This window comes from Eucalyptus grandis, chromosome 2 (genome assembly GCF_016545825.1).
Source record: "Eucalyptus grandis isolate ANBG69807.140 chromosome 2, ASM1654582v1, whole genome shotgun sequence".
Classification (NCBI taxonomy): domain Eukaryota; kingdom Viridiplantae; phylum Streptophyta; class Magnoliopsida; order Myrtales; family Myrtaceae; genus Eucalyptus; species Eucalyptus grandis.
In genome coordinates this window covers 35,701,111-35,840,925 of record NC_052613.1, presented here as the reverse complement: position 1 = coordinate 35,840,925, position 139,815 = coordinate 35,701,111, and the positions used below count along the sequence as shown (strand labels likewise).

General features: G+C 38.2%; 7 protein-coding genes, 1 non-coding gene and 1 pseudogene across 8 annotated transcripts; 4 read left to right on the top strand and 5 right to left on the bottom strand.

Annotated features, from left to right (window-relative positions):
• Positions 1–6,633: 6,633 nt before the first annotated feature.
• LOC104430401 lies at positions 6,634–8,226 on the bottom strand. Its single transcript, XM_010043136.3, has 2 exons — positions 8,082–8,226; positions 6,634–7,946 (listed from the first exon to the last, which is right to left on the bottom strand). Exon 2 carries the CDS (start codon positions 7,859–7,861, stop codon positions 6,962–6,964), a length of 900 nt encoding a protein of 299 aa, XP_010041438.1. The 5' UTR covers positions 7,862–7,946; positions 8,082–8,226; the 3' UTR covers positions 6,634–6,961.
• A 491-nt stretch (positions 8,227–8,717) lies between these two features.
• On the bottom strand, positions 8,718–10,101 carry LOC120290683 (annotated as a pseudogene).
• Positions 10,102–18,274: 8,173 nt separating this feature from the next.
• On the top strand, positions 18,275–29,547 carry LOC104451848 (protein DCL homolog, chloroplastic). Its single transcript, XM_018876280.2, has 3 exons — positions 18,275–18,757; positions 25,839–25,953; positions 28,943–29,547. Exons 1-3 carry the CDS (start codon positions 18,411–18,413, stop codon positions 29,111–29,113), a joined length of 633 nt encoding a protein of 210 aa, XP_018731825.2. The 5' UTR covers positions 18,275–18,410; the 3' UTR covers positions 29,114–29,547.
• Positions 29,548–43,111: 13,564 nt separating this feature from the next.
• LOC104449298 (cyclin-D3-1) lies at positions 43,112–45,369 on the top strand. The gene is made up of 4 exons (XM_010063414.3): positions 43,112–43,945; positions 44,083–44,284; positions 44,403–44,533; positions 44,626–45,369. The coding sequence occupies exons 1-4, from the start codon at positions 43,334–43,336 to the stop codon at positions 44,926–44,928; spliced, it is 1,248 nt and encodes a 415-aa protein (XP_010061716.2). The 5' UTR covers positions 43,112–43,333; the 3' UTR covers positions 44,929–45,369.
• A 25,180-nt stretch (positions 45,370–70,549) lies between these two features.
• Positions 70,550–72,955, top strand: LOC104449297 (probable isoaspartyl peptidase/L-asparaginase 2). The gene is made up of 4 exons (XM_010063413.3): positions 70,550–70,802; positions 71,006–71,239; positions 71,897–71,983; positions 72,112–72,955. Exons 1-4 carry the CDS (start codon positions 70,641–70,643, stop codon positions 72,604–72,606), a joined length of 978 nt encoding a protein of 325 aa, XP_010061715.1. The 5' UTR covers positions 70,550–70,640; the 3' UTR covers positions 72,607–72,955.
• Positions 72,956–73,259: 304 nt separating this feature from the next.
• On the bottom strand, positions 73,260–76,635 carry LOC104449295 (D-3-phosphoglycerate dehydrogenase 3, chloroplastic). The gene is made up of 5 exons (XM_010063412.3): positions 76,003–76,635; positions 75,150–75,526; positions 74,952–75,062; positions 74,766–74,861; positions 73,260–74,182 (listed from the first exon to the last, which is right to left on the bottom strand). Exons 1-5 carry the CDS (start codon positions 76,565–76,567, stop codon positions 73,511–73,513), a joined length of 1,821 nt encoding a protein of 606 aa, XP_010061714.2. The 5' UTR covers positions 76,568–76,635; the 3' UTR covers positions 73,260–73,510.
• A 17,075-nt stretch (positions 76,636–93,710) lies between these two features.
• On the bottom strand, positions 93,711–95,499 carry LOC104449294. Its single transcript, XR_005548339.1, has 2 exons — positions 94,776–95,499; positions 93,711–94,231 (listed from the first exon to the last, which is right to left on the bottom strand). It is a non-coding gene; the product is annotated as a probable carbohydrate esterase At4g34215 (transcript).
• Positions 95,500–97,043: 1,544 nt separating this feature from the next.
• LOC104451847 (metal tolerance protein A2-like) lies at positions 97,044–97,682 on the top strand. The gene is made up of 2 exons (XM_039307044.1): positions 97,044–97,524; positions 97,570–97,682. The coding sequence occupies exons 1-2, from the start codon at positions 97,044–97,046 to the stop codon at positions 97,680–97,682; spliced, it is 594 nt and encodes a 197-aa protein (XP_039162978.1).
• A 25,923-nt stretch (positions 97,683–123,605) lies between these two features.
• LOC104451070 (probable carbohydrate esterase At4g34215) lies at positions 123,606–125,337 on the bottom strand. The gene is made up of 2 exons (XM_010065824.3): positions 124,644–125,337; positions 123,606–124,100 (listed from the first exon to the last, which is right to left on the bottom strand). The coding sequence occupies exons 1-2, from the start codon at positions 125,274–125,276 to the stop codon at positions 123,765–123,767; spliced, it is 969 nt and encodes a 322-aa protein (XP_010064126.3). The 5' UTR covers positions 125,277–125,337; the 3' UTR covers positions 123,606–123,764.
• Between the last annotated feature and the right edge of the window lie 14,478 nt (positions 125,338–139,815).

Genomic DNA, 139,815 nt, shown 5'->3' with positions numbered 1-139,815 from the left:
GCATGGGTGCATCGTGCGTGTTATGCATTGGCATTGTCTTAAGAAATAAGGGTCTGATACCAAGTTAAAAAGAATAATATGGAAGAGAGAAAATGTGAAATTTGTGTATGTTTTGATGTACATATTAATTAATGAAGAATAAAGATATTATATCAATCAAGATATGCACAATTAAAGGGAAACATATATGCAATCTACGTGAAATCTTGAAAAATATAGATAATCAACATGAATATCATAATTATCTCGGAGATAGAAAAATTATCCTAGACAACCCCTAATTATCTTTAACATTGAGAAAGAATAGGAGGACCTTTTATCGGAACTAAAGGATATCCCAAATAAGACATGTGATCGTAGGGTAAGTGTAAGCTTAATGCCTAACCTATGTTATGAAGCTGTTTCACCATTCAAGTAATTTTCATGATGCTTGTGTCATGGTTGGAGATTTTCCATGCTTGTTAGGGTTTCTTGAATTCTTTAAAATATTGCTAAAGAAGTGTGCATTGTTGTACATTGTTGTAATTAATGCGAGTAGTTGGCAATGTGTGTGGTTGTTCCATTGTGTAGATATAAATGATATGAATGGCCAAAACATCATTTGGGTTGCAAATCTCCCCCCCCTCCTCTCTTTTTCTTTTTTTAGTTAAAAATAATAAATCAGAAGTATTTCACATATATTTCAATTTACATATTAATGAAAATACATCAGCCTATTTATAAACTTTACTAAATAATTATTTTAAGATAATATTTCAATTGAGATATGCATAATCAATTGAAAATATACATACAATCTTGAGAGATACGATACGAATAATCGACATTAATATCATATTTATCTCTAAAATAGAAAAAAATTATCCTAGAGAAATCTCAAATTATATCTAATAATTTTTATTGGTAAAGTATTCTCAAAATAGTAAACTATGGTAACCTATCACGAAGAGAGGGACCTGGCAACCGGAGTTGTGGACTGGAGGGCGAAGGTGGATGGCCATGAAAAGGGCATAATACAGTTGTACCCCACTAGGAGCAGCGCCAGCTCGGACGGTGCCATCAAGTTTTCTGGATTGGGTCTTTTTGTTGGATCTCATGCCTTCGAGTATTGGGCATGGCAATATTGAATGGTGGGAGTTTTAAGGGTCCTTTTATGCAATAGGGCAAATGACAGAAATCATCTTGGTCCTTTAACTTTTAATTTATTTAATTTAATCCATAAAATTTCAATTTATTCAATGTCGTCCTTAAACTTTTGGTGTATGTTTAATATAATCTCTAAATTATATGATATTTGAAGCGAATTTAACCTTACAAAGTATTTAACAAAATTTTGACTTTTGAAACTCAAGTTGGTTTGTGTTGAATTAAGTAGCAATTGATGAATATTCAAAAGGGTGATTCGTGACAATTCAATCATTGGTCTAGTTACACCTTTCATCTGGTTAGAAGTTCTTCATTTTAAAGGTTTTTCATTCAAAAAAATGTTTTTAATCTACTTGTTAAGAGACCAAATAAAAGAGAACTTGCGTTTTTTAATGAGTAGACTGTGTTCAAGATCTACGTGCAATTAGAATTTCATCAAATGCTGTAAAAGAATTTAGGGCAATAGGTAACACATCCCCATTTCAGAAACATCTCATGAGACAAGAACAAGCTAATATGACTTCCTTAATGAACATAGACCAGGTGTACTATTTACGTTAGATTGGGCCAATGGTGCCCATTAAATATTTTCAAATATTGAATGGTTTTTTCTTTTAAATAATGTGATTACTTTTTTTTTTTATTCGATTCGTGTCACAATCGAGTAACTACTTTTAGATAGTGAAAAGTAGTGATAGTGGCTATCAATGTCAGTTTTCACTTTTAAGCAACAAATAACAAAAATAGCGTATGGAGACTTCCTTAATGAACATAGATCAGGTGCACTATTTACGTTAGATTAGCCCAATGGTGCCCATTAAATATCTTCAAATATTCAATAGTTTTTCCGTTAAAATAATGTGATTACTTTATTTTATTTTATTTTACTTGTGTCACAATCGATTAACTATTTTTAGATGGTGAAAAGTAGTCGATAGTGGCTATCAATGTCAGTTTTCACTTTTAAGCGACAAATAACAAAAATAGCATACGGACTCATTTAAAGATAAATCAAGTTATTTACAGTAAGTTGATTTTGAACTAATTTAAGAGGTCAAAAGAATCTGTTTCTTGCAGACCAATATGATAATATTTTATCTTACCTTTACCAAAAAAAAAATGATAATATTTATATATGCATATATGGACATATAGATAAACGCTAATCACGGCTTAAAAATCGGAAGACAAGCGCAATTAGCTCTAATTCCTCCCTCCTTTGCCAGAGGCACGAGCAAAAAGAGCACTTAAACTAATTTTAACTAGCTTTTTTTAAATTATTTCAATTAGTTTAGAATTATGAATATCAAACCCGACAAAATAACATTTGCCTGGGAATGCGCGAGGAATATCAAGACTGCCACTGTGGCGGTGTAGCTACAGCCCGTGCTAGCTAGGCCCCGCCTCGTTTTGTCCCGAGGGTGAACGGCAGGGACCCATCCCGTGAACCCACGCGGACCAAACCGACGGCTGCGATTAGCTTAACCGTAGCTCATGAGTCCCTATCTACGCGACACGTATCGATGGATTCCAAATACGATTGCGACACCACACGAGCTTTTGGTTCCACCTGCTGGCCGCGCACTTTGCTTCATTTATTTTGTGAAAAATTAATGAGTTGAAAACTAATTTTACCGAGGTGAACGTACATGTTGCTTAAAAAAAAAAATTCTCAATAAAAAAATATTTATTATTGACAATAGATTATATCTGAATATTTTCTGGAACATGATTTGTTTATTTATTTTTGTAACTGATATAAATAATCATTTTTTAAAAAATATTTTTTAAATTATTCATATTTCATAAAACAAACGCACTTTAAATATTATTTCATAACTGTGAGAAGGATTCAAAGTAAAAAATCAGTTTTGGGATATTTACGGGTTAATGTTTTCTCATCGACATAAGATATGCAACATTTCAATAAGCATAATAGCATTAATAGTTCCAAATTGGTATCCATTGTTAAATTTATTTTAAACTTAATTTCGTCGTACAAAAACTGCAAATCGGCACCTCATTATCCTGAACAATTTTTTTTCTTGCAAAAAAAAAGAAAATCTCAAATGGGTAATCTAGATCTAGATATAGTCTCCAGCTCAGATCCAAAATTGTTATTAGAAAGTAGATTGGTGTTGGGGGGAACTGATTTATGGTTTTTCGTAAAGTGAATATTAATTATGGGGAAAATGTGTTGGGGACTAACGGTTTTGGATTTTGTGTGTGATGAAAATCAATTTGAGGTAGTTGTGTTTCGATGATATCAATGTAAGATTTTAAAAATATCAACCCCTTTTAAAACGGTTTGGCAAAGTTTGGGCAAAAGGCAAATAGTTTCAAGAATAAAAGCGAGTATTGCTCAAGCTATTCGAGTCATGGAAATAAAGAATACTATTATATATAATATTTGGTTGATTTCACGCACCGTAAGTGAAAGTGATCAATGTGAGATCCAAGATCAGTTTACATTACACGTGTAACTAATTCCATGTTTGATAAATAGGGTCTTTCGAGTAAGTAATTATAAGTGATTATTATCATAAAAAATTCTAAATTATGTCTATTGCAGCACAAACATTCAAACTTTTTAATATCATTAAAAACCTTAAACTTACCCACTATACCATAAAATACTTCAAATTTTTTAAGTTATAAAAACCTCCGAACTTATATTGATATGACAAATATATCCACAATAAAATTAAAATAACTTTTAATTTTTTCGTTTTATAAAAAAATTGAGGATCTTTATGTCATAATAGACATAATTTGATTTTTTTTTTTGTAGTATCCTAATTAGGAGACACATGTGTAGAAAAACGATTTTTTTTTCTTTTTTTCTTTTTGGGGATCATAGTAAATCTTATTTTTGGGGATTATTGCCTCATTAATGAGGGGAATTCTCTTATTCGTCTGCGCCCGGATTTCGGAATGTGGGCGCAGAACCGATGAGCCGCAGCTTTCATTCTGTTTTCTCTTCCCTCCTTGTCTCATCTCGAGACCCGCTACCGCCCTACGTTGACCTCACATAGAAAAGGCAATTTGCCTTTTTTTTTTTTTCGTCTTAAGTATATTAAACAAGATCCGATAAACACTCATTACCAATATCCCTTTTATTATATAATTTGGAGGTTTGGCCCTGCACACAAAAATAAAGAAAGCTCCAAAAAGGTCCAACGCATGTAGCAATGCCTTGTGCCCTATTTTTCTATGGGTTGTATCTTAATCCTTAATTAAAGCTTGTGCTTAAAACCTGGATCTAGGTTCTGCCCTACACCCAGATTCACTCCCAATTCCCTTCTCTTTTGCTCCATTGACCAGATGCCAATGCTAGCTTCGAGACGTTCAAGATCTCAACATTCGCCTATTGACCAAAAGTCTCAGCGGCTCAGCTTCAACGAGAAAGATGTTCCTGAGGTTCCAGAAATCTCTAAGACCACATTGATTTCACTCAGCTAAACTAAAGAGCTCCTTTTCTTGCCTCATTTTGATTCTACATCTGGAACTTGAACCCCAGAAAGTTCACTAACTTATGCAGTTAACAGTCATAAATCCTTGTAAGCAACCGAAACCGGCCAGGCCTGATACAACAGTGGTCATTAATAAACTACAGGTGGGGAGATGAGGATTAGTTCATAGATAGATTTAGTACATCCACCTGAAGTAGACAATACATAACAAGCTTTTCGGTCTGCGACAAACTAATTATCCCAGGGCACGCAAGATGAATCCAAGAATCCTTATGCACCAAATAAGACAAGCAGACATCATCAATAACAACAACAGCAACAACAACAGCAACAGCGACAAAGACAACGATAACAACAACTGGCCTCACTTTCCCTCGCTAAAATATGGCGCATCATTCAAACTCAAACTGTCTCAGGAATCCCCATATCGAAAGAGAGTTCAACAAATAGACAGATGACGTTTTGCTCATAATCATAGACATGAGCAAACCCCACAATACCACAATGAATACAGAGAAGGATTCAAACTTTCAGATCTCCAACAAACGTTAGTGAAGAGGGGAAAAATGCCAAACATTAGATTTGACAAATGGTCAGAGAAAGAGAACATGAAGAAAGAACAAAAGGATTTTCATCAAGAGGAAGCACTTCAGCTGGAAAATTATGATGACTTGTCATGGTGCGTAATAAACAAAACTGAAAGAATATTCCGAAAGCACCCGTCCCTACTAAATGAGACAGTCTCCCTTGGGTGGACCTGGGTCTGTGTGGATGCAATGAAGCTAAGCCATCTGATCAGGTGCCTCCCATGCGGGACCGACTGATCTGAAGGCTAAGATTACACCAGTCCACGAAGATCAAGTGCAGGAAAGATTTTCATCAGGTAGCTATGAATCGAACAGACAACACAGTGGAACATGACAAACAGCATTCCATTCTCAATATTCACAACGCACATCACCAAGGTTGAGAAATTTGCACACAACTATATATTTCTACAGTCAAAAACTAGTTGCCCATAAAATTGACCAATCAGAACACCTTTATTGAGGAAGAAAAACATAATCCAATCTCCTCCATAGTAATGGCAATTCAAGCACTAACACGTTCAACAAACTAAGTGAACTACAAACTACACATACCATTCAGTAAAGCTGCATTTCGCCAATTGACTTTTGGAGCTTCCCGTGGCAAATGCCCTCACCTCATGGCTATTCGAAGTTTTCCAAACAATATAGGAGAATTAAAATCTAACATAGCATGGCATAAGAAAGCCACCCTACTTGAGGAAGAATAGGATAAACTTACAGAGACTCTGCGAATTATAAAGCTTAGTAAGCCAATATCAGTATTAACTCAGAGAGCAATTACTAAATGAGTCACCATTCTGGTATCAGAGTTCTGCTTCTGAAAACTAAACTGAATGCCTTTTACATGATATGGTTGGAGGACTATTGACTTGATGTGTTTCAGGGGAAGCAAGACGAGAATTACAAATGCTATTGTGCTTCACTGGGGTGAAAAGAGGAATAGAGAAGCACTTCTACGGAAATAGGATAATCTGCTTTATAAAACCAAACGAAGCCTTTTCGCTACAATTAACATTTCCACGTCCTACTATCCAGCAACAAATAGTAGATGACATGTTAATAATGTACAAGAGAAACGACGTGTTGATATATTTCATGTCATGTTCTGTACTAGTAATATTGTATAGTGCAACTAGTCTTAATGTGTCAGAAATATCTAACACAATGCACAGACTCTTCAATTCCACGGGCATGGTTATGTAAATTCTCCAAGCAAGCTTAAGCACTGTGGCTGCAAAATCACTCGGATTGCCAGGACAGCCGGAAGTATTATAACTTTCACTAGACAAAAAAGGAGGGAATAAGATCTGAGTTTGCTTAAAAGCTGATGTGTATATTAACTTTTTGAGGTAGTACTTACTGATTTTGTTGTATGCCAGGAGCACACAATCAAGGCAAAAGAATGCCAACCATTACCATAGTACTTCTGCAAGGAAACTTAAAGCTTCATAGATTATACAAAAGTTTCCAAAGTACTTGAGGAATATACAGACAACTCCGAACAAGTAAACTTCCTCTAATCTATTTAAATTGCTTGAGTAACATTCGAGTACTCACACAAAAGTGAAAAAATAGCAACAGGAGAAAAGAGACTGGGAAAAAGAAAAAAACAAAGAAAACAAGAGAGAATAAATGGACCCATTTCAATAAAATTAAAGGTGTAATTCAATCACATAATTGATAAGAGTGGGGCAAAAACAACTCTTCAGAAGCTCCTTTTGTCAGTATTCCGCGAGGATTTCCTCAACCTATCTACTCATTCTTCCATGCGTGCAAAATCAGCGAGAAGCTAAGGCCTTGGGACTTTGAGTCCAAAAATCTTTGCGAGAAGGACCACTGCAACGCATTCGGCTCGGAGAAGGGCTGGCTATTCCATAACTTCTCCGCTGATAGGCATGTCTTGAACATGAAAACAGCATTTCCACTAGACGGATTAAACAGCCAATTATGAACATCCCAGAAAACTTCTACTGCCAAACCATCAACCAAAATGGTATGGTTTCCCCGAAACTTCCACCGCAGCCGCTTCACCTGCATCACGGACTTACTATCTACACGAATCAGGAGACACGGATCATTTACACCACTCGTGTCACATTCGATTACCAAGTCATGAGTTTGACCATTATCACAGAACTGCGCCTTCGTGACAAACATCTTCTTACCGAAAACATGCTCTCTCTTCGCAAGAAAATAAGCATTCGAAGGCACCGGCACAGCATTTGTCTTCTTGAGAGCTTCTTTCCTCAAATCCCCCAAAAGCAAGATCATTTGCCGATCGACGACGACACCCACATAGAACCCCTCCAGTGGTTCGGGCCCAGATCCAAATTTCGCTGAGGAAAGGTCCCAGTATATGTCGATTTTACAGGAATAAGCTTCTAAACTCTTGGACCCTTTTCTCTTAGAGAACAACCAAGGCTTTATGTCCACCTTACACAAGCACTGGTTCGAGGAATCGTCAATCCCAACACTCAGGCCTTGACCCATCATGTGCTTACTCCATGTGATGGTGATTAAACAAGAGCGGCCGCGCAATCGGCACTGGTAAACCCGAGTGACCAAATTCTGCGCATTTCTCGCGGCGTTCGAAGACGAAGAATCGGCAACTTGCACTCCATTTTCACCAAAACAAGAAGGGAAATCTCTCATTTTGACATAGAAAAGCAGAGAACACTTCACAATTCAGTAACTTCGGAATCCCTCCTGCGTTCTTTCACAGTCACTCGATGTCCCACTTTTCGCATCCGACACAACCGCAAAGAAGAAGACAAGACAAACACACAAAAAATAGTAGAACAGATCTCAGATATTATCAACAGGGTATCCGAGGAAAGACTGAACAAGAGTCAGAAGACGAGGCGACCCTCACCTCAAATTTGGTCAAGAGAGAACAGTCCCAGAAACTCATCCCACGAACGCTCGGACATTATCTGGTCAAGACACGGGTCGATCTGGAATCCCACACGGCCTCTGATGCATGTCTCCAAACACCCCTCCGCCCGTCCATCAATCTAAGAGGATAGTATCACTAACCATTGATTGCTAAAAGCCACTCTAAACTCAGGCAATTTAATTCCAGCAAACTCCAAGCTGATTTTTAGGATGACTTTAATTAGAACAGGTTTGTGCATGTTAGGACAACAATCGGTGATGGCACGAAGCTGATCATCTGAAGATCAAAGTTCGAAACCTTCAGACCCACTAAAGTCAACAATTCAAATTTGATGCGCCGAGGGACAGTCATTGGTTTACCCTGGCTGTTCAGAGATTCCCCTAAGATCTTGGCTTTTAGGAATCTTTACTGCCACTTGACCATCTTCTGAACGTGCATGCCATCAAACTCTTTCCTCTCAAACTGCCCAATCTCGATTTAAAGGAAGATGACCGACTGGTGCGCTCGATGATGCAATATTAGCGCCGGCTGTTTGGCTAGGTACGCGGAGGAAACTCCACATGATTTTCTTCTCCTCCACCATCACTGGCGAATACGTCTATCTGTTCTTGGTCACTGGAGTCCAAATTCAACGCAAAGCGATCCCCTTCTCATTCTTAACCAAGCTGCACCCTCGAAGTCACTCCACCCACACTTCTTAACCTTCAGTTTCACCAAGTTAGGGCAGCCAGAGGCTAATGCCTTCATTCCTTCGTCGAAACTGGGCAATTCTTGATGCATAGCTTCTTGGCGCCACACACCTAGCCGCGTGCACATAATCTCAGCGTCTCCAACCGTATCGCTACCGCAAAACGCCAGTCTCTCCAACGTGAGGCAGTTAGATCCTAGCAAATCCGAAGCTCAACTCCGTAGGTTGGCGCCGATAAGAACAAGTTCTCGCAAATTAGGGCAACGCTTTGCGACAGCAATCAAACCATCGTCGCCAATGCGGTTCAGCTTCAATCCATCAATATGGAGCTTCCTCAACAACGTACAACGTTCGGCTTGCCGATATGAGCCTAAGTTCGTGCAGTGCGGTGTCTTTAACAGATGCAGTATCTCGAGATCCGAGCAATTAGATAGCGAGGCAATGCCAAATCGCTTACCTGGATCCTCTCCAGATGGATCTCCACTAATTTGCGACCCTCTCCACCATAACTTGGAGCACCGTGTCCCAATCTCCGTAACATTTCACCAGCTTCAACGTCCTCAAATTCTTCGAGCCGATGATCAGCGGACCGAAGCCCTGTCGTTGTAAAGCTCCTTCAAGCAAATCGTTTTGAGGAGGCGGCAGCCGCACCAGGCCAATCGGCTCCGCCGCAGCACCTTCAGTGGGACTCCGGAGCCGCTTCACAGATAACTCTTCGAGGAGGCGCAGTGATCAATCACGGCGTTCAAGCCTTTGGCTCCGAACGCACAGGATCCGCACGAGCTTCCTCAGCCCCGGCAATTGCTCGTGAACCGCGATCCCCGTGTCCGTGAGCGCGCAGCAGCCCGCAGCTTGAGGCGCGTGAGGTTCCTGCACTTGAGCGAGATCAGCACGAGCGCGTCGTCGCCGATGCTCAGCGCCTTGCGGTCGCACGCGAGCGCGAGCTTCGAGACCGAGTCGAACCGCGCGAACAGCGCCGGGACCGCTTCCAGCAGCTCCGACTGGGCGTGGAGGGCGAGCCTCTGGCGGCTCTGGCCCTCGACCGCGAGCCAGCGGCGGCGCACGAGGAGCACCGGGCCCGGTCGCCCGGAGCCTAGGTACTGGAAGACGCAGGCCAGGCACTCGTCAGGGAGATCGGAGATGGAGAGGGAGAGATCGGGGCGGCGCACTCCTCGGCAGCGGCCTCCCCGAGCACCGGCCAGATCCACGGCCTTCGACTTGGCCGCCAGTGGCCGTCGTCGGGGTCGGGGTCGGGGTCAGCGCCGCGGCCGCCGGGCGCGGGGCCGTCGAGGACGACGACTGGCCCATCGCCGGCGGAGGCGGAGGCGGAGGCGGAGGCGGAGGCGGAGGCGGAGGCGGCGAGGGGAGGTGGGCGGTTGAAGGGGGAGGAGAAGGAAGATTCAGGCGGCTTATCTTATCCTTTGGTACTTCGGGTGCGCACGGAGGACTCACTGTTTTTTGGTCTTGCAAGATCGAGGGCGAGAAATGTCAGTCTGGGGAAGGAAAGGGACTGTTGCGTTTGAAGTCAAAAAGCGCGCACGGATCGGGCCCATCGAGGGGCATATTGGGCCGAGCGTCGACCCTCGATTCGGCCATCGATGGGGATATTGGGCCTGGCGTCGACGTTCAGGATTCGGCCCATCCCGTGGCTGACGAGGATGTCCCTCTCTTCATTTCATGCGTGTGTCCTTTCCATGATCCCGAACGCACGCACGTGGCGCGAGTCTCGACACTCGTGTGGAGAAATATTGCGCGCACGTTGCATGACCGGCGCAACAAAAAAGGAAGACTCTTGAGAACGCGATTACGCTTGCGTAACAGGATCAAACACCACACCAAATTCCGAACTAAGCGAGCCGGCCTTCTTCTTCAGGAGAACACTCTCTCTCGCTCTCCTAAGGTTGAGAACTCGAGGCAATAGGACAGCGTCGTCGGTGTGAACCCTCTAGATTTATCGTGATCCCGCGACGGTGGAGACGAAGGCCATGTAATGGTTCGTTGGACAAGGGCTCGGTCGTGACTTGGAAGGGGAGAGAGAGAGAGAAAAGGCATAGTCGATAGAGCAGAGGTGCTGAATGAGCCGAAGCCGGAGGGGCAACACGAATGATTCGTTAGTCGGGGAGAGGGGAACCTAGAGAGAGGTGAGCACAAAAAAAAAGATCGTTTTCTTAAAAAGAAAGCCCGCCCACTCAGTTTAAGATTTGGGTTGACATTTGGGTTGTTTTCAAGGAGGAAGCCACAAGGTGCACACAATATTTTCTCAACTCAAAGACCAAACTACCCCTTCTTATGAACTCATTTCAATGCCTTCTTTGCTTAGGTTTGGGTTCGAGCATTTGGAGTGGATGTGAGAATTCGAGACAAGGGAATGAGCAAGTAAATCGACAATTCTTTTTTTTTTTTTTGTAAATATGCAATGGCAACAATTTATATGAAGACGCGAAATGGTCCTCCATAAATGAAATTTGCATTTGTGCTTGGTATTTTCCGAAGAGGTGTGCTAAGTGGCCAAGAAGGCGAGGAAGTTTTGGTGTTATCTTTCCAAGAATTAGGTTGCAAAAACAATGTGATAAAATTAGGGATGACCGTGTGAATGACCATTTTTATTGAAATATCAAAATGTGATTTAAATGTCAATTAAGATAATGTATGTTTCACGGAATATGAATAATTTGAAAAATATTTTCTAACAAGAATCGTTTACATACTTATAAAAACTAAATATGCAAAAAACATTTTTATTTTCTACCAAGATAATTAGACACAAATTATTATTATCATTATTATTGATAATAGAAATATTTTTGTAAGATATAAATGATTATTTTTAAATATATATTTTTATATTATTTAGGGAAAATCTCAAATAAGAAGCGCGAAGTTGAGCTATTTTTCAAAAAATGACCTAAAGTGAACATTGTCTCAAACAAGGACCCTGAATTGCTAAGGGCGCATTTGGTAACGTTTTGTTCTTTTTTTTTTTGTTCCGAGGGAAATAAAAAAAAAATGTTTACATCCGGGGAACAGTTTTGAACAAAAGAACGCGTTTGGTAAGTGTAAAAAAACTGTTCTTGAAATAAAAAGAACGAAACACGTTTGGTAGAATCGTCAATTTACGATTTCCTAAAATAAAAAAAGAGCAACACGTTTGTGCTTCATGCAAATCAATTTCTGTTCCTAGAATAAAAAGAACGAGAAACACGTTTAGTAAATGACAAAAAATTTATGTTTACATTTTTCGAAAAAAAAAGCTTTTCTTTAATAAAGTTTAAACTTGATATTGAATTCTCATTCTTATGAAATGCTCATTAATTTTATTTTGTTCATGGTAAGTGAAGACAAACATTTTGAACATGATCATATGGCATATTTGGTAGAAAATTTTGTAAGTAAAGTTTGTATCAAATTTTTTTCAAGTACTTTTTATTTTTTATTTTTATAACATATAAACTTGATATTGATTTCTCATTCTCATTAAATGCTTATCAATTTAATTTTGATAATGGTGAGTGAAGAAAAATATTTTCAACATGGTCATATGTGCATACTTAAACGAAAATTTTATACATCTCAACATGAACCCTTCCATACATGACATCACAATAATGAAGTAATATAGTTCATTGTTCAACTTCATCACAGTGAATACTTAAAAACAATATTACAAAAGTCAACAAATCTCATGCATATTGTGATCCCTTGCCATTTTATTTGCAATACTTATCCTAAGCATATTTATCCAGATGATTGCTCATCCGATGTATCATCCGCAACCTCCACTTCGTAGGTTCAAATGGATACTCCGGATCTCCATATATGGAAAAATTTCTGTCCATCCTATCTTGATCACGAATGTAATTATGAAGAACACAACATGCAATTACAACAAGTGCTTGCTTCGAATTGTAAATGGAGGCATATGTCTCAAAATGGTGAAGCGATTCTCCAATGCCCCAAATGACCTCTCAATTACATTTCTTAGTAAAGAGTGCTTATAGTTGAATAACTATTTTGCTGTTCTTGGCCGTCTCCCACTCCCTCTATATTTGCTGAGATGATACTGTTCCTTTCTAAATTGAGTTAAAAATCCCGGAAGTGCTGCATAACCGGGAATCTGCCACGTAGTATTTCCCTACAACATGATATATATATATAAATTTTTTATGATATTAAACCATAATATAATCACAAATGTCAATATAAACAAAGTAAATACCGGGTGGTGGTTGGGGAAATTGTAATTGAGGAGTTTGAGTCCGCCGAAAGCACTTGACAATCATTGCGAGATACTTCTCATCCAGCATACACGAAAGTAAATTTCATATCAAATGAGCAAACACACAACATGTTACGTGTGGTAGTCCCTCTCGCCTCTAAATCGAACCTGTTGAGACACCGGGATAATAGCATTTATATGGGTGCCATCCGAGCACCTACGCAGTCTGCTCAATTTATTACCAATCTAAGATTATATAAGATTATGAACTACATGTATTTGATGGTATAAAGTCGATATAGAAATCATACCTTGAAGTAGCGCTTATGACTAAGATCAATAAGAATTTCTTGTGGGATGACATCAAAGGACGGTGGTTTGATTATCTCTTTTGAAAGTTTGATAATTGCTTTCAACACTTTGCTGAAATACTTGATGATCGTTTCTCCAGAATGTTGAAATCTCTCACATAAATTTCTATTTGAGCTACCATGACAAACCAAAGATAAGAATATCCAAATTTGTTCGTCTATTCTAATATATCGACTATCTTTTAACCAACCTCTTACTCTCATCAAATCACATAAATTCATAAAAACATGCCTCTCCATCCGAAGGCTTCATATATCCTATCTCGAATGTCCGGAAGCAATCTCCCTTATCCATTTGGATCCTAATAATTTGCTGTCCCTAATGGGTTCTCTTGTATGCACGGACGCGTCAATCGCAACCGTGCACAACCACGCTAGCAATATGCTAAGATCATCATCATCCAAGAATTGTTGAACTTGTTCTACCTCTTCACTACATATACTATATGATCCCTCTTCCATAGTACCTATACCATCACAAAATATAAAAACATCAATATAGATTTTGAAAATATATCCAATAACAATCAATAACATAAGTTACGATCTCAATAGAAGATGCCATTACATATAAGTACGAAGAGTCTCAACACTTATATCTTTAAAAACAACATATTAATAGATAACATAAGTTATACAATCTAATGAAACCCCATTCAATTCATAATATATTTCCAAATATCTACTAAAGATGATAAAGAAGTCCATTTCTCCTTTCAGGTGTGGATTTAATGAAAGCCACCCTCCATGAGGCACTATCGCATGCTCGATCCACTGCTTTATTGTAAAGATCTTGGTCTATCTCGGGCATAGTAAGCAGAATATCCATCACAGCAGCTACGGAGAAAGGATCCACAGGTGATGGCATAACCCCAGAGGTCGCAGAGCCACTACCGCATTGATTTGACTTAACTTTTAAAAAGTCTTGTATAGCTTTGCAAGTGTCATCAATCTTGTTTTGGGTACTCCTCCTTCTCCTCTTAGTATTTGGAGTCCTATCCAATTTGTGCTTTCCACAAGTTGAAGTTGCAGCATCTTCTCGGTGTAAAGACTCTCTCATCGGTGTGGTGATCAGGAAGTCATCTGTATGGCCACCACCGGCATCACCATAGGCATTGCCACCCTTTGTTGTCACCATATGCATTGTAACCACTATTGTCACCACCTACATTGCCATCACCATTGTCATCTTCCTCCGACACCGTCACATCTTGAGCATTTCCAATGCCATATTTCCCGGTAGCATATGTACCACCAAATACAATACATAGCTCGGGATCTTGGGGAAATCCATCCTTCCCGAATTTTGCCCACTCTACATTCTCCTACAATTTTGACAATAATGACATTTGAGGAATATAATCATACATTTTAAAATTTATATACATAATGACATCAAAATGACCAAAAAGTTAAAAAAAAAATATACCCTAATGTGAGATTTCCATATGCTTGGATCGTCGACAACAACTCTTTTATTGACATTATCCCAACCGAATCCAGACTGAGACATAAGTTTCTAAAAACTGATATACTGTTTTCTCAGTTTGATATACTGTTTTCTCAGTTTGTTTACCTTATTCCTCAACTGGACCATGCTATATTGGCATCCTGTTTGTCTAACGAATTCGATCGTATATTCCTCCACCCCCGCTTTGTTGAAAGTAAAAGAGGTCCGATTTCCCTTTTTGACCTCATCCACCAACAAACCAATAAATATGCTGGTTACAGACTCGGTCCACTTTGCATTGCATGTTTGTCTCTCAGATGCCATTTAATCTTTGATCGGTTGAGCAACATATGAGTTATGAGTTAAATCAATAACATAATACTATATATGTCAAACACAAAATCATTCTCAAGAGATGCAAGCCAAGAAGACTATATAATGACAAAAATGATAATTGTTGAACTAACTTGTGTAAAACAGATCATAAGTTGCATTTTGAGCTACAAGAAGTACATAGTACTATGACTAGCAATGATCAATCAAACGAGAATGCTCAAAATAAAAATAAACATCATTGTGAGAGACCTAAACAACTACTCTCATTTGCAATATTTTTGGGCTGTGAAATCCAAATGATCACCCGACCATTTCATTGTAATGCTACATATAGAATGCAACCATGAAAGTCGGACAACACAAGGCAGCATTACCCTTGGTTCTTACCTTCTTACGATGCCGCGGTTGTCATTGCGCCTCGACTTCGGCTAGTTCTCCCCCTTGGTAGTGAAATCATCGTTGAACACCCTCGCCACGAGCTTCACCAGCCTATCCATTCCACAAAGACCATGAGCAACAAAACAACAATTGAAGGAAACCCCAATCCAATCAATGAACTAAAATTCCCCCCTTCCAAAACTAAATCAAGAAGTACATAACAACATCACTCGAAGCCCCTGTGGAATCGAACGATCCACCTGTTGAATGGATCGATCAAGCGTCGGTCCGTGCTCTGCCAAGCGAGCAGAGCACGGACTCGCTCGAGCTAGCGAGCTGCTATGCCGCTCGAGCGAGTTGGCAGAGCCGCCCGCCGCTCGAGCGAGCCGGCAAAAGAGCGCTCGCCGCTCGAGCGAGCTGGCTCAGTGCGGCTCCGCTCGACCCGGAGCCGCTCTGCTCTGTCGGCGACCCAGCAACTCGAGCTCGGCGGAAGCGGCTCCGAGAGAGCAGCCGTCACGAGATCTACCGCAGAGACGGGCGATCGACGCTCGCTTGGGGCTCATTATGCTCTCTCGAGTTGGCGAGAGGCTGCTCTACCGCTCGAGCACCAGAGCTGCTCTGCCGAGCGACCACGGCTCAAGCTCGGCAGCAGCTCGAGCGAGTAGCCGTCGCCCAGATCTGCGCAGATCCGGGCGAGCAACACTCGCTTGAGGCTCGAGCGAGCGTCCCTGCCGTCGGCGAAGGTGGGTCAAATTTGGGAGGGGTGGCTCTTGCCGAAGCCCTTGTCAACCGAAGAAGGAGGAGCAGCAGAAACTTACCTGGATTCGGAAGCTTCAGCCGGTGAGTCGGCGAAGTGGAGAGTCGCCGGAGAGTCAGCCGAGTGGTAGGCGCCGGAGAGAAGGGAGAGACACCGGAAAAGGGAGAGCACAAACGAAGGAGAAGGGCACAAACGAACCCAGAACGAAGGAGAGCACGAACGAACAAAGGAGAAGGGAGAGCACGAACGAACGAAGGAGAAGTGTTCCAGTTTTGTTCTTTTCATTTTTGTTCTTTTTAGGCCTTCAAGAAGTGTTTCTGGATTCCAGAAGTAAGTTTTTTTTGTTTCTTTTTTTTTTCCAATTTTGTTCCGGGAACAAAAAAAGAACAAAAACGTAACCAAACGCGTTTGTTCTTTTTTGTTCCTAGGAACAAAAAAAAAAAAGTGTTCGAAAACAAAAACGAGGAATAAAAACATGCAGGCCCTAACTTACTTTCAACTAAGGACCTGAACTTCTAACTTTATTCATAGTCAATGATACTTTTGTCCAAGAACATTGTTGTTTATTTTTTGTCTCTCTCTTTCTTCTTTTTTCTTTCTTCATCTTTCTCACTCTCTACATCACCTCCATCGCTCTGTGTCATCTCGTGTATGACCAAGATTGAGTTTTCTTTAACACGGGCCATTATAACGTAGTCTAAGTCGTTGAAATTTTTAAATTTCACTCCTCAAAATGGTTTGTAGACAATTCCACGAAGCCGAAATGAGCCTTCAAAAATAACTTCTTTTATTCCAATATTCATCGCAAATTTCGATCTCAAAGCCATAATATGAATGCGTTTTTACTGAGACTTAACTTCTTGTCCAACTCCCAAGCTATGCAACTAATCCCTTTGGCGACGTATTTCTCTCGCCTTGAGAGTGCATCAAACCGCACTTATTAGGGCCTTCCGCTAACCTAGCAACTACAATTTTTTGAGTTGTTTTCGGTCCTACTTGCCAACAATAGAGTAGCAATATCCAAGCATCTCCAAATTGTCTTGTTTGACTAACTTATGCCTCTATTCAATTAACACTTGGTGATCAATAATTTCACACCAAAGAACAATTTTGTTGCAACCGGGCGACTATTTCAACGTCGACAAGAGTTTGCCACATCAATTTCAAATTTGGGTTTGCCTCTCTTGCGTAAATTCAATCTTTCAAAGATCCCCTTCCCTTTCCAATGCCAATGGCTCCTTTCAATAATCCCTAGTTTGGAGACACTCACTCACACTCTTGCCATTCTCACCGACGCAACTCTTCTTTTTAATCGATACCCCATCTTGAGATTGATCATTAGTTGTATCCGACATCATTAATGTAGAAACCGTTGTACTTTGTTGCCCCATTGCCGCCATTGACAAGTCCTATTCGAGCTCTCGACCTTATCGACCACTACCCTAATAGAAAATCCAACATCATCGTAGTCAAATGGAGGTCAATTCGAGCTTTAGGCTGAGCACAAGCGAGCCGAGATTTGACGCATCTTGAGAAATTAAGGATTTTAGCATCGAGAAGGTAGCCAGTGGCAAATAACTCCAATCCGACTTCTTGTCACGAGGACCAATTATGTGATGACATGAAGCTCATGAGGTCGTTGGTGGGGGCCTGATTATGGTGTTGAAGAAGGAGGTAATGTAGACCAAAGGAGGAGGTGTGAGGAAGATGAAGAAAGAAAAAGAAATTAAAGAAAAAAATGTTCTTGGACAAAACTACCTCAAACTGTAAATAAGATTGAAAGTTTCCTTATTTAAACAAAATTAGCCACTTTGTGCCTTTATTTGATCACAATCCCACTTTGGGCCATTTTTGAGAAAATGAACCCACTTGAGTTTCTTATTTGAAATTTTCCTTATTATTTATTATCTGCGAAATAAATATAAATCACTTTCGAAGGAGAGATCTTTTCGTTAAAAAGCAAAAATCGATGAAAGCTTTGTTTCTCGAACGAACAAGCGGAGCCCAAATGCAGTGGGCCCGGCGCGGGACGTGATCTCTCCCTCGCGAAGGAGCGTCGTCATCCTCGCTTCGGAGAAGCGCTGCCAGTGCAGAGTAGAAGCTTCGGTCATGGCAGCTCCTCCTCTGCTTCTGAGGAGCGCGCCGGTCCTCCGCCTCCGGCTCCACCTCCACCTCCGGCTCCACCACCGCCTCTTCGCCGGAGGCCTGCGTCCGCTGCGCGGCGGCGGCGGCGGCGGCGGCGGCGGACGCCTCGACCGAGCCGGCTTCGCCGGGGAGAAGGCGTCCTCCGAGGACAAGAAGTGGGGCGCGGCGGTGTTGTTGAGCACCAAAGAGCCGCCGAGGTACCAGAGGTGGGACGATCCTGACTTCCGGAAGTGGAAGGATAAGGAGGACGAGATTTTGAGGGACATCGAGCCCACCGTCTCGCTCGCCAAGGAGATTCTCCACTCCGATAGGTCTCTCTCTCTCTCTCTCTCTCTCTCTCTCTCTCTCTCTCTCGCAATGATTTCTTGGACTGGATGTTCTGTGCCGACGATGATTCGATTATTCTTGTGTAGAGCGAATTCGTGAGTGTTAATAGTTCGTTTCGCACTGAGTTCTGGTGATTCGGTGTTGCGCGCTAATGAACTGCGTTCGGAATTTGGTTAGAGCGATTAGAGTTCAAGTAGAATTTGTGAATATGATATCGAGCCCTTCTTTAGTTTTATTGACTGAACTTTGCATATTTCGTGTCGTCGGTCTTTCGTGCAAGAGCATGAACTTATTGGTGGAAGATTGTGCCATAGGAAAGGAATTGATTCAATTAGGATGCTAATTCACTTGATGCCTGAAAAGTGCATGTTACGCGTGTTTCGATTTACAGTTCGTTATGTGTTTACATCGGGAGCTAGCTTGCATGCACCCAGCTTACGTGAGGTTTGCCTTGCAGCAAACGATGTTGAAATTTTTTCTTTATGTAGAAGAGGGTTATATCAATCCGATAGCTTGCTTAAGGATGGTGAACTCCTCGATAAAGAACCTACATAGCTTGGAAGGTGAAAGTCGGTTGTGATTAATTACATGGGAACTTGATAATGGCTATGAATTTATGAATGCATCCTTCTTTGGCACCAAGCATCTTAGGTGAAGAATTGTAAGCGAACATGAAAACACACAACTCTAGGGATTTCTCTTTTTTGTTTCTTTTTTTTTCCTTTTTGGCTTGAAAACCTGTTGGGATCTCTCATTGAATGAAGAGCCAGAAAATAAAGTCACAGCATTTTTATACATCTCACTCAGACGAATGAGTTGCTTACCCTTGGTAGACAGCAGCTCTCTCTCTCTCTCCCTCCCCCGCTCCCTCTCTATGCATGCGCACGCACGTATATTTTGTGCTTTCCTATTAGTTTTATCGGCACTTCTCTCATCCAACTATTTCTGTGTTCTACTAATTGATAAAAGTGGTTCTATGGATGGTTCTTGTGGTGAATTATTTACCATCCTCTTTCCTTCAGTTTATAACTCAGGATCCTGGTACTCTTGAGCACCAAATCAGAACAGCAGACCGCTCTTGTATTGCATGCCTTTTCTCTTTAGATAAACCATGACTGACTGCTTAGAAATCTGCAGACGCCTTGTACTATCTTCATATGATGTTCTTATCATTCCAAGCCTGAACATTTAACTGCTTTCCATAGAGGCAATTGATTTGTCTTGGAAAAAAAAAATGAAGATGGATAATTTCCAATCTGCCGTTTCTCTCTGCTTTCCTTATCTTCTCTTTTCTTCTTCTCCTCCATTACTCTTTTACTCACTCTGATGCTAGCAATGGATGTTAGCTTTTCACTTTGTATAGAAAAAGGTCTAATTACATTATTAATAGTAATAATAATGCAGAACCTTCAGTTCTACCTTGAATTTCTGATTTTCCAACTCTACCGTGAAGGTACATGTCAGCGAGCCAGCAGTATTCCACTAGTGACATGATGAACTGCTGATATGGCTCAGCATAGGGCTAGTGTGGTGATAAGATTAGTTATTAAGTTAAAAAATGGCCTTCAAAAAAGTGAAAGTGAAAAGATGGTCAATAATCAGAATGATTTGCCCTGCATGTCCTAATCTGCACATATTCTTATAGTTATCTTTGAAGCTGTCATGGGCGGTAGAAATTAGATTTTATTTTCACATATAAAGTGATCATCCTTAATGTTCTTTCATGTTTTTACAAAACATATATTTGACCATATCAGGACCTGTCAGTCTCTTATTTTCATTTAGCAATTTCGCTGGACATCGACAGTGATCCAGTAAAGATACATGGAAATGAGTCCCCTGTTGGGCCACTCCTTAGGTCAACTGCTGGGGCTGAGTCAGCATAATTGAAAATCAGCTAAATTTTTTTCAGTCTTTGTAGGATTCAGGCCCTAAGACAGCTATTAAAAATTTTGAAGTTATCTTCTATTGGTGCGGGTAATCATCATCTAATTATATTTGGCTTCAGGGTATTGATTATAAAATTTTGAGGATAACTAGAGATCTGTGAGAATTCTTCTGCATGTAAGTTCACTAGAGAGGGAGAAATGGACTTGCAGACTAAGAGGTTGAAGTGAAAAGATTCAGCATTTAATAAGATGAAGCATGTTTGATAATGTTTATTAGTTGACTTTCCAATTAAGTAAAAAGTTCGTGAAATTACTTAATGGTTTACTAACTCAATAGATTGCAAATCAGTTTGCTAAAACCTACATATACTATCCACAATTTCATATTAGGTAAGAAATGAATTATACTCAGACTTGAAATTTTGCTATCATCAAACAACTTTTTCTTTTCATTTTAAGCACTTAGGTCGACACTTAAAGTTCAATAATTAAATTTTCAATACTCATTTTCAATATTATCAAACAAGTGGTGAGTTCTTCTGTTGTTCTAATTTTCTTCCCCATTGTTCTTCCTCTTATTCTGAAAAGTAGAGATAAGATGATCTCAATGGGAAGGCACCAGAGTCATGTCAATTAGTTTTCAAAGGCTTGAGGAGAAGCCATTTACGAAAAGCTCAAAAAGTAGCTCAAGGATACAAGCATATTTGTCTTAGTTTCCTTGCCGGGTGTGGCCTTGGTTTCTCCGTTTTGGCACCCCTTTCTGTTGTTGCAGTTTTTGTGGCTTTGGTTGTTGTTGCCCTCTTTTATTTGTCTCTTCTTTGCCTCTGTTTTGGCTTCTGCTGCTGCTTCCGTGTCTTTCTGGTGCAGTTTTCCCCGGCTCCCTTCCACTCGAATTGACGCCTGTGTCCTTTTGAGTGCAAGTTTTTTGGAGCCGGTTCTCTTGCTGTACATTTGTGTAGCTCTTGGTTCAAAAGTCAATATAATACTTACCTCTTACCAAAAAAAAAAAAAAAAAACTTGTGACTTCTTTTAATGCCAAAAATGAGAAATTTGCATTTGTTCTTGTGGCCTTGTTTGGTTTTCTATGGAAATGGAATCCCATTTCTGAGAAACTGTTTCCATTGTATGGAAACATTACAAGAAAAAGAGCACTGAAGCACTGCAAAATCCCAACAGAATCCAATTCCCTAGCTGATGGAGGTAATCAAAATCTCTTCCCATAGATTCATCTATTGTACTTGTTCTGCCTCCCTCAATGAGCTCTTTCCAGTCTCCGTTAGTGCACATGTCCTCACAAAAGATGGAAAATTCCTCTCTCTCTCTCTCTCTCGACACTGTAATTCCTCTCTCTCTCTCTCTCTCGACACTGTAACAGAGTAACCAAACAACGGAATAAGAATTCTATGCAGGGGGATCCGATTACCTGGAATTGTGTCCATTTCCTCATCCAATTTCATTCTCCAATTGGATGGCTTGAAATGTACTGATGCAGACTTAATTCCTTCAAAGGCTCTTCGGTTGCTCCCTCTCTGTACACTAGAAAAAGGGGGGAGGGGTCACATATTATGTCTTCCTAGCCACATCTTTCAAAGAATGGTTTTTGACATTGATGAATATTGCATGAACACCATGTCTTAGTCTGTAGTCTGACTGGACAACTCTAATTCTTGGTTCCGCTTTTGGGAAAAATATATCTAACTCATGGTTTCTGCTTTTGTGCCAGTTGCACAGAGCAATGAATGTGAAGCATTGCCTTTGACTTCTAGGCTACATGGAATTCTTTAACTGCTACCAATGTCTACACATAGAAGCATATAAGTCAAACCGGAAAGAAAAGAATTAATTGGCTGGGGATTGTCATAGTAGTCTTTGGTGATGCCTTCGCATGTTGCCTAATCAACAAGTAGGCAAGGAGTGACATCTCCTGTCTTGTGAACTTTTTCCGTCAAATTGATCTAATATATCGTGAAATTCAAGAAGTTCACTGATGTGCATTTGATGATGCTGTTTGCCAGAATTTGGGAGAGTCAATAATCACGTTTGTTTATTAGCGGGAACCTTCCTCTATACCATTAACTTCAAATTGAACAGTGACTGAGGATACAAATAGGAATAAGAAGAAATGAAAAGGGAAGGTTTATGGGCATTGCAGGAGATCAAGCCAACCTTGGATAGCAGAAGATGTGCCATGTAACCATGATTGCAGAGCAGAAATCGTTAGCTTTAGAACTAGAAGGAAACTTAAGAGATTTCCTTTCCCAGCTTTCATAGTTGTTATATGACATGGGTACCAACTCATTTGAAATGCAATAACTTTAAGAAAATGGTCTCGTAGCTAGCTAATAAGTTTCATTGTAGAAGGGTGCAGATGCCTAAAGTTGATTTTATTAATTATATTGGACCTTTTCATTCATACGTGGTGCCTAATTATATTCTTAACCAAAACAGTGACTGAAGAATATTTTACATGCCTGTGATGTTTGTAGTATGCTATATCCTCTTAGGTAATATTTCAGCACTTCATCCAACTACTATGTTATTCGTTTTGAAGGTATAAAAGACAGATACTTGTCCTCAAGCTCGATGCTGTTTGAAGATAACAATGCGTGGCTATATTGTTTGACTAAAAATTTTATATCCCCTCTATTGAGTGTAGAGCATAATTGTTATGGTTGTGGTTCTATTCTATCCTTATAGTAAATGTTTACCTGCGCGTTGTGCGGGATTATAAGTTTACTCGGAAAATTAAGAAGAAAAACAGATAAATAAAGGATCCACAGAATCAAGGTCAATGAAAAAAATTAAGTTATTTACTCATAGGTGGTCTTTCCGGAAATGTAAATATGTAAAAGGAAGATGGGATCGATATTCAAACTCTAGTATAAAAAAGGATGAAACCAAGACCTGGCAAAACTTTGAACTGATAATTGCAGGAATTAGATGAGCTGTGATGCCCATTGGAACTATGTTAGTGTACATCTTCATCCTTGTTCCACATTGTAAGATAAGATTGACAATATTTTCAACTGCGAAAGAAAACTAAATTTCATGTCTCTATAATATAGTATTGACGTATTTGTTTTGGTTTGTCAGTAAACCTAATCAGATTAGTAAATAACTAAATGGCTAAATTGACTTGAAAAAAAAAAAAAAAAAAACAAGTTGAGATTTCATTCGTCCTACTCTTCCCAACAATGCTTAGATAATTGTTAGTGTATATCTTCATCCTTGTTCCACATTGTAAGATAAAATTGACAATATTATCAACTGCGAAAGAAAACTAATTTTCATGTCTCTATAATATAGTATTGACGTGTTTGTTTTGGTTTTGTCAGTAAACCTAATCAGATTAGTAAATAACTAAATGGCTAAATTGACTTGAAAAAAAAAAAAAAAAAAAAACAAGTTGAGATTTCATTCGTCCTACTCTTCCCAACAATGCTTAGATAATTGTAACAAAATCATGGAAAGATGCTAATCGGATTGCTGAAAAGAAATATTTTCTTGGAGATCATAGGGGAAAACATTCAAAGTAATTATCAATTCGAAACAAAAGTAGTAGATAAAAAATTAAGTTTTGGATCATTCAAAGGTGGGGTAGAAATAAAAATGGTAAGACAAGTAATGGTGTAACAACAAAACTTAATGGAATGGAAAACTTGGACATTGGAAGAGAAGCAAAACACTAGGAATATCTGCTCATCTATCAAGTGCAAGAGGAGAGAACGAACAATTTTTATATCCCAGAATTGATGTTGGCGACTCTAAATGTCCATCTCAGACATCCATGTGATAGTATTAAATTCATAAAATAACTATATGACATAGAATTAATGCACTGAGGAGAGGCCCAATCTGGCAACCTACAAGCTCTGTAATAACATATTTACATAGATGTATATGGTATTTACGTTTTCATTGGTGCAAATGGAGTCACTTTTTATGTATTTGTTGTTGTGACACTAATGCTATGTTTACGAAATGGGGGAAAATGGGGAAAATGAAAATTGGAGTGGAAAACAATGAAAAATTTAAAATTTCTGTGAGAAGAAAAAGGATGGAAAATTTAGAATTATGAGAATTTCCTTCACGTAGTTTCCTCTCCTAGAGTCTTTCAAATATAGCCTACAGATATTCTTAGTTTGTTACGCACGATTGCAGGTCATTTGTTTTCTACATGTATGTTTTAGACTTAAGATTATTAGGAAGAACTCCTATCTCCCTGACATTTTCTCATTGCTCAAAGGATGGCACCTGTCCTTATGACAAACAGCATTTACCATTTGACAGTGGCCATCACCACTTGACATTCCTCCAGCAATTTTAAGCTTAATAAATGTGCTTAATCTGCTGCTTGATATCCCTGCTCACTAAGATCTTCCTCCTCTTCCATTGCACTATTAAATTCATTTCAATCACTGGCAATATTTGTCCATATTCTATTCTTAATGGCCAGGAACTTGGTGGACTTTGTAAATCATGTCAAGCTCTCCCAATACACTCTAGTCTGTTTTCTGGTATTATGATGCCATTCGCTATTGTATGCTTGAATCTCACCTGCACTTCATGACTACTTGTTTCAGTTTTGGTTGTACTTTTTTCATCAGATTTCTCACTTCTACATTTCTAATCCTAGAGTTCAGGAAATAATGTGTCAAAAGTTGCATAAAAAAATATTCTTTCATAGGATTAATGAGTAATCTAGAATGGTGTTGTTCATACAAGATGCTGCAAAAGGCTTTTGATTTAAAATTGGCCGGCATCAGTTATTTGGTGGTTAGCTGCATACCATGCTGATCATAGTTCAGTTAGTTACATTCACAAAAGCTGTTTCTCCTATACAACTTGTGATACTTGTAACAAGCTAATGGTGATTATAGGTGAAGAGGATTATTTGTCTTGTTTGATAGTTATCGAATTGTCCTTTTGGTGGACTATGAGTGGGATCTTCATACGAGGCTTACAAGTTACACAGTCATGATTTAGCTCAGAATCATTTGATTTCAGATAAATCTTAGAAGTTAACTGATGAAAACATTTGCATCACACTAAAAGTGTTGATAGTTGCTTCATTTGTGAACTGCGCCTACCCGTCAAAGTCATGTGCAGCAGTTGGTGAATTGAGAGTGCTCTCAGTTCCTTATTTTGCTTCTTTTTTTTTTCTTTTGGTTACCAGGTACTTGGATGGGGAACGACTGACAGCTGAAGATGAGAAAACTGTTGTAGAGAAGCTTCTCATACATCATCCACATGCTGAAGACAAAATTGGTTGTGGACTTGATTACATAATGGTAAGCTCTTCTGCAATTATATTTGCTTTGAGAAGAAAATGGAAAAAAAGCCACAAAAAGAACCCCAAACTATAGCCTTTGTGACACATTTACGCTATACCTTTTTTGGTGACAGCAGAAAACCCAAACTTGTACTCATGTAACTCATTTACCCTCTGTTATGATTCCGTCAGAAAGTACCATTTGAAGTCCTACATGGCCACTGACGTGGACAACAGAATGTAAATGAAGCTGATTTGGCGTTTATGTCGATTAAGTGATTAAAATGACATCTTTTAATGGCTTATGTGGATCACAACAGTGCCGTTTGCTCTCTTCTCTCAGTTGTTGAAGGCAATTTGTGCAAATTTTAGGGTTTTTCTTTGTGTTTATCTCTCTCTCGGTTCCTTGTCGAATCTGTGATTGTTTGACCAAGATTTATCCAAATCCAGCTTCGTTTCAACTTAGGCAAGTGACTATGAGTTCAAATTGTTCCAAAAATATGGTTTTCTATACCGTCTGGTGTTTTTCTGATTCTGGGTTTTGCCCCTGTTTCTGGTTTTTGAATTGCTTCAATAGCCTGGTCTAGTCTGGTTTGGTTCCACCCATTAATCTTCATTTTTAATCACTGATACACAAAACACTCAAATCCGACTCCTCCGCCACTTTCACCTTAGGAGGCAGTACCATCTGGTCTTCCCCTCCATTCCATGTAGCATCTGAGTGAATGCCTTGAAACATGCTGAAATATTAATTATTAGCATTGTATTAGCTCTGATTTTGTCTCAGATCTGTCACATTCCTTATCCTGGCTCTCTTTGCAACTCGCAAGGCAATTTTCTCCTCCGTGCTGTTTCACACCTCTTCTAGGTCTACATGGTCTTTTCTTTTCTTTTTTTCTTCTTTTAGTTTTTTTTTTTTTTTTTTTTTTTTTGTGCAAACCCTCCCTTTTTATAATCACTAACCCCAGGAAGAACCCGACCTCCCAAAACCGAGCTCCAGGAAGAATCCTAATGTCCAAAACGAGAGAGACAAAGAGCAACAAGAGAGATGAAGAGCATGGCACCGTTTTGTTAATGTCCACTTAATCCAGATGGGTGTGGCATCGACGCCATTTGCATTCTGTTGCCCACGCTAGCCGCATTTAGGACTTTTAATGATGCTTTCTAAAGGAAACATAATCGAGGGTAAATATGTCACGCGAGTACAAATTTGGGGTTTTTGGTGCAAAATAAAACAATGTAGGATAAGTGTGTCACATTGGGCATAGTTTGAAGTTCTTTGTGGCTTTTTCCCAAAGAGGAAAAAACTAAAAGAGACATTCATGTTACAGGCAATTATTTTTAAAGCACTTACACTGCTAATTAAAATTTAAGTTATAACCACCTATTCCCTTTACCTCCCCTCCTCAGAGAGACGAAAAAAGAAAAGATAACTTAGCAGCCAAGTTGAAGATTGATCTCAAACAAGTTGTTAGGATGGTGATGTTATTGATGGATATTTAGTTTTTCTCCTAACCACAAAATCAAGCAACCAAGTGGTATGGCATGCATTTGGCATCTATTGCAAAATTTTGATTCTGTTTTCTGCTCTTATTGCATTTTTCAGCTGCAAGCCATGAACTATGATTGTATATTCGATGGATCCACTTACATCACTGAGTTAATGACCATCAACTGTTCCTGGTTCTGCATATCTAGCCTATGCTGGCATCTCATATTCCTTTCTTATGATATCACACACGGTTACCCTTTTCTTTTAATGGCCAAAAGTGCTCCCAATTGCAAATGCTAATGTTTCTATAGTTCAACTTTTTGGGTTGTCTTAGTAGAATTTTGAAGTGCAGTACACTTGCTATATCCAACGATGCTTGTTCTTGTAATAATTTTCACGTGTAGACAGCAAGTGGGCTTGTAAACATAACTCACATGTTCAACACTTGATTAAAATCTGATGCATAAGTAGATAAATTTTATAAACCACTCTTAATAGGCCTATCATCGTCCTTTAAAAAAAAAATTAATGAGTTTACTCAGTAATGAGAGAATGAGTTTATGCTACTAGCATATTATGCCTGGTTAATATAAGGAACTCCTTGTGCTTCTCGAGGATCTAGTGCTTTGCTGTTTGAGTTAAATGAATGTAGTTTAATACGAAATACATGCATAAGGAGAAAGAAATTATTAATCCTAAGAAAACTAACAGTGACAAAGTGGCATGCATAGATGGGTATCATACATGTACCAGTGATACTTAGATCACAGAGGAAAAATGAATTCGATAGGAGACTACAAGCACTGAGGAAACTAGGTGAGAGAACTCATCATATTGACAGTAACTATTCCACAGAGTAGTGGAGATCGAGGTTTCATGTCATGGTAAAATAATTCAGTTGCAATGATGCTGCAATTGCCCCAACATCCCACGCTGTAAGTAACAGACTGGACATATCAAATTATCGTTAAGTTGACTTATGGCTTGCTTCTTCTTTTTTTCTTTTTCTTTTTTTTAGGAGTTTTTCAGATATTTCTGTCCTTTATTTATCTCGGTAAAGTTCTCTTTCTTCTTTCTCTGTCAACTTGAGTGCCTGTAGGAGTCATTATTTGATATATTCCTTAGCTTTTCTTGGGTTTACCGTCACATGCCCCTTTTACCTGGCAATCCATTAAGTGTATGACCCCTAAAGGTGGCTTTTGAATTTGAGGTGAGAGATTATGACCATTGTTTTCCACCCCATTGCTTTTTGTACCACAGAGCTTCTTTCCGGTGTGGTAATAGGTCTATTAATTTGTAGTTAGCACTCAAGATAGAGCCAACATTTCTAGTTCTTATTTGAGCAGAAATATGTCGACACAGTAGTTCCAATTGCTCATAGTAATTTATGCTTTTATGGTGAAGTTTATTGCTTGTCATTGAGGTAAACATGGGACATACTTTCTTGCCAGAACATGTCATGACATGATCGAAACATTTAAGGAATGATCTAACATGCCTTTTCCTCTCAATGAAGGTGGAGCGACATCCCCAGTTTAGAATTTCAAGGTGTTTGTTTGTTGTAAGAACCGATGGTGCATGGATAGATTTCTCGTACCAGAAGTGTCTCCGAGCATACATCCGGTTGAAGTACCCATCTTATGCCGAAAGATTCATCCGGGAACATTTTAAACGCGGCAGTGGTTAATGCATGTTGAAGACTCGTGCTTCATACTGTAAGTGCGACAACAGTTTGGGAATCACTAGACGTTGTTGGCTCGTATAAAATATTCCGAATTGGCTGTGAGGCTAAAGAAATGCTCATGCACTTTAGATTATGTCAATAGTCAATGGAGCAGATGCTGCTTTGACCGGCACTTCAAGTTCAACTGTTGGTTCACATGTGGGGACAAGAACATGATTGAAGGTGAACTCCACTTTTCTTTTAGGTTGTCTTTAGGACTTGTGTTCGGTAGGAAATTGGTAGTTAGTCTCTCTCTCTCTCTCTCTCCAGCTATATGGATTCCTTTGTCTGTAAAGGGACAATCATGAGTGAGCACAGGGTCAAATGCTGTTGACTTATATGAACAGATGATGTAGAACTACCTTAATCAATGATGGTTCAAGGTTGATGCTTGATTAGGTGACTTGTTCTTTATGAATGAGCTATTATGGACGGTCCTAGCCCGACTTCACAAGTTCCTGTGGTGGTCCAGGAAGAGAAATTGGAGTGAATGAGTCAGGAACCGGGTCAAACTCAAAAAGGAGTCGCTGTTCAGTTTTGGTCTTGCTATGCTTCATTTTGAAAAAGTCAATGGAGGGAATCCATTATTGTCCGGCTCTGAAAAGACTGCAAATAATGTTCTGGGGATGGAGGACACCCATATCTCTTTTTCTTCTGTGTTTTCGGCACATAGGCGATTCGATACATGTTTGGACAAACCCTGCTTGAATTTTTGTCCTTTCTCTGTCCTCCATGGCCAAGTGATTGGGCAATTTCTACTCAAGACATCAGAACATCATGAACTGCTGCTTTAAGGGCACGGCTCCCATTTTCTTACTCTAAAGTTTGGTTTGGCATTGCCTATTTTCTCATGGGAAGGAAGTTCCATTTCATCTCTTGAACATAAGGATCACGTCTTTTTTATAAATTAAGTGCATTAAATGCTTTTCTTATACATGTTAGCAGGGTCAAAATTGGCATTTGATGCTCATCCTTTTGAATGACCCCATTCCATACATGTCATGGTGATCTAGGAATTGAAATCTCCATCTTCTAGTGTACAATGAACTTTTGATGAACTTTTCTTGGACAGTGGTTTTGTACACTGGTCATGAAAACGAAAAAATTTCTTTAGGGAAGGTGATTTTAGTTCTTGGGCACTGGGAATTTTCTTTTCGCAGAGGTTAGTAAACGCCACTTTCATGATTTGATCTTCAAAATGATGATTGGTCGCACTAATCTCCGCCTAGACAAAGAAAATCTGCTTTGCTGAAAGTGAGGGTGAACTACCATATCTTCTAATAAGGATTGAGGACTGCCAGTTCAACCATGGGGCGGTCAATGTGATGAATCATTTCGATTGGGTGAAAGAACCCCAAAAATTTTGATTTATCTAATGTTAAGTATATTATTACCAGTAGATTAAATTGATTCACTGAATAATGCGACAGACTCGTATGGATAGTCGATTGCGGCCTATTTGTAGTTTGCCTCTTATCATGTTCTTAATCTGATCATTTAATGGTGATTTTTATATGTCTAGTGTTACTCTGAGTTTCGTGTGCACGCTAGAAAGTCCATGATATGATGATGCTTGAATAATTTACCAACTTAATTTCTTTTAACTTTGTGTTTTGTGTCCAGTAAAAGCAATTTATTCAAGGGAGAGAACAGACAATGTCATGGGCTAAAGATTGATTTCTCGAAATTATCAATTTTTCTTAATGGTTCAGAGGCTTACTGACATTCTCTATCCTCGAATAAAAGAATAGGGAATTCTTTATGGGTGATGTACTCCTCGCAAGTTCTAATGCATTCTTATTTTGTAACATGTGCGTCGCGAGATTGTAGTTATCATAGTAGAGTGCACAGGGCTGTCTCTAATTATAGATGGAAACTCATATTGCAAATGCCTAATGTACAACACTGTTGTAGTATTTGTCGTCAGTAAAGTTCTGATTAAAAAAAAGAAACAATAACATCATTAGATGGTACATAGTGTGATGCTTAGAAATCCTTATGCCACAACCATATTTTATGTTACATTTCCTTCCAGATCATTCCATTATTGCCCCCTCTTTTGTTCCAAATTCGTTTTCTGGCTTTTGGACTACAAATTATATGGTTTTTGCACTGTAGATTTCGTAAAAGGGGATTCTAATTAGTCAAGCTAACATACCTCTCCGTACTTTTTTTTGAATGCTAAACCTCTCCGAACTTGGCAAGCTAATGTTTCTCTCTTGTAGTTTTCTGATCTCTGATTAGCCAAGTCACTCTTACAGCTCAATTAAGATATCTAATGGGCAAATTTCCATGGACGATAATCATAAAATCTCCAAGGAGTGAACGTGATGTTGATGATATGTAGCAATAGGTCAACCCTTTTAATCATTATGTTGCAAGATCCAACCCCAATTCCCACCCTAGCTCATGACCACATCATTATTCATTCAAAGGTGGATGTCTTTTGCTAAAGAACCGGTCGATTTGGAAAACGTACTTGTTTTGGAATGATTATTTATTCAGCCTGGAAAAAATGAATTGGCGAAATTGTTTTGAGTGTAGATTTTCATTGATAGTAGCAAAATTCTCCTTTGGCTACTTCTTCTATCATATAGTATTCGAATATTAAATAACGCATTCATCGATCAACTTAAATTTATAGAACATTTCTCAGTGATCCCATAAAATTTTACAGCGTATCAGAATCAAGTTTTGTCTCAATGTAATTGGCGTGCGCGTCCACTCCATTATTCCTAATTCTTAATTCGACTTGCAATGTAATAGATGGTATTGAAATATCTTATATCTTTTGACTATGGGGTTAATATGCTCTTTATACAAATGTGGGGACCCCGCCTATTAACTAGCTTTTAGAATAATTAGTAATTGTTCTACAAAATCTCAAATAGTATTAGAGCAGGAAGTATTGAGGTTAAACTTTCCAACTTAATTTCTTTTAATTGTCGCATTTTGTGTTCGGCAAAAAATTTTGTTAGAGAGAGAGAATTGATAGTGTCATGGGCCAAAGTTTGTTCTCGTGAAATTATAAATCTTTTTTAATGGTTTGAAGGCTAATCAACATTCTCTATCCTTGAACAAAAGAATGGTGCATTCTTTGTGGGTGATGCACTCTTCGCAAGTTCTATTGCATTTTTATCTTGTAACATGCATGCACTGCTCACGGGATTGTAGTTATCATAGTATAGTTTACAGGATCAACACTAATTACAAACATGGAATCTCATATTGCGAGTAGCTAAATATATAATGCCGTCGTAGTAGTTCTTGTCAAAAGAATGGTCCTTGTACAAAAGAATGGTTCTTATCACTGAAGTTTGATTATAAAAAAGAAAAAATAACGTCGTTAGAAGGTACATAGTGCGATGCTTAGAAATCCTTATGCCACAACTTTATGTCACATTTCCTTCTATATCATTCCATTTTTGCCCCTCTTCTGCTCCAAAATTCGTCTGGCCGCTCCTGGACTACATATCATTTGGTATTTGCACTGTAGATTTCGTCAAAAGCGATTCTAATTAGTTGAGCTAACATGCCTCTCCGTGCTCTCTCTCTCTCTCTCTCTTTTTTTTTTTTTTTTTTTGGGTGTCTGTCGGCACTTGGCAAGCTTAGTGTTTCCCTCTTCTAGTTTTCTGATCTCTGATGAGCTAAGTCACGCGCACAGCTTGATTAAAATATCGAATTGGGCAAATTTCCACGGATGATAATCATCTCCGAGGAGTGAACGTGATGTTGATGATACGTCGCAATAGGTCAACCCTTTTAATCATTATGTTAAAGGATGCAACCCAAGTCCTACCCTAGCTCATAACCACATCTTTATTTATATAAAGGTGGGTTTCTTTTGCAAGTGAATCGATTTGGAAAACGTTCTTGTTTTGGGATAATTATTTGTGCCGCTTAATGAATTGACGAAAATGTTTAAGAGTGAATTTTCGTTAACTGTAGAAAAATTCTCCTATGGTCAATTCTTCTGTGTTATAATAATATCTGAGTATCAAATCATGTATTCATCAATCACCTTAAACTTGTAGAATAGTATAGTATCAAAGTTAGGTTCTGCCTTAATTTATTTGACATGTGCATCCATCCCATTATTCTATGTGTCACTCCTAATTTGATTTGCATACAAGAGAGGGCATTAAAATATCTCGCATCGTTTGACCATGGGGCTGAAATCCTTTTTATATACATGTGATGCTCTTCCACTTATTGACAAAAAAAAAAAAAAATTTAAACTTAAACTTTTGAAAAATTAGAGTAGTTCTACAAAATCTCAAATGATATTAGAGTATAAGGTATCGAGGTTGAACTTTCCAAGCCCTTAATTTGCCTCTCTATTATATATTTCCACCCTATAGTCTTAGAATAAAATCTAGTTTATGCATTGAAGGAAGTGGTAGAGTATTTGACTATTAAATCACGACTTCACCTATCAACTTAAACTTCTAAAACAATTAGCAATAGTCCTATTGCATGGGCATCGGCCCTATTATTTCATGTATCATCCTAATCCGGATTGCAAGTAAGAGTACCTATTAAAATATTCTACATCATTGAACTATGAAATCTATATACTCTTTATATATATGACGTCTATTTAGTCTAGATTTTTAAAGTAATTAACAAATGTCTTATATAATTTCTAAGATTTTTAGAGTATGCATGAAGAAGTGACAAACATGGTATCAATGTAGGATTTCAAGGGCGATGATTGTACCATAGAATATGAAAGTCCATCAAATTAAAAAGGAAAGAAAGAGACTCCCATGCAAGCTCTCTCCTACAATTACGGGGAGAAGCACCATCATTAGATACACCAAGACACCATCTCTCCGGGACAGCTGGAAGCTGCAAGATATCCAGTTGGGTCCTCCCACCTTCGCACCGCAGGCATGATGAGTTTCTCATTAGTGGGGTCTCGACAATTTGGTAATAGTTGTTAAATAAAACATCATAGTCTCCCCTTTCCAAAAAATGTCCCACTGAATCTTAACCCCCCCAGCCCCCACCCCCCAAAAAAGAAAAAAGAAAATATTAAGCCCCCACCATAAAATCTTCGACATATTTGAACAAAGAAAAAGAGAAATATCGTGTTGAGTAAGAACTGTTTACAAAATTCGAAAGTAGATTTGTTGGATCCACCATTTACAGTTTACCGCATCATTTAATAAATTAATTTTGTAAATTAGTTTTGGTATTATTAACCTTCCTCCAAAGAAAATTGGGGTAATTTCCTAAAAAAAAAGCCACAAACTTTAGGTCTAGTTTCATTTCGAACTTTTTTATTTAGAAAAAAATTCAAACTTTAGGTTTAATTCCAAATCTAGTCTAATTTTTTTTTATCTTAGAAAAAAATGCCAAACTTTAAATTAGTCTCAAATTTGTCCCAAATTTTCATTTTTATTCTTAGAAAATAAAAACCTCAAACTTTAGGTCAATCTAAAATCTATCTTAATTTTTTTTTTTTTGTCGAAAAGAAAATTATCAAGTTTTACTCTAATCATTCATTTGCCCCCATTAGCCCTCTATCCAAAAGTCGTGGTTAGTCTTCCTAATTTTTATATCCTACAGTGGTTTTATTTTGAAGATAATTTTTCATATCACCTTGTCGATGTGTATTTATTATCGATGTATAAATTTTATGTTAAGTTGGGACTAGACTACTCGATAAATTTGAGAATAAATTAAAATTTGATGATTTTTTTTTAGAATAAAATAAAATTCAGGATAAATTTGACACTAAACCTAAATTTTAATATTTTTTTCTAAGATAAAAGAAAAGTTTACGTCAGATTCGAAATTTAACTTAAAGTTTGGGAATTTTTTTGGGGAATTAGCCAAAGAAAATTGTGTGAGTAGAAAGATATTGACGGATGGGGTCAAGATAAGGTGAATGTGAAGTAGGTACGGTCTGAGAGAGTAGGAGCGTGGGGAACGTGAACGGTGGGGAGAGGGATTTCGATGAGTCCCAATGAGAAAAAAGAGATTGTGCCTTTTTCTCTGATGGCTGCCATTGGACATGGATTTACATCAAAACATGTCTCTCCCTTTACTTCTGGCAGAGAATGGTCTCTTCTGATCTTTAACCCTATTGATGATAATAAAACTGCTCATTCTTTTTTTAGGCCTTTCTCTGTCTGAGATTTGGTATAAAAAAAAGCAAAGAGGAAGATAATCCCAGAAATCTGTGTGCGCGAAAGGGAGAGAATGATAGAGATGAGTGAGCTCGAAAGGTTATGGAAATTAAAGGCTCGTGTTCTCCAATTTAAGAATTTGTCTTAGGAACACACACATGTAATATATGCCGTGCAAATGAAAAATAAGGCCACTTACCAAAACAATTATCTCGAGGATTTGTATAGGGCATGAGATAAGAAGTGGGGAAGCAATCCAGTAAGTATATAATTTTTTTTTTAAAATTCAAGTACTAAGTGAATCGGGATTCATATCGCAATGTAAAGCTTGAATAGTCACACAACACCAGCCGTGAAGTCGATGCATTAAAAATTTTCTTGTACATGATGGTGTTGTGATTAATGTTTGCGATACATAGATTAAGTAAGAACGAACAAGCATGTTTGATAAACCTAAGTGAGAACTAAAAATTAAGAATTTAGTATTTAATGATATTAATCTTATCAATTACATTGCTAAACCTATCATTACGAATCCACGTTCGATAAGAAATTAATTATAACTCGCGAGCAACAGTTATTATCGAACGGTTCTATAATTTTATTTTCAGCATTTAAAATTCTCATTTATTATTCAGCTTTATCAAACAAATATTTGCCTTCGAGCTAAACTCCTGCCAACTATTCTGGCCAAAAAAAGCTCTTGCCCACCATGCGGCAATTTTTTATAGGTCCATACTGGGCACTTGTATATGATATTGACCCTAGTTATGTTGCGGATTTTGATCGTACGATTGTTGATAAAAGGATGGAGACAAATATTTTTTTTCTTCCTTGCAACCTATCTTGCTAATGGAGATTATCAAACTCTTCGACGAATTCAGGATTATCATTTTATCCGGAAATGAGGAATTGCATCTAATGTTGGACTAGAGCCAGGGGGCACTCCGAGATCGGTTGAAATTAGCCAAACGATGAATAAATTGGGAGAGTTGAGATAGAATTTGCCCCACTTGCTACTTTTGTTAATCAAACATCTTCCCTCTGATAACTATTCGCATGCGAAAATTATTAATGATTATAGGTTGTTACTGAAAACTTTCGGAGAGACGAAGCTTATGCACCCATTTCACGAGGGAACCCAAATGTGCTAATGCTTGGGCACTACGTCTCAGACCAATGACATTATTTTTGTCACTGTTGTTCTTGACTTTCTTGGTGTTGTTTTATCGTATGATTCTTTGAGGAATTTGTCTCCCTCCTTACATAACAGTAGATAAACTTTCGTCTTTTGAGTGGACGCACTTCCCTTTAGAACAAAAAAAACATTATCAATTTTATCATTCGTTATATTCAATTTTATCCTAAATATTACTACAATCAAGAGATACTAAACATATTAAAATTTACTTTAGTCGAACTTTTGGATCGTGCCATTTGACAAATTGGATGAATGCAGACAAGTTTTGTATATAGATCGGATCTCACACGGTGGAATATTTAACTCGATTTTGTCACATCACTAAAAATACAAAATGGATCTCAAAGCACTTATAAAGTATGTTCTATGAGAAACAATTACAATCTTCTTCTTGATAAGAGGGAGTAAACCCTCGTTCTAAATGTTACAAAATTTGAAAACGTCATTACAAAATGTCAGCGGGTCTAGGGCACATTCCTGCAAGATCCGAGCATAAAATGTAGCAAGAGATATTTACTAGACCTAGGATTACTGTACAAGTAATGCCGGAATTGTGAAACAGAGTTATGGCGAGAACTCGATAAGCTTCTTTATCCCTGCTTTTCCGGTCCTTGGCGGGGGAGAGGAGGCGGGGGTGTCGAAACTCGAAACCATCAATCACCCGCAAACACGATCTCTCCATTATCCCCCCCACCTTCCATCACCACTCCCTGTCTGCCTGTCTCTCCCTCTAAATCCAATGGATCCTGCACTGCTTTCACCACCGATTGCACTTTTTCTCTGTCATTTCATAACGCCTTCTCTCTCTCTCTCGTAGAGACACGGACACAGAGTTGGTGCATGCATTTCTTGGAGAGCGAGCCCATAAAGAAGTGGTGAGAAAAAGAAAGAAAAGGTTGAGAGAGGAGGGGGAGAGGGAGAGAAAGCAACGTTTCAGTTCTGCCCCCTCAAGCAAAGCGAAGGGCCTGAAGAGAGTCTGAGTAGTATTCACAGTGCGTTACGTACTCTCTCCCTATCTCTCTGTGGGTGGGAATAGGCAAAAGAATGGAGGGGATGGAGGGGAGAAGTACGTACTTTGGATCTGCATCAGTTGGGCTTACTCGTTGGCAAATGGCGATGACACTTTCTTACCAATAAAAAGGAAGGTTCGTGCGACCTGCCTTCAAAAGCTGATTCAGCAACCCCACTCCCACTCCCACACCCCTCTCTCTCTCTCTTACAGTTCAGTTTGCACTTATTATCATTATGAAAAAAAGATAATATACATGCTTAAAGATTAGTAAAATGAAATTTCAAGGAGAAATTGAAAAATGACTTTCCGAAAAATCTATTTTTTTTATAATAAAATCTATCTTAAAACAAACACACTTAAAATTCCTAGCATCTTAGTTGCTTTTTGTAGAGGATGGTAAATTTGCCATCAGGCCATATAAAACCTAATTAGATTGTGCAGAGGAACGTGGATCCCCACCCCGGGAGTTCTATGGCTATCTTAACCTATTACTTTAAATACACATTTCATGTACATGCATATAATGGATCGAGACGCCTATATAAGGGGACATGACTCGCGAAAAGATACTCGTTGAACTTGTGGAGTTTTCGTATTAACGTTAGAGGGAATTTTTTCTTTTGGGGCCAGGTGAAAAGAGATTGCATGGACTCAAGTCAATTTCGTGCCTCAAGCATAATTCATGCTCAAAACAAATTGAGTCAAATTTGGGAGACCTACAATTAAGTTCAAACTAGGGATGAGTGGATTTAAGTTCTACTTTGAAACCTAAAACCTACATATTATAACGGATTCCTTAATTTTTGAAACTTATAACTTATCCAAGATATTCAAGAATCTATAATCCACCCTATCACGGGTTTCAAGGTCAATTTCAGAGTTTACCTGGATTCTACTTGTACTCTTGATTAAACGATTGTAATAATTGATTACCTCTAATGATCACTATTTGTTACAATTAACTGATCACAACTAGTATTTAAACACATGAAAATTATTAAATATTAACAGAGTAAAAATCCCGGTCATGAATATTACTGGAAATTGAAGCTTAGACTAGTAATTTTATATTACACACTTATCATTGGACATCGCATAAATACATTAAAAAAAAAAAAAAAGGAAAAACACAAAGACTCGTTCCAAGTTTCAAGTTGTCCATTGAAACGGGTTTTCCAATTTTTTGAACCAATGACCTACCATGCATATTCTGGAACCTAGAACCAAACCAATTCCTACTTATCTAGTTCTCAAATTCCCAATCCTACCATTTCAAACAATTCACGAGTAAAGCTAGACATGTGAAAAGATAACAGGAGTATAGTCAATTAATTTATTTTGGCAATATAATTTTATATACTTTGTTTGTTTTGCAAAAAAAATTAGGATTAATACCCTGAAAAACCCAAAACTGGTACACTTGTGACAAATTTACCCAAAACTATTTTTTTACTATGAAAAATTCCAAACTGATAAATCTGTGACAAATTTACCCCGATTGACCATAAAAAATCATAAACTAGTACATTTATGACAAATTTACCTCAAACTAATTTATTCGACCACAAAAAACCCAAAATCGATAAATTTGTGATAAATACACCCTCCACTAAATTAGATTAATACTACAAAAAAAAAATCACAAAAATTGTAAAGTGTGACAAACGGAGCGTAAAATCCCAAATTGGTATACCAGTCAACTGTCACGTGTCATTTAACTAAATGACTTAACAGTAAAATTTAACAAAAACTAATAGATGGTAAATTTATCATAAGTGTACCAGTTTGAGGTTTTTTGTGGTAAAAAAATAGTTTGGGGTAAATTTGTCACAAATGTACCAATTTGGGATTTTTTAGGATATTAACCCAAAATATGATTTTGAGAACATATTCAATTATTTTTTTTCAAAAATATCAATGCATTAAAATTAGGAAAGCGAATTCCTAAATATGAAGAGATGAAAAGACTTTTCATAATTGCTCCTATCAATTTTATTGATTTTTTTTAATTTTTTTTTCCTTCTCCCTCGGTTGATTGCTAGGCCTAGCAACAACCAGTGACCAACCACAAACACAGGTCAGCGAGGTCAAGCCCCACTTGTGGCTTGTTGCCAACCGTCATGGAGACCTAGCAATCATGAAGGTGGAAGGAAAAAGAAAAAGGAAAAAGAAATAAAAACATATAAAAGAAAAATATATTTATATGAAAGAAAAAAAAATTCAAAGTTTTTTTAGCTTGAAATAAAGTTAGGAAATTGAATTCATATTCCAAATGAGATCTAAACATTTAAAAACATTTTTGATCACAAATCATCAAACAAAGGAAAATTATCCATTTTTAGAAAAATAATTTCCTAGATCCTTTATCACAACCTTCTCTCTCAAACAAATGCACTCTAAGTGTCACAACTGACGTGCTTTGACTTTATCATAAACTGCTTGAAATTTTCACAATAAATGTTGACAACTAGATTTACATATGATTTTTTTCATGATTTTATGAAATCGGAATAATATTTTAAAAACTTCGGTGAGAAGAGTGCATTTTGCTTTTATTTACGTCCAAACAAAACAACTAAGATGAATTTCGTCCGTACTTATTTGTTTTATTATGGTAATCTAATAAATACGTTAATATCAATTGATGAGTGACTTGTAAGTCCAATTAATCCCATCGAATTTTTATATACATAATCGAGGGAAAAAAGAAGGGGAAATCGGGAATTTTCTTAATTAAAGTTATGCCAATTTTGCATTACTTAATTTAATTTATAACTGCTCCGAATTTTCCTATACTTTGATTTTGCATGAAAAACGTAAACAATTACTTAATCGTGAAAGATTACTAGATAATTAAGATAATTAAGCACTATGTAGACCCAACAAAGATTTTTCTAATAGTAAATTTCATTTTTCTTAAAACTTAGGGGCAATACCGATATTTCACAATCCCATCAAGTCTAAGGGAGACTCTCGGCCCATCAACGCCATATTCGGGTTTGAACTTTATTTCAGCCCACTAAATTTCGGACCTTTTTTAATTTTAAATTCCTAATTTTAAAATTATTTAATGTCCTTATGACCGGCCGCAATTTACTAATGTGCCCCGGAACATTGCATGTAATCACGGTTTCGACTTCGCAGAAAATCAATCATGTAACATTTATATCATGCCACATAATATATCTTTCTGATACCATGTAATAATGGCCATTATAATGTTGGCATATCATATTCCATAATTTTCATGCAAAAAACAATTTCACGTTGGTCTTGTCCTTAATCAAACTTAATCTGTGCTTGACCGTGTCAGCGTCTCGAAAACTTTTCAAGCCAAAAAAGAAAAACCCAACCAATTTAATGGTGATAATCGCAGGATGGACTCAGGGACATTCCCTACTTTTCTTTTCACGAATTTAATTAGTTTACTTAATACATGCTTTACCGCCAAGGTGATTGGCCCATGGTAAAAGTATAATTTATCTTTGATGAGATCAAAAGTTTAGTTCATGTGGCAAACGAGTACGGGACCCTTGTGATGATGTTCAGAAGAGGTCCGCAGGCACCAATTGCACGTTTGCTCCCTTTGCTAATAGAAAAGAGGAGAAAAAGAGAAAAAAAAAAAGGAAAATTTTAATTCTCAAATTCTCCACGGCTCAAAAAATCCATTTTTTCAAGATTGGCTTCGTGCAGCAAATGATTTGAAGCAACGGGTTGCAAATGTAGTTGAGTGGAGTCAAGTTAAAATTGCAGGAATAATGACACAAACAACCATTGGATTATGATTTAATGTACAATATGATTCATAAATTTTAATTTATTCTATGTTGTTGATGAACTTTCGCCCAATTTTCAATGCGATCCATGGACTTTTGATATATTTAATGTAATTCGTGAACTTCTTATACTAGTTTAATTTAGTCCCAAAAAGTATATGAGAATATTCAATACTATCATTTTATTTATTCAAATTCAGGAGTAAAGTTGAACGAGTTCATATATTTTAGTGATTAAATTGAGACCATATTAAACAATTTAAAAATCCGAGAACTGTATAGCACAATAAGCTAAAATTCAAGAACAAATCAAATGAACTAAAAATTCACAGACCAGGTGACATATTTGACCAAAACTTAGGAGCCATTTATGCTATCTTCCTAAAATGGCACATGGCTATGGTTCTGACGTAGCTTTTCTTTTTTCCTTTTAACTTCTATACCCCTCACTGATGCTCTTATGCCATTGGCCAAATGGCCTCCTTGGTCTTCGCAATCGCTCCTATATTAGATTGGTTTACTAAGGGACCCACGTACTTCTCTGATGGTGTTTATTTTGTTGAGAATGCTGCATTTGTTAAGAAATTTTACTTTAATTTTTTTGGGCCTTGCCAAGGCAGTAACCAAATTGGAAATTTTTGAAAAACTAGAACTCATAATTTTTAATTATTTATATTTTCAAAATAAACTATTATTCTTACGATATATAAGAATGGATACATAAATATTTCTTGAATTTTTTCATTAAACGAATGATGTTGTAAATTCTGATTGAGTACTCATTCTAGTGAGACCCATGGATGGTTGGCTTATTTAAACATTAATTATGAAATTTGCTGGTGCAATTTCTCGATACGTGTGGCTTAGCTCTATTTTGTATCGCTTTCACTGGTAAATTATAGGAGGGCGGAAATAGAGAAAATAATCTAAGTTATACATTATAAGGAGAAATGCACATCGTGTAATCCCTCTCAGCTTCCAGAAGGAGCGTCACTAGTTTGTAACGATCCGAGTTGATAGTATGGTGCAAATTCCCGGAGAGGAATGCTCGAATGATGACTTTCGAGAGTTGGGTATTCACTAATGGGCAAGAAGAATACCGCTTAATTTATATAAGATAATCCAACTCGATAATATCGAGTCATGGTTTATTTCATGGGAAAATTTTCTACTCCTGAGTAAAACAAGTGATGTTATCATACACATAACTCGTTATTTTATCTCGTCCAAAGTTACGTGTGTTTGTTTATGTGAATACACTATGCAGTTCGTATAATTTTTTTTTTTTTAGAGTTAATACCATAAAAAACTCAAATCGTTACACCATTAAAAATTTTACCTCAAATTATTGGTATACTAGTGGTAAATTTACATTTTATTAGATTTTGTTAAATTTAAAATCAAATTGCTAAGTTTGATACAGTTAACGGATGTACTGGTTTGGGATTTCACCATTTGTTTATCACTAGCATAGTAGTTTGTGGTTTTCGTGATATTAATCCAACTTAAAAAAAAAGTAATGGAGGTAAATTTGTTGCAAATGTGCTAATTTTGAATTTTTGGTGGTAAAAAAATTAATCTGAAGTATATTTGTCACGTGTACATCAGTTACAAGAACTTTCATAATACTAATCCTTCCTTCTACACTACTAACATCCAATAATATTCATTTGAAAATTAGATCAATTTTCTAAATTATAACTACTCTTTATTAACGATAATAGGGATGAGTTTTAGATAACTTTTTCCAAATAATAAGCGCTTTCGTCAAATGATTTAAATAAGTCTTGAGCATCATATGAAAATTCTCTCTCTCTCTCTCTCTCTCTCTGCGCAGAAAAAGACACACTGCAATAAAGAGAAACGCAGCTCGAAGACCACAAATAAAACAGATCCCTTTTGAGGAACTCATCAGTTCCCCCCCTACCCCCCCGGTCTACTCCATCAAACCCAGAGCTGCTCAGACAGAGAGAGAGAGATGGCTCCGAGAGCAGGCCCATTCTTGGACCTCTCTTTCTTCTTTATCTACACCATCTCCATTGCCCCTCTCATGGAGTAATGATCTTGTCGTTCATCGACCCTTCTTCTTCTAAGAAGAAGCAGAAGCAGAAGCAGGAGGAGGAGGAGCAGAAGGAGGAGATGGAGGCAAGTTATCAACCCCACCACCATGGTCACCTTCGTCAACACGACCCATCGAGCTCTCAGCAAGAAGAGCAAGTCCTTTTCGACGCCCTTTACTGCTCGGAGGAGCACTGGGGAGAAGAAGACGAAGGAGAGGGATTGGCGAGCGATGGGCTCTTGTCGGAAGAGAGAGATCACAGATTGCTGAGCCCGCGAGCCTTGCTCGATCAGGACCTGCTCTGGGAAGACGAGGAGCTGGCCTCCCTCTTCTCCAAAGAGGAGCCGGGCGGCATGCGCTTGAATCTGGAGAACGACCCGTCTTTGGCCGATGCTCGCCGCGAGGCCGTGGAGTGGATAATGAGAGTCCACGCGCACTACGCGTTCTCCGCTCTCACGGCTCTGCTCGCGGTGAACTACTGGGATAGGTTCACGTGCAGCTTCGCCTTGCAGGAAGACAAGCCGTGGATGACTCAGCTCTCCGCCGTCGCTTGCCTCTCTCTCGCCGCCAAAGTGGAGGAGACCCAAGTGCCTCTTCTCATCGATTTCCAAGTACGTTGCCGGAAAGCGTCCGTCCTCCCCCTATTTGATAAAACGCCTCTGAGAAAAAGCGTCTGCTTGATTTGCTTGTTAATTGACTATGTGGGTTCGGTCGTTTTATGTAAGTTTTTTTTTTTTTTTTGCTTCAGGTCGAGGACAGTAGCCCCGTCTTTGAGGCGAAGAACATACAGAGAATGGAGCTCCTGGTGCTCTCGTCGCTCGAATGGAAGATGAATCCAGTGACCCCGCTATCGTTTCTTGATTACATGACAAGGAGACTAGGGCTGACGGGCCATCTGTGCTGGGAGTTTCTTAGAAGGTGCGAGAACGTCCTCCTCTCTGTAATCTCAGGTAGGTCATTCCAAAATGCCCAGCTCCATTGCTTAGCTGATACGAATGGCGTATAAGTCTTTTGGGATAGTCGCGGGTTTTTTGTTTCTGACTCACCGTGCATTTCTTCATTCGACAGATTGCAGATTCACGTGTTATCTTCCTTCAGTGATAGCTGCTTCCACAATGCTGCACGTAATCAATGGCCTAAAGCCTCGTCTCGATGTCGAAGACCAAACCCAGCTCCTGGGAATCCTAGCAATGGGCATGGTTGGTCTCTCTCTACCCTCATTGATTTGTTCAAAACAGGACATTACCAAGATAAATCCTAAAACTGAGCTTCAACATCACTCTCTGAACAGGACAAGATCGATGCTTGCTATAAGCTCATCGACGACGACCACGCATTGAGAAGCCAGAGATATTCCCACAACAAGCGCAAGTTTGGATCGGTCCCCGGGAGCCCCAGAGGAGTAATGGAATTGTGCTTCAGCTCCGATGGCTCCAACGATTCTTGGTCCGTGGCGGCCTCGGTATCGTCCTCCCCGGAGCCTCACTCCAAGAAGAGCAGAGCCGGCGAGGAAGCCGAAGACCGGCTTCTGCGGGGGCTCGAGGGCGAGGAAGATGACCCCGCGAGCGCGGATATCTTCAGCTTCCCTCACTAGCGGGCACTTCATCCGGGTCCTGGTTATCATACTCTTATATATGTTGGGGAATAACGGTTCATATGTTTCATGTAATGCGCAAGTTAAATTGCCAACCATCTCTCGGTTCCAGCCTAATTCCCCAGAACGATTGAAAACACACCAGATCGGAAGGTTGCAAGAACCATTCTCGACTGGGATTGCTGGGTTCCTAGGCTTTTGAGATTTGGAATGGAGATGGTTGGCATTTTATCCGGATTATAACTTTAGGGATTATGAACAAAATGAAGAGAAGAAATCGTTGGGAAGGATCCTGCTGTTCCTGTTGTTCCTTTTTTCCCTGTACGGTCCCCCCCTCCTTCTTTCCCTCTTTTCTGTATCAAAGCACTTCTGCAGCAGTTCAGCTATAGGTAGTACTTTGAAATAAAAGAGTTCATCATGAAGGGTAAGCATTTTTGTTTCTGATGTTTTTCTTTTTCTTTTGGGTTTTGGCATATTGGGTCCTTGACTAATCATATAAAAAAAAGCCTGGAAGTGAAAGAAAATAAAGTTAGAGCCTTTGGACAAATTCATCAAACTCTCTGGAATATTTTCTTTTTATTTCTTTGGTAGGATATCTTTCGGAGTGAATTTTACAGTCCGCATGAAGCCGAGTGACTTTATAATAATTCACCGGTAGATCAAAATGCAACGGATTTTAGTCGTTCAATAGATTTTAGTTTGGAAAGTGGTCATTTTTTACTTTTCGATCTCACCCTATTTTTTCGACTTCTCTCCTGTGGGCTGCTTACCTTTAAAAAGTACAAGCTCCAAAACATGGCCAGTGTTCTTAGTTTTTCGTTTCCGGGAGACCTTTATCTTTTGGAAAGAAAAGTCAAATCCTTCGAACATTGTGAAAGATCATCCGGTACCACTTTTTGGCAATATATAATGGAAAAGGCCATGATTTCGGAAGAATTATTTTCTCATTAAATTTGTCAGAAAAATGACCAAAGCTCATGTTTCCTATTGTCATCTAGAAAATATATCGATGATTTAAAAATTATCCATCTAAAAATAATTGCTTCTATAACTTAAAAAATTATTCATGAAAAATATTTTATTATAAATAACAATTTATGTCCAAATTTTATGAATTTTTTGTTATTTATTCGTTTTCAATAGCTATGCAAAACATAATTTTTTAAAAATGTAATTTTCAAATTATCGGTTTTCCACCAAATAAATACAACCGGGTATTTCTTTCCTATTATTTTTGGCATGTGAAAAGAGGAACATGTGGTCGGCCACTCACGTATCTTTAAGAAATTATTTTCAAATTATTATCTCGGTTTGACCTCGTTAGAAGAGCTCAAAATACACCTAATTGACCAAAGACTGGAGTAGATCTAGTGGAAGCCACTTGTGATAAAATAGTTTTATGATAAAACAGTCGGTGGTTTTACATATTGTATAATACGCATGTGATATTTGATGATACTTTTATTTTTATTCTTAGAATTATGTGAGGAAATTCCTTCTTTTTGCAATCAAATTCTTTAGTAACTGATAAACAACAGAGGCTTGCATTTGATTAAGAGCATTTTAATCATGTTACGTAGCATGCCAAACTTTCACCCACACAAATTATGAAATGGTATCATATTACATTCACATAAAAATTTTACCTTCAATTTTCTTATTAGATAGTAAGAAGTAATAAAATTCGATCAATTCTCAAATTAATTCATGTATGAAATTGAGTACTCGACCATTTCTCGACGAAAAGGCACTTATCGTACCGACCTTTTCAATCATACTATTCGCAACAATGACTATATATACTCATCCTATCTAGTACACTCTTATTTACACACTTTTTCTATATCGTAGATGGGAGAGGCATAGCACATGATGGTCAAAGCTGTAGACCTTCTGATGCTAGTTGCTCGATGTGATAATAATTACTATGCCGGTGAAATTTCGAATTATCTTTACTTACTTTACCCTCGCAAGGGAGAGAATTTTAAAAATTTCCAATATAAAAAATCTAAAAATTCATAATCAGGCCTCATCAGCCTAGGTGTGCCCAGCTGGAGCCCATAAGAGACTATTAACATTTAAGAAAACACATAACATAAAATCCATATGTTATATATATATATATATATATATATATATATATATGCGCGTGTGTGTGTATGTGTATCCCATCATTTATGCCATTGACGTGCTTCTCATCGTTCCAAGCAGAACAGAGCTCGAGAACGGCCCTTAAAAGCCAATGCTGCTAATCATGCACCATTTATTAAAGTCGAATCCACACCCATCTTTATCATAAATTGACACGACAAAAAATAAAATAAAATGGGAGTCTGATAAATATACCGGTTTTGTATTCAATCTGAGGGAGGAGAAGTCCAAGGAGAGAAGCACATGCGAAAGGGAAGTTGCATTAATGGGCGGTATTAATGAATATTCCTTTAGATGGAAGCCGATTTGCATGTTAGAACGCAAATTGGTGGGAGTTCGAAGTACAAAGCTCGTTATGCACATTTCCAACTGTGCAATATATTGATGTTTTGTATTTGGGTTGATTCTTTGTGTAGGCGAAATCAGCCGTGAGATCCTCCCAAGCCTCATCAACTTGTTTGTCTGATCTGTTTTAACTTATGTTGGTAACAACACTTGGGGTAGTTTTCTTAGAAGAATTCAACACAAAGTATCCCACCCTCAAATACTTTATTTGTCTAGCCCAGAACCCAATTCGGTTTATGCCACCGTCCAATCTAAGAGAGGGAAACTGCACGTGAAAGATTGGGAACTTACGCGTGAAATTACTATGAACTTTTAAATTTTAGTAGATTTGTATATATAGAGAGCATATAAAATCTGTATATGAGCTATGCATGATAATTTAACACTTTATAAGCATATAGGGACGTGAGAGAGGAAAAAGAAGAGATGTTGCTCAAAAGTTGAAATTCGACCTTGGCTTTGGTAGAGGAAATGGACTATAGGTCTAGTATTTCTACTCTTTAGGCTATCAAAAAATTGACCTAACTGGATGTATTTTTCAAAAAAAATTCCCACCAAAACTTAAATGTCACATGGAGGGCTATGCACTAGCTACTTAATGAGCAGATCGAGTGATCCATGATAGATTAGCAATAGAACTACAATCAAACGTGCAATAAAACCTCGTGCGCGCGGTGAGAGATTCTCAGAACAGAGGAGTACGACACGACGAGTGCCTTATGACAAGAAGCAGGAATTAAAATTTCTCTGAATGACAATTTAAAAAGGAGAGAGAAAATAAATAAATGAATAAAATGATAATATAATTTGATTTTTTTTTTTTACTGAGGGGGAGTTGTTGGGAGTACAGAAAAAGACATGCACAAGGGGGTTTCCATGTGCTTTCCACCCCCCCACCTCTTTGAATTAAAGTTTTTGGAATCATGACTTGGCTTTATTCCCTCAATCTGGACTTTATATTATAATCCCAAGTAGATGAAAAAAATATTAAAAAAATAAGATTTCACTTGCCTCACTCACAAAATAATCTCTAATCCAAATTCATTTTTTTGGTCTTTCATACATAGCGCCGTGAATGTCGGAGCCATATGAATTGACAATTCCAATCGATGTCAAATCCACTTTCATTGGGCTGGTCGCTCCTGCTCTGATCAAGTGGGAATATGGCCAGTTTCTTTCTTGCTTTCTCTCTCTCTCTCTCTTTTTCCCAAAAATAAGTTTGTGATTTATGAACAGATCTTGTAATGGAAGTGAAACATAGAAAAATGCATTTGTGCTTTGAAGAATTTATTTATTTGGGGTTTCAGAAGAATGATTTCTCAAATTAATTTTTGCGATGGGACAAAGTCTTTCGTAGGCCATTCACGTCGGGATAGAGAAATCAATGAAGAATTGATAATTTGTTTTGGGGCCAAACCCCTTAAATTGAATAAGAACCAAATTTGAGATATGCTATGCCTTTTTTATTTGAATGTTAAAATCCGAATGATATGCTATGCAGGCTTTTTTTTTATTTTATTTACTATCCAGACAAATTATGTATCCACTCAAGCTGACAATTTGAATAAGATTGCCATGGCACAAGCACAATATGAGACAAAAGATGCATTACAAATAGAAAATCTAAATATGACATGACATGACAAGACACTTGAGACAAATTGTCAACCTTGTTGACCGACTTTCACTTTTAGTTTAATACTTGCAACCTATTAAAATTAACAACTATGTATCCATATAGAATTATATGTATTCCAAAACTTTTTCCGGTTGACCCTCAAGCTGGAGGAGAGGACTCATCCAACTCCTCAACTCAAATGGGACAAAGAAGACCGAAACCTCTTTCATTTTCCCCCTTTTTTTCATTGGAAATACAAGATAATATGCCCACTTTTTGTCTTGGACAATAAAAGATGGATTGAAGAATATAGGAAAGGTGTTCACCTAAACCCAAAAAAAAAAAAAAAAAAAGAAAAAAAAAAGAAGAATATAAGAAAGGCGAATCAAAAAGAAAGTAGACACGAGAAGATTAAGCAGCAGTTAGCCTCATAAAGTGAGCTCTCAAGAGAAGATCCAAAAGAGACAAGTGGATACACCAAAAACAACACTCAAGGGAAAAAGTGAAATATATTATTAAAATAAGGATGAGGATATTGAAATTGGGGGACACTAGCTTTTTCATGTCGCCTTTTTTTTTTTTTTTTTTTTTTCGGGGCTTCTTTGATTTGTTAGCACTTTTGATATTAGCTTGGCACAGTGTGGAAAAAGAGAAAAGAAAAAGAAAAAGGATTGATTTTTTTTTTTTAAAAATGAAGAAAATAATTTAGGGAGAGGAGAGTAATTGGTTCGAGTGAACATCTCTGGACAGTACTCTCTTTTAGGCTCCTCTGAGGTCCCCCTTTTGACCTTGGGAGCATTGATGTTTAAATGTTTATTGAAATTAATTGAATTGAAGCTTTTTTTTGGGAAAATAAATATAAATTCTTGGTAGCCATATTTACAGGGGCAAAGGTCATCATGGTTCACATTATTTATTCCGGTTGTTTTTTCCTTTTTATAATAATCATTGGCATGTTCATTTTCGTGTATAATAGATGGTTTCTCAAATGAGTAGTGTAATTTTTGTCTCTTCTCTAAGTAAAACTCATCGCATTTGTGCACCTTTTCACACCTTTATAAGTTTATATCATGATTCTGTTTGGATTAAGACTCCATTGTCATAAGAATGGCGTTTACTTTCAAGTTTTAGATCTCTCAATCTCTCCTATTGAAAATCCATTCTAAATTCAGAATCATGCATAGTTTGAGTCAATTGTCAAAAGATGTACCCTTTTAGTGTTTTTTGTTTGAAGAGGAAGGCTTTTTCTTATAGAAAAAATCTAGAGGCTTGGGCATGAGGCTAATCCAAAGCACTTTGCATGCAATCAACGAGTTTTAAACATGTGACATTCAATTTCTGAACTGAAAATTCATTGATGCTCCAATTAAGCACACCAGTCCCAGGTTAAATTACTTCAATACCCTTATTCGAACTTTTGACTACTGACCATCCTTATGTCTATTAATTTGGCAACTACTGATTTTATCATGAACAAGTAGGCCGCGAACTATCACGGTATATTACCAAAAAAAAAAAAAAAAAAAAAAAAAAGGAGTCCTTCTCATAATGTCCTCGGGTGGAGTCAAGTCAATGCTAAACCAGCACTTTCGGTTAAGTCATTGCCAATTTCAGTTCTTAATCCAAAATAAAAGGAATAAGATAACACAATAAGTAAATAAAAATAGGAATGTGTAATTGACCTATAAGAGTCAATAAAATAACAAAACCCGAGGGGATCACGATCGCAGTGGACCCCCTAACTCTGCATGATTATACTTTCAACCCAACTGTTGAAAGAAAAAATAAAAGAAAAAATAATCACAAATGGCCATAATCAAATCACGAAAAAAGATGGAAAATAAATAAAAGTCCTAAAAATAATAGACAAAGAGACTACCAAATCTGTAGATTTACGGCTCATGCTTCAGAAGTTGTTGAGCGTCCTCCATTAGGTGTCGGCTCCATAATTTTACCAAAACATTCATCCCCCCAATCAATAATTTTGCTTGGGAATTTTTGCCCATATCATTGAATTTGCCCTTTGTATTTATCATATCCACTTAATTCACTGGACCCTTTTGATTCATCCTCAAAAAGAGATATGATAAATAACTAATTGATAATATAAATACTTGATTTATTTTGCCAATAATTTCTCATCAAATCTCTCGAGTGATTGTTTTGAATAATGACTTAGATTTGGTTCACAGATAGAGAGAGAAATGAATAGAGGTTGAATGATAACAACTATTTGGATGTGTTTATTTCAAGGAAAACTTCATTGTGAGGGAAAAAGTTTTCCTGCTTTTTAGATAATTTTTTTAAATTCTTTTTTCCTAACTTAAGTGTGCATATTCTTTTTAGCTATATATGATTTTCAATTGACCAATAATAGCAAGTCAAACGTGTGAGAGTTTGGGAAACTAATCTGCAGAGAATTCTTTCACTCAAATGCATGTCGGAAAATGAACATTTCAAAAGATATTTTTCTAAAAATTAACACTTGAAATAATTAATCAATAATAAATATTTCATTATTGATAACAATTTATATTTAAATTTTCGTAAATGATGAAAATATTTTTTATCAACTCATTTTTGTAAGTAATAAAAATGATCATTTTTAGAAGAATACTTTTCAAATCATTCATTTTTCACGAAATAAAATATGCCTTAATTTATTTGAGTGTTCGAGTTTTCTTTTGAAATAACTATACTGCCAAAAAAAAAAAAATAGAGGAAAATTTATAATTTATTCCAATCGAAAATAAAAGAGAGGAAGCTTGGTCTCGAATTCAATGAAGCCATGGGGCCACTTTGGATCCAATTATTATATGAACGAAAAATATGAATAGTCCATTCAGTCCACCACTCGCTACTTGCCAGGGGATTTGCACGCTTCGTGCGTGAGCATTATTTATTGTAAAAGATCCTTCAAATATTTGTGTCTATCATCTGTTCTTGTTATCGCAGTTCTCATTGCTATCTCTCCACGACATTCATTTCATACGCAGTCCGTACAAAATTCAATTGGACATGGACTATTTTCGGAAAATACACGAGATTCGTCTGCATCACTGGCATTCATCCAGGATAGCTCTCGTAAATTCAAGAGTAAATACTAGTAAGAGTCCTCGGTTGGTATCCTACGACACATATATTCGTAATTGGCTTTTGTCCCAAGCTGATACTTTCATGGTACATTTATTTTAGACTATTTTTTCGATTGACGAAAAGTCTCAAATTGGTACTCTGACCCAAATCTACTATTCACGTTAAATCCTGAGTTGCTAAGGGAGGGTAGACAGACGGAAACTAATTTTGCGTAAATGTGTCATGGAGCAGAAAATGGGGATTTTCGATGGTATTAACCGTGAGATGAGATCCGATGAGAACCGGGCAAAAGAAGAAAAGTAAAACAGCTATGCCCTCTCACTTAATTTGTTGAGATGTTTGTGGTAGACCAAAGTGGTGAGAAGGGCCCACAGGATGAGCATCCAATGGGCCGGGCATGGCTGGGCTTTTTGACCTACTCTGCCTATGCATTCAATTGTTGTCACTTTCTCAGGTAAATGCCAAAGGAAGTGTTCGCCGTGCAGGCCTCCCCCTGACATGTAAAAGACAAGCCTTGCATTTAGTTTCCCATCTGCACCTATTGGCCAAAATAACATATTTTGATGCCCAACCAACCCATCCATCTCTCTCTCTCTCTCTCTCTCTCTCTCTCTCTCTCGCTCTGTCTCTCTCTGTGGTTCCATGAGCCTGAGACTTTCAGTGATAGGATTATGCAACTGTGGTCCCAATCTTCAAGAATGGTTGGGCTTCTTAAATGAAATGCAGCACCGATATAAAAAATGACAGAAGGAAAAACCCATGTTTTGTCACAACCCAGTAAAAATTCTCTCCAGCTCTCAAAATGGTCAGTGATGGGCCAGCCCATCCGAGGGGAGAAGATGTTGGTCATAGCCAACCTCACGGTTTTTACTTTTTGGCTAGGGCAAGGAAGCCTATGTTAATAATTTGCATGCAATTATATTTTATAGCCCCTCTAAGCAAAAATTATATCAGGAGACATTATGGAAAAGCACCCATAAAACATGGATCTGTCAAGAGATACTGCTGGAGTCTTGTCACCATAGTACTCTATCAAGCATTGATGAACTGCAGGGAAAATTAATTTCTTGTCATTTAATATGGTCAGAGTCCATTGGCACCAATATTCTCAGGAACATCACCGAGAGAGAGAGAGAGAGAGAGAAAGAGAGAGAGAGAGAGAGAGAACTTAGGGGCATTTAGAATTGGTAGGATATGTTGATTGTGTTATAGAGTATTCTGTGTGGTCCTTCAGTTGGCATTGCATGGAGTTATAGCTCTCGCTCTCCCTCACCCTCTCCCTCTTTTATTTATTTTATTCTATATGTATATTATATGAGTTTCGGTAAGTGGGAGTTATAGCTGATAGGTATGCAACTTAGTTTCAGGTCTCAAGGGTCCCTAATTGAGGGCAGAAAGAAGGGGAAGTCACCCTATTTTGGGGGACATCCAGGGCTGGCAAAGCCCATTCTTCCTGATTTTGTTTCTAATTTACCGTGATTCCTGAATTATTTCTTTTTAAAGAGCTTGATCTGCCAGCATAGACTGTCTAATAACCAGCACAGGTTGTTTCCAAGGATTGCAAGTTGCAGTGGACATACTTGGAACATTAGTAGAGTCCAGAGTCTAGTCTACACTAAGCATCGTTCTTCTGGAAAGTTTGGCTGAGAGAATTTATGGTCCTTTATTTATTAGATTTTACTAAGATTGGGCAAAAAAGTTTCTTGACCCCCCTGGGAAAAAAAAGGACATTGGGCAAGATTTTTAAATTTTTTTTGGGGCATTTCAATGCGAAACAAATCGACTTTTAATCCATATAAATGACTGGACTGTTTCTATAAAAGAAACTAGCCAAATTTTATGGGAGGACGACTTCGACAAAAGTGAAGATTACGTTGTTAGTAAAGGTTATATACATCATGCATGTAATAATTTAAAAAAAATATCTATAATTTAGTGTAGAAAAATTTCAATATGAGGATACCAATATGGTCTTCGTTTAGATTTTCATTCTTGGCATTAACCCTCTTATCTCTACGATGAAATAAGAAATGGAAGGAGGTCTTCATCTGTCAATCTCACTAATGTGCGGCGGTCTTGAATTTCTGCTCGATTAGGCCCAGTCATCTTGAGATGCACGGTGACAAAAGAAGCCTAAACATATTGCTTCCTTATTTGGGTTTTTTGGACCTGGATGGGCCCTCAGATTGGCCCTCAAAATTTCACCCTTTCTTTTTGTTAAATTATTGAAGCAATTGAAGCCCGAAAAACTTAAGACATTTTTAGGAAGGCAATAACAAGTGTAGAATAGGAGAACAAGAGGAAGAACCAAAACCACGTAGAAATGAAACCTTAAATGAGACACGAGAAATTGAAATTTGACCTGCCGTTACGGATTATGTTGAAGAACCCAAACTCAAAGACTTTTTGGAAATTGAAAAATGATGCGTCCCGTCAAGAAAAGACAAAAACATGCATTGATTGTCAAGAGTTCGGAATATCCGCCGTGCAAGAGATTACCGAAAAATATCGAACAGAGATGACATGACAATGCTGGAAATTGATTCACGGATCTTCTAAGCTTAATCAGGTGTTTGCTCCAGGGAGACTTCCTTCAAACGCATTCACAAAAAAGGCGCTTGCATAGCGTGCGTGGAAAATAGAGAAATTTAGAAAGAAATGAGAAAAAAGAAAAGAGTGTATTTTCGACTAGGTATTTATGGGACACGACCATAGTCATTTTCGATCCTTTTAGATGTTCATTTGTCCATTATATTCGCAATATGCCTTTTGCAATTTACAGTAGATCATGGGCTTTCTTGAAGTTTCTAGGAACATTTTAAGATGAAGCTTAGGAGTATGTTCGAGTTTGCTTTTCAGTACAAAGTAAGAACCCATAGATATATCAGTTGATTGCTAATGAATTTTCATATGAGGTCACAAGTTTGAATCGCGTCGTGAGCAAATTTCAGGCCAGCTCATTCCTTGGGCATTGACCTATGTGGAGAGATTTCCTAGCATGCCGGTGGTATTGTAGTGATGGGCTTCTATACAGCTACACAAAGAACCATGTTCTCAAACTGAACATTTCGTGATGGGTGTCCTTTCGACGAAGTCCAGAGGAGACAGCTGAGCAGGTCGCCCCAATCTATTTTTCTCACCGACAAAAGAGAGAAAATTCTTGGTACAAGCATTTGTCCTCCGGCCCAAATCACCCTGTTAGCGTTTGCTTGTTCTCTCCTCTTTTTAGCTCTAAAGCGTCTGTGAAGGGACGACAGAGATGGGCCCAAAGTGCGAAGTATCGAAGAGGTTGAAGAGGCACTCGAATTGTTCCGTGATTCACGTGGCATAATGCAAAGCGTCTGGCGATGCCTAATGGAATTCTCTCATCCTGTCTTCATGAGGAAGATTTACAAAGACAAGGACATCCATTACTATACTGCTTGCGAAATGCGCATTTCATGGCTTAGACTGTTATGTGTGGCGTCAGGATATTTGGGAAATTTGTGCAGAAGGTCTTAGCCAAAATCTTTTTCTTATGACCATATTTTTTCAAAAAAATAAAAAAAAATAAACGAAAGAGTTATATCCTAAGTAATATCTTAGGGAAAATTGTCCAAAAAGTCCTAAAGTTATGACATCTTGATCAATTCAATTATAAATTTTTCAATTTTATTAATTGAATCATAAATTTTTTTTTTTTAATGTTTTGCTAATTAAGCCTTTGCAATTGAAATCGCTGACATGGATGCCAATAATATTACGTAGGATAGCCGGCACTGACATGGACCCTTTTTTTTTTAACATAATTTGTATAATTGATTTTTTTTATAATTCTTTTCTACCAAGTTCGGCGAGGGTTGGTGACCCATGTTGGCCATTAGGTGAGGACCGCAAAGCCCTCACTAATTACAGGCAATCTAGCTAGGTTTGGTTGAGGGTTGGCAGTGACCTTTGTCGGGCTTCAAAAAAACAAAAAAAGAAAAAGAAATTACTAGCAAAAAATTCATAAAAATTCTAAAAACTTATAAAAATTGTTTACGTCAACACGGGCTAAAATTGATTGGATAAATTCAATTGGTAAAACATGAAAATGTATAGCACTCAATTGACAAAATTAAAAAATTTAGAATTGAATTAGTCAAAATGTCATTAGTTTATGACTTTTCGGATAATTTTTCTTGGGATATCTTAGGATATAACTCTTTTGTCTTTTGGGAAAAATCTGGTCACAAAAGATTTTTTTTTTTAAAAATTAAAGCGAGGTGAGATGGATTTCCATGAAATGGAAGACTTTTAAAGGACTGGACAACCATGGTTAAGATGGTTTGTCCGAAATGAATAGCTCCTGCTGGACAACAACGTACAGACATGTGATGGGAATCCTTTTGGAGCGCACGAAGGGCTGTCCTTGTAATGGGGGAAGAGTAGGAGAATCATAGTGGAATCGTGAAGATTCCTTTGGTGCATCGTGGATGTGACGCGTACCAATTCCCATTGGCATTTTGCGCTCCCTTTTGGACTCGCGTGAATGTTGGACATTTAAATTCCTAAAGAAGATAAAAGGGGGGGCTCGAATGCGATCCCTATAATCCTCCATTCACGCAACTTACCTCGCTATATCAATCAAAATCTTTTTGAGATAGAAAAATCGTCCAATCAATTTAAAACCTTTTATACTGATGTTAAATTAATCCTGAACTTTTCAAAATTTTCATTTTTTGTTCTATACATTTGTGTGAGGTTTCAATATAATAATTTTGATCAATTTTTACTAAAGTTACCAATGTGGTGGGATTGAATTGGTGCACATACAATAAGGTTTACAATTGATTGGATAATCTTCCCGTTTTCAAGATTATACTTTTAAATTCACTAATAATGCTAAAGTTATTCAAAAAGTTTTATAAACAGTTGCTTGTTGAGTGGGGGTGGGAAAAGAGTGGTGTGGACATATCTTTTCATCAAGTGTTTCCACGCTCGCGGCTCCTTTAAAGTTTAGCACATGATAGTGATGTGCAAGCAAAGTTAGGATATTCCCTTTAGGATCTCTCGTATTACTGAACTTTTATTTACATTTCCTCGCCATGTTTTGACACGGTCTACACTTATCATTGCTTCTTCAACATATGGTCCGATCAAGTCTGTGAAATTGTAAATCTTTTTTATTTTTATTTTTTAAATTAATTTCCTTTATCGCCACTTCTAATAAATTAGAGTTGCTCTATTGATTAGTCGGCTAGAATTGATTTTCCTCTGTGACATCGAATTTTCTGAAGTCGTACTTCAGGCCTGCATTGACAAACATCTTAGCTTCAATTTACTGGGATTGGAGATATAGTAACATGATTGGAATATTATTCAATGAATCAATTGTGCAAATTATTAGTTCAAAAGGATTGTATTTTTTTTTTTTTTAAATTTTGCTATATTCCGTCCATTGTCAAGGATAACTACATTTGCTTATTTGAAATCAAAGGAATATACCAACATTCTCTAAATAAATGAAAATTGCGTAGATATCAATTTCCTTACTCCGCTAATCGTAGCTGATTTTCCATGTTGAGTTCGTTGTTGATCTCTATAGATGGAGATCCTATCAATGGTTTTCAGCTTTGTGATTATGCTTAGGTTCGGACATTTTCCCCCTCAAATTTAACCAAATTACAAGGGATGAACTATTTATTTGCCACCCTTTACCAAAAAAAAAAAAAAAAACTATTTATTTGCCACCGACAAAAATAAATAAATATTTATTTGCCATTCCATACTCTAATATTTTTGGTGAGTGAATCGTGTGTTAGAAAATTTGCCACACTCACCTTGCAATTTCAGGGAAATAAAATCAGAGACAAATTAATAGATAATCTTCTATGAGTAATTCATGCATATTTTGCTGGAGTTTCATAGATAAAACTAATTACAATGCATAACTCTTGTGGAATTCATATGATTATAATGAACACTGCGGATAAGGATACCACAAGTGTTATAACTTTCAAATGGCAATTCTTGAGCACTATAACTCTTTTTTCGACCACTTGAGTACCATAACTTCTAATAATCATTCACTTGAGTGTAATAATTTTTAATCAATTATCTGAGTGCCATAACTACTAAAAATGTTTGCCCAAGTGCCGGAACTCCAATGTGAGATGACACTTATGGGGGACGTTTTTAAAAAATTATAACAAGTGAGCGATTGAAAATTACATGATACTCAAGTGATTGTAAAAAAAAAAAAAAATTATAACACTCAAGCGAGCGACATACATAAATTATAACACTCAACTAATTGAAAAAAAGTTATGGCATTTAAGTGAGTTTTGTACGAAAATTATGACACTTGTGGTAATTTTTTTCTTGAATGCTTCAGTGTTAAAGTTAATTTGGCAATTATTTTATCTGCTTAAAAGTCTTTTAGAGGCAAATAAATAGTTTATATAATTATGCCTTCATGTCGCCTTTGTTGGAGTGACGCTTTTGTTTGGAGAGCAGTCTCAGGTTCGATTAAGACCTCTTTTCTTGGGTTCCTTTTTCGGATTCTGTTGTGTTAGGTTCTTTTTTCGGATTCTGTTGTGTAATCTTATAATCCATAGGTATGAGCATAGATATTCAACTATCTCGAAACTCATAAAACACCTGCAATACCATAAATAAGCCAATTAAAATGGCAAAGAACACCTCAAGTACCGCAATTTGGCACCGAGGAACACATAAGCGTCAAAAATGCCAAAAGGTACACATTAATACCATTTTTTTTTATATAAATTGGACACCTAATTCTAACTCTGACGAGTTGGTTGGAAATTTGATGTGGTGTTATTTATTATAAAACTGGTCCACATGTCTTGCCGAAATATCCACTCGGCAATCTTTGTCTAAAACAACATTATCCTCCATTTTCGCTTAAGTGCTAGTCATAGCTGAAAAGGATCACTTAGTGTTAAGTTATGGTGCAAGTGATCACTTAAATATCATTTGTGATTAAAAGTGAACACTTAAGTGTTAAGTTTTGTAGAAAGTGATTACTTAAGTGCCAAAACGACGTCGTTTAATGTCATCTTGTGTAGTCTACATGAATGACGCAACATTAGTCGTCTTGTCTACCTAGATAAATTTCTTTAAAGAAATGCCACATCTTTTAAAATTCTCATAAGAAAAAGTCACGTCAGCTGGTTGGTAGAAAATTCTCACCGTTGGCACTTAAGTATATATTTCTTCCCTGATTTTAGCAATTAAGTATACTTTTTTAAAGTTTTGGCACTTATATACCCCTGTGCCAACTTGTGGTGCTTAAGGTGTTCTTTTGCCCAATTAACTTAATCCCTTTTTAACCAACCAAAAAAAAAAAACTTAATCCCTTTTTATTTGTGCAAATAAACGTTGTTGTAGTTAGTAATATCACTTAGAGGGGAAGAGGGGTATATAGGTAATTTTAACAACATTTGACAATTTGATGCGGAAGTAAAATAGTTGAGTATTCTCAAACTCCGGTGAAGGTAGAGTTTGAATATTAATAGTGATATGATCATGTTCATCATTGTGCAAAATTTTATTAAAAATAATGAACAATAGTTGAGAGGTATGAGAAATTGCACACATAATTATAGTGGTTCGGTTTAGAGTAAGTCTATATTCACTCTCCCACGTTGACAACTTACAAGTTGGATTTCGTTATTCAATCAATTAGGGGTTACAAAAGTAAGCGATATTACTCAAGTTTGTGATAAGTCTCATTATATCATACGATCACTTTGTTGATGCCTCTCAATGATTACAATTTGTAGCTCATGAAAGATAAAAATGTAAGATTGAAGTTCTCTTGAACTTTGAAATTTTTATTTGGGATCTCTCCTTGCTATTCCGTCCCTTGATCTCCTTTTATACTTTTTTGACAAAAAAAAATCATAAATTGGAACACTTGTGTTAAATTGATCAAAAACTAATTTTTTGACCATAAAAAACTCAAAACTGATACACTTGCAATAAATTTATTCTAAACTAATTTTTTTTACAACAAAAGACCAAAAACTATATTTTTATGACAAATTTGCTCTCCTTTTGCTTTTGTCTAATTTAAAGGTTAGATTTACTGACCTAGATGACCCATATTAATGTAGTATGGTGACGTGGCAAGTCCACATGGAAATCCATAGGCTAAAAGTAACGAAAAATTTTAAACTGGTACACTTGTGAAAAATTTAACGGTTCTTCTGTGATAATTTTAAGGTACACCTTGTGACAAATTTAGGATTTTTCGTGATATTAACCATATAAATTTTTATGTGGACTTGCCACATCACCATAAAATATCACAATGTATTATCCATGTCAGCAAGTTTAACAGTAAAATTGATAGAAGTTAATAGAAGGCAAATTGGTCAAAGGTTTACCAATTTGGAAAATTAATTTGAAATACAAGTTTATCGATTGGGGTTTTGTATGGATTAATATAAGAAATTAGTTTGTGATAAATTTTTCTTAGAAATTTTCGGTGGTCAAAAAATTAATTTAGAATGAATATATCATGTGTATAAGGTTTTTCAAAGTATTAGTCATTTATTTTTAAGCCTTTTGTCTTGTCCTATTCATTGTATTTAAATATCTTGGAAATCTTTTACGACCAGGACCTACTGATTTGAACTTTAAAAAAAGAAAAATAAAAATTTTTGTCGAATTTCGCAACAAAAGCGGAAAAGGTGAAGGGGACCCGGCCCCACAGTTGCTGGAATCTTGGAAATGGGTTCCCACGAGAGGAAACGATTTAAAAATCCCAATTAAGGAAGCGATAAGAACGCTGATTGGCTGGATTAGGCGAGGTTGATGACTCAGTGACAAGCTTGCTTTTCCCCATTTAATTTATCCAAAGGGACAGGGGCCAAGAAGAGGAAGAGATTAAAATAACCATGGCGAGACCGAAGCCAATCACGAGACGGAAAAGAGATGGCACATCAGATCCAACATGTATGTTGTCATGTGGACATTTGTAGTGTTTGCGCTTTGCACTCTGCACTTTGCCTGGTTGCTTGGGCGAGTGGCTGATGTCTGTTCAGATACGTGCGATGTTATCTTGTCGATGAGATGCGAATCTAGCGGAAATTAAATTCGATCACTGCGGTGGCTAGCCTGATAGCGTAGGGCTTAATTCCAAATAGTTCCTCCCCCAATTAGTTTGGTTGTGAGGTTGCGGCGACACGCTCGCTCAAAATGGATAATATTTATCATCCAAATTGAACGTTCCATCGCATGTGTGGAACTCCTATTAACATTCAAGGAGAGGGTTGTTGATGCTGGTCGCCCCTCTCACCCTTCGTATCTATATACGAAAAAAGAAAAAAAAAGGAATTAATTCAATTTTTCTACTTGTTGATCATGTGCTGTAACAACCTGTTTTGACGAGGGCGTGTGAGTGGTTGTTAAGGCCAAATGACTCGGACAATTAGTGACTCCTAGCCGGCTTCTAAGAAGGCGAATGGGATTAGAATGAACCACGTTACACACCGAACAAGGGAAGAGTATGTCTCTTATATATATGTGAAAATTAGAATTAACTTATGGATGTGCTTTTTGATGTAACGGCAAGTTTTATTTTGGAACTCCAAAGTTAAGTATGCTCACGTTAGAACACTACAAAAATGTGTGATTTCCTCGGGTGCTTGCTTGTGCACTAAAGGAAAAAATTGTAAGGTTTGGCATGAGATTGGTTAAAGCAAAGAGTGCCTCGAGTGGGTTAATCCAATGACGTCACAATATAGTGTTAGAGCGGGACCCCATCTAGTAGGTATGTGGTTCGAAAACAAACCACGCTGAAGCAAGTGGGCCTATAATGACTCGGTCCAACAAGGACGGGGAGTGATTGTGAGGACTAGAAGGTTTGAACAATGAGTGGTTTGTAACAAGCTTTTAAGATGGTAAATGTGGTTAGAATGAAACAAATTGCCTACCAAACAAGGGGGATAAATAAATAAATAAATAAATAAATAAATAAATAAATAAATAAATAAATAAATATATATATATATATATATATATATATATAAATTGAAATTAATTCACAAAGGCTCTTTTTTATGTAACAAGAAGTTTTATTTTTTGATATTCCAAAATTAAGTGTGCTCAGGTTAGAGTATTAGTTGGATGAGTTACCTCCTAGGAAAGTATCTTCGAGTTATATGTTGCTTCTATTTGCACACTTCGACTACGTGGAACAAAGTCCCTATGTTTAGAGACCTTAATTTTGGATAGATATCGTGGACATGTTATGAAATCTCACATATATGAGGGCAAAAAAGTGGAGCAAGCACACAAATCCGACATGCAAGTAGTTTACACTAAACAAAAAAGGCTTTTGGCCGGGGTATGTTTTCCTTCATTTTTAGTTAGAGGAATCAATTTTCTAATTGGCAGGTTATAACTCGTAATTCACTAGTCGGAAACATGGTGGGAAGAAGTTTCATTCAATTAGGGATTTGAGTAAAATATAACCCTCAGTTGAAAGCCTTCAAAGATCTAAGGCATAATTGTAAAAACCGTTCTCGATTTTGCTCCCATAATAAACACCATTCTCACATTTCAAAGCCTACATTTTGCAATTCCCCAAACTAAAGACACATTTGTTCTCATGCAAACCCAAAATCTACACCCAAGCCCCTCTGTCACTTTCTTCATCTATTTCCGTTACTCACAACACTATAACACCAAAAACAATCTGGAGTCACCTCCGTAATGTTAAGCGGCGGCTCAACGCCATTACTTCACTCAAAGTTCATGACCATACCCCGGCCCTTGCTTGCCACTTGCATCCCTATCTCTATTTGTGGCGAGATTGTTGGTGGCTCATGAGGGCAAGGACATGTGATCTCGCCCGAGCCCCGAGGCTATGTGAGCCTTGTGAGGTCGGCCTTAAGCTTGCAAGGGCTATGGTCGGCTGTGAGCATTTGTGACAAGCTGGCGAGCACAAGATTTGTAGTAGAGCTTGGCCATGGACGCTAGGTCGAGGTCGATCTAGGCTTTAACTGGTGTTGCGATTGTTGTCGGACTCAGTTATGACTCATGAGGTCTTGACATTGTCCTTTGAAGGGACAACACCGGCGTGGGTAGTAGACAGAGGGAGACGCGGCAGGTGGATAAGTTGGGCTGCACAAATATCTCAGGCGGGGAGAGAAATGTGGGTAGGCATTGGGTTTTCTTTGTTTTGTTTGCCTTTGCTAACATAATAGTTTTTTGGTACCGTAAAAATAACAATTTATTATAAGTCATAAATTCTCGAATAGATAGGCTTCGCAAAAATTTATAACTATTTATTATTTAATTTTTTGTGATTCAGAATAATCTTTATTTTCACGGTAAATTAATAACTTTCGCACAATCATTTTTTTTTTGTGTGGTTAAGGAAATAAAATTGCAATCTGAAAAATTACGTCAGGATGAGAGATACAAATTGTAACCTATTGTCAAAAAGTCATGATGATAATCAGGCGTTGAAATGAAAAGAGGATAGTCCACAGATTGGCTTGTTCAATGCTCGGAATGTAACACCCTGAAAATTTCTTACACAAGTGATGGATTCTAATTAAACTCTTAACATTACATTTACTCTATTCTCGTGAATTCAGTACATGTGAATCGTTAATTTTGATGAGATTCATATAATAAGATGGCTCACATTTACTAGATCTATGTGTTTAGTTGGCCTAAATCCCTAAAAAAAAAAAAACCCAAATTTTCAAATCCAATCATAATTCTGTCCTGAAATTTTTCTTCCCAAAAAAACTCACCAACTTTCGCTCTAATCCCAACTATTCACGTGTCGAAAAATCGCCAGTAATTTCTTCAAAATTATCAATGTTTGAGCTACTTAGAAGTTCAATATCCTAACCTAGCTTATGTTTTTCATATAACATTTAGATCGAATGACTATAAAATTACATCGATACTTCCACATATTATGGTTAATGTATGAAACATCTCTATTTTTCCTGCTGTAAATCTTTTGAATTATCATAGCTTAGCTTTCAATTCGCCTCTGACTATCAAATAAAATGTAAATAACCTGTCCTCCTCTCTTTGAAACACAAGTCTTTTGGTTTTATTTACACTTTGAACAATTTTGTCTTCTCCATATCACTATATCTCTAAAGCCAATAATTTTATATGAGGAACTATTGAACTCAATCACTTGCTGCCGTTACTTTTCAATTTTTCGTTGAGGTCTATCCTGCAGAGGTACTCAAATTGGATCAATGATTTATTTGTATTCATCAACACTATCGCCTTTGTATGGAACGGCAACAATGTCTTGAAGTTGATAATTTTGAAGAAAACCAATTGCGATTTTTGGCCAAAAGTTTAACAGGGGCAAATTTCGGACTAAAGTGAAAGTTGATGATTTTTCAGAGGTTAACAAAAAAAAATTTAGAATAAAATTGAGATTGGACCTAAAATTGAGAGTTTTGTTAATGAATTGGATTGGGTATAATTGAACAATTGCAAATTTACTCAAAATAATTCCGAGAAAACATTTTCCGGATTTTCCGACGTTCATTTCACGGAAAATGAATTCCTCGGGGAAAATGTTTTCTATGAAAGGAAAAAAGTCTTTTAAATTAGGAAAAAAATATTTTTCACTTTTGAAAAGAGAAAAATATTTTCCTCACTTGATCTCTCTTATCTTATACTTCTACAAATCCTCACTTCCTCCTCCCCTTTCTTCCTCTTCTTCTTTTTCTTTTTAACTCAAATTATTTTTAATTTCCTTTTTCTTTTCTATTTCTTTTAATTCTAATTTTTAATTTTTCTTTTCTTTGTTTCCCATCTTTTTCTTTTTTGGCTAGTTGTCGCCCTTCGCCAGGTGAACCTTGAGCTTGTCAATCTCAAGCTCGCGCTTGTCGATCTAGCGAGCCTTGAGCTCGACGCTTGCGCTCGCCAATTTGGGGAGTGGCGAGCCTCGTGCTTGTCGGCGAGCTTGAGGCTCATCGGTGGCCGGTCATGGGCCATCGTTGCGGCCGAGCCCGTGTGGCCACCGATTGGCCAAAAAAGAAGAAGATGGAAAACAAAGAAAAAAAGAAAAGAGAAATAAAAATGAAAAAAATTAATAATAGATTTTAAATATAATTAAAAGTAAATTTTTAAAAATATGAAAATCCATTTTAAAAATAATATAAATGAAAAAGAGTATATGAAGGAAAAGATTTTCCTTACCGAATAACGAAAAATATTTTCCACTTTATTTTTATGTTTCATCTGAATACCGGAAAATAATTACTTTTTCTTGGAAAACTTATTGGAAAATATTTTCCGAAACGTCATATTTTTCGCAAAACGAACGGAGCCTTTAATATCATAAAAACTTTAATTAATATACTTGTGACAAATCTACCAAAAATTAATTTTTGTCCACAAAAATCACAAATTAGTAAATTCGTGACAAATTTTTTTTTTTTTTGGTACCTGGGAACCTCCGAGTGCCATTTCGCGGTGGAGTAAACCCTAGAGGAGCAGTAGAATCACCACCACCCTTGCTGCCCCGGATAAGTCGCTTGACGACACAACGATTCGATTTCTGGACCTCTCATGAAAGGAACCAACGCTCAACCACTACACTATCACCACGGGTGGTTTGTGACAAATTTTTTATATGTTAGTAGCATCATAAAAAATTGCAAACTGGTACACATGTGACAATTGAATGTTAAAACTTATACGCGCTAATTGTTATATATCATCTAACTCAGTAGATTGACGGTAAAATTTAATAACAATTAATGAAGGGTAAATTGTCATAGATGTATTGTTTGGAGCTTTTGATGATTAAAAAAATTATTTGGAATAAATTCATTATAGTAGCTAATTTAAGATTTTTTTATGGTAGTAGCTCAATTAAAGATATATTAGTTTTTATATACGTAGGTACTGACGTTGCTTTGGAAATTCCGAGAAAGATTAGATAGACAGAAAATCTGGTTGGACTGACCGCGATGGCTGCTCATCTTCCCAACATTTGCATGGTAATAAGACATATACTTATCGTATTTTAATTAGCCCCTACTTTCAATCACAGCTGTAGTACAATGTCCCATCGCACTGTTTTCTTGGAAGTTTGCCGCGGCAATACGGTTCTCGTTCTTAGGGACCGATTTACTTATTATATATATTAATTAATATATGTTAACTTTTCTATCATAGTAAATAGAATTCAGTTCAGCTTTACAATGTAATCGAAAGTTTTTCAATGATTTTTAAATAATCTTAATGTTCAGGTTCCAATATATACAAAGCTTTATAATTATCATTCATGGCGCCTAACGTTTAGTCAAATTTAAATATTAATTGCTAAATACTATAGCAACTGAAAGAGAAAAGGCCAGCACTGCAAACAGAGCCCTTATCATGAAATATATATCCTTATGATTGTAGGAGTGACATACGAATTTAAAAGTTAATTATAAGTTCTCTCACGTGTTTACTTCTTTAATATAATTATGGTTCTTGTAAAACTCTTCCCCATCGTACAAACTCGACATATGTGAATTGTTATTAAGAATTTTGAAATATGCATATCTTAGTAGTAGCTAATTCGGGAATGAGTTTGGTGTCTAACAACATCTCGAATTAAAAATTGGCGACAACTCAATCTTTGAGGATGAGTTTGGTATCTAACAAAATCTCGAATTGAAAATTAGCGACCGCTCAATCTTTGAATACGCATGAAGATTGCTATGCAGCATCAGAGAATAAGATAGGTATGATGATGACTTTGAAAACGATATTTTACTCCTCCCTTGCTTCGAAGACTTTGAGGTCTTTCCTTTGATCTGCACCGACATCTACATAACCCTAGATTCTATAAGTCCAGTCCTAGAAATTAGCAACAAAAGACAACTCGTCCTTGGAGTTTCTTTCCCAGCACATGAAAAATTAGACGATATATAACAACTTACGAACAATCAAGGACGATATTTTATGATTGGACGATGTGAGCTACTTTTTGTTGATAAAGTGACAAAAGATTTCATTATAAAATATGCGACACAACATAAATTACATATGTATGAGTTCATTGAGCAGGCACCGTGTATTTTTTGGTAAGGTCTATAATAGAATGTTATTTTCACAATAAATTAAAAAGTTTTATGCAATCAATTTTTTTTTTTTTGGTGTGTGGGTACTTTAGAAAATAAAATTGCAATTTGAAAAATAACGTGAGGATGAGAGATACAAATTGTAACCTATTGTCAAAAAGTCATGATGATAATCAGGCATTGAAATGTAAAGAAGATAGTCCAGAGATTGGCTTGTTCTATGCTCGGAATGTAATACCCTGAAAATTTCTTACACGAGTAATGGAATCTAGTTCAACTTTTAACACTCATTTACTCTTTTCTCGTGAATTCAGTACATGTGAATCGTTAAATTTGATGAGATTCATATAATAAGATGGCTCACATTACTAGATCTATCTGTATAGTTGGCCTAAATCCCTAAAAAAAAATGCCCCAAATTTTAAATCTTATCATAATTCTGCCCTGAATTTTTTTTCCCAAAAAAACTCACTGACTTTCACTCTAATCCCAACTATTCATGTGTCGAAAAATAGCCATTAATTTCTTCAAAATTATCAATGTCAGAGCTACTTAAAAGTTCAATATCCTACCCCAGCTTATGTTTTTCATGTAGCATTTAGATCAAATGATTCTATGAAATTACATCGATATTTCCACATACTACGGATGATGTAGGAGACATCTCTATTTTTCTTGCGGGGAATCTTTCAAACTATCATTGCTTAGCCTTCAATTCGCCTCTGACCATCAAATACAATGTCAATAACCCTTCCTCATTTCTTTGAAACATGGGCTCTTATGGTTTTATTGGTGCTTGAAACAATTTTCTTTTCTCTATATTACTATATCTCTAAAGCGAATAATTTTATATGAAGAACTATTGAACTCAATAACTTGCTGTCGTTACTTTTCAATTTTCCATTGAGGTCTATCTTATAGAGGTACTCAAATTGGATCAATGATTGACTATCACCTTTCTATGGAACGTCAATAATGTCTTGAAGTTGATAACTTCGAAGAAAACCAATCACGATTTTTGGCCAAAAGGTTAACAGGGACAGATTTTGGACTAAAGTGAAATCGATGATTTTTTAGAGATAAAAAAAATTAGAACAAAATTGAGATCGAACTTAAGATTAAGAGTTTTGTTAATGAATTGGATCTGGTATAATTGGATGATTGCAAATTTACTCCAAATAAAACAGGATTAATGCCACAAAAAATTTTAACCGATATATTTGTGGCAAATTTATCCTCCGTTAATTTCATTAAATTATATTAGTATCATTTTGTAACCTAATACATATGTGATAATTTGAGGTTAAGACCTACACATGCTAACTGCTATCATCAAATTCAGTAATTTGACGGTAAAATTAAATGAAAATTAACGGAGGGTAAATTTATCTAAGTTGTATCATTTGGAGTTTATGATAATTGAAAAAGTTATTTAACATAAATAAATTAATTTAAGATTTTCTGCGGTAATAACTCAATTAAAGATATGTTACTTTTTGTATGCGTATGTACTGACGTTGTGCTTGGAATTCCGAGAAAGATTAGGAAAACAGAAAATCTGGTTGGAGTGACTTCGATGGCTGCTCATCTTCTCGGCATTTGCATGGTAAAAAGACATACACTTATCGTATTTTAATTAGCCCCTACTTTAAATCACAGCTGTAGTACAATGTCCCATCGCACTTTTTTCTTGGAAATTTGTCGGCGGCAATACAGTTCTCGTTCTTGGGGACCGATTTACTTAGTATATATTTATTAATTGATATCTGTAAACTTTTCTATCATAATATATAGAATTCCGTTCAGCTTTACAGTGTAATCGAAAGTTTTTCAATGATTTTTAAGTAATCTTAATGTTCAGGTTCTGATTTATACAAAGCTTTATAATTATCACTTATGGTGCCTGACGTTTAATCAAATTTAAATATTAATTGCTAAATACTATAGCAACTGAAAAAGATAAGGGCAGCGTTGCAAACGGAGCCCTTATAATGAAATATATATTCTTACGATTGTAGGAGTGACATGCGAATTATAATTCTCTCACGTGTTTACTTCTTTAATATAATTATAGTTCTTGTAAAACTCTTCCCCATCGTATAGACTCCACATATGTGAATTGTTATTAAAAAATTCGAAATATGCGTATCTTAGTAATAGCTAATTCGGGAATGACTTTGGTGTCTAACAAGATCTTGAATTGAAAATTAGCGATGACTCAATCATTGAATACGCATGAAGATTGCTATGCAGCATCAGAGAAGAAGATAGGTATGATGATGACGACTTTGAAAAAAATATTTTACTCCTCCCTTGCTTCGAAGGCTTCGAGGTCTTTCCTTTGATCTACACCGACATCTACATAACCCTAGATTCTATAAGTCCAGTCCTCCAAGAAATTAGCAATAAAAGACTATTCGCCCTTGGAGTTTCTTTCCCAGCACATGAAAAATTAGACGATTTATAACAATCGATAAATAACAACTTATGAACAATCAAGGACGAGATTTTACGCTTGGACCATGTGAGCTACTTTTTGTTGATAAAGCGACATAAGATTTCATTATAAAATATGTCGTGAATGTATGATTTCATCGTATTTTCAATTCCCGATTACATCGAATAATATTGCAAATTACTTTGAGAAATATTTCCATAGAAACTCTAGGATGATCTCGCTGAGAACTCCATAAAACATGTCGGAATCGCTCTTAACTTATTTGGCAATTTTTCTCAATGCCGAGAAACAATCAAATATAAGAGAAAATTGGTGAAAAGCAATTCCTCTTTATTTTCAAGTTAGCGTATATAATTACTCTAAGAAAGGGAAGATCTCTTTTGTTCTATCGATTAAGCCCTTGATTGAAAAAAGAAAAAGAAAGAAAGACGTGGAAATGTGATTCCAAGTAAAAGATTTAGAAAAAAATGATATAAATAATTTCTAAACTTTATTAAAAATTTAGGGATCACATCAATAAATATACTACATTGAACACGTGCTGCTTTTTGGTTACAAGCAAAACCCTAGGTTAGGAATATCTCGGTATATCAAGCATCGGATGGAGGCGCCCCGTCGGGTCACGATACCAAACCGCTCTCCTTCTCGGCAATTTCCTCATTAACACCCCAATTCAGCGTACAAACTCCACATTAAACACGAATCCAGATCCAAATCCGTCTCGGAACCTTAAAAAGGAAATAATAATTAATAAGAAAGAGACAAAAGAAATTTAACAAATTTCCAAATACAACGGATTTAAAAGAAATCCGATTCGGACATGTTAAAAAGGAAGTTATTTATTTTTTTCCTTGAAACTCCACCCCCTATAAATTCCCACAATCGCAGTCCTTTCCTCTTCACTTCCCTAGACGTCCGCCAGTTGTTCACAACAGAAACCGTAGTCACAGAGACAGAGAGAGCGAGCGAGGGCGAGCGAGGGATGGTTGGGTGGGCAATCGCCGTGCACGGCGGCGCGGGTGTGGACCCGAATCTCCCCCACCACCGCCAGGAGGAGGCCAAGCAGGTCCTCGCCCGCTGTCTCAACATGGGCATCTCCGCCCTCCGCTCCTCTCTCCCCGCCGTCGACGTCGTCGAACTCGTCGTACGTACTAACATGCACGCCCACACACACACACGCACTCTCCCTCTCTCCTCGTCTCTGCTTCTTTTCGACATGCAACGCCGGTTCGGGCGAAACCGAACGATGGACGAGCGTTTTTGATGTGTTTACTCGAGGCCTTGTCGTCGTGGATTACTTGATACAGAGACTCATCCGTTTTCCTTTTTCTCTTTGGATGTGAGTAGGTGAGGGAACTGGAGTCCGATCCGGTGTTCAACTCGGGGCGGGGGTCGGCCCTGACGGAGAAGGGCACGGCGGAGATGGAGGCGAGCATAATGGACGGGGTGGGGAGGAGGTGCGGCGCGGTTTCTGGGGTGACGACGGTGAAGAACCCGATCTCCCTGGCCAGGCTCGTCATGGACAAGTCCCCCCACTCCTATCTCGCCTTCGCAGGCGCCGAGGAGTTCGCCCGCCTCCACGTCTGTACTTTCTGCCTACTCCCATAGACTTCTGCTTCTCCTTTTTTGCTCATGTGGGTCTCGCATTCGGGTCACGAAAACCATGAACTCCTCTCGAGAGAAGCGTTTCTGCGGCATGTATTAACGGACGGTCTCGATGAACGATCTCACCCGTTGAAATATTTAGTCGCGAGAATTCGAAAGCAAAATCATCTTTTCTCGAACGGATGGTGAATGAAACGTGTTGGCATGGTCGGCGGTTGGGACCCAACGCCAGCCACGAGAGACGAAAGGACGTCAATGGCGTGGCTCTTTCTACGTTTAGCCATCCACGTGCTTTAACTGGTGCATGAACCTCTGACCCGGCGGGTCGTGTCTTTTTCCCCAGCGTGCCTGCCTCGGTTGAACCGGGTTCTCGCCCTCTTGTTATTAGGGTTTTTTTACGAGGCTTTGTCTTAAATGGTTTTTCAGTCCTACTTTTTCAAGTTGATTATGTTTTGATTTTGTCGGTAGTTGCGGTCCTTGTCAAGATTGGTGCGGTGCTTGGTTTTTGTCCGAAGAGTCTCGATTGTTGTGCAGAGAGTGCGCCACGGTTGCTAATTTGCACGAGAATCGTGAGATGATTACTGCTGTCTCGCCTACCCTTTTTTGAGATTCTTTGATTCTTGATACGTACAGGGTGCTGAGGTGGTGGACAATGACTATTTCATCACTGAAGACAACAAGGGAATGTTGAAATTAGCCAAAGAAGCAAACACAATCATGGTGAAGTTTCATCCTCAATCTCCTTTGAATTTGATGATTTTTTACCCCCAGTTGTGCTGCGTCTCACTCTGGGCAATAGACTAATCACGGGTGCCTATGTTTTTTTCGTTTTTGGCTGGATCGAACAGTTTGACTACAGAATCCCAACTGTCCTCTCGGACACGTGCGGCGCCAGCGTGGAGAATCCCCTGCAGATGAATGGCCTCCCTATCAGCGTCTACGCACCGGAGACGGTCGGATGCGTCGTGGTGGACGCGCAGGGGAGGTGCGCGGCGGCCACCTCCACTGGCGGCCTCATGAACAAGATGTGCGGCCGCATCGGGGACTCGCCCCTGATAGGGGCCGGGACCTACGCGTGCGGCCTCTGTGGGGTCTCGTGCACCGGTGAGGGGGAGGCCATCATACGCGGGACCCTGGCCCGCGATGTGGCGGCCGTGATGGAGTACAAGGGCCTGGGCCTCCAGGCAGCAGTCGACTTCGTGGTGAAGGAGAGGCTTGATGAAGGGAAGGCAGGGATGATAGCCGTGTCCCGGAATGGGGAAGTGGGCTGCGGCTTCAACACGAACGGGATGTTCAGGGGATTTGCGACCGAAGACGGGTTTGTCGAGGTCGGGATTTGGTAGTGAGCTCTGGGTGGTGGAGCTCTTTTGTTGTGATCTCTCCGGCTCTGTTGTTAGGGACCGATGTGTTGGTGATGTAACTGTTTAGTCTGTTTCCTTTTTTTAAGTGTTGTTATTTCAGTGTTCGTCGACAGTGATGGATGTTTGAATGCTTCTATCCTCGACTCGAAGAAGCTCCCAAAAATTAAGAGTCTCTCGGCATGTGCGGTCTCGTTTTCAAGCTCTCTCCTGTGTTACTTGCGCACTTTCCGTGAAGACATGGCGTATGAGACTGTAGCATAGGATCGAACGCCTAGTAGCTACAGAAAAATGTAAAGCGTGTTAAGAAAATTGCGGGGCATGACCATGTCAAGGCTCTTCTTGTGTAATGTCATTTCCACAATGTGGCAAACCGATTCTCATCGAACTTCTTCTCAGTGACTGACCAGTTCATACAAAATGGAGGCAAATTGGGTTTTGCATTAGCGAAATTCTGCAAAAAGCAGACTCGTGCAGATTCCTGAAGTGATCCTTTTTACACGCTCAGGTAAACTACACGAGTGAAGACATATTATCGCGAAAAAGAAGGAACTGGCATGAGAATTCTGTATGCAGCAACCTTTTTTTTACGGTTGCAGCATGGACATTTATATAAACGGGAAGCACAACTATGAAACTGAAAAAATAACCTTCGTTGGATGCGTCAGGAAACATATTTTCACCTGAAGATGTATATATACCGGCATACTGTATAGTACCTAAACACATACCAGATGACAGTTTAATCAAAACTATCATCGACGCCATAAAATCTATGTCAATTGCAACAGCCAATAATGAACTACATTGATATTTATAACACTTATCACACAAAAACCATATCTTCAAGAATTCAGCAGCAAAGACAAACATCTTGATTTTCTATCTCCTACAATTTCAAGAAAACAAACTCTTCGATGGCGGGAATTTCTCCAATAGCCATTAGGGTTTCCCTGCTTGGCTCCTCATCCACACCGATTGTCATAATGGCCTGCTTCCCTGGAGCCGTCCTCCCAACACTCATATAATTCACGTTGACATTCTCCTCACCCAATATACCACCCACCTTCCCAATCATGCCAGGCTGATCGATCTGCCTGCACAGAATCAAACTCCCTTCCAAGCTCACGTCTACGCCGAATGACCCAACCTTGGTGAGATGCGGTTTCCCATCCTTCACCTTCCCTTCCACGCTGATCTCTCCAGACTCTGACATAGCGCTGGCGAATTTTGACTCGACATTGGCAATCTGGACCTGGATGTATTCAAGGGGGTTCTCAGGTGATCCGTCCAACACAATTCTCTCCTCTGTGATCCGGAGTCCTCTTTGTTTGGCAATGAAGTCAGCATTGACCAAATTTACAAAGACGCTGGATATAGGCTCAATTAGACCCTTGGTGACCATAGCACGGAGCAGCCTGGTGTCAAGATCATCTGGACCTCTGGCTGAAGCAAATCCCACCTTTACCGATTTTATGCCACTTCCACCTGCAACGAGCTGTGTGGCTAGTCTTCCAAGCTTTTCCGCTAGATCAACATAAGGAGTGAGCTCCGATATAACCTGCGAGCAACATGAGTGAGCTTGAGCTTCGCTCTGATCAAAGCATGTGAGTGGGTTACATAATGTATAGCGCTAGAACAACTGATGCCTGTGTCTGGAACAAATGGAATGAACAACAAAGACCTAATAATGAGTCTAGCTAATAGACATAGTGAGACCCTGGGAAATGAAAACGACTCTTTAGTTTCAAGTGCGGTTTTTGTATTGTTCTCACTAAGACGCACTTCTCTATAACATGTCAGGTTTGACAATTCTCATTGAAAATAAGTAACTATGAGATGAATAGTATGGCAACAATTTAATTAAAGAGCAATTCGAACTCAGTTAAATTCCTGCAGCATGCACCAAACACATGGTTATGCTTGTAAATTGTTCATGAATTCAGAGACAGCACAAAAGTGAACATCATGCTCCGAAACTGGTCAATCCATGTCGGTTGATTAAAACAATTGTGAAACCAAGCAGTTGAGGATGATGAAGTTATCCTTTACTATATGAGGAAGGAATCATTGGAGCAAAATAACTAAAGGTCATTGCAAAATGCAGCACAACAAAAGTGTGAAAACAGAATTTGATATCCAACCTCCGCAGGCACCATGGGTGCATTAACAGCAGTAGCCGCGAGCTCACCCTTCAAGGCCCTAATAACTGCATCTGCAATTTCAATGGCCACACCTTCCTGATTACATCCACAAAGAAACTCACGGTCGGAAAACTAACCCAGCCTGGAAAGAACAGAACTTACCAACAGTATGTCAGCCAAGCTTACCTGGGCCTCAGTTGTACTAGCACCGAGATGAGGTGTGACAGTCACATTCTCATGCTGCACTAGCTTACTGTCTTGGGGAGGAGGCTCTTCCGTGAAAACATCAAGTGCAGCCTGCACAAAAACGAGAACTATTGTTCCTTCACCAATTGTATGAATTGATCATAAAAATTATGCAAACAGAACGAAGAAGATCAGAACCTGAGCAACAATTCCAGAATCTAGAGCCCTTAGAAGAGCTTCTTCATCAATCACACCACCTCGAGCAACATTGACAATTCGGACACCCTTCTTCATCTTAGCAAAAACGTTGTCATTTAACACCTTGGATGTAGCTGGGGTAAGAGGCATGTGCAGGGAGATGAAATCTGCAGTCGAGATTGCTTCATCGAAGCTCACCATTTCGACTCCGATTGCACGCGCGCGATCAGCAGGAGCGTACGGATCGTGTACAATCACATGCATGCCGAGACCCTTGGCCCGCCTAGCAACCTCTGATCCAACCTTCCCAAACCCCATAATTGCAAGGGTCTTTGCCACCAGCGAAACACCGACATACTTGTTCCTCTGCCACTTTCCTTAAAAAAGAAAGTGACCCAGACAGTGAGAGGACAGACATTTAAATAAGAAACAGCATATGGCATTCACGGCATGAGAATCCAATTACCATGTTATAGGCTCACATGTCCATAATAAACATTCGATATGATACCGAAAGCTTACAGCTTGCAAAACAAAATAGGCTCCGTTCAAGCATTTCAAAGATTTGTCTTCCGTTCGTGAACCTCCAATATACGCTATGTAATCTCTGTAACTGAGCGAAAAGTTTCAACAAACCTCAACCCAATTCAACACTGCCTATCACCAAATCGCTAAGAGACACGACCGACCAAACCATCGACGATTTAACAAACAGAAACAAACGGCCTGCGCAGCCAACAATTTCAAACGCTTCAAAATCGCCCACATCGCACCCAGGCTACTCGAAGAAATGCCACAACGAGACCCTGTGAAAAATTAACGCTACCCAGAAAAGCACCAAAAGAACACGCACCCGCTTTCACCGAAGCGTCCGCCTGGGCGATGTTCCGCGCCATGGAAGCGAGCAAGGCAATCCCGTGCTCGGCGGCGGCGATGGTGTTCGCCGCGGGCGCATTGACCACGAGGCAGCCATGCTCCGTGGCGGCCGAGACGTCGACGTTGTCGATCCCCACGCCGGCGCGGCCCACGACCTTGAGGCGGCCGCCGGACGACTCGAAGACCTCGCGGGTGACCCTGGTGCCGCTCCTGACGATGAGGGCGTCGCATAGCGAGATCTTGGTGCACAGCTCCTCGGGGCTCAGGTTGTAGGAGCAGTCGACGTTGGCGAAGGCCCTGAGGAGGTCGAGGCCCGCCTCGCCGAGCTTCTCGGTGACGAGGACGGTGGGCTTCGCGTCCAGGAGCGAGAGGACCGTCGGGGACGCGGCACGGCTGGCCCCGGGGGCGAAGCGGAGATGGGATTTGGAGGGGAAGGACGGGAGAGAGCGAGCCCACGAGAGGGAGGAGGAGGATGAGGAGGAGAGAGAGCGCTGCTTGGAGGGTCGGGTGAACACGAGATTCCATGAAGATACAGCCGCCATTTTGCGAAGTGTACTTCTGCTCTCTCTTCCAGTTGTCTGGGATTGGCGAAGCAATGGGGGGATTTTGTCTGTTAACTTTTTTTTTCTTTTTCTTTTTTTGACTCTTTTGCAACTCAGGGGTAGGTGTTGACGATGGCGTTGCGTTGACCATTTGATTCCAGTATATCCCCATCTTTCCTTCTTTCGGCAGAAGAACACTAGAGAAAGTCAAATTTAATGTATGGCGCTCACACTAATACTAAAAGTGTTTTTCGGATTAGTCGAAGTGCCATTTAAAAAAAGAATCACTTGAGTGCTAACTACAGTTTGAGTCGTCAGAAATTTAATGTGATCATATTTGATTAATTTCTCAATTTTACGTACCTTGTTGGAATGTCCAATCAATATATAACCCCTAAACGATATCGTGTAGTGCCGATCGTAATTAAAACATGATCATTTTTGTACCCGATGTTGTTAACAATTGATCATTTTAGTGCCAATATCAATGAAAAAGTGATCACTACTAAAAAATGCCATCTTAAATAAAATTTTTAATTATAAAAGTTACATAATTTTTCTAATCGGAATTTATTGTCGGAAGCATTTGGTACTTAAGTGAGCCGACGAAATTGACATTAACGTGAATGTCGTACATAACTTTTGACACTTTTAATGTCATTTTTCCTTTTTTTTTTTTTTTTTGATGTAAACTATGTATATTTGATCAAAATAAATAAACAAATAAATTTAAACCATCCGTAGAACTTATGCGATTTTATTTCTAGGTTTTTTGATAAGTCTATTCTCGTTATAAAAAATATAAATATTCTCGATAGTAAATGTGTAATGTATTGATGCTGAACCTAACAATTATTTTGGAATCTATAAAAAGATGCATTCCACAATCTTTCTACGCCTTTCCTTTTCATGTAAGGAAAATAATTTTGACCAAAATCGGAATTAATTTTTCTTGTATATGAGTAGTCTATGAAAATTTATAAGGTGAAAAAAAAAACCTAAACTGAGCAATTGTGATTATTCACATATGATTTGCCCTTGCATGAGGATGGCACGGGCAAATTAGGAAAAATGATACCGAACTTTTCACTCGAAAGGTAAATTCTGCATTTGAAAGGAGAAATATAAGCGAAAACCTCATGCAGGGATATCACATATGTAGGACATCAAGAAGACGTTATTTCGTATTAGAATTAGAAGATTTATTGTCCGTTTAAGAGCGTATACATCTTTTTGTTCTAATGGTGTCACATGACATCTAAAGTTTGTTTTTTGGAGGCAAAATGATGATATTGCTCGAGTTCAAAGATCAAAGTTTTATCGACTAAAAAAAACTCGAAGTTTATACCTTTCCTATTTTTAACTATCGAGTATACTACATTATATATAATCTTTAAAATTGATGCATGTAATTGATTTACGATGGACGATTATTTGGGAAAATTGTAAATTGGTTCTCTCATATTGAAATGAAAAGAGCTAACATAAGGTTGGTCAGCGGTCAAGGTCAACATAGCTTTAAAAATTGTGGTGGTTGCGCTGCTGGATGCACGAAACTTCTCATGCGCCAAGAAAACATAGCATTTACCGACATGGCCAGTACTAAACTCGACGGAATCTTCATTGTGATTCGTGAATTTTAGTACTAAAGAATTGAAATTTCGGGGAAAGAGGGGGGGGGATAAATTAGATGGAGTAGCTTGCTGTCTCTGCTCTTGTTTCTTTGTGAACTTCCTAGCCATTACTTGTTACATCTGACAAAAGTATATTCAATTTGGTCACTGTACTTCTTGACCTCAATGGCCAAAGGAAATCAAGTCCCATGTATTTTCGTGCTTTTTAATGGAATAAAGAGATAAGGACGGCAGGTTCTAGAGTCAAGTCGGGAACTTCCCAGGCCGGTTGTAGACCTACTCGAGTCAGTTCTCGGCTTTGATTTTTCAATTTTCGGTTCTCAGAAGTGCATACTAATTAAGATGGAGATGATTGTAGAACGTTTCTGACGAAATTTTGTAGGAGTTAAATCGCCATTCTAATGAAGATGGAGATTAGTGTTCATGAATAATAAGCCAAAGAAATGATAGGAAGGGCAATGAGAATTAAGGTTTTAATTGTTTTGGGAAAATGAATAATTTAAAATGTATTTTTCCTAAAAATGATTGCTTATGTTACTAACAAAAATGAATAAATGAAAAATATTATATTGTTCATAAAAATATTTAGATATAAATTGTTGTCGATAATGAATTTTTTAGATATAAATTGTTGTCGATAATGAATTTTTTTATTGATTAAATATTTCAAAAGATACAAGCCACTGTTTTTAGGAAATATTTTCCAAATAATTTATTTTTAAAAGAAAATAAATAAAACTACCAATAGAGAGCATTTTTTCTTCTCAAAATTTCAATTTCAATGGGACAATCTATCAACATATCAAGTTGTGGAAAAGTCTCAAAATTGCATACTTTCACAAATACATTAGTAAGTTCAAGCCAATCTAATCACATTATTAATGTACATTACATATTTAATGAATATAACTAACACCTATAACAACCCACCCATCAAATAAGGATGAAAAATAGGTTTATGACTCATTTTGACAGGTCTAATAATTGATAAGATTCTTGTGATTTCATATAATGTATATGAATTTATAGTTTAACTATATTAAACATCAATACCGATCCACAATAATATTCTCTACAATCCACAAAGCCAAATTCAAAAATCATTTTATATGTCACAATGTATTTCCCAAATCATTTCATAAACTTGGTTCACGAATCAACATATATATATATAAAACTTTTAGCGATAATTTTCCAAAAACATTTGACTAACCGTTTCTAAATATCAAATCGTAGTAAATGCCCGATCTAGATTTTGTGCAACAAAAACATTAATAAAATATAGTATATCAAATCTCTAAAACTTTCAAGGCATGTTTTTACAAATTCAAAGAAGGTAATACCACTCACCGAGGAATACCCAAACCAAACAACGCTTGGCCAAACAAGCCAAGAATCTTGTAATCCTAACAATTAAACGAGAATCGATGTTAAAACCAAATAAAATACTACAACAACTATGAATTAGTTAATCTACGCTTAAACGCTAACAAAACAAGTTCTACACAACAACAACAACGTGTCTTTTTGGTGCTATCTCTTTCCCCTACCGACGGCTGCTTTCTCTCCATCTTCATTGAGCAGGCCATCTCCACCGAAATCTCCTTGCCACACGCCCACACCCCCTCTGAACTCTCCTCTGCAGGCCACGTCTTCACTTGGTCAACCGAAGGAATCCTTTTCCCCATAGTTGACTCCACCTGCCAGCAATAAACCGAGCCAATTTCCATCTTCTTTGTATCGTCAGCTTGCTGCCGTGCCCGCACCTTCTCCTCTCCACGCGGCCACGTCCAGCAACGATCGAAGACCACCCCCTGCAGCAACTTCTTCACGTCTCCAGCGAAACCGTCTCCACGCGTGGTCTTCTCCAGCAACGCGTCTTCGGCCCAAACCTGCAGCAGCCCAGCAATTTCATGAAATTCGGCCCAAGCCCAGCTCAGCTTTGGTCGTGAATTTCCTCAGCCCGAGCGAAGCCCAGCAGCTCGCATCTTGAAGCCTGTGTCTTCAGCCGTTCAACCCATCTTGGGCTCGTGAAGCAGGCCCAGCCCGCGGCCAAGCCCAAGCCTGAAGTCAAGTCCAGCTTTTGCTGCGGGCTTGCAAGGTTTCTTGGCCCGATTTGAGTGTTTGTCGACGCTGTCGGAAATTTGGATTTTGGCCGCCGTCGCGCCGCCGTCGCGGTGAACCGGTTTCCGCAATAAACCGGTGAGTTTATGTACTAAACTCTTCTAAGTAGGCTAATGACGTCTAAGGGGTGTTTAGTTTAATTTAATTATAAATTAGGTGGTTAGTTAGATTAAATTAGTACTTTTATTATGCAATTATGCATGTTAGGTGGTTAGATTAGATTAAGTGAGGCCTAGAGAAATTGTATTATTTATCTAGAAGGGTTCGGGAATTTTCCGGGCTTGTATCTGTACTTAATTTAGTGATTTTGGCCTAGGTTGGTATTTTTAGAATTTAAATTGAATTATTTAATTAATTTTAGAAATTAATTAATTAATAATTATTTTTTCGGAAATTAGATTGGGATAGCCGGTGACCGGAATTCTGTGCTAATTGCAATGGTGTGATTGATTTATTTAATTGAGTGCTATATTGTGCAATTTGAATTTAAGTTGTGATTTTGGGTAATTATCCCAAAATTGTATAATTTCAATAATTACTTATAAATTACTGGGGCGTCGGTTTACAACTCCAAAAATGTTTCCAGACTTTGTATAAATAGTAGGATTTTCTAAAGTAAAGATATTATATTTTTGGCTTAGGCCGACCGTGTACCTACACACGATTATTTTTATCGGGTACACTTTAATATAATGGAATTAGGCCAAGTTGGATATGTGATTGAGGAATTGATGTGTAAAGCACAAGATCCTTGGCCAGGAGTAATGTATCGTAGTTTAGCTTCACGGAGCATTAAAGCCATTATAGATCTCTAGTAGCTTCGGTGATCAATAATATTTTAGTAGCTTTGGTGAGCAAAATTTTAGATATCAGCTTTGGGGAGCAATGATATATGATTATATCTATTTCAGCTTAGGTGAGCAATATTCAAATTGATAAAGTTCATGAATGGTATCGATTGTGTGGAGTCGAATAATTTGATTGACTGATGGTTGAATAGATTGACCAATAGATGGTCTTGGTGGTATGGAGTCGATTAGATCGATTGATCGATGACTCATTTTGATTTGATTGAATTGAATTGAATTGTTTGGTCAAGTATTTAAATTTACTGACCTGTAGGGTGGACCTGAGGCGAGGTAAGTTTTTATGATTGTGTGATTGAGTGGTTAGGACGCCTCTGGGCGTATTTCCCTTCTAATTGGGGTTTAGAGCATAGACTTGCTGAGATATTGTCTCAGTGGTTATTGTATAATTATTTTCAGGTTCTTAGAAGGTGGTCGTGGAGCACCATAGCCCCAGAGTTTATGGAGGTGGAGTAAGAAGGATTGGCGTTTGTATCCAACTAGTATGTCGTAGGACAATATCTTCATTTTTGGAGAATCAGTCTTTTGTAGTCTTTTGGCCATAGACTTTGTACATGACTTAGTATATTTATAACGACATGTTTGTTTGTGAATTTGTTGTCCTACTTTTCTATCATGAGATGGTTACCGTTAGGGGATTTATAATTCACTTCAGCATGTGCAATAAAAAGAAAGGGTTGGTGACTCGTCCTGGGAAGTCACAAAATTTTATTAACCAGAGAGGGATGGGCATGCGCTTAAGGAATGCGCTCGAGGATCTAGGCGTGACATAACTTGTTCGCGACATCTTTCCAAAAATATTCGACAAACCATTCACAAATATCAAATCATAGTAAATGTCCGATCTTGATTTTATGCAACAAAAACATGATTTTAATAATTTATAATATATCAAATCTCTATAATTTTCAAGACATAAATTTACATATTCAAAGAAGAGATAGTAACACTCACTTGGGAATTCCTAAACCAAACAATGTATAACTGAACGAGCCAATGATATTGTAATCCTAATAATTAAACAAGAATTGATATTAAAACCAAATAACATACTATGGCAATTACGAATCAGCCAACTTACGCTTAAACGCTAATAAAACGACTCCTACGCGATAATAAATTGCTCACCTGAAGCTATTATCAAACCTAAATGCAACATTAAACTCTAATGTGAAACCCTAAAATCTCATTCCTACACAACTGTTGCTCAAAAACATCTCTCCACAAACCCTTGCTCAATGACACCATAAATCACCATTTTCATGAAATCTCGAAACTCTACAACTCAAAAATTAAACTTTGCAACTCAATTTTGCCCTAATTCCGAACTCTACTCTGAATAGATGAACGGAGGACGTGATCACTTACTAAATGTTGCGAATTGGAGTTGAATAGGCTTCGCGAGGTCCTCGAGGTGTGTCTGCGCAAAGCACTTTCTCTTTTCCTTATATTTCTTATTCTTCCCTTCTTTCTTCCCCTCTCTTCTTTTCCTCTCCCCCACGGGCTCTTGGTCTTTCTCTCTCTTAAGCTAACCGTACACTTCACCTATTTTTGTTGCCTTCTTAACCTTTTTTGTCTTTTCTTTTTTAGGTGGGTCCCACCACCTTTTCACCGGTCAAAATTCCAAGTATTGCAGGCATTACCGGTAACTTCTCCACGTCTGCTAACAGCTTCTGCCATGCTTTTGGCCATGATCTTTGTTAAAATATGTCTCAAGTTTGAGCCAAATACGAAATTCTGAATATTCTGAATTGGATATTTTACAGACGTTTGAATTGAGCAAAGAAGATCCGAAGATTATCTCCCCAAAATTCCGAATCTGTATTAGGGAGTTTGGCCTAAAATAGGAAAGTCCAAACGTTGACTTGGACTTGGATTTACTTAAAATATACAGAAATATATTTCAGGCTGAAGTTAGCGAGATAAAAACAGAGGAAAGAGTCAAATTTCTAGGGTTTGACCGAATCATGCGAATTTTTTTTCCGAATAGAAATCGGTCTGTCTTCTCTTGGTGCAATATAAATAATTTTATGCTCGTGGGACTCTCTTTAGCAAAGCACACATATTGAAGTGCCGTTTTACTCTGAGTGCCGTGGGTGTTCTGTTTGTGAGAGACGTCCATAGGTGCTGGGTGCTTGGCATTGGGTCTTCGTGTTGTTCGTGCTGCGAAGCTTACTTGTGGATTACATCCAAAAAGTTTAGTGTTGAAGTCGATCAAATCTTGTGGTAAGATTTGCGTGTAATTCTTTCGTGAGATTGAGAGATTATTTCTTGAGAAATTTCGGAGCTAAACATTGCGTGCGTTATTGGGTGTAATTGGGGCTTGGGAAACACCGAGAGAGTGTTTGAGTGACTCGAGTGTGTAATCTCCTTGTATCTCTTTATCTATAGTGAAATTCGTCGTTGCTCTTCTTATGGACATAGGTCTTTATAACCGAATCACGTAAATCTGGTATCCAATTTATTTTTTTCTTCTATCTATATTATTGTTCGATTGCTTGCTTTCGCAACAATCTTTGCCAATCCTATATTTTGAGGGTTGAGATTTAAACTAAAAGTAACCGTGCTCACCTTTTAATATGGCTTTAATCATTATAGCCTTTTCTATTGGCATGCATTCCCACCGTTGCTACATATTTGTCAAATGCTTATCCCAAGTTTCTGGTCATGATCACCATATCCCAGGAGTCAAAGTAGCACATGCCAATTCTCATTATGAGTCGAATTCATACCATTCTCAACTTGATTGACATATTCAGTAAATTATTATCATTATAAAGGTAATTTCTTATCTAAAAGAAGGGTCAACACTTGCCCATGAAGTTCAATTGCATGGGCAATGAAAGTGGATTTTTTTTTTTTTTTGATACTAAAAAGATAGCTATTAAATTTTTATTTATGGGGATAAGTGCACTAGAAGTCATAAAACTTGTTATAAAAGTACAATTGACTCCTAAAAATTTCAAAAAGTGTAATCAAATCCTAAAATTTGTTAAATCGGTTCAATTAAATTATTTCGTTAACTCTGTTCAACTAGATTGACAAAAAAATGTTGATGTGACTTTTTATTTATTATATTCTCTCCTACATGGCATTTTTTTCATTAATTTATATTTCAAAGTACTTAAGTTAGATTAAATAAATCGGAAAATGATAATTTATTTAAAAACCAAGCACACAAAAAGGAGAACAAGCCATCGCCGGCCTTGGACGAGGCCTCAGTGGCCCCCAATGAGGGCTTGGCTACCTAGATCTAGTGGAGGGCCAAACCCCTATTCAGATATAGGGTGAGGGTTGTGCCCTCCCTAGTTGTGGGCCGCCAAGACCTCGCTGGAGACCATCGAGGGTTGCTGGCCATTGGCGAGCTCTACCGACTCTTTTTGATGATGGATGGCGGTGATCACCACTGGTAAGGTCTCAAGTTTTGTGTTTTTTTTTTTCCAGAATTTTTTCTCTTTCATTTTTTAATCGGATTTATTTTATATTTTTTAAAAAATTTCTAATATTTTTCTAACATGGCGCTTGGTGGATGACACATTGTCACCTCCTGTCTTAAGAAAGTAATAAAATAAGACCCATTGGTAGTTTTCGTTAACCTAGTTGGATAGAGTTAACATAAATACTTGATTGAATTAATTCAATAAATTTTAGGACTTGGTTGCAATTTTTAAAATTTTATAACTCAATTACCAATTTGTGAGAAATTTTAGGAGTTCCAGTGCACTTATTCCTTACTTATGAAGTGTACATGGTTAGTCAACACATTTATAAGGAGGCATTTGCCTGAATTGAAACTTGCCGCCAACATCAATTGAATCAAAATGATCTTTTTTGTTTTTGCATTTGCATCTTATTCTTCTTTCATTTTCTTTGACTTCACTACATGAACGATCTTTTGAGCCAGCATTGAGAGTACTAAATCACTTATTTCTTCTTCGTAGCACATCTCTTTTGACTTGTTTCTTCATTTAATCACGTGACCGTAAGAAAAAGAGATAATAATACAAATGGTTCTTCAACTTTTTCTTAATATGCAATGTGATATCTGAACTTTTGATTTCTTTAATATGATCCATGAATTTTAACCTAACGTATAGTGTTGATCTTCAATGCGGTTCTTATATTTTTGGTAAATGTTAATTTTTTTTTTGTGGGTAGAATCGTGAATGTTTAAACTAATCGTTAGGCTATATGAAAATATCCAATGTTATCCTTTAATTAATTTAAGTTCAAGAACAACATTGATCATTTTGATGTAGTCCAATGATTAATTTGAATATATATCAAAAGTTTAGAGACCACATTGAATAATATAAAAGTTCAAGGACAACATTACACATGGAGCCAAAGTTTAGGGACCGCATCAAACAATTAAAAATTCAAAGATCACATTGCAAAATGTGTCAAAATTCATGGACCATTTATATCATTTTCCTTAAGAAAAATAATATAAAACTCTAAGCGTGCTTTCTCTCTCTTTTTTTGGTTTGCCATCCCGCAGTAATTGGCGCTTCAAGAAAGATGGCCATCACCTCCGGAACAACTGCCACCACGGCTATCATCCCGGACAAGTAACCACAAACTAATGCCGTTCTTGGTAATTCCTAGTCACTATTCTTTTGTATAATGCATATACCTCATCCTTCTTTGGTAATTCGAGTGTCTGCGCTAGGTGCAACATACTAGTCCCCAAATGAATATGACAATCTCAATGGCGATTTCCTAATTTATTGCTGTTGGGAATAACGGATCTCCGAAAACTGGATTCGACACTAATCGAACCCCTAAATCGATGCGGAAGACGAGCCCGGGAAAACAACACGTATCACCGATCCTAAAGCACACCACGAATTCGAGCGTACCTTTTAAGCCACAGATTAGACACCGATGCCGATAGGAGGAAGAAAATCTGGCCTGTTCGATCCGATGAAGCAATGAAGGGAAGAAAAATTGCTGGAGCCTTACTGTTTTTCTTTTGTTTTTTGAAGAGAGAGAGAGAGAGCGCGGGAGAAAAGCATACGTACGTTTGTTTCCAACAGGTGCCATCTCTCTCTCTCTCTCCTCCCTTTTATACCTCTCTCCTTCCACGGGCCCTATTCCCGTGGACCGGGCTTTCTGGGCCCAACTTGGGCGGACGGGCCTTAAGCCCATTACTAATAAAGCCTTCATCTCCCACTCGCACATGGTGGGCCGAACAGGATTCTCTTTACCTCTTTTCAACATTCATACCGGTGAATAATCCGTGCGACCATCATACTTTGAGAGCTCGTTGCTATACATCTGTTAGGAATATATAGCAGCTCATAATGGGCGTCACACTCCGAGTAGACTTAGTATGCAGTACCCTAGAACGATCGATCACATTTTATATCTCTTGTGATCTCTTTTAAACATGATATATATATTGTATTCACAATTACAGTTATCACAAAGACGATCATAATTGGTCGACCAGTGAATACAAAAAAACTACAATGTGATTCTCCAAAATCGATCTTCCTCTTTCCTTCAAACTCTCAATTTCAGTTCAGCTTGCTTTTCTAGAAATGTCCCATTAGATCGAATCAACTCATGACCATTGGCAACATCCTAAGATAGCAAACACTAAATAGAAACCTTGAGAATAAGTAAAAGTCATGAGGGCACTTAAATTGAGGAACTCTTTTCCTCAAGAGTCTCACACGTCATAAAAGTTGAGATCAAAACTTTTTGCCACTCTTATTGGTCGGCTCATGTATACGTAGTATGAAATACGTATTACGGTATTAACTCCTTTCTCATGGAGCGTATGTCTATACCTTTCAATACCGTACATATGATAGTTCAGACATACTCAATGTCTAACTTGAGTTCACGTATCTACTCATTTACAAAATTCATCAGAACTCACATCTGGCATCTTAGACAGATAAAGTAAAATATGTGGGGTATTTTACTTTCGGATATCATGAGTATTATGTCCTCATCTTAACACTTAGTTAAGGCGACATGCGTATTTTAAGCTTGAGCTCTCGATTATCACCTAGATAATAAGCTTAAAAACAGTCTCATCTCTATTTATCACACAAGTAAATAGAGGCGATTACCCGTGTGAGTGGGCTAATCTTTTATCTGTCCGACATACTTCCTCAACTTATAATAATACACTGAGTATTAAGATGCATAAAGATCATAAAAAGATTCATAGGCATTAATAATGAAACAACACTAGTTCATAAATGTGAACAACTCAGGGAAATTACAATCCAGTACATCATACTCTACGCAATCCTAGAGATTTTACATGACCACAAAACACATCTCTAGGTATTGGTTTTGTCATAGGATTTGCTACCATTCTATGCGTAGATATGTACTGTAAGTTCACATCCTTTCGTGCAACCATATCTTTTACAAAGTTATACTTTGTATCTATATGTTTGGTCTTGCCATGATACTTTGGATCTTTGGTGTATGCTATAGCTGCTTGGCTATCACGGTTAACCAATAATTGATTTGCAGCTTTCTCAATAACACCTAAATGATCCAAGAATCTCTTAAGCCAAACTCCTTCTTGTATCTTGCTGCTGATAATGCCACGAACTCAGCTTCCATCGTGGATAAGGCTATGCACGTTTGCTTCTTACTACTCCATGATATGACGCCATTGCTCAGTAAGAAAGCAAATCCTGAGGTAGATTTTCTTTAATCTAAATCTCCTCCCCAATCAGCATCTGAATAGCCTTCAAGTCGCAGATCCTTTCCTTGGTAATTCAACTTGTAATCAGCAGTTCCCTTGAGATACCTCGGTATTCTCTTAACGGCCTTCCAATGTCTTGGACTGGATTGGATTGGTATCTACTCACCATTCCAACTGCAAAACATATGTTGGGTCTTGTACACATCATAGCGTACATCAAGCTCCCAATAGCACTTGCATAAGGAACATGTTTCATTTGTTCCTTCTCTTGTGGAGTCCTTGGACACAGTCTATGGTTCAATCCTTCACCTTTTGCAATAGGAGTGTCTATGGGTTTACAATCTTGCATACGAAATCGTTCAAGAACCTTATTTATATAGGTTTCTTGCGAAATAGACAACGATCTCTTTGAACGATCTCTTGAAATCTTAACTCCAAGAATGTATGTAGCCTCACCCATGTCCTTCATCTCAAAGTTGGAAGACAACCAACTCTTGACAGTCTTAACAAACTCCATATTGCTTCCGGCAATTAGTATATCATCAACATATAATGATATGATCACAAATTGATCATTGGATCTTTTGATATATACACAATGATCCTCATCAATCATTGTAAAATCATATGCCATTATGGCATTATGAAAACGTATATACCATTGTCTTGATTTTTGCTTAAGACCATATATCGACCTTAAAAGTCGACATACTTTTCTTCTTGGCCTTTCACTATGAAACCAGCAGGTTGTTCCATATATATTTCTTCCTCTAATTCTCCATTGAGGAAAGCAGTCTTTACATCCATTTGATGTAACTCAAGATCCAGACTAGCCACTATTGTCAGAATAATGCGAATCGAGGTAAATCTCACTCCGGGAGAAAATGTATCTTCATAATCAATTCCTTCATGTTGATTATAACCCTTCGCCACAAGGCGAGCCTTATGCCTTTCAATCGAGCCATCAGCCTTTCGCTTTATTTTGAGAACCCACTTGTTCCCAATAGCTCTGCGTCCTTTTGGAAGATCAACCGGTTCTCGGACTTGGTTTGATTTCATTGACTCCATTTCCTATTCCATTGCATTAATCCATTTTTTCCTTACTAGGGCAATTCGAGCCTCATTAATATTTCTTGGCTCATCCTCATATTGTGGAGCAACCATAAAAGTTTCCCCTTCAATGTCAAAACGTCGACGGGGAATACTTTGGCGACTTGTTCGCCGTATGGGAGATTGTACACTTTGTACATCATTCTTCATCATGCTCCCACTTGGATTAGGTAATGATGATGTCGTCTCATCATGCGGTTGCAATTGAGAATGAGTTGAATTCAATTCATCACTTCTCATATTACTCCGACTTGGACGAACTCCACTAACATCATTATCGATCCAAGGTCTCAAATAGGGAACAATCTTCCCTATTTCGCCCTTCTTAGGAAATTCATCCTCTAAGAATGTGACATCTCGTGATTCAAACTCAGTTATACTCCCACTTTCCTGCTCACCTATGAACACATATCCTTTCGAGTGTTCTGAGTACCTTATGAAAATACTATTCTTTCCTCAGGGACCCAATTTCCCAAATTTGTGAGAGGACTCATGTGTATAGGCGGCACAACCCCATGGCTTAAGAAAACTTAAGTCCGATTTTCTACCTGTCCATAACTCATATGGAGTGGAAGTAACTGATTTGGAAGGCACACGGTTAAGTATATAGGCAGCAGTTAACAACGCATCATGGACCTAACCATTTCCAGTAGGGTTCTGTTTCTTCTCTCCGCAACACCATTTTGTTGAGGGGTATATGGAATAGACAACTGTCTTTCTATTCCTTTTTCATCACACAATTTTCTGAACTCATCAGATAAATATTCTCGACCTCGATCGGATCTCAATGCTTTTATTTTCTTGTCTAATTGATTCTCCACCAGGTTCATAAACCTTTTGAAACAACTTATTGCTTCAGATTTATGAGAAATCAAATAGACATATCCGAATCAGTATAATCATCAATAAATGTGATGAAATAAACAGCCCAATGCCTTCCTCTCACATTCATTGGACCACAGACATCAGAATGGATTAAATGCAGAGGAAATTCAGCTCTTTTACCTTTCCCAAATGGTTTCCTTGTCGTTTTCCCTTCTAGGCAATGCTTACATTTGGACAAATCGACTTTTTCAATATTGCCCAACAAGCCCTCTTTGGCTAGTCTATTCATACGCTGTTGGCCAATGTGACCAAGTCTAGCATGCCACACATTCACATCATTATCATATGTATTAGGAGACGTGAGAAGGGAATAACAAACATTTGCATTAACATAATCAATATCTAATACAATGAAACCATCCAGAAAATAACCACAACCATAGTAATTTGTATCCAAAAACAAATTCACACCTCTACTATAGAAGTTCATATTAAAACCTAATTTAACCAACACTAATACAGACATTAAATTCCGACGAATCTCCGGAACATACAACACATCATGTAGGAACAAAGTGCGTCCACCACGCATATTCAGTTGGCATGTGCCAATTCCTTTCACTTCAGCTCTGGAGTTGTTTCCCACATAGATCCACTTAGTTCCAGTTGGTACTCGTCAGAATTCCACGAAGGATCCTCTATCCTTCGCTACATGGTCCGTCGCTCCTGAATCCACAGTCCACAAATGATTAGACTCAGTTAAGAACACAGAACTCGACATAAAAGTAAAGTTTTGAAAAGTACAAGGGGTGCATACCTTCTTTGGCTCACGACAGTCGCGAGCATAGTGACTCTTCTTGTCACAGTTGTAGCATTTCACCCTTGCTAGCTTCTTCATGCGAGGACGCTTTCCTCTTTCATGTTGGTTAAACTTGGGTTTCTTCCCTGAAGGACCTTCTTCCTTGCCTTTCCCTTTATCAAACCAGTTAGGGCGCTTGCGCTTGGAGCTCGAAGCTCCATTTGAGCTAGAACTAGCATGATAGAGTTCAGCATTCGGCTTAGTAGCCAAGAGGCGGTCCTCTTCCAGCTCAAGATGACGCACTGCATCCTCGAAGGTTCTGATATTTTCATTATGGGTCAGGTGCACCTTCATATGCTCCCAACTCTAAGGCAATGAACGAATCACTGCTTGCACCTGCTGCTCATCTGTGAGGACATGGCCAGCATCTTTTAGCTCATTTATCATGTTTGACATCTTTCTAAGATGTTGCTTCATGGTCTGACCATGAGGCTTCTTATATGAGTCAAACCTAATAGTGAGCTGTCTCAGTCTGGTCACCGAAGTATGACCAAATCTAGCTGCCAATGCCTCCCACATTTCCTTGGCATTGTCAAAATGCCTAAACTCTCGCATGGCGTTATTTTCCATGCTGCTCAGCAACGTGATGCGAGCTAGAGAGTTCTTTCTTTTCCACGCAGAAAAAGCTTCATTGTCTCTTTTGTGCTGTGCAGTGGTTCCCTCTTCAGGTTCTACCATGGTTAGGTTAAGAGCCTCAAGTGCTTCTTGCTCTTCCAGCACATACTGGATTTTCATTTGCCAAATTTCATAGTTGTCACCATTGAGCTTTTCACCTTTGTTCAGCTCGGCAACTATGCTCTTTGTGGTGAAGCCATTGATCGAACACATTAGACAAATATGCACGAATTATTAATGCCTATCATTTATGCATCCCTATTTGCATAGACCCATCATATTAATGAATAATTTCAAGTAAGGCTTCAGAATCAAAAGGTCACTATGTTTCCAATCATCCTCCAAAAAATCCTAACTTAAAACTATCATTAATATGATTGTCTTATGCAAAATCAATTCTATGAAGTTACAAAAACTTCTAAAACTACCCACAACTAATTACCCATAGCAACCAGCAATAACAGAAAGCAACATATAATAGACATCCAATAAAACAATAATGCTTTCAATTAACACAATTAGGTAGTAAACAATACATAAGATGTCCACAAAGCACACTTAACTAAGATCAGCCAATACAACTAACACCAAGTCAGCACACGAACTGGGAAGGATCCTCTTTTGTTCAATTTCTTGATCTTTTCCCTTGTAACAATACAATAATATTCATATACAAAATCCATCACAATTTTCTTATATGAAGCAGCTCCTTTGACATCCCATATGCGATTCAACACATCTTGCCATTCTGGTGGTAGAGTATTTATGAAAAATCGCACCATCTCTGACTGTGACATAGGACGACCATTCCATATGACCTTTTGAATTTTCCCGTTGACTTCAAGGAAGTGATCAATTAAGTCACCACTCTCCCATCGATGATCAGTCAGCTCACCTATCAACTTAGACAGCTTATCCTTTTGTTCATCGGTAATTGTGCGAATAGGTGTGCGCAGTCTCAGAGGAGGCATTGTTCCTGCAACAAATGCAGAACAAATAAGAGATCACATTATAATCCACATAGACTTAATTGAAAAAGAAACACATTCTTTTCCTTCGCTTTTTTTTTTTGGGTCAATGGTCAAAGGTCAACGGTCAACGGCGGTCAACGGTCAACTGTCGTCGGACCGGTCGGACCGGTCGGGCTGGTTCGAGCGAACTGACGGCACGTGCTGCATGCGTGCGCAGGCTGACGTCACGCAGACGTCATTCGGCACGTGCCGCGTGCGTGCCGGCGTCCGCGGTTCGGGTCGGGTCGGCTTGCCGGTCGGTTCGCCGGGTCGGTGACCGCCCGGCGTCGTTGTGCGCGTCACCCCTAGCGACCGACCGTTGGGTGACGTCAGCACGTGTCGGTCCGCGGACCGGCGCGTGCGGTTCGCCGGCCGGCGGCAAGCACGTGCCGGTTCGCCGACCGGCGCGTGTGTCGCACGCGCTGGGCGAGCCAGCGCTTCCGGGCGTGTCGCGCCCACGCGCAACGGCTTTTGTCCGAGCGTGTAGGCGCGTGTGGCGTCGCCTGGCGGCACACGATGTCGCCGGACTCGCCTCGACAACCCTTTTCTCCCTATGCTTTCAGAATTTTATTTTGACTTATGAAAACACGGAAAAATGGCGAACGGCGCTTGGGTGTCGGGATTTCTCGCCCGATCCGTACGGCCGAATTGCTTTTGCGAAAAATCAATCAAAAAACGTCAAACAGGTTGGGAAAACGTGAACTAGGGCTCTAATACCAATGTTGGGAATAACGGATCCCCAAAAACCGGATTCGACACTAAATCGAACCCCTAAATCGATGCGGAAGATGAGCCCGGGAAAACAACACGTATCACCGATCCTAAAGCACACCACGGATTCGAGCGTACCTTTTAAGCCACAGATTAGACACCGATGCCGATAGGAGGAAGAAAATCTGGCCTGTTCGATCCGATGAAGCAATGAAGGGAAGAAAAATTTCCGGAGCCTTCTTTTTTTCTTGTCTTTTGAAGAGAGAGAGAGAGCGCGGGAGAAAAGCGTACGTACGTTTGTTTCCAACAGGTGCCATCTCTCTCTCTCTCCTCCCTTTTATACCTCTCTCCTTCCACGGGCCCTATTCCCGTGGGCCGGGCTTTCTGGGCCCAACTTGGGCGGACGGGCCTTAAGCCCAATACTAATAAAGCCTTCAATTGCTTATAAAAAAAATGACGATGTCTCGTTCTACAGACATTTAGTGACACCATAGATATAGCTAGCATTACTCTCAATCATCATATAATTTAAGAAATCTCTGTTTATTGGCTCATCAAAAAAGCCGACTTGATATTATTTGTCAACATGCAAGGATGGCCAGGGATGATTAGACCACCGTGTTAGTATTTTCAGAGAAGATTGGCTGGAAACACTAAATTATAATTTCATGCAAAGTCTCAAGACAACATAAGAACAATAGAAGGACTTAGAAGTAAATTGAAATTTGTATGATAAATTTAGGACTGAAATAGCAAATTTCTCATTTTTCATGTATATCCCCGTCAAATTTTTAATCTAAACAACAGTTGCATCTCACGTTTCTCTACGCTCTTTCGCAATTTTCGGTCTAGTCCAAAGCAATCAATCGTTAATCACCTTCCAATCCAGAAAATCGTTAATCACCTCTGCTCATCAAAACTGCTCTAATAAGTTTCCACATGAAGAACGCCAAAACGTGAATTACCAAATTTGGACCACTCGTGGAAGCTTCACTCACGAGCGACGGGGAGAGAGCTTCACTCACGGGCGACGGGGAGCGAGCCATGGACTGAAGGAAAGCATCGGCCAGCATCTGGCCAAGCCGGACCTGGGCCGGGGTGGCTAGATGGAGCCGGTCGGGTCGAGAGGCAGCCCCTTGGCGTCGACGGTTCGCACGTTCGGAAGGTCAAGCCCGAGCTGGACCTTTCTCACCGTGTCGGTGAAAGGTCCCAGTCCTGATGCGATAGCCACCTGCCCCCATTCACAGAGCAAACATGCAATTAAGCAATAAATTGTTATCCATTTAAGCGAATTAAAAATAATGGAACCAAAATGTACATTTTTTCAGAGAGGTTAGTGTGAATATTACTATTTCTTGATGTCCGGTTCATTAATCTAATGAGATAGGTGGTAGAATTTTGATTATCTTGAACATATATTAGAGGAAAAGCCGCTCGTGGACCTGAGGTGAATGCCCCAACCCCGTAGATAATCCTAGGTTTCTACCGTTGATGAGTCGTTTCTTGTTATTATCTAATTTTTATCTAAAAAGCTGCAGAAAAGAAACACACCACATGGATTCCTACGGACCCTTTTGCGAGCCATTACTACATGTAACTATTATTTGTCTGGTTTTGAATAAAAAAAGACTAAGAAAGTACCACATCGAGATGATCGCCGTTTGCTTAATTATAATAACGACTTTCATTTAGAAATTTATCATAATTTGTTCGAACAATCTAAAGTGAAAGATGCAATTGATTCCGAAATGAAGCGTGAAGGAAAATTCAATCACCTGGAAAATTGGGAGCTCGGGCGACTGCAGGTCAGTCCTTACATCCGTAAAGAACTTCTCCAGCCTCCCTTTGTACTGCACGGCATCGCTTTCCTCCACCGTGTCGCTCTCTCCTTGGTACCACAAGAGCGCTTTGATTGTCCCCCCGTCTTTCGTCCCGGCTCGCGCCCGCCTCATCAATTGGTTGTACAAAGACGTCCCTCTTTCCCACTCGCTTATCCTCGTCCCGCCGATTGCGCACGGCACCAACCCCACCAAGCCCAGACCCCGATCCTGGCCCACGACGGTGTTGGCGAATGCCATACCCGGGCCGATCCCGTTCGTCTGGTTCACGCCGATGTCCGCATGGAGCGGCTCCCGGGCCTCGACCCACGTGAGGTTCTCCGCGAGCCGGATTATCAACGGGTTGGGGCTGCACTCGGGAGGGATGACGCCGTCCCACTTGTTGATCCAGCCGGTGGATGTGTCGTTGACCACGCCGCCTTGGCCCGCCATGTTACTCTGCCCGGCGAGGAGGAAGATGCTTTTGGGGCGTTGACTTGGACTTGGGCTCGGAGTGAGTGGTTCTGGATGGACAAAGAGGGAGTTGGTGGTGGCGGCGGCGGCGAGGAAGAGCAAGAAGAAGATAAGCATTGTTGCTGGCTTGGTACCTTCTGATGGAGTGTCGCGAAAGGGAGAGATTATTGCGCCTCTCTCTCTCTCTCTCTCTCTCTCTCTCGTGTTAAAGAGGGTGCCTGGCTTGTTATATATGAGCGGTTGGTATATATATATATATATATTTTTTTTTTTTTTTATGACTCAGGGATTTCCTTGGGGCAATGATCAATAGAGAGCCTTATCAGGCGGAGCCACTGCGGCGGGTGGTTATGAGCGGTTGGTAGTTTGGTTATAAAACAAGTGGAGAGGTGCCTTGTTCCACATCAAAAAAATGTGAGTGCGCACGTGGATGAGATTTGCCACTAACCGACGATCATTATTTTTATTTATTGAAAATTCGGATTTATTTCTATAAAAAATTAATTATAAATCTTGTTAAAACAAGACATTTGTTAACGAAAAGTTACGATTATTTATTACTTATTATTATTTAATTCTGAATTTTTTTATGTCTTTTCAACTTAACTTTTGAGATATACTTGTTCATTTTGCAACCTTTCTGAAAGGTTGTCTTTGTTCTTTTTGCAAAGAGTTGCCTTTATTCGAAAAAAAAAGATAAGTACATTTGTTTTGAGATCAAACACACATATTCTTCCATTTTTTTTTTTTTCGTTTTCTTTCAAAAGAAACTATAGCCATTGTTTCTAATTGTTTCTCATGAGAGATTATGGAGAAATACTAGAATTGTTATCTAGTATTCTCATTTGAAACTTTGTTGTATCTTGAAGGAAATTTACCGGTGACCATTAGCAATTTTGTGGGGCAAATAAATCCTTAAAAAAAGTGATATCACACCTCAAAGTCTAATTTGATTACCTCTAAAGATCCGACTTCATTGTTCTACCTAATTCGAAGCCATATTTTCCCAACAATTTAAAGGATTTATTTTGCAACAATGGAGTCAAGTGGATGAAGCGCACAGAACGAGTTAGGGGTGTTCATATTCAACAAAGCAAGGCTGCATAATAATTCTTTACGTCCTTCCCCGGAGCAAGTGGACATCGTCGAAATCACAGACCCTGCAATGTTGTCTTCCTCGGATGACCACCATCCTCTGGACGATGCTTCTAATCCTGCTCTGAAGGCTCTTCCTTCGTATGAGCGGCGATTTAGATATCATTACTATTGTGGGAACACCATATATAGACAAATGCAGGCAAAAAATGAGATCTGTTGGAGGCTCTTGAGGGAGCAGAAGGTGCAAGAAAGGCCGCTGGAGGTCGCGAGAAGCAATTTGGAACAGTACTATACGACACCAACACTTAAAAGCTTACTGGATCTCGATCGAGACCTTTCCGTTGGCCATGACTCCGATCATCAATGATAATTGAAGCGTTTGTCATCAATCCAATTGCCAATCTATTAACAAGGTCAGTTCACGGACTCGGCGACTTCTGACGAGGCCCTTCGGTGCCTTGTCCGTTTTAGTCCAGTTTCACCGGTGCCGCTCTAGTCACTCACCAACCATCATGATGGTTTTGTTTTCGAATTCTCGCGACTAAATATTTCAACGGGTGAGATCGTTCATTGAGACTGTCCGTTAATACACGCCGCAGAAACGCTTCTCTCGAGAGGAGTCCATGATTTTCGTGAACCGAATGTGAGATCCACATGAGCAAAAGAGGAGACGGCAGTTGCTCGCTGGCTTCTGTTGCGGAGCCGCCTGATATCGCCAAGATGGAAGCTCGGAGTGGTGAAAGTGGACATATAATTGAAGTTTGTGGGGAAGTGCCAGCAGAAACAGGCGCAGGCAGGATGAAAATTTGTGGTGAGGCACCCTGTGGATTTAAAGATTCTAGTGCCAGTTCTCAAGATGAAAAGGAGCGGTCAGCATCTATGAGGAAACTTTTGGTGGCAGTTGTCCTCTTCATAGTATTCATGGCCGTAGAGGTTGTTGGAGGCATCAAAGCGAACAGTCTAGCAATTCTAACAGATGCAGCTCATCTATTGTCAGACGTTGCTGCATTTGCTATATCCTTATTCTCTCTGTGGGCTTCAGGATGGGAGGCAACACCTTGTCAATCCTATGGTTTCTACGGGATTGAGATTCTTGGTTCTCTTGTGTCTATTCAAATGATATGGCTTCTTGCTGGTATTCTCGTATAAGAAGCCATCGAAAGGCTGATCCATGATACAGGTGGAGCTGTGGTTGATTCTTACTCAAAACTGGGATTCCTGGACGATGCTTTGGGAATATTTCAAAATCTAGAAGAGAAAGATAATGTTATCGGTCAGTCCCAGGGGTATTAGCCAAAGTTAGCCACTTGACGGTGCTCAACTCAGAGTTTTTCCGGTTGCATTTGTGACACAATGGTACTATCAGTGGGGTCTTGAGAAGGATGATATGAGAGCTTCCAGAAATTTAATATCATGAAGAAATGAGGTATGGCTCTGATCATACCTTTTAGAAGGTTTCGGATTATATGATGTTGTTGATTCCATTCCTAGAATTGCCGGTATCTTCTTTTTGCCTCTCTTAATTCCGGTTTATGCACTTTTGATACCTCGATACTCAATTCGCTCGCGTTTACTAAATTGTTAGAGAATGTTGTTACATGCATGAGCTGATATGTATTGCTCTATTTATGGAGGCAATCTGGAGATACCGAATGGGTTTATTGGTTGTCCCTTGTTTGGTTCTAATGTGTTCTCTTTGCTGTCTGTGCCCTCATAGATTTGATTTTAAGGAATATCATAAATGAGCCAAGAGAGTAGAATTGCATTGGTTTTCTATTTTGATGCATGTATTTCATCGAGGATGAAAATTTGATGATGCGTAATTTCGATTAATTGCCTCTTGAAATATTCTTGAAGTGGGGGTATCTGAAGGGGACTATGGAGCCAATGTGACTAGAGTCATTAAGACAAAAAAGTATCTAACTTTCATTTTAAAATGAAAGATTTGAGTGCAGTAGATACCTTATTGGGTGTTCAAATTAAAAAAAATAAATAGTGGGGGTTATTCTTTAAGCCAAAGTGATGACATGGAAAAGATGTTAAATAAATTTAAACATCTTGGCTTCAAAGAGATGTGTACTCCATTTGATTCAGTATTAAATTAAATTATAATACTGGTAGAACAATAGCATAATTTAAATATGTTAGTGCTATAATGTCTTTAATGTATGCGATGCATTATATTAGACTTGATATTGTGCAAGTTGAGTAAGTATATTAGTAATCTGAGTATAGAACGTTGGGTTATCTTAAGAAGACTATAACTTTGTGATTGTTCTATAATAATTATTCAGTTGTATTGGAATTATACACCGATGTTAGTTGGATTACAAGTGTGGGAGATGAAACTTCTGGATGGATTTTCACATTACGTGGATGTGTTTTTTCTTGGACGAGCAAGAAACAAATGTACATGACTTACTTGATGATAGAATCTAAATTCATTGCTTTAGCGACAACCAGGAATGAGGCCAAATGGATTAGGAATTTGTTGTTGAATATCAAATTATGACCTAATCCTATGCCTCCTATTTCTATTCACTATGATAGTCACGCTACTTTGGCAAGAGCTTATCGTAGCATCTATAATGGTAAATCTATACATATTAGTCTAAGACATGACTATGTGAGACAATTAATTAAAGATGGTACCATAATAAATGTTTACGTGAGGTCAAGTAATAATCTAGTCAATTCCTTGACAAAGGCTTTACCAAGAGACATGGTGATAATGACCTCATAAGAAATAGGGCTGAAACCCTTTAATTAAAATCACTAGTAATGGTAACCCGACATATTTCTAGAACATCACTAGTTACAAGGTTTAACGGGTAAAAACAAGTTACTGAATGTGATTGTTTGATACTGACGTAACCTTGATATGAGAAGTTAGTATCTTCTATTACGTTTTGTAGGTTGGATTGAATTCTTAATGAAGTATAGTACAAACTTGTAATGTGTTGATAGTAATAGAAACACATGGTCGATACTTCACCTATATGAGCTTAGAAGTGGTGCCGTTTCTTACAAAAGTTAGGGTTGCTTTCTAGAAAGCTCATGAAACAGGATCAAACAAAAGGCCATAATAGTGCGGAGTAATATAGAATTTCTCGTAGAAATAAGAGGTTAATATATGTGCGGTATGTCCGGTTCTATTATATAAAAGTATAAGTTTAAAGCCGAGCTACTTGTTACTTTGATAGAGCTTTGAGATATTTGCACTAAGTAAAGGTTTAACTCGAAAGAGACCTTTATGTAGGTAAATTAATCTCACGGAAATTTTGGCTGTATATTTCTAACGTTTTATTTCCTTGGACCTAGACTTAGAACCAGGGAAGGAGAGTAAATTTCCTGCAGGTATGCATCCCACAGTGGGCGAACAACTCTCGTTCAAGCCCTTCAGGGATAGCCTTTTAGCAGAAAACCATTCAGCCCTTTAGTTCGGAGCCTAGAGACACTCAGAGATGCCAGGATGGAAACGTTTCTAACCTATCCAAGCTGCATTTCTTGAAGGATCCTACCAGGCTGGAGAAGAGGAGAGATTTAGAAAGCCATGGAGAGATTTTCACAAAACACACACTTTACTTCAGGGGACTCTGCCCAAACCATTACACCCTCCTTGCCTTATATAGGCAATAAGAGGTCACAAGGACACACACAGGGACCTAGCTCACGGGTCCAGATACAAACAGAGGCACCGAAAACTTTCGAGAGGGAATTATTAGCACACGATGAACAGTAACTATACTGTGAACAGTACTTTCCCTAGCCTAGTGCTACAGTAAAAGTGAATAGTGGTTTTGCTACAGTGAAATTGTACGGACTCAACGGTCTCGTCCGTCACGAGCATTGTAGCTACAAACTGAGTCATCTGAGCTGTCTTCTAGGAGATGTGCCTCGTATTTCTGTTCAAGGGCTTCAAGATCTTCAGGTGAGAGGATTTGGTTCAGCCTTCGTGATGAGGATGCTTGTTCATGAGCCTAATGTGATGCTTCTTCTTTAGCCTAGTTTGTATTTTCATCTTCTTAGGGGTCGGTGTTGGCAATGAATCTTCTGGTTGGAATTTCAAAAGCTATTAGGTACTTATTGGTTAGGTACCACAATAGCGTTTTGAGCTGTTCAGGGAAATCATCTTCCTTCCAGATAAGAGGATGAATGAATGGATAATTTATATTTAATCCAAAAGGATAAAGAATCGAACCTCCGTTGAATCTGAATAGGTTTGTGTGGCTTTGCCACATGAGGTTCTCCGGGTTCTTAGTAAGACTGTCGTTCTAGATTTGCTGAATAATCTCCTGGGGGTACTTCCAGCTTTGCGAATCTTTGATGTTCTCAATTTTGTATTTCACTCCATGATTGAGCATATGGAAAGCAGGCCTCTTGATGTACATGTTGATTTCGCCTGGTGCTTTTGGCCTTGATAAGAAGTCAGCGAGTACATTCTTCTTTCCAGGAATATGCTTAGTTTCAAAGGAGTATTTTGAGAACCATTCAGCCCATCGAAGTAGTTGGGAATTTGGAATCTGAATCTATTTAAACTTGGTCATCTGAGGGAAAGATGCCATGTCTAATTCTACCAGGAAGTGATGGCCGATGAGATGAAACTCAAACTTTTTGATTCCATTTTTTACTGCTAAGATTTCTTTGAAAGTGGAATGGTAATGCATTTCAGCTTGAGAAAACTTTCCACTTTTGTGGGCACAAAGATGTCTCTTACCATCAATTTCTTTGAACAGGATGGCTGCCCAGTATTCATCACTGGCGTCAGTTTGAAGAATCCTTTTGCCTGTTGATGGTATTTGTAATAGTGGGAGATTCTGCATAATCTCCTTTAGTTCAGCGACTGCTTTGGTCTGAGCTTTTCCCCAAGGTGGGGAATTCTTCTTCAACATGGATTGCAAAGGAATCAGAAGCTTTGCAATGTTTGGGACAAAAACCCTGAGATAATTAATTATCCCAAGAAATTGCTGAACTTGCTTTGTTGTGAAGTTATCTTGAGGAAACTTCAATAATTCTTGAGCGATATGTGGCCCTGGATAGTATGTACCTTTGTTAAGGTGCATCCCTAGGAATTCGATTTCTATTTGGGCAATATTCATCTTCCTTTGAGAAAGCATAATACCATGCTTTTTCACGATTTTTGCAAACTGCTCAAGGAGTTGACAGTGTGACTGCTCATCAGGACTATAGAGCAGAATATCGTCAATGTATACGGCTGCACTTGATAAGATCGGTTGGAAGATACGACACATGGCCTTTTGGAAGAGGGATGGTGCTACCTTTAAGCCAAAAGGAAGAACTCTCCATTGGAAATGCTGGTTCGGAATACAGAATCCTGTTTTGGATCTGTCTTCAGGATGGATGCACAATTGCCAAAATCCGGCTTTGAGGTCGAATTTGGAATAGATGTGGGCCTTGGTTAGACCACTAAAGAGAGAATCTCTAGATGGTAAAGGGAACTTATCAACTTGGAGAAAAAGATTGAGAGGTTGATAGTTGATCACCAATCTCATTTTCCTCGCTTTTTTTGCTCGGCGCGCTTATTGACATAAAAGGCTTCACAAGTCCATTGTGAATCGGAGATTTCAATAAGGCCTTGTTGCAATAGTTCCGAGCATTTCCTTTGAGCTAAAACCAGATGTTCTGGCTTCATTCCCATGTGGCTCGCCTTAGTTGGGTTTATATCTTCATTCTTTTTGAAAGGAAGGTGAACAAAGAACTCTGGATTTTCCCATAAGGGATGGGAGCACTTTTGAGCGAATTCTGAATGGGATTCTGAACAAGATTCTAGCAACTTTTGCATAATTGGATCTAGTAGACTCATCTGAATGGAAAAGAGTCTCTGAATATTAACGAACTCAGAGAATTGATCTTTATATCTAAGACTTTTTCCAAGAATGATGCGAAGCTGAGAGATTTAAGTCATGATGTCCCACCCAATTATCAGGTCTTTATTGGGAATGTTTGATCCAAAGATTTTTGTAGTTATGGAGCACTGCGGGAAGAACGGACGATTCTGAGTGGTTCGACATTTGTGGAGAAAGTATCTCCTGAAGCAGTAATTGAAATATCGGATGTAAGGAGTCCGAATTCTTCGGGAAGAACCTTGGTGTCTAATATTGAACAACTTGCTCTTGTGTCAATGAGAGCAATAACGGTGATGATAGGTTTGGCAAACTTTGAAGTGAGGATTTTTACGGGAAATGGGGCCGGTGAGTTTGACTTGAAAAATATGTCAATGTTTGGTTACGGGGATGATGGTGATATATGGAAAATATCTTCAGATTCTGAGTCTGACTCAGTCTCACTGGAAGTTTGGTAAAAGGGAATGACACAAAGAGTTTGTTCAGATGGCTCTTCATTAGCAGAGAATAAGGATTCAATATCATCATTTTCAAGAGAAATACCTGTGTCAATGAGAGCAATAACAGTGATAGCTTTGGCAAACTTTGAAGTGAGGATTTTTACAGGGAAATGGGGCCAGTGAGTTTGACTTGAAAAATATGTCAATGTTTGGTTCGGGGATGATGGTGATATATGGAAAATATCTTGATTCGAGTCGACTCGGTCTCACTAGAAGTTTGGTAAAGGGAATGACACAAAGAGTTTGTTCGAGATGGCTCTTCATTAGCAGAGAATAAGGATTCAATATCATCATTTTCAAGAGAAATACCTGTTTCGTTCTCAATGTGATGAATTAGGTGATTCTGACCTTTTCTCGCTTGAGGACAGTTCTTGGCAAAATGTCCTTTCTGATTGCAAATGTAGCAACAGTTTGATTTTTTGTGGCTTGTGCGATCCTTCCTTTTGCGTAGGTATCGCCATTTCTTCTTTTTCCGGAAATGCTTGGAGCCATGTTTGGATTTCTTTATCCAAAACTTCTTGTAGTGTTTTTTCTTCCGGGAATACTTGCCACATGTACCATCACAGTCTTTCTTGGAACATTTGATTTTTAACCCGGCGAGAACAAGCTGATTCAAGTCGCTTGTCGTACGTGATGTAAGTACGGACCATCTGTCGCTTTAAGCATAATTATTCGAGACATAAATGAACTTCTTGCTGTATTTCACCTAAGGGAACATCTTGTATTCGCCTTTGTTTTCCAAAGAAAGATCTTTCAACCATCTGGGATAGTTCTTAAGGGATGGAAGTAAGGAAAACATGCTTGATTTGGATCCGCTCCAACTGGTAAAAAGTTGAAGCATTATTCGATAATGCTTATCAAGATGTTTTTCCTGGAGGGAGCAGCATCTTCTTTCGAAAAACTCTCTTCTTTTTATCTCTATGAGATCAACGGGTTTTTCCACAAAGACATGATATAAGAGAGTGATGGCATGGCTAAAATTTGGTGACATTGACGATATTCTGCTCTACAGTCCTGATGAGCAGTCACATTGTCAACTCCTTGAGCAGTTTGCAGAAATCGTGAAAAAGCATGGTATTATGCTTTCTCAAAGGAAGATGAATATTTGCCCAAACAGAAATCGAATTCCTAGGGATGCACCTTAACAAAGGTACATACTATCCAGGGCCATATATCGCTCAAGAATTATTGAAGTTTCCTCAAGATAACTTCACAACAAAGCAAGTTCAGCAATTTCTTGGGATAATTAATTATCTCAGGGTTTTTGTCCCAAACATTGCAAAGCTTCTGATTCCTTTGCAATCCATGTTGAAGAAGAATTCCCCACCTTGGGGAAAAGCTCAGACCAAAGCAGTCGCTGAACTTAAGGAGATTATGCAGAATCTCCCACCATTATAAATACCATCAACAGGCAAAATGATTCTTCAAACTGACGCTAGTGATGAATACTGGGCAGCCATCCTGTTCGAAGAAATTGATGGTAAGAGACATCTTTGTGCCCACAAAAGTGGAAAGTTTTCTCAAGCTGAAATGCATTACCATTCCACTTTCAAAGAAATCTTAGCAGTAAAAAATGGAATCAAAAAGTTTGAGTTTCATCTCATCGGCCATCACTTCCTAGTAGAATTAGACATGGCATCTTTCCCTCAGATGACCAAGTTTAAACAGAAACAGATTCCAAATTCCTAACTACTTTGATGGGTTGAATGGTTCTCAAAATACTCCTTTGAAACTAAGCATATTCCTGGAAAGAAGAATGTACTCGCTGACTTCTTATCAAGGCCAAAAGCACCAAGCGAAATCAACATGTACATCAAGAGGCCTGCTTTCCATATGCTCAATCATGGAGTGAAATACAAAATTGAGAACATCAAAGATTCGCAAAGCTGGAAGTACCCCCAGGAGATTATTCAGAAAATCCAGAACGACAGTCTTACTGAGAACCTGGAGAACCTCATGTGGCAAAGCCACAGAGACCTATTCAGATTCAACGGAGGTTCGATTCTTTATCTTTTTGGATTAAATATGAATTATCCATTCATTCATCCTCTTATCCGGAAGGAAGATGATTTCCTGAGAACAGCTCAAAACGCTATTGTGGTACTTAACCAATAAGTACCTAATAGCTTTTGAAATTCCAACAAGAAGATTCATTGCCAACCTCACAAGGATATTCTGCTCGGAAAAACATCGAAAAGAATGTGATAGAAATCTTTTAGATTTTCTAAACCGGTTCTATCATTCTACATGTTGGAAAGAAGACTTGGAAAAAGAACTGAGATCCATGACGCCAAATCCTGAAGTCCACACCATCCTGTTTTTCCGACGTCCATGGAATTTTTGTAGAAATAATGGTAGTATTCTCGATGCACCACTAGAAATAGGAACCACATCCTATAAACCTAACTTGAACAGCCGAGAAGCCCGGATTTACAAATCTCATCCAAGATCTGTTAGACTTTGTGAACATGAATACCGAGAACTCCAGAGAATCCTATGCCAAGAGAACAAGACCATTCCTGAAGATGTTTGGAATAATGTACCCACTACATGGGATCATTATGACCTAGCACCAGAAGCTAAGGAAGCACTCGAACAATACAGACAAGCCACATCGTCCCAATAGCCTGAAATGACAAACGAAGATGACATTGTCCAATCCACCTAGCACCCCTATGCACGCTTTGGAGGACCTCTGCCCCAGGATCCCTACGAACAATTCCAAAGCATGGACACATCTTTCTATGCACATTCATCCAACTGGCCTCAGCCAAGAATTCCTGCCGACCCCCAAGAAGATGAAAATACAAACTGGGCTAAAGAAGAAGCATCACATTAGGCTCATGAACAAGCATCCTTATCACGAATGCTGAACCAAATCCTCTCACCTGAAGATCTTGAAGCCCTTAAACAGAAATACGAGGCATATCTCCTAGAAGATAGCTTAGATGACTCAGTTTGTAGCTACAATGCTCCGTCATAGTGTAGCAAAACCATTGTTCACTTTTTCTGTAGCACTAGGCTAGGGAAAGTACTGTTCACAATACAGTTACTGTTCATAGTGTACTAATAATTCCCTCCCGAAAGTTTTCGGTGCCTCTGTTTGTATCTGGACTCGTGAGCTAGGTCCCTGTGTGTGACCTTGTGACCTCTTATTGCCTATATAAGGCAAGGAGGGTGTAATGGTTTGGGCAGAGTCCCCTGAAGTAAAGTGTGTGTTTTGTGAAAATCTCTCCATGGCTTTCTAAATCTCTCCTCTTCTCCAGCCTGGTAGGATCCTTCAAGAAATGCAGCTTGGATAGGTTAGAAACGTTTCCATCCTGGCATCTTTGAGTGTCTCTAGGCTCGAACTAAAGGGCTGAATGGTTTTTACGCTAAAAGGCTGTCCCCCGAAGGGCTTGAACGAGAGTTGTTCGCCTTTGTGGGATGCATACCACGCAGGAAATTTACTCTCCTTCCCTGGTTCTAAGTCTAGGTCTATTCATGGTATCAGAGCCATGGTTTCGTTTTTGATATTATCCATTCCATGCGCTTGACAGGTGAATCCAGAGCTGAGAAGATCTCTTCTCACCATGTCTACCAAACCAGAAATCCTCGAAGCACCAGTTTCTCTTGCTCCCTCATCTTCATCTTCAACACCTCCAGAATTTCGTGTTTCTAATGCTTCTAAGATAGATTATCTTTATGAAGTCTCTCTTAGCGATGAAACTAAGATTTCTGAAACCCAGCTCCCCCTCATGAACCCTTATTCTGCTTTTGCCAAACCAAACTCGTCATTTTCACCCATCCGCTCCATCCGCCAGCTTATTCACCAAACCCCAAAGCAAGTAAAGGAGTACGTCCAGTCCTCCAAATTCGACCAGCATCCTATTCTTGCTACTGAAAAAGAATACTTTGTTACTCTTCAGATCCCTCCTGAATTTCCCAAACAATGGGCTCAACAGGGATACACTCATGTTCATTATGGAGCTGTTCGTTTTGCTCTCACTTTCCATGGTTGTAAAGGTTTGCCAGTTGTGGCAAGAATCGCATTGTTAGATACCAGATTTCTACAGTACCAGCATGCTTGCATTGGTACTGTTCAAACTACTTTAAATGCCGGAACAGTCTTTGTCACTCTGTATCCAAACTTCAATATCGCCCTTTCAAACCCCCAGTTACTTTCTTTCTTGAAAGTCCAAGTCCAGCTCACTGGAGCCCCTCAAACTGCTGATTCTGTAGCTGCAACACTACATTACCAAATGGTTTATCGAGTGCAGAACCATGCACTTGACCTCAACTTCAACAATGGTAATGAAGATGCTTTGTTTATCTCTATGCAGAATGACCAAGCATCATGTATCCATGTTCCTAGACAGATTTCGAAGGATACATTGGCCAAGTTCCTTCCAGAGACTTGGATCACCAACTACGAAAAGCTACACCAGCATAACAAGCCTTTCCAGTCTACGGACTCAGAGTTCGTACGGAATAAAGATGGGACTATTTCCATCAAATTTGGCAAGGAAAAAGAAGAAAGTCCTTCTATCTTCCAAACCCTCTTCATGATTGAACCATGTGTTCCTCAATAAATTTCTGAGCCAGATCCAAAAAAACACGTTCGACATTTTGATGGTGATGGACATCCTGTTCATTACTATAAAGATGACTATGGTCATTGTTTTTGGGATCCCTTTTGTCAATGTTCTTATTGTACAAATTCTCCTGACGAGGTAGATCCTTTTGCAAGATCTCCACCTCGACGGAAAAGGCCAAAGGATAAGATATACCAAAGGCACTTAGACGGAGATTCCTCCGTTGATACTCTCGGTGAATGTGACAAATACCAATTCATGGTTTCCTATGCACCACCTCCACCACCAGAGTCCAGTACTACATCCCAAGCCTTACCAGATCCACCAAAAACACCACCACCATCTCCTCCCCAGAAGAAGCAAGCCCTCTCTCCATTTTATAAGCCAATACTCAAATGGGCTAAGAAGCACTCTTACCCCCTCGAAGTCCCAGAAGAAGCACCACCCACTTCTTCTATCGCCATGTTCCAGGATACCGACTTTCCTCCTCTTGTCAAGGAAAGTTCTAAACTCTCGTTCCCTGCTGCAGAAGAGTTTATTGATCCCAATGGTAGATACCGCCATGTTCCTAAAATCCCTACTCCCACTGATGTGGATGAACATGGGAGACAGAGAAAAAAAACCTCCGCCGCCGAAATTTGTTCTAAATTGGCAATTAGAGACTCGTTGGCACACAACAATGCCTTCAAGGCAATTGATTCCAAAATTGGAAATGTGCAACAAGATCTCCGAAGGTATGATGAGAGTACCAAAAAGATACTTTCTGAATTCCAGAAAAGGCTTCACGCCTTGGAATCAGGACAACATCTTGGGTACCATTATCTTGAAAGTCCAAAACCAGAAATAGAGAAGCTCAAGAGGCAAATCCAGCTTCTTAAAGAAGGAAGGTTCAGACCGTTTGACCCATTGGCACCTCTTGTTAAAACTGGGTATTTACCTCCACCGCCACAAATGTCTATTTTTGCCACTATTCCAGCGAGATCCTTACGAAGAGAACCAGATATGGCGAAATACGAAATCGCCTCAAGGCCCCGGAAGGAAAAGGGGAAAGAAAAAATACCGCATACATAATCAAGTTCCATTGTTATAAGAGAAATGCCAGACCAGATGATGCTATCAAATCCATTAGAATCTTTTCTAAAAGATTTAAGCACCCAGGAACCTGACCCTGTTATCCAGCAGCATGATCCTGTCAATTCAGAAAAACAGAATTTGCTCCTAGTAGAGCAAAATTCTCGTGATACTGAATCAGATTCTTCAGTATCCCTCTCCTCTTCTTCATCTTTCTCAATTCCAACAGTTGATTCCCTCCCCATTACACCAGTAACTTCATCAATATTCATGGCTGACCCCCCAGATGATGATATGGAATCAAATTATTCTGACCCAGAGATTGGTTAGACAAGCAATCCTGCTCAGCATGTGTCTATAACATCGAAACAATTCTTCACCATTGATGATATTCCTTATCACAAATGGCCGATAAGGCTTGAAGAATTTCATACTTGATCGAATACCCAGTCTATCACTAACCATGATATGAATGACTTCCTGTATAACTTTGTTACAAGGTTCACAGGAAGCTTAAAACTCTGGTGGCAATCAATTTCAGAACAAGACTAGATCCATTTTCTGATGTCACCAAATTTCAGCCATGCTATCACTCTCTTATATCATGTCTTTGTGGGAAAACCCGCTGATCTCATAGAGATAAAAAGAAGAGAGTTTTTCGAAAGAAGATGCTGCTCCCTCTAGGAAAAACATCTTGATAAGCATTATCGAATAATGCTTTAACTTTTTTACCAGGTTGGAGCAGATCCAAATCTGAAGCATGTTTTCCTTACTTCCATCCCTAAAGAACTATCCCAGATGGTTGAAAGATCTTTCTTTGGAAAACAAAGGAGAATACAAGATGTTCCCTTAGGTGAAATACAACAATAAGTTCATTTATGTCTCGAAGAATTATGCTTAAAGTGCCAGATGGTCCGTACTTACATCACAGACGACAAGTGACTTGAATCAGCTTGTTCTCGCCAGAAGTTAAAAATCAAATGTTCCAAGAAAGACTGTGATGGTACATGTGGCAAGTATTCCCGGAAGAAAAAACACTACAAGAAGTTTTGGATAAAGAAATCCAAACATGGCTCCAAGCATTTCCGGAAAAAGAAGAAATGGCGATACCTACGCAAAAGGAAGGATCGCACAAGCCACAAAAAATCAAACCGTTGCTACATTTGCAATCAGAAAGGACATTTTGCCAAGAACTGTCCTTAAGCGAGAAAAGGTCAGAATCACCTAATTCATCACATTGAGAACGAAACAGGTATTTCTCTTGAAAATGATGATATTGAATCCTTATTCTCTGCTGATGAAGAGCCATCTGAACAAACTCTTTGTGTCATTCCTTTTTACCAAACTTCTAGTGAGACTGAGTCAGACTTAGAATCTGAAGATATTTTCCATATATCACCATCATCCCCAGAACCAAACATTGACATATTTTTCAAGTCAAACTCACTGGCCCCATTTCCCTGTAAAAATCCTCACTTCAAAGTTTGCCAAACCTATCACTGTTATTGCTCTCATTGACACAGGAGCAAGTTGTTCAATATTAGACACCAAGGTTCTTCCTGAAGAATTCTGGACTCCTTACATCCGATATTTCAATTCTGCTTCAGGAGATACTTTCTCCATAAATGTCAGAACCACTCCTGTAACTGTCCAGTTCTTCCCGCAGTGCTCCATAACTGCAAAAATCTTTGGATCAAACCTTCCCAATAAAGACCTGATAATTGGGTGGGACATCATGACTCAAATCTCTCAGCTTCGCATCATTCCTGGAAAAGGTCTTAGATATAAAGATCAATTCTCTGAGTTCGTTAATATTCAGAGACTCTTTTCCATTTAGATGAGTCTACTAGATCCAATTATGCAAAAGTTGCTAGAATCTTGTTCAAAATCCCATTCAGAATTCGCTCAAAAGTGCTCCCATCCCTTATGGGAAAATTCAGAGTTCTTTGTTCGCCTTCCTTTCAAAAAGAATGAAGATATAAACCCAACTAAGGCAAGCCACATGGGAATGAAGCCAGAACATCTGGTTTTAGCTCAAAGGGAATGCTCGGAACTATTGCAACAAGGCCTTATTGAAATCTCCGATTCACAATGGGCTTGTGAAGCCTTTTATGTCAATAAGCACGCCGAGCAAAACAGAGGAAAAATGAGATTGGTGATCAACTATCAACCTCTCAATCTTTTTCTCCAAGATGATAAGTTCCCTTTACCATCTAGAGATTCTCTCTTTAGTGGTCTAACCAAGGCCCACATCTATTCCAAATTCGACCTCAAAGCCGGATTTTGGCAATTGGGCATCCATCCTGAAGACAGATCCAAAACAGGATTCTGTATTCCGAACCAGCATTTCCAATGGAAAGTTCTTCCTTTTGGCTTAAAGGTAGCACCATCCCTCTTCCAAAAGGCCATGTGTCGTATCTTCCAACAAACAAAATTGGGGGATTGTTGGTAGTTTATTTATAAAACAAATGAAGAGGTGCCTTGCCCACATCGAAAAGATGTGAGTGCGCACATGGACGAGATTTGACACTAACCAATGATAATTATTTTTATTTATTGAAAATTCGGATTTATTTCTATAAAAAATTAATTATAAAGCTTGTTAAAACAGTACGACTGTTGATGAAAAGTTATGATTATTTATTATTATTTAATTTCAAAATTTTTATGTCTTTTCAACGTAACCTTTGAGACATATTTGTTCATTTTGCAACAATTCTCGAATGGTTGCCTTCGTTCTTTTTGCAACCTTTTGAAGGGTTGCCTCTATTCGAAATAAAAAGATAAGTACATTTGTTTTGAGATCAAACACACATCTTCTTCCATTTTTTTTTTTCTTTTTCTTTCGAAAGAAATTACAGCTATTGTTTCTAATTGTTTCCCATAAGAGACTCTGGAGAAATACTAAAATTACTATTTACTATTCTTATTTTAGACTTTGTTGTATCTTGGAGGAAATTTGGTGGTGACCATTAGCAATTTTGTAGGGGCAAATAAATCATTAAAGAAAGTGATATCACGCCTTAAAGTCCGACTTGATTACTCTAAAGATCCGACTTCATTGTTCTATCAAATTCGAAACCATATTTTCCCAACATGAGCAACTTGGCATCACTGGTCTTTCTTTAATAATAAACATCAAACAAAATCATGACCTTTGAAAAAAAGCAAATGATTTTCACGTTTGGTGTTGAATTATCTATTAGAGCTTGAGTTGTAAAGGGAAGGGGAGAAACTTTGAAGATTGTTCAACTTTGTGGACGATAGCAAATTGAGACCCTTTAACTCGAAAAGATAAACTACTGGGGTTTGCCCTAGTGGCCGCTATTCCAACTTGGAAGGGGGAGATGGGGGGTTCGAATCCCCACCTTCTTAGGGGGGTTGGGTGGGGACGATTTAGTTTCAGGAGTGAGTTTCGACTCTCACGCTTTGCAAAGAGATATGACATAAGTCTGAGAGTGAGTGTTAAAGTATGAATATAATAGAATCGACAAAAAAAAAAAACTCGGAAAGATCCAAACATTAAAAGGTTGTATTCAAGTTAATTTGATGTTTTAGTTCGGCTGTCCTAGCATCCAACGGTTAGGTTTGGTTTATAAAAAAATGAATGGAGTTCTTTCCACTCTGGCATATACCTATTTTATTTTTAGTGAAACTATGATTTGGGTACATCCGTCCCATTACACGAATGTTTTGGTCTATAGAGAGAGAAGGGGGACCTCGGGTAAGACAGAGAAGACTGAGACAAGAAAGGAAAAGGGTAAAGAAACAGAAAGAAAGAAAAGGGAAAAGAGAGGGTTTTGCGAGTACTCGGCATGGATGCCTTGTTAAGTCGATTTAAATATGTATCGCAATACTTTGTAAGCGATTGTGCCCTTCGTTCGTCTAATCAAATTAATGTTCAAAATTATGGTGCAAATTTGAGGTATATATAAAATACACACACACACAAATATATATATATATATAGAAATGATAGTTTAGAAATCGATTTGGATCTATGATTTACCTTAAACAAAATTTTAAAGTTGGCCTTGTATGAACAATACACGACTAGTGGCTTAATCATTTTGGACAAATGATTTGTGGGCACGTTTGAATCGTTTAGTTAGTGCTTAAGTTTAGTGTAGTCAAGTTGTAGTTAAGGTAGTGTTTTACTTAATTTTAATGTTATTTTTCACCTTCTTGATAGGATTATGAGTTCGATGGTTCGAGTAATATTCGTTATTTGATCGTAGGCATTCTGAGGTGAGTGGTGCTATCATTTCTTCAAGTTTGTGACCTCATGTTTGAAAATGATATATTATGAGTTATAAAACAACATTTTTATTGCATAAAAATCATGATCATGCATTTATTGCTTTTTGATTATTTGAGAATGATTTGAGAAACGTGTTATAGAAAATATTGTCAAAATTTATCTATATGTATCATGTTGTGACTTGATCTATGGAACAAGTTCTAAAATGATTTAGGAAATGTTAAATGAAAGATGTTTCGAAATGTTATCGATTTATGAAATGAATTTCGAAATGGTGTGAGAAATATTCGGTGAAATATATGTGTGTGTGTGTGTGTGTATATTGAATGTTTCTACTTGTGGTTTAATTTGTTGGGTAGGATTCTGAATGGTTAATTCTATCCTATTTAACTATTTTCCTATGGTTATTAAATGTTGATTTGTATAGTTGTTTTGTTCAATTACTTATGAGTATAAAGCAAATCTGTTTTGGTTAGTATCTTAAAAGGACTAGTTGTTACCTCACTTTATATATTAAGTTTGATAAATAGAGTTGGGAAAGATGAAATATTTTGGGTTGTGAAACCTTTTTGTGAAATAATTACATTGACCTTAAGTATGATTTATGAAATGTAATTTGATTTGGTATGTAAAACCGATTTATGTTATGGGTTCTAGATCGACTTTGTGGAAAAAATTGATTTGTGAAAGGCTATGTTTTGGCTTGTGAAATCAATTGTGATATGAACTGGTAAAGGACTAAGTATTATATGATAACGTAACTTCGTGTGAGGCACTTATAGGGCTTTGGAATCAAGAGTTAAGTGCTACATGGTGACTTGAGTTACGTGGGAGCAACCTCTAGAACTTTGTACTATTGATATATGTTGGTTAAAGACTAAATGCTACATGATAACATAACTTCATGAGAGTCACCTAGCCAAGGGCTATGTGCTATATGGCAACTTAAATTATGTGGGTGCAACCTCTACAATCTTGTGCTATTGATATACGTTGGTCAATAACTAAGTGCTATACGATAACGTAATTTCGTGGCAGCCACTGCAAGAGCCTTTATTATTGATATGCGTTGGTCAAGGGCTAAGTTTTACACGGTGATGCGAATCTTGTGGAAGCGACTTCTAAGTCCTTGAGTACTCGAGGGCTAAGTGTTACATGATAATGTGAGTCTCGTGGAAGCCATCTATGGGGCCTTGATGTAACAACCCGACCCTGTTCCAAGGTCGGAGGGGTTATTGTTGCGACGTCCTAAGCTAGTTGCTGTCCTATGTCTTTTATCTTTACAATTATTCTTCCACAAAAACAAGAGCTGGAAATTAGGGATAACACCACATATGAAGCACGCTACTTTGTATTATAATAATACATTTACAAGCCCTTACTCTACGGGCATTTTTTCCTCTTTACATTATGCTACAAGTATCTGCATAGGCCAAGGAAATTCTTATCTCATCTGGCATGATTGTAGTTCCCAAAACTTCTGTGAGATTTCCATGTCTATAAGTCTAAAAGATAAGAGAGTGAGTCAGAAACTCAGTAAGTAAAACTCATAATTCTATATTAAGAGGATATCTCATCATCAAAATTTAGCAGATATAGCACTTGCAATATAATGTCGATGACAAATTAATAACAAATTCATTACTTCACCTCGACTCTGCTTCTCAGTGAATGAGGGAAAATATCAAATTTCTTTTTTGGGAGATATTACACAAAACTCTCTTGAAATTTGAGACGTAATACACATTTTTCCCTAAATTATCAATATTATGCAATTACTTTTTGAATTCTCATTTGTTACGGTCGCTATTCCCTTTATATTTTTTTGGTAATATACACAGTGCACATCGTATATTTAATATGTATGGCCCTTTATTTGCAAAGACTTATAAGTCTTTGGTAGAGTAAGGATTGGGATGTAAGTCCACAAAGCGAGAACTTAATACTGCAGAAATAAAATCCCAACCTGCTTTAATAAATAATGAATCCGTTGCCAAAAAAGCATGAAATTTAACAAATGCACAATGAAGTCTTATTTTCGGTTTTCTTTTTCTTTTCCAGAAATACTAATGAGTGTTTTGAGCTATATTTTCTCTTTGTTTTCGTGTAGAGATCGTTATCAGACATCATCAAGAAAAATATATTTTGGCGTGGTGTGTTATAGGCTCAACTGGGTAAATCTTAACTGATCATAAGATGATCACCATTTCATGTTTTTGTTTGAAAAATGTAATTAACATGGTCAAGAAAATTTCTGTCGGCAATGAAAGATGTGATGTAATAGAAAGTGACAAAAAAGTTCGCATCCCACCAGAAGTAATGGTGATTTTGGAGGAGAATCCTCCACGCACTGAGAGCGCATTTCGGACCAAAAGAAAAGAAACGCGGTATTGAAGAAGACTGGACTAATTCCCAAGCATGGACCGACGACGTCAATGGAGGAATTAACCATCTACTCCATTTTCCTTGGTCTCTCACGTGAGTAGCGTGTTACGTAACCGTGTCAAATAAATATCGACGGAAAGAAAACAAGCGAAATAGAAATAGAAAGAGCTAAAGTAAGGAGTTTCAAATCTATAATGGTGACCTTTGTTGGGATATCGGGTTAGATAAATTATCTTTTCTCAAAGACACAAAGCTGCTTGAAATCGGACCGATATGAATATGTAGCATGGAGAAACATTAAAGCTGGATGGACACGATAATGATCGAACATTTATGCGAACTGCAATGGCTTCTATCACCTATATGGTCTCAAGTAAGCATCGAGAGCTTTGTTTTAATTAGTTTAGCTTTTTCCTTTTTCTTTCTTTTTACGACTTTTGGGCCTTTTAGGATCCACATATGTCTTGCGTCTCTCATCCCTTGTTTTCATTTATCGATTCACAGTAACATAGCTTTATTACATACAAGGACGACATTATTGTAAATCTATGAATTCGAAATTGCTTGATAGATTAGTATGAATATAAGTTCACACTCGATGGAGAGTTCAGCATTGGGACCCGCATATTTGAGAAATCGAGCTGTTGGATGTGGAAGTCAAGAGCATCCATTGCTAAAGGACTTTTCTTACGTCGCACGCAAGAAAAGTCCCAGTTGCTTTAATTGATCCCATGTTCTTGTGGACCATTACATAATGACTTGCTCGATACAAGGAGGACATTATTGTAAATTCATGAATTCGAAATTGCTCGATAGATTTGTATGAATTAAGTTCACATTGGATAGAAAGTTCAATATTCGGACTTGGGTATTCTGCAAATTGAGTCGTTGGACTTGGAAGTCGAGAGTGTTCAATACTAAAGGACTTTCCTTGCACTTGCAGGCACAAGAAAAGTCCTTATTGCTTTAATTGATTCCTCCATCTTATGGAGCATTCCATAATGACTTGACTTCATTCTCTTCTAGATGCATTGCATGTTATACCAAGCTCGTCTGGACTATTGATCATTCGTGCTTCCTGACAAATATGGCTAAGGCAAGACGATATGGAGATGATAAGTAGAGTTGGGTAAATCCGACAAATGGATGCACGTCATGTAAAAGCTATTCCATTGAAAGAGACGATACTGGAACCACTAAGGTCAAGAGCTTATTGGCTAGTAAGGGTGGTTTGACATGACATCTCATGAACTAGCTACTTGTGATGACATGCAGCCATCGGCAATAATTAGACTACCACATGTAGATCAACATTTAATAACAAAAATAATTCACACTTTAAAATACTATGAAAGCAACTTAGGTAAGCTTCTCCTTCCTCCCACAGTATTCCCGCCAAAGCGACCCAAGAGTTCACATCCCACTTGAATGGATGGCGGTTTTGGAGAAGGTTCCTCTACTCTGCAAAACACGGTGTAGAAGAATTAATACCCATGACTATAAATAGTCGTCATTTTGTCCGGTGACTTTAGATATTTCATTTGGGGCTTGAGCCATGTGGATTGAACTAGATCATACTCCATCTCTCGTCTAAGTAAGGTGTTACATGTGATTTGCAAGATGTAGATGGGACTTGACTATTAAACCAATGATCATCAACAATGAAAGATACTTCTTGTGAATTGTGATCCACACGTCTCACATCACAAGTTGTAACACCGAACATCTGATATGCATGGCCCTCTTTTTCGAAAACTCATTAGTCTTCTTTAGAGTAAGGACTAGGATGCAAGTCAACAATACTGACAACTTAACATTGGTTATGGAAAGTTCCCCTCAAAGTTCGTAGGACATCCGATGTGATGGAAGAGAGAGCGACCCAAGAGTTCACATCCACTTAAATCAATGGCGGTTTTGGAGAAGATTCCTCCACTCCGCAAAACACGGTGTAGAATAATTGATACCCATGACTATAAATAGTCGTGCTTTTGTCCGGCTACTTCAGATATTTCATTTGGGGCTTGAGCCACGTGGATTGAGCTAGATCATAAGCCATCTCTTGTCTAAGTAAGTCGTGACATGTGCAATGCGAGATGTAGATGGGACTTGACTAGTAAATACCAACAATTATCAACAAAGAAAGATACTTCTTGTGAATTTTTTTCACACATCTCACGTCACAAGTTGTAACACCAAACATCTGTTATGCATCGCCCTCTATTTGCAAAGACTCGTCAGTCTTCTTTAGAGTAAGGACCAGGATGCAAGTCAACAACGTTGAAAAATTAACATTGGTTATGGAAATTATCCCTCAAAGTTTGTACGAGATCCAATGTGATGAAAGAGAGAGCCACCTAAGAGTTTACCTCCACTTGAATCGATTGCGTTTTTGGAGAAGACTCCTCCACTCCGCAAAACACGGTGTAGAAGAATTGATACCCACGACTATAAATTGTTGTCGTTTAGTCCGGTTACTTTAGATATATCATTTGGGGCTTGACTCCGGAGCTGGATTATACTTCATCTCACATCTAAGCAAGACGTTGCATGTGAAATGTGAGATGCATAGACAGGACCATGCCCAACGTCTAATAACCTGTGAGAGGAACGAGCAAAATAGAAAGAGTAAGAGATGAAATAAGGAGGGTCTAATTCTATACTGTGAGATGTCGGGTCAGTCAATATTTTTGGAAGCGGACGAATAATGAATATATAAGATTCCACTTAATAACACGCATGGATGAAAATTAAAGGCTCACGGACCTGACAATGATCATTAATCTTATGTATGCAAACGGCAATGGGTCGAGCTTGTTTTGATCAGTTTTTTAAACTTTCTTTTGGACTTTTGGGTGGTTTGGCATCAACATTTGTTTTGAGTCTCTAGATTCCTTGTTTTCATGGTAATCTAAATTTAATCAAACACATGGCTAACATTATTGGAATATATAAATTCTGAATTGCGGGATAAATTTGTACAAATATAACTACACACAAGATAGAGATTTCTTAAGGGACCTGTGCACTCTACTAATTTGGGGTAGGAGAACACCCTAAGTGCCACAATTTGGCACGGGGGAACATATAAGTGCCAAAACTTTCAAAATGTACACTTAAGTGCCAATGGCGAGCCACGTAGACGGCACATTGGATTTTTGGCAAGCCTCGTCGGAGTTGGCACATGAGTGCCCAATTTTCAAAAAAGGTGATATATAAATATACCTTTTGGAAGTTTTGGCACTTATATGTCCACCTATTAAAGGTTGTGCCCAGTGAGGCCGTGATTGACCACCTATTAGAGGTCGTGCCCATTGGGTCGAGATCTACCACCTAATTAAAGGTCGTGCCGAGTGGGGCCGTGATTGTCACTGGTTGTTAAACCTTCCTATAGGGTCGTGATTGGAAGCAGTGATTGATTTGCTAGAATGACATGAAATTGGCCGAGTCAATTGATCGCTGAGACAATCCAAGTGGTTGAATTGTTCTGATGATGTGATTGTGCCGTAGTTGTTTGGTTATCATAATTGTACGTGGTTGAATTATATAAACTGTGCTAATCTGCAGATGAAGACTAATGCGAGGTAAGTCTTTGTGTGATGTGGCTAGGCCACCCGGGGCGTATTTTCTTTCTCATAGGGGTTTAGGGGGTTGAACTTGCTGAGACATTGTCTTATCTCGGTTTGGGGCTTACAATTTCAGGTCCCTGGTGGACGGAGCGGCTAGATAGCTTTGGTTGGCCTTGAGGAGTTGCAGAGGCGAAGTCATAAGGATTGGAGAACGTGTCATGCTAGTTGGTTTTAGGATAATTCCCCTTTTGTCGAGCTGGTCTATTTTGTAGACAGTCCAGTGTTGTATTTAAACCCTTTGTGTTACTGAATGAGTGTTCGGTATTGCGATTTATTGCCTGCTTTTCTATCCCAAGTTAATTGTAGTAAGGGGATTTGTTTCGCTTCCGTAGGCGTAATAAAATGAATGAGTCGGCGACGTATCCTGGGATGTCGCATATTTGATCGACCGCAGTGGGATGTGCGTGCGCTCGGGGTTCGGGGCGTGACAATTAAACTCTAATGTGAAACCCTAAAATCTCATTCCTACACAACCGTTGCTCAAAAACATCTCTCGACAAACCCTTGCTCAATGACACCATAAATCACCATTTTCATGAAATCTCGAAACTCTACAACTCAAAAATTAAACTTTGCAACTCAATTTTGCCCTAATTCCGAACTCTACTCTGAATAGATGAACGGAGGACGTGATCACTTACTAAATGTTGCGAATTGGAGTTGAATAGGCTTCGCGAGGTCCTCGAGGTGTGTCTGCGCAAAGCACTTTCTCTTTTCCTTATATTTCTTATTCTTCCCTTCTTTCTTCCCCTCTCTTCTTTTCCTCTCCCCCACGGGCTCTTGGTCTCTCTCTCTCTTAAGCTAACCGTACACTTCACCTATTTTTGTTGCCTTCTTAACCTTTTTTGTCTTTTCTTTTTTTAGGTGGGTCCCACCACCTTTTTCACCCGGTCAAAATTCCAAGTATTGCAGGCATTACCGGTAACTTCTCCACGTCTGCTAACAGCTTCTGCCATGCTTTTGGCCATGATCTTTGTTAAAATATGTCTCAAGTTTGAGCCAAATACGAAATTTTGAATATTCTAAATTGGATATTTTACAGACGTTTGAATTGAGCAAAGAAGATCCGAAGATTATCTCCCCAAAATTCCGAATCTGTATTAGGGAGTTTGGCCTGAAATAGGAAAGTCCAAACGTTGACTTGGACTTGGATTTACTTAAAATATACAGAAATATATTTCAGGCTGAAGTTAGCGAGATAAAAACAGAGGAAAGAGTCAAATTTCTAGGGTTTGACCGAATCATGCGAATTTTTTTCCGAATAGAAATCGGTCTGTCTTCTCTTGGTGCAATATAAATAATTTTATGCTCGTGGGACTCTCTTTAGCAAAGCACACATATTGAAGTGCCGTTTTACTCTGAGTGCCGTGGGTGTTCTGTTTGTGAGAGACGTCCATAGGTGCTGGGTGTTTGGCATTGGGTCTTCATGTTGTTCGTGCTGCGAAGCTTACTCGTGGATTACATCCAAAAAGTTTAGTGTTGAAGTCGATCAAATCTTGTGGTAAGATTTGCGTGTAATTCTTTCGTGAGATTGAGAGATTATTTCTTGAGGAATTTCGGAGCTAAACATTGCGTGTGTTATTGGGTGTAATTGGGGCTTGGGAAACACCGAGAGAGTGTTTGAGTGACTCGAGTGTGTAATCTCATTGTATCGCTTTATCTATAGTGAAATTCGTCGCTGCTTTTCCTGTACGTAGGTCTTTATGACCGAATTACGTAAATCCGGTGTCCAATTTATTTTCTTCTTCTATCTATATTATTGTTCGATCGCTTGCTTTCGCAACAATCTTTGCCAATCATATATTTTGAGGGTTGAGATTTAAACTAAAAGTAACCGTGCTCACCTTTTAATATGGCTTTAATCATTATAGCCTTTTCTATTGGCATGCATTCCCACCGTTGCTACATATTTGTCAAATGCTTATCCCAAGTTTCTTGTCATGATCACCATATCCCAGGAGTCAAAGTAGCACATGCTAATTCTCTTTATGATTCGAATTCATACCATTCTCAACTTGATTGACATATTCAATAAATTATTATCATTATAAAGGTAATTTCTTATCTAAAAGAAGGGTCAACACTTGCCCATGACATTCAATTGCATGGGCAATGCAAGTGAATTTTTTTTTTTTTTGATATTGAAAAGATAGCTATGAAATTTTTATTTATGGGGATAAGTGTACTAGAAGTCATAAAACTTGTTATAAAAGTACAATTGACTCCTAAAAATTTCAAAAAGTGCAATCAAATCCTAAAATTTGTTAAATCGGTTCAATTAAATTATTTCGTTAACTCTGTTCAACTAGATTGACAAAAAAATGTTGATGTGGCTTTTTATTTATTATATTCTCTCCTACATGCTATTTTTTTCATTATTTTATATTTCAAAGTACTTAAGTTAGATTAAATAAATTGGAAAAGGATAATTTATTTAAAAACCAAGCACACAAAAAGGAGAACAAGCCATCGCCGGCCTTGGACGAGGCCTCAGTGGCCCCGAATGAGGGCTTGGCTGCCTAGATCTAGTGGAGGGCCAAACCCCTGTTCAGATAAAGGGCGAGGGTTGTGCCCTCCCCTAGTTATGGGCCACCAAGACCTCGCTGGAGACCATCGAGGGTTGCTGGCCATTGGCGAGGCTTAGGCGAGCTCTACTGACTCTTTTTGATGATGGATGGCGGTGATCACCACTGGTAAGGTCTCAAGTTTTGTGGTTTTTTTTTTTTTCCCAGAATTTTTTCTCTTTCATTTTTTAATCAAATTTATTATATATTTTTTAAAAATTTCTAATATTTTTCTAACATGGCGCTTGGTGGATGACACATTGTAACCTCTGTCTTAAGAAAGTAATAAAATAAGACCCATTGTCGGTTTTCATTAACCTAGTTGGATAGAGTTAACATAAATACTTGATTGAATTAATTCAATAAGTTTTAGGACTTGACTGTAATTTTTAAAATTTTGTAACTCTTACCCATTTGTGAGAAATTTTAGGAATTCTAGTACACTTATTCCTTACTTATGAAGTGTACAATGGTTAGTCAACACAGTTATAAGGAGGCATTTGCCTTAATTGAAACTTGCTGCCAACATCAATTGAATCAAAATGATCTTTTTTTTTTGTTTTTTGTTTTTGTTTTTGCATTTGCATCTTATTCTTCTTTCATTTTCTTTGACTTCCCTACATGATCGATCTTTTGAGCCGGCATTGAGTGTACTAAATCACTTATTTCTTCTTCGTAGCACATCTCTTTTGACTTGTTTCTTCATTTAATCATGTGACTGTAAGAAAAATACATAATAATACAAATGGTTCTTCAACTTTGGCTTAATATGCAATTTGATATCTGAACTTTTGATTTCTTTAATATGATCCATGAATTTTAACCTAACGTATAGTGTTGATCTTCAATGTGGTTCTTTTTGAAAATATATCAAAAGTTTAGAGACCACATTGAATAATATAAAAGTTCAAGGACAACATTACACATGGAGCCGAAGTTTAGGGACCACATCAAACAATTAAAAATTCAAAGATCATATTGTACATTATGTCAAAATTCATGGACCATTTATATCATTTTCCTTAAGAAAAATAACATAAAACTCTAAGGCTGCGTTTGACAGTCGGGATAAAATTCGGGATATGATATGATTTATCCTATCCTACATTTGGTGCTCACTCATGACAAGATAAAGTCGGATATAAGGGGATATAGACAGGATAAAATTATCCTATGGGGGAGGTGGGATAAAGGTGGATATGATGTCTAATGTTCATAATAGGAAAGTTATTTTTCTCGAATAACAAACTTATTAAATGAAAAAAATTGAAATTATATTTCAATATAAATAATATTTGAATTCTAATATAATAAATTTAAAATAAAAAAATAAAAAATTATTTTTAATTAATCCTCTTTTAATTTCTATATTCAACTTTAATTTTATCTTATAACAAGCATTCAATCTATAAGTTAAATATTTATATTTATTATATATTTTAGGTATTTTTGTATTTTAGATATATTAGTACGGTTTACTATTTGATAAAATTTTATTAAAGAATGATGAAAGGGAAAAAAAGAAATAATAAAGAAAATAATATAAAAAAGAGAAAAAATAAAATAAAAATAAATTAAGGAATAATGTTACGAGAGATTTTCACCATCTCCGTTTATGAATTTAAGTTCATTTATAATCATATGCCGTTTATATCAAAAAAATGTACATGATATCATGTGAACATATTTGACTTTAATACTGCAATTCACCAAATAATGGATAAGATATAAAAAAATTTCAGGATTTCATATCCTATCCTATCCAGTTGTATCCCGATTAAAAATCCGGATGACCAAACGTAGCCTAAGCGTGCTTTCTCTCTCTTTTTTTGGTTCGCCATCTCGCAGTAATTGGCGCTTCAAGAAAGATGGCCATCACCTCCGGAACAACTGCCACCACGGCTATCATCCCGGACAAGTAACCACAAACTAATGCCGTTCTTGGTAATTCCAGTCACTATTCTTTTGTATAATGCATATACCTCATCCTTCTTTGGTAATTCGAGTGTCTCCGCTAGGTGCAACATACTAGTCCCCAAACGAATATGACAATCTCAATGGCGATTTCCTAATTTATCGCTTATAAAAAAAAATGAGATGTCTCGTTCTACGGACATTTAGTGACACCATAGATATAGCTAGCATTACTCTCAATCATCATATAATTTAAGAAATCTCTGTTTATCGACTCATCAAAAAAGCTGACTTGATATTATTTGTCGACATGCAAGGATGGCCAGGATGATTAGACCGCCGTGTTAGTATTTTCAGAGAAGATTGGCTGGAAACACTAAATTATAATTTCATGCAAAGTCTCAAGACAACATAAGAACAATAGGACTTAGAATTAAATTGAAATTTGTATGATAAATTTAGGACTGAAATAGCAAATTTCTCATTTTTCATGTATATCCCCGTCAAATTTTTAATCTAAACAACAGTTGCATCTCACGTTTCTCTACGCTCTTTCGCAATTTTCGGTCTAGTCCAAAGCAATCAATCGTTAATCACCTTCCAATCCAGAAAATCGTTAATCACCTCTGCTCATCAAAACTGCTCTAATAAGTTTCCACATGAAGAACGCCAAAACGTGAATTACCAAATTTGGACCACTCGTGGAAGCTTCACTCACGAGCGACGGGGAGAGAGCTTCACTCACGGGCGACGGGGAGCGAGCCATGGACTGAAGGAAAGCGTCGGCCAGCATCTGGCCAAGCCGGACCTGGGCCGGGGTGGCTAGATGGAGCCGGTCGGGTCCGAGAGGCAGCCCCTTGGCGTCGACGGTTCGCACGTTCGGAAGGTCAAGCCCGAGCTGGACCTTTCTCACCGTGTCGGTGAAAGGTCCCTGTCCTGATGCGATAGCCACCTGCCCCCATTCACAGAGCAAACATGCAATTAAGCAATAAATTGTTATCCATTTAAGCGAATTAAAAATAATGGAACCAAAATGTACATTTTTTCAGAGAGGTTAGTGTGAATATCACTATTTCTTGATGTCCGGTTCATTAATCTAATGAGATAGGTGGTAGAATTTTGATTATCTTGAACATATTTTAGAGGAAAAGCCGCTCGTGGAGCTGAGGTGAATGCCCCAACCCCGTAGATAATCCTAGGTTTCTACCGTTGATGCGTCGTTTCTTGTTATTATCTAATTTTTATCTAAAAAGCTGCAGAAAAGAAACACACCACATGGATTCCTACGGACCCTTTTGCGAGCTATTACTACATGTAACTATTATTTGTCTGGTTTTGAATAAAAAAGACTAAGAAAGTACCACATCGAGATGATCGCCGTTTGCTTAATTATAATAACGACTTTCATTTAGAAATTTATCATAATTTGTTCGAACAATCTAAAGTGAAAGATGCAATTGATTCCGAAATGAAGCGTGAAGGAAAATTCAATCACCTGGAAAATTGGGAGCTCGGGCGACTGCAGGTCAGTCCTCACATCCGTAAAGAACTTCTCCAGCCTCCCTTTGTACTGCACGGCGTCGCTTTCCTCCACCGTGTCGCTCTCTCCTTGGTACCACAAGAGCGCTTTGATTGTCCCCCCGTCATTCGTCCCGGCTCGCGCCCGCCTCATCAATTGGTCGTACAAAAACGTCCCTCTTTCCCACTCGCTTATCCTCGTCCCGCCGTTTGCGCACGGCACCAACCCCACCAAGCCCAGACCCCGATCCTGGCCCACGACGGTGTTGGCGAATGCCATACCCGGGCCGATCCCGTTCGTCTTGTTCACGTCGATGTCCGCGTGGAGTGGCTCCCAGGCCTCGACCCACGTGAGGTTCGCCGCGAGCCGGATTATCAACGGGTTGGGGCTGCACTCGGGAGGGATGAAGCCGTCCCACTTGTTGATCCAGCCGGTGGATGTGTCGTTGACCACGCCGCCCCGGCCCGCCATGTTACTCTGCCCGGCGAGGAGGAAGATGCTTTTGGGGCGTTGACTTGGACTTGGGCTCGGAGTGAGTGGTTCTGGATGGACAAAGACGGAGTTGGTGGCAGTGGCGGCGGCGAGGAAGAGCAAGAAGAAGATAAGCATTGTTGCTGGCTTGGTATCTTCCGACGGAGTGTCGCGAAAGCGAGAGATTATTGCGCCTCTCTCTCTCTCTCTCATGTTAAAGAGGGTGCTTGGCTTTGGCTTGTTATATATGAGCGGTTGGTATTTTTTTTTTTGATGTCCCAGGAAACCCGTATAGCCAGCAACCCCATGCAAGCATTTAAGGCACCAAGCGCCTCCGTTGAGTTTCGAACTTCTCACCTTGAGGGCAAAGATCAACGGAGCTTTATTCAGCGGAGCCACCACGGCGGGTGGTTATGAGCGGTTGGTAATTTGTTTATAAAACAAATGAAGAGGTGTTCCACATCGAAAAAATGTGAGTGCGCATGTGGATGAGATTTGCCACTAACCGACGATCATTATTTTTATTTATTGAAAATTCGGATTTATTTCTATAAAAAATTAATCATAAATCTTGTTAAAACAGTACGACTATTGATGAAAAGTTACGATTATTTATTACTTATTATTATTTAATTCTAAATTTTTTTTATGTCTTTTCAACGTAATTTTTGAGATGTACTTGTTCATTTTGCAGCCTTTCCCAAAAGGTTGTTTTTGTTCTTTTTGCAAAGGGTTGCCTCTATTCAAAAAAAAAAGATAAGTACATTTGTTTTGAGATCAAACACACATATTCTTCCATTTTTTTTTTGTTTTCTTTCAAAAGAAATTACAGCCATTGTTTCTAATTGTTTCCCATGAGAGACTCTGGAAAAACACTATAATTACTATTTAATATTCTCATTTTAGACTTTGTTGTATCTTGGAGGAAATTTGCCGGTGACCATTAGCAATTTTGTGGGGGCAAATAAATCCTTAAAGAAAGTGATATCACGTCTTAAAGTCCGACTTGATTACTCTAAAGATCCGACTTCATTGTTCTATCAAATTTGAAACCATATTTTCCCAACATGAGCAACTTGGCATCACTGGTCTTTCTTTAATAATAAACATCAAACAGAATCATGACCTTTGAAAGAAAGCAAATGATTTTCACGTTTGGTGTTGAATTATCTATTAGAGCTTGAGTTGTAAAGGGAAGGGGAGAAACTTTGAAGATTGTTCAACTTTGTGGACGGTAGCAAATTGAGACCCTTTAACTCGGAAAGATAAATTACTGGGGTTTGCCCTAGTGGCCATCATTCCAACTTGGAAGGGGGAAGTCGGGGGGTTCGAATCCCCACCTTCTCAGGGGGTTGGATGGGGACGATTTAGTTTTAGGAGTGAGTTTCGACTCCTACGCTCTACAAAGAGACATGACAAAAGTTTGAGAGTGAGTGTTAGAGTAGGAATATAATAGAACCGACAAAAAAAAAAAAAAAACTCGGAAAGATTCAAACATTAAAAGGTTGTATTCGAGTTAATTTGACGTTTTAGCTCGGTCGTCCTAGCATCCAACGGTTAGGTTTGATTTATAAAACATGAATGGAGTTCTTTCCACTCTGGCATATACCTATTTTATTTTTAGTGAAACTATGATTTGGGTACATCCGTCCCATTAAATGAATGTTTTGAAAGTCTAGAAAAAAATAATAAATAACATTATAAACGAATCTACATATGAATACTTATGTTTGTTTCTTCTCGAAAAAGGTTTCGACTGCCAAAGACTCAACTATATTCTGTCATTTGAATAACAGTTTTGATCGACGATTTCTGAATTACACGACAGTCCTTGTGTTAATAATGAGATGGTGACAATCAAGAAAAGAACAAAAATTCCATTAGGGTTAAATACAAAGCTAGACTAAAGTTGGTTTGACAACAAGAAGCAAAAGATCAAACTTAGAAATGCTGGAAATCAGTGTATGAGTGGCTAGGAGACACAGATTTATCTGCATTTTTCCTGCGTGTGGGTGCCTTTCTTCTCTTCCGGCAGGTTCTTTTGTAGTCCTTAACCTCTAGAATCCCACGTTTTCACGTTCTAGTTGTTTCTCATGTTCTGAAAGTGTATCTCATGTTCCAATGATTGTTTCCAACATTTAGCATGTCCCTGTAACTAAGCTGGACTGACATGGCCAATAACTTCTCCACGCCTGCAAGCAGCTTCTGCTCACGATTACTACCAATCCTGTATTCCGAGAGTTGAGGTTTAAGCTACAAATGACCGTGCTCAACCCTTTCTATGGCTTTTTAACCATTTTGGCCTTTTGAATTGGTCTGCATTCCAACCGTCACTCCATGTTTGTCTGTAAGAGTTGCTTTTTTTGACCTGGTCAACTCGTGTGAGCCCCATTTAAAAAAAGAAAAAGAAAATTAACTTGGTCTATAGAGAGAGAAGGGGGACCTCGGGTAAGACAGAGAAGACTGAGACAAGAAAGGAAAAAGGGTAAAGAAACAGAAAGAAAGAAAAAGGAAAAGAGAGGGTTTTGCGAGTACTCGGCATGGATGCCTTGTTAAGTCGATTTAAATATGTATCGCAATACTTTGTAAGCGATCGTGCCCTTCGTTTATCTAATCAAATTAATGTTCAAAATTATGGTGCAAATTTGAGGTATATATAAAATTCATACATACATACATATATATATATATATATATATAGAAATGATAGTTTAGAAATCGATTTGAATCTATGATTTACCTTAAACAAAATTTTAAAGTTGGCCTTGTATGAACAGTACACGACCAATGGCTTAATCATTTTGGACAAATGATTTGTGGGCACTTTTGAATCGTTTAGTTAGTGCTTAAGTTTAGTTTAGTCAAGTTGTAGTTAAGGTAGTGTTTTACTTAATTTTAATGTTATTTTTCATCTACTTGATAGGATTATGAGTTCGATGGTTCGAGTAATATTCGTTATTTGATCGTAGGCATTTTGAGGTGAGTGGTGCTATCATTTCTTCAAGTTTGTGACCTCATGTTTGAAAATGATATATTATGAGTTATAAAACAACATTTTTATTGCATAAAAATCATGATCATGCATTTATTACTTTTTGACTATTTGAGCATGATTTGAGAAACGTGTTATAGAAAGTATTGTCAAAATTTATCTATATGTATCATGTTGTGACTTGATCTATGGAACAAGTTCTAAAATGATTAGGAAATGTTAAATGAAAGATGTTTCGAAATGTTATCGATTTATGAAATGAATTTCGAAATGGTGCGAGAAATATTCGGTGAAATATATGTGTGTATGTGTGTATATTGAATGTTTCTACTTGTGGTTTAATTTGTTGGGTAGGATTCTGAATGGTTAATTCTATCCTATTTAACTGTTTTCCTATGTTTATTAAATGTTGATTTGTATAGTTGTTTTGTTCAATTACTTATGAGTATAAAGCGAATTTGTTTTGGTAGTATCTTAAAAGGAGTAGTTGTTACCTCACTTTATATATTACGTTTGATAAACAGAGTTGGGAAAGATGAAATATTTTGGGTTGTGAAACCTTTTTTGTGAAATAATTACATTGACCTTAAGTATGATTTATGAAATGTAATTTGATTTGGTATGTAAAACCGATTTATGGTATGGATTCTGGATCGATTTTGTGGAAAAAATTGATTTGTGAAAGGTTATGTTTTGGTTTGTGAAATCAATTGTGATATGAATTGGTAAAGGACTAAGTGCTACATGATAACGTAACTTCGTGTGAGGCACTTCTAGGGCTTTGGAATCAAGAGTTAAGTGCTACATGGTGACTTGAGTTATGTGGGAGCAACCTTTAGAACTTTGTACTATTGATATATGTTAGTTAAAGACTAAATGCTACATGATAACATAACTTCATGAGAGCCACCTAGCCAAGGGCTAAGTGCTATATGGCAACTTAAATTATGTGGGTGCAACCTCTACAGTCTTGTGTTATTGATATACGTTGGTCAATAACTAAGTGCTATACGATAACGTAATTTCGTGGCAGCCATCGCAAGAGCCTTTATTATTGATATGCGTTGGTCAAGGGCTAAGTTTTACACGGTGATGCGAATCTTGTGGAAGCGACTTCTAAGTCCTTGAGTACTCGAGGGCTAAGTGTTACATGATAATGTGAGTCTCGTGGAAGCCATCTATGGGGCCTTGATGTAACAACCCGACCCTGTTCCAAGGTCGGAGGGGTTATTGTTGCGACGTCCTAAGCTAGTTGCTGTCCTATGTCTTTTATCTTTACAATTATTCTTCCACAAAAACAAGAGCTGGAAATTAGGGATAACACCACATATGAAGCACGCTACTTTGTATTATAATAATACATTTACAAGCCCTTACTCTACGGGCATTTTTTCCTCTTTACATTATGCTACAAGTATCTGCATAGGCCAAGGAAATTCTTATCTCATCTGGCATGATTGTAGTTCCCAAAACTTCTGTGAGATTTCCATGTCTATAAGTCTAAAAGATAAGAGAGTGAGTCAGAAACTCAGTAAGTAAAACTCATAATTCTATATTAAGAGGATATCTCATCATCAAAATTTAGCAGATATAGCACTTGCAATATAATGTCGATGGCAAATTAATAACAAATTCATTACTACACCTCGACTCTGCTTCTCAGTGAATGAGAGAAAATATCAAATTTATTTTTTGGGAGATATTACACAAAACTCTCTTGAAATTAGAGACGTAATACACATTTTCCCCTAAATTATCAATATTATGCAATTACTTTTTGAATTCTCATTTGTTATAGTCGCTATTCCCTTTATATTTTTCGGTAATATACACAGTGCACATCGGATATTTAATATGTATGGCCCTTTATTTGCAAAGACTTATAAGTCTTTGGTAGAGTAAGGATTGGGATGTAAGTCCACAAAGCGAGAACTTAATACTGCAGAAATAAAATCCCAACCTGCTTTAATAAATAATGAATCCGTTGCCAAAAAAGCATGAAATTCAACAAATGCACAATGAAGTCTTATTGTCGGTTTTCTCTTTCTTTTCCAGAAATACTAATGAGTGTTTTGAGCTATATTTTCTCTTTGTTTTCGTGTAGAGATCGTTATCAGACATCATCAAGAAAAATATATTTTGGCGTGGTGTGTTATAGGCTCAACTGGGTAAATCTTAACTGATCATAAGATGATCACCATTACATGTTTTTGTTTGAAAAATGTAATTAACATGGTCAAGAAAATTTCTGTCGGCAATGAAAGATGTGATGTAATAGAAAGTGACAAAAAAGTTCACATCCCACCAGAAGTAATGGTGATTTTGGAGGAGAATCCTCCACGCACTGAGAGCGTATTTCGGACCAAAAGAAAAGAAACGCGGTATTGAAGAAGACTGGACTAATTCCCAAGCATGGACCGACGACGTCAATGGAGGAATTAACCATCTACTCCATTTTCCTTGGTCTCTCACGTGAGTAGCGTGTTACGTAACCGTGTCAAATAAATATCGACGGAAAGAAAACAAGCGAAATAGAAATAGAAAGAGCTAAAGTAAGGAGTTTCAAATCTATAATGGTGACCTTTGTTGGGATATCGGGTTAGACAAATTATCTTTTCTAAAAGACACAAAACTGCTTGGAATCGGACTGATATGAATATGTAGCATGGAGAAACATTAAAGCCGGATGGACACGATAATGATCGAACATTTATGCGAACTGCAATGGCTTCTATCACCTATATGGTCTCAAGTAAGCATCGAGAGCTTTGTTTTAATTAGTTTAGCTTTTTCTTTTTTCTTTCTTTTTACGACTTTTGGGCCTTTTAGGATCCACATATGTCTTGCGTCTCTCATCCCTTGTTTTCATTTATCGATTCACAGTAACATAGCTTTATTACATGCAAGGACGACATTACATGCAAGTTCACACTCGATGGAGAGTTCAGCATTGGGACCCGCATATTTGACAAATCGAGCTGTTGGATGTGGAAGTCAAGAGCATCCATTGCTAAAGGACTTTTCTTACGCCTGCGCACGCAAGAAAAGTCCCAGTTGCCTTAATTGATCCCATCTTCTTGTGGATCATTCCATAATCACTTGCTAGATACAAGGATGACATTATTGTAAATTCATGAATTCGAAATTGCTCGATAGATGGAAGAGAGAGCGACCCAAGAGTTCACATCCACTTGAATCAATGGCGGTTTTGGAGAAGATTCCTCCACTCCGCAAAACATGGTGTAGAAGAATTAATACCCATGACTATAAATAGTCGTTCTTTTGTCTAGCTACTTCAGATATTTCATTTGGGGCTTGAGCCACGTGGATTGAGCTAGATCATAAGCCATCTCTTGTCTAAGTAAGGCGTGACATGTGCAATGTGAGATGTAGATCGGACTTGACTAGTAAATACCAACAATTATCAACAAAGAAAGATACTTATTGTGAATTTTTTTCACACATCTCACATCACAAGTTGTAACACCGAACATCTGTTATGCGTTGCCCTCTATTTGCAAAGACTCGTCAGTCTTCTTTAGAGTAAGGACCAGGATGCAAGTCAACAACGTTGAAAAAGTAACATTGGTTATGGAAATTATCCCTCAAAGTTCGTACGAGATCCAATGTGATGAAAGAGAGAGCGACCCAAGAGTTCACATCCGCTTGAATCGATGGCGTTTTTGGAGAAGACTCCTCCACTCTGCAAAACACGGTGTAGAAGAATTGATACCCACGACTATAACATTTAGTCTGGTTACTTTAGATATATCATTTGGGGCTTGACTCCGGAGCTGGATTATACTTCATCTCACATTTAAGCAAGACGTTGCATGTGAAACGTGTGATGCATAGACAGGACCATGCCCGACGTCTAATAACCTGCAAGAGGAACGAGCAAAATAGAAAGATTAAGAGATGTCGGGTCAGTTAATATTTTTGGAAGCGGACCAATAATGAATATATAAGATTCCACTTAATAACACGCATGGATGAAAATTAAAGGCTCACGGACCTGACAATGATCATTAATCTTATGTATGCAAACGGCAATGGGTCGAGCTTGTTTTGATAAGTTTTTTAAACTTTCTTTTGGACTTTTGGGTGGTTTGGCATCAACATTTGTTTTGAGTCTCTAGATTCCTTGTTTTCATGGTAATCTAAATTTAATCAAACACATGGCTAACATTATTGGAATATTCAAATTCCAAATTGCAGGATAAATTGGTACAAATATAACTACACACAAGATAGAGATTTCTCAAGGGACCTGTGCACTCTGCTAATTTGGGGTAGGAGAACACCCTAAGTACCACAATTTGGCACGGGGAACATATAAGTGCCAAAACTTTCAAAATGTACACTTAAGTGCCAATGGCGAGCCATGTAGATGGCACTTTGGATTTTTGGCAAGCCTCGTCGGAGTTGGCACATGAGTGCCCAATTTTCAAAAAAGTTGATATATAAATATACCTTTTGGAATTTTTGGCACTTATATGTCCCCCATGCCAAGTTGTGATACTTGCGGTGTTCTTTGCCTACTATTGAATGTAGAAGTCAAGAGCATACCTAGAGGATATTCCTATGCACACAATAAAAGCCTAAACTGTTTAATTGCTCAGACTTTCTATTAGAGTAGTACACAATAACTCGACTTGATTCCCTTCTTGATGTCATCGGGCTTACACTACATGGTTTGCTAAGCATCATCTAGACTATTGATTATGTGGGCCCTAATGTTAAACCCACCCGATTAACGGTTTTGATTTGGGTGGAGATTTGTCAGTAATTTTAGTGTTTTGTTTCTTAAGCTTGACATAATATAGATCTGTGAAGGGAAAAAAGGGGAAAACAGAGAGAAAATAGAATAAAAAATAACACAAAAATAGAGAAAAAGAAAATAATAAATGGGCTTAAGTTGAATTTTAGTAAATTTGGGTTTGCTTTGGTTTTAGTGAGTTTAGGCTTGATTTAGTTCAGAAACAGTTTGGGTTTGACTTAGTTTATAAATGTTTGGGCTCAGTCTGTTTTTGAGTGGGTTGGATTTAGTTAAATTGAGAGGGCCAGATATAAGAGCCCAACTGTTTCCACGGCCTAGAACCCGTGATGTCCAAGTACGATCAATATTTGGACCGGGCCCAAGGGCCCTGGCCCGTGCCTTCTTTTTTTTTTTTCATAATATATAATAAAAATAAAAACAAAAATTAGGAAATTGTTAGAAAAATAGGTCTTACTTAGGTGTTAGATCTTAGTACTCGATTCAGTTTAGTTTCTTTTAGATAGCATGCATGTAGTTCAGGTTTAGTTTAGGTTTAGGTAGATTAAACTCTCAGGAAAGAAACAAAAATTCGATTTGAGGGTTGTTTTGGAAAGGAGGCCATGACAGCTTGTTTTGGTTATTCAGGGTCGGCTTTTCTTTGCTTTTAGGCTCTTACATGTTTGAATGGACCAAGAACAAACGAGACGTACTTATAGAGAAAAAAAATTCGAGACCATGGAGTAAAGAACCATGTCAATAATATTGGGGATATTCCTTCCCTGTTGCCTGAGTATTCAATTCATCTGTAAAAGGGTTGTCCCAGTGCCCTATGTCGGATAAAATTATCCAATTTGTCTTAAATTTATTGTTTGGATGATAATATGATTCTAAACTTCTCAATTTGTCAATATAATCATAAATTCTTTGTATGAAATTCCAATGTAATTATTCCTATCAATTTTTGCCGGAAATCACTAAAGTGATAGTTTAATTTGATGGTTATTCTATGTGACACACCATCACATCAATGATTTTCAGAAAAAAATTAATCGAAATGACTATATTGAAATTTTGTGTAAATGTTGAGGATTAAATTGGTAAAATTAAAAAGTTTAGGATGGAATTGGTATCCGTGAAATAGGTTTAAGATTAATTGGACAATTTCCTTTTGGATAGGACGTCAAGAAGCCATGTTAGGTGATATATGAAATAACACTCCCACCTCTTGCTTATCAATTATCTCGACCTAACGTGGGAATATTTTAAATTTATATTATTATTTTATATTATTATCATGGTTGTGGGATTGGGAGCCAGACAATTGGACTTTCAAGTGGGAATTGAAAGGTGACGAGTGGATATATGGAGTTGTTTTATCAAGTCTTCCTCAAATGATTCAGTCTACCGACCCTCTCGCTTTGAATATGCAAATGGACTTATCGATTAACAATGTTTCCCTAGGAATAATATACTTATTGGTCCATACAACTCACATCACTACTTGTTTTATTATTTTGCAAAGACTTATTGATCATTATGGAGAAATAGATTGCGATGTAATAATGGTCAACAAAGCGGAGAAACTAAACTAACGTAACTACTTTGCCTGGAAAAAAAGCATTATTATTTGATGAAATTCTAGAAATGCATCAACAAAGTATTTTTCTAGATGTTTCTTTATCGTGAATAACTCCTTGATGTTTGGAGCCATATTGGCTAAACCATCAAGAAGGTTTTTTTTTTTTTTTTTTTTGGTGAAGTTGAATGATGTAATTTAAAGAAAATTCTTTCCGCTTGGGAAACACGGCACATCAAAGTGTTAGACCGATTCTCATACATTTGCAACTTGCTGATGGTAGGGAAAAATGCAAGTAAAAATACTACCTATTCAAATCAGTTAAAAATACGGAATTTAAATTTAGTGCTCTTTTTCCTCAATCTCTAATAAATAGGAAATTCTGTTTGGCCATTCTCCGGTTGGTGTTGCATACATGTATGTAATCTCTAATTAAACTTCAATAAGCATACAAAAATATAACTTAAACAAGGGCTAGTGTAACATTCTCGATTTCGATCCTTATTTTGGTCCCAACTAGGAGGCTAAGCTAGATAGGCATTGGACTAGTCAAATCCTCCTAGAATATAAGTGTGAATAAGTGTAAAAAGCATCACATGAGGATGATGAATGTAAAGGCTTATGTGTCCTATAGCCTAGCCTAGTTATAACCCTAAACTAAGTAGGAGATCTTGGAGGTCAAGAAATGAACTCCACATCCATTGGAAGAAAGAGCAAGCAAGTCAAAACTTCTTGGACAAGCTAAATTGCACATTAGATACATTTGGTTTCTAATTATTTAATGCCGAGATGAAGTATCCAAGCTAACCTAGGGCCTAGTTGTAAACTTGGGAGAGAAGGATGCCTCACAATTAATACTTCTTGATCAAGTAGGACGCCTCCTATTCCCAATTAAGGTTGCCACCTTTGATTTTTGAATTTATTTGACCTGCGCTACTTGCCAATTTTACATAGATTTTTGTGGTGCGAATTTAAAGAAACTTCCTTTATGAAAATTGTTCTAAACATCTTGATTTAAAAGATATTTAAATTTCATATTTTTCTGAAGTGAAATGGACTCTGAATGAGACTTAGAAATGGCGCACCTCCGTACTGAATCCAAGGCCTCGCAAGCTTAACACTTCCCATAAAGCACCAAAAGAACACGCACCTGCTTTCACCAAAGCATCTGCCTGGGCGATGTTCCGCGCCATGGAAGCGAGCAAGGCAATCCCGTGCTCCGTGACGGCAATGGTGTTTGCCGTGGGCGCATTGACCACGAGGCACCCCTGCTCCGTGGCGGCCAAGACGTTGACGTTGTCGATCCCCACTCTGGCGCGGCCCACGACCTTGAGCCGGCCGCTGGACGACTCGAAGACCTCGGGTGACCCTGGTGCCGCTCCTGACGATGGGGGCGTCGCAGAGTGAGATCTTGGTGCACAGCTCCTTAGGGCTCAGGTTGTAGGAGCAGTCGATGTTGGCGAAGGCCTTGAGGAGGTCGAGGCCCGCCTCGCCGAGCTTCTCGGTGACAGGACGGTGGGTTTCGCGTCCAGGAGCGAGAGGACCGTCAGGGATGCGGCACGGCTGGCCCCGGCGGCAAAGCGGAGATGGGATTCGGGGGGGAAGGACGGGAGAGAGCGAGCCCACGAGAGGGAGGAGGACGACGAGGAGAGAGAGCGCTGCTTGGAGGGTCGGGTGAACACGAGATTCCATGAAGATACAGCCGCCATTTTGCGAAGTGTACTTCTGCTCTCTCTTCCAGTTGTCTGGAAGAACACTAGAGAAAGTCAAATTTAATGTATGGCGCTCACACTAATACTAAAAGTGTTTTTCGGATTAGTCGAAGTGCCATTTAAAAAAAGAATCACTTGAGTGCTAACTACAATTTGAGTTGTCAGAAATTTGATGTGATCATGTTTTATTAATTTCTCAATCATACGTACCTTGTTGGAATGTTCAATCAATGTATAACCCCTAAACGATATCGCGTAGTGCTGATCGTAATTAAAACACGATCACTTCTGTACTCGTCGTTGTTAACAATTGATCATTTCAGTGCCAATATCAATGAAAAAGTGATCACTACTAAAAAATGCCATCTTAAATAGAATTTTTAATTATAAAAGTTACGTAATTTTGCTAATCAGAATTTCTTGTTAGAAGCATTTAAGTGATCATTTTTCTCTGATTTGGTACTTAAGTGAGCGGGTGAAAATTTTTGATATTAATGTGAGTGTCGTACATAACTTTTGATACTTTTAATGTCCTTTTCCTTTTTTTTTTTGATGTAAACTATGTATATTTGATCAAAATAAATAAAAAAATAAATTTAAACCATCCATAGAAGTTATGCGATTTTATTTCTAGGTTTTTTGATAAGTCCATTCTCGATATAAAAATATAAATATTCTCGATAGTAATTGTGTAATGTATTGATGGTGAACCTAATAATTATTTTGAAATCTATACAAAGATGCATTCCAAAAATCTTTCTATGCCTTTCCTTTTCACGTAAGGAAAATAATTTTGACCAAAATGGGAATTAATTTTCCCTGGCAGAAGTACAGCGTAAGTGTCATAACTTGGCATCGAGGGACACTTAAGTGCTATAACTTTAAAATGGTACACTTGAGTGCCAGTTTTGAAGTTAAATGGGACACTTAAGTGCCACTCCGGCGAAGATCTGGTCAAATGGCTTACGTGGCGACTTTCCGGCGAGCTTGGTCCAAAACGGCGTCGTTTTGCACGCTGACGTCGCGGAGAAAATGCAAAAACGACGCCGTTTCGTGTCTACGTGTAAATAATAATATAAAATTAATTAAATTAAATTTAAAATATTCAAAAATTTTAAAAAAATAAGAAAAATTTTAAAAATTAAAAAAATTAAGAAAAATTTCAGAAAAAAATTAAAAAATTAAGAAAAATTAAAAATTAAAAAATTTTAAATTTTCTTTAAAAAAAAAAGAAGGGACGGGGGGAGGTCGAATGGAGCGGCTCCCTTGCCGCCGCCGCCTCCCGCCGTCGCCGGGAAGGGCCGGCGACGGAGGGGGAGGGTCGGCCGAGGTTGCCGGCCCCGGTTGACCGACGGCGAGGGCCGACCCTCGCCCCTGCATCGGGCGAGGGCTCGCGGGCCCTCGTCGCCGGCCCCCGGCCGTGGCCCGGCGACCCCGGCCGACCCTCCCCACTCCGTCGCCGGCCCTTCCCGGCGGCGGCGGGGAGGCGGCGAGGGCCCGCGACCTCTCGCCGGAAAATTGCCACGTCAGCCATTTGGCCGGATTTTTGCTAGAGTGGCACTTAAGTGTCCCATTTTACTCCGATATTGGCACTTAAGTGTACCATTTTAAAGTTATGGCATTTAAGTGTCCCTCCGTGCCAAGTTATGGCACTCCAGGTATCCCAACCTCAATTTTCCCTGTATATGAGTAGTTTATGAAGATTTATAAGGTGAAAAAAAAAAAAACCTAAACTGGGCAATTGTGATTCTTCACATATGATTTGCCATTGCATGAGGATGGCACGGGCAAATTAGGAAAAATGATAACGATTTTCTCACTCAAAAGGTAAATTCTGCATTTGAAAGGAGAAATATAAGCGAAAACCTCATGCAGGGATATCACATATGTAGGACATCAAGAGGACGTTATTTCGTATCAGAATTAGAAGATTTATTGTACATCTTTTTGTTCTAATGGTGTCACATGACATCTAAAATTTGTTTTTTGGAGGCAAAATGATGATATTGCTCGAGTTCAAAGATTATACTACATTATATAATCTTTAAATTATATAATCTTTAAATTTGATGCATGTAATTGATTTACGATGGACGATTATTTGGGAAAATTGTAAATTGGTTCTCTCATATTGAAATGAAAAGAGCTAACAAAAGGTTGGTCAGCGGTCAAGGTCAACATAGCTTTAAAAATTGTGGTGGTTGCGCTGCTCGATGCACGAAACTTCTCATGCGCCAAGAAAACATAGCATTTACCGACATGGCCAGTACTAAACTCAAAGGAATCTTCATTGTGATTCGTGAATTTTAGTACTAAAGGTCCGAAGTTGGTAAGAATCGAAATTTCATGTGAACTTCCTAGCCATTACTTGTTACATCTGACAAAAGTATATTCAACTTGGCCACCAGTACTTCTTGACCTTAATTGCCAAAGGAAATCAAGTCCCATGTATTTTCGTGCTTTTTAATGGAATAAAGAGATAAGGACGGCAGGTTCTTGAGTCAAGTCGGGAACTTCCCAGGCCGGTTGTAGACCTACCCCAGTCAGTTCTCGGCTTTGATTTTTCAATTTTCGGTTCTCAGAAGTGCATGCTAGTTAAGATGGAGATGACTGTAGAACGTTTCTGACGAAAATTTGTAGGAGTTAAATCGCCATTCTAATGAAGATGGAGATTAGTGTTCATGAATAATAAGCTAAATAAATGATAGGAAGGGCAATGAGAATTAAGGTTTTAATTGTTTTGGGAAAAATGAATAATTTAAAATGTATTTTTTCCTAAAAATGATTGCTTATGTTACTAACAAAAATGAATAAATGAAAAACATTATATCGTTCATAAAAATATTTAAATATTTATTATTGTCGATAATGAAAATATTTTTCATTGATTGGTTATTTATTTTAAAAGATACAAGCCATTGTTTTTAGGAAATATTTTCCAAATAATTTATTGTTCAAAAAAATAAATAAAACAACCAATGGTAGAGCATTTGTTCTTCTCAAAATTTCTTCCAATTGGACAATCTATCAACATATCAAGTTGTGGAAAAGTCTCAAAAGTGCATACTTTCACAAATACATTAGTAAGTTCAAGCCAATCTAATCACATTATTAATGTACATTACACATTTAATGAATATAACTAACACCTATAACAACCCACCCATCAAATAAGGATGAAAAATAGGTTTATGACCTATTTTGACAGGTCTAATAATTGATAAGATTCTTGTGATTTCATATAATGAATATGAATTTATAATTTAACTATATTAAACATCAATACCGATCCACAATAACATTCTCTACCATCCATAAAGCCAAATTCAAAAATAATTTTATATGTCAAAATGTATTTCCTAAATTATTTCATAAACTTGGTTCACGAATCAACATATACATACATATAACTTTTAGCGACAATTTTCCAAAAACATTTGACAAACCGTTTATAAATATCAAATCGTAGTAAATGCCCGATCTAGATTTTGTGCAACAAAAACATTAATAAAATATAGTATATCAAATCTCTATAACTTTCAAGACATGGTTTTACAAATTCAAAGAAGGTAATACCACTCACCCAAGAATACCCAAACCAAACAACGCTTGGCTAAACAAGTCAAGAATCTTGTAAT

Coding starts and splice junctions, on each gene's coding strand:
- LOC104451847 (XM_039307044.1), top strand. CDS start 97,044: ATGAGCAAAAGAGGAGACGGCAGTTGCTCGCTGGCTTCTGTTGCGGAG. Junction 97,525..97,569: donor AATGATATGGCTTCTTGCTG/GTATTCTCGTAT, acceptor TCCATGATACAG/GTGGAGCTGTGGTTGATTCT.
- LOC104430401 (XM_010043136.3), bottom strand. CDS start 7,861: ATGAGAGATTTCCCTTCTTGTTTTGGTGAAAATGGAGTGCAAGTTGCC.
- LOC104449295 (XM_010063412.3), bottom strand. CDS start 76,567: ATGGCGGCTGTATCTTCATGGAATCTCGTGTTCACCCGACCCTCCAAG. Junction 75,527..76,002: donor GGACGCTTCGGTGAAAGCGG/GTGCGTGTTCTT, acceptor TTCTTTTTTAAG/GAAAGTGGCAGAGGAACAAG. Junction 74,183..74,765: donor CACCCATGGTGCCTGCGGAG/GTTGGATATCAA, acceptor TGTTGCTCGCAG/GTTATATCGGAGCTCACTCC.
- LOC104449297 (XM_010063413.3), top strand. CDS start 70,641: ATGGTTGGGTGGGCAATCGCCGTGCACGGCGGCGCGGGTGTGGACCCG. Junction 71,240..71,896: donor AGGAGTTCGCCCGCCTCCAC/GTCTGTACTTTC, acceptor TGATACGTACAG/GGTGCTGAGGTGGTGGACAA. Junction 71,984..72,111: donor AAGAAGCAAACACAATCATG/GTGAAGTTTCAT, acceptor TGGATCGAACAG/TTTGACTACAGAATCCCAAC.
- LOC104451848 (XM_018876280.2), top strand. CDS start 18,411: ATGGCAGCTCCTCCTCTGCTTCTGAGGAGCGCGCCGGTCCTCCGCCTC. Junction 18,758..25,838: donor GAGATTCTCCACTCCGATAG/GTCTCTCTCTCT, acceptor TTTGGTTACCAG/GTACTTGGATGGGGAACGAC. Junction 25,954..28,942: donor GTGGACTTGATTACATAATG/GTAAGCTCTTCT, acceptor CTCTCAATGAAG/GTGGAGCGACATCCCCAGTT.
- LOC104451070 (XM_010065824.3), bottom strand. CDS start 125,276: ATGCTTATCTTCTTCTTGCTCTTCCTCGCCGCCGCCACTGCCACCAAC. Junction 124,101..124,643: donor CCGAGCTCCCAATTTTCCAG/GTGATTGAATTT, acceptor GAATGGGGGCAG/GTGGCTATCGCATCAGGACA.
- LOC104449298 (XM_010063414.3), top strand. CDS start 43,334: ATGATCTTGTCGTTCATCGACCCTTCTTCTTCTAAGAAGAAGCAGAAG. Junction 43,946..44,082: donor CTCTTCTCATCGATTTCCAA/GTACGTTGCCGG, acceptor TTTTTGCTTCAG/GTCGAGGACAGTAGCCCCGT. Junction 44,285..44,402: donor CCTCCTCTCTGTAATCTCAG/GTAGGTCATTCC, acceptor TTCATTCGACAG/ATTGCAGATTCACGTGTTAT.